General features: G+C 46.6%; 1 protein-coding gene across 5 annotated transcripts; it reads left to right on the top strand.

Annotated features, from left to right (window-relative positions):
• The first annotated feature begins 6,217 nt into the window (after positions 1-6,217).
• TP63 (tumor protein p63) lies at positions 6,218-115,031 on the top strand. 5 transcript variants are annotated; one of them, XM_054040701.1, is made up of 13 exons: positions 6,218-6,306; positions 8,001-8,133; positions 51,711-51,965; positions 91,443-91,629; positions 93,596-93,711; positions 94,047-94,156; positions 94,904-95,040; positions 95,984-96,066; positions 97,122-97,258; positions 107,631-107,788; positions 109,248-109,392; positions 110,421-110,514; positions 112,236-115,031. In XM_054040701.1, exons 1-13 carry the CDS (start codon positions 6,233-6,235, stop codon positions 112,530-112,532), a joined length of 1,926 nt encoding a protein of 641 aa, XP_053896676.1. In that variant the 5' UTR covers positions 6,218-6,232; the 3' UTR covers positions 112,533-115,031. The 5 variants fall into 5 exon arrangements, with proteins under 5 accessions (XP_053896676.1, XP_053896677.1, XP_053896678.1 ...); XM_054040702.1 differs by having other exon boundaries at positions 94,904-95,028; XM_054040700.1 differs by lacking the exon at positions 110,421-110,514 and having other exon boundaries at positions 6,233-6,306; positions 112,236-112,307.
• Positions 115,032-121,896: the final 6,865 nt, after the last annotated feature.

Genomic DNA, 121,896 nt, shown 5'->3' on the forward strand with positions numbered 1-121,896 from the left:
TTTAGGGTGGGATCTGCTCTAGTTCGTCCATCCTTAGCATGAATTATAAGCCCCTCCCATGAGACTCCTCCAGACTTCTATGCCATGGAGTTAAGGCTTATAAGCCAAGGCAATTTTGTGTCAAGAGTTCATACACTATTAGTGTTATCGGGAGAAAATTCCTACCCCCTGCAAAAAGGCCTGATTTTCCAGAGATGCTGGAGTCAATGTGAATGCTACAGGTCAACACCTCTGAAAAACAAATCATTAAGGCTTACAGCTTTGGACTTCCCTAGGATTTCTTATTCACGTCTGTTCTCCCCATACACTATAAACCCTACAGCTAGCCTGATGGCAGTTCAGATCTTCTCACCTGTACTAAAGAGGGAAAAGCAAATAACCCCAGGCACATGCCTTGCTGGGGTGGTGTTTTTGGTTTTTCAATATCATCTCTCAAGAACAGGGGTTCTCAAACTGGGGGTCAGGACTCCTCAGGGGGTCACGAGGTTATTACATGGGGGGTCGTGAGCTGTCAGCCTCCACCCCAAACTCTGCTTTGCCTCCAGCATTTATAATGGTGTTAAATATATAAAAACGTGTTTTTAATGTATAAGGGGGGTCGCGCTCGGAGGCTTGCTATGTGAAAGGGGTCACCAGTACAAAAGTCTGAGAACTACTGCTCAAGAAGCAGATGGACTCAAGCATGGAGCTTTGTCTTTAGCTCCGCCCCAGACCCTCTCCTTATATAAATATGGCCCCAAGGCGGGGTGTGTCTGGTCTCAAACACAGGCCTTCTTTCTCTAGGTGTTGCGGGCATAGAAGGGTTCTCTCCTTTCAGAAGTGTAAGTAAAATAGGCTTTTGTGCTCCATTTCGTTAGTGATTTGTAAACAAGAACATATGCCCTGAGTAATGCTCCTATGGTAGGAATATCAACCCTGCCACAGTCACCACAGCAGTTTTCTCCTCTGTCATCATTTCCCTGATATCAGAAATGTCATTTGTGAGTAAGAGAACATTGTGCCCTCTTTCTCCTAGGATAGGAGAGGCAGAATCGTTGTGGGGGAATGAGTTGATGTTTGTAGGTTCTCTTGTCTCTTCCTGAAACTGCTAATGACTTGCGTGGTGGTAAACTAGTCACTTAAGGCTTGATTGTCACACATTCTGGGAATCCACAGGAACTGCAATTGTGTAAGTATCTGATTTTTCAGAAGTGCTAATCTGCTGTGCCTCACCTTACCATCTGTTTTTTTTTTTTTTTTTAATTCCTATCTGTTGGGAGGGTTAATATTTGCACAGCCCATTTAAGCTACTGAGAGCACAGGTGCTGTGTAAGTGCAAACTCGTCCGGTTTTAAAAAAAGAACAGGAGTACTTGTGGCACCTTAGAGACTAACAAATTTATTTGAGCATAAGCTTTCGTGGGCTAGAACCCACTTCATCGGATGCCACAAGTACTCCTGTTCTTTTTGCAGATACAGACTAACACGGCTGCTACTCTGAAACCAGGTTTTAAGTGACCTATCAGTCAGTTTCATGGCAAATTATGTTGTTTTCCCACCTACGGGATATCACACAATTCTGTCACACAATTCTTGTAAAATTATCAGAGAGAGAAAAGCATTGAATGCACATGAGGCTTTATATGTGAGGATCACTATGCATGTGTGAAAAGCCCGTGCAACTGTGATACAGAACCTCGTGCTGTGATTCCATCTGGTCTTGCAAGGTAAATAGGATTGGGTGGATCGGCGTTTTGGAGGGGTGGCACACAAGTAACACTAGCTGATGCTGGAAGCGATCCTGGTGATTCAGTAGGCTGAACTCCGAGTCAGTGTGTAAGCAATGCTTCGGCACAGTGCTAGGGAAAATTGTACTGATGGAGAGAGAGTGCCTCTTAGATGAGACATGGTTCTATTGATCACTGAAGATCCCCTGGAGCTTTTTATAAGGGTCGAGTTGTCAGCTCCAGTGTTCAAGCCAAATTACAACTTGGTGACTGTCTACATTCCCCGGTCTGTTGTAATTGGATCTGGTAATTCTCTGCTTACCGTCATATAATGTTTCATTTAAACAGTCGCTGTGTTTTACCCTAGAGGTGTCTGCACTGCAGTGGTCAATGAAGTGAACCCAGTTTATAGTTTGTGTATCAGTATATGGTCCAATTGTACAAACATTTGCTACCAGGCTTCAGTCCCATTAAAGTCAATAGTCTGGTAGTAATGCCCAGCAGTAAGTCCTGTACGTGGCAGTGTTTGCAATGTCACACACTAAATATGTAATGCACTTTGGGATGCCGAGTGCTGCGTGAAAGTAACGCAATCTAGTGACTGGAAGTAGCAACCCAACTCCCAGTCCTGAAAACGCTTACATGTGTGGTTAACTCTGTACACACAATCTCACTGAAGTCAGAGAGACTTGCGTGTCTTAAACCTAAACATGCACGCTGGGGGCCTAAATGTGTGGAGTGAGATCAGATGGCTGGAGTTAATGCCCTGCTCTTTGTTTTCCTGCAAAAAAAAAACCACAAATTCATGCATTCCTGTAAACTATTCAATAGACGGAGGCTGCTCGGACGCCTAGCAGGCTAAAAGGGGTGGTGACGAGAGGTTAGGCACCAAATTTAGGGTTTGTTGAGGTGGGGGGGAAAGGAAACACCCTAATATGTGCTATGACTTTTATTTTAAATGTAACCATTTCCTTGCAGCGCAGTAACCTCGGTATTGTAGTGCACTGGAAGCAGGATGCTTTGAAAAGGCCTCAGCAAATAAATAGGAAGCGACTTGCCAATTGCCATTGTCCCAGCTGAGCGAAGAGCAATACTGACTGTTTAAACACTTTGCAGATGTTAGCTAGTGAACTCGTCCAGCCCCCCTGTGAGGATGGGGGAGGGGTGGTTGTAATTGCACAAATAGGGAAATGGAGGCAGAGGCACTAGTGTACAGAGGGGGAGTACAGAGCTTTTGTTTAAAAAGCTTTATATTGGAATTGAAAAGAAAGAAAGAATGGTACGTTTCTGTTGGTCTAAGGAAATGTAAAAGCTCCTTTGATTTGCACCACTTGAAAAGTGTGGACCCATAATCCGACAGGGCCCCTTGGCAAATAAATACACCCGGGATCACCCTGTGTGGGTCGAAAGGACTGAAACGTGTCATGTCGAATGAATGTGGCTCATGGGAAGTCCTAGCACTAGAGGAGGGCCAGAGAGGCCTTAGGCTGCACAGAATGTGGACAGAATTGCATTCCCACAGCCAAGCTCATCTGATTGTATCCTCTGCCTGGGCATATATCAATGTAGGGGTCGGCAACCTTTCAGAAGTGCTGTGCCAAGTCTGCATTTATTCACTCTGATTTAAGGTTTCATGAGCCAGTCATACATTCGAATGTTTTTAGGTCTCTTTCTATAAGTCTATAATATATAACTGAACTATTGTTGTATGTCAAGTAAATAAGGTTTTTAAAATGTTTAAGAAGCTTCATTTAAAATGAAATTAAAATGCAGAGCCCCCCGGACCGGTGGCCAGGACCCGGGCAGTGTGAGTGCCACTGAAAATCAGCTCGCGTGCCGCCTTTGGCACGTGTACCATAGGTTGCCTATCCCTGATATATATCATGCCTTCCTAGGTGCTGGCCACTGGAGGTGGGATACAGAATCTGAAGGACCCAATTGCCTGATACTGGATGGAAATTCCCAGGTGTTTCTTCCCCTTCTCCTCCCCTCCCCCCAAACAACAACAATAACAACAAAACCACAGCCGGTGCAAATTCACTCCCCCAAGCAGCATAACTGAGGGTTTGTCACTGAAGGGCTGCTGAGAATGCCTGATTTTTGGGCAGAAACAAAAACCACCTCTACAAAGTGGATTGCATTGCTGCTGATTGGGATGGTCTGCGCCTTTGCCTGTGTGCCTGAAGCTGTGTTGGTTAGTTCCTAGCCATGTGGCCTAGGGCTGAGGTAGCTAGCACCCATGTGGAGCAAGTTGCAACTTGCAGGAGGACTCTGGGGCTGAGGCGTTCTTGATAGGAGGAAGACCTGCGGGGTGGGGCTTGGTGAGTAACTCTGAGCTGATGTGATTGGTCATAGTCACTTCCTAAGGGGTGAGCTCTTGGAAGTGAGTGTGTGTTAGCTGCTAGCCTGGGCGCGTGGTGAGTCAGTGGCAAACAGGTTTGTGCATGCAGGGAGCTTGGCAGAGCAGACAGTCTGGTGGGTTGATAATATGTATTGCCATTGATACAAGGTCAGGGATAGGTGCCCCAATTGTGAGCAGTGCCTAAGGGCAGGTGGGGCTTGTGGAATCCATAGGTCAAGGCTACGAAGGATCTGTTGCATGTAGCAAAGTGAGTGATTTCTTCTGCTTCCCCGTCCATCCTGAGCAGGGGCTCTGGGCATTGCTGAACACCTTGATCCATGGGATGAAGGGGTCAGGAAGTGTGGCAAGGGGAGCTCAGGGTTTAGTGCTTATCATCCCTGTTTTCTTTGGCATCTTCAGGAGCGTGGGGTGTGGGTGCAAGGGCTCGGGGAGAGGCTGGAGCGGTAGCTGCGGAGTGGGTAGGCGAAGCAGGCAAGTGGAGGACTGTCACTCCTGTTTCTGCTCAGTGGGGCCCTCACCTGCCTGAGGCCTCTGGATCTTACTGTAATAAAGTGTGATGGGCTAAGTTATAGCAAGGTTTGCACAAGTGCTCTTGTCTTCCTCCTCCCCCACCTGACCCACAGAGCATGTGAGTCTGCTCTAGTGCTCAGCCTCAGAGCCTGGTCCTTCCCATACAGCTGCAGAGACTTCTGCTCTGAGCTCTGGAGATCGCTGGTTCAATACTGGACAGTGGTTGTCCTGCTTTGTCCCTTTAGCATTTGTACAAATCTAAATAAAGGGACAGCTTTTTCAAAAGCTTGTGTGCTTCATCCAGTCTTCTCTCTTGGACCATGGGAGGCCAGGTTGTATCGAAACTATAAAGCAAAAGAGATTGCAGCCCATTTTATAAAGCCGTCTGTCCCCAAGTGCTCTCCTGAGGGGTTCTCGCTGTAACCCAGTCACAGTAATGGTTCTTAGTGGGCGTGATGGCTTTTACCGGAGCTCTCTTACCAGTTGTCCATAGGACCTTCACTTGAACGCCCCCTGCTACACGGAAAGCCCATTGCTAGCAATTCAAGGTACTCTTGTGGGAAAGCTTTGCTGTCCTCAGTAGAGTTGGGGCTGCTTAAGAGTGTGATGAGTTTGACTCTGAGAGAGAGAGTGTGTGTGTGTGTGTGTGTGTGTGTGTACTTTTGCATATGAAAGTGTTGTATTTTCTGCCTTTTGGGTGCTATGCATTAATGTAATCTTTAAACATTGAATTTACTTGGGATTCTTTTTTTTAACAAGAAAAATGAGATTAAAACAGCACTTTACATCTAATTTGAGCATGTGCGATCACAATGCTACAGTTGTATTGGGAGCATAAGCTTATGCTCCCAATACTTCTGTTAGTCTTAAAGGTGCCACAGGACCCTCTGTTGCTTTTTACAGATTCAGACTAACACAGCTACCCCTCTGATAAATTCTACAGTTGAAATTGTGAATAGTTTTAAAGCAGGAAAAGTACATATGCTTTTAAACCAAAAAATGGACGAAAGTTTTCTCAAAATCACTGCTTTTGGCCCAAGATCAAAGCTACAGTATAATCCATTTATTATTTACATAACAGTACTGCTTACGGGGCCCCGTTATACTAGGTCTTGTGCAGACACCTGTTAGAGGCAGTCCCTGTGCCAAAGAGCTTACACTGTAAATAGACAAGACAGACAGATGTAGGAGTGGAAACAGAGGCAAGCTAATTTGTCCAAGGTCACACTGCAGGTCAGTGACGGAGATGGGAACAGAACCCAGATCTCCTGGTTCCCAGCCTGGTACTCCGCCTCATTTAAGTGCAAAATATTGTGGTGATTTATGTGAGGATGACATAAAGTTTGGTTGTAAGATTCCATCCAATACAGAATTACAGGGGGGTGGGTGGGTGGGTGGGGGATGTCTACCATAACATGAGAGGCGATCTAAGTCTCTCCCTTCTAAACATGTCCCCAGTATCAGGAGATGCAGATTGTACAGCTAAGAATGTTCCAGACATTTAGTGTGTCTCCCTTTTTCTCACAATCATTTCAGTTTATGGGTTTCTGAGTAGTTTAATCGAGGATTCAACATCATCTATTTATTTATTTATTGTAAGGTTTGTGGAAACTCCAGGCCATTTCTCCTGGACAGAGAGTTACTACCGATCCACCATGTCCCAGAGCTCGCAGACAAGAGAATTCCTGAGTCCAGAGGTTTTCCAGCAAATCTGGGAATTCCTGGAACAGTAAGTACCAGCAGACAGAGACTGCTGCAGACAGGCATTTGTGGGGCAAGCTGTCAGGGTGGCTCAGAGAATTGGTATTGTAGATTCCAGAGTTCTTTGTGTCTAGGTGACTGCTAGGGATCTAGCCAACTCCATGGTGACTCATGGTTACTGGGTGGCTGCTGGGGGCACTGAAGCGGGTCTCAATTTGGTTCATGGTGGACAGATGTCCGTTTCACAAGTGGCTCGGTAGAGAGGCTGTGGACTGGCTGGACATGGGGACACGCTTTTCCCCCTAGGGGGAGGCTGAGAGAACAGACATGGGACAGATGTTAGTCACGTGGCCTAACGCACGACTGGGAGGTGCTCGGACGCTACGGTGCGGTATAAGAACCCGGAGAGAACAGAACTGGGCACTACGCACCCTCAGGAGGGCGGCCATGTCTCATCAGGTCAGGGTTGAGGCAGGTTGATGTGGGAAGTTTGGGGCAGTTGCTGGGCAGAGCTTGCTTCAGTTCTTGCAGGGCGACGAGTAATACTAGCAGGAGCGGCCTCAGCTGTTTTTGCGGATCCAGGGTGGGAAATGTTTTCAGTGCCCTCCCCCCCCAAATGGCCGAGGCCCCCCAGAAAGCTGAGCGGCGTGGTGATCTGGCTCCCCCTAGAAGTTGGGGCCTAGGGTAACTGCCCTGCAGGGCTGGTCTTAGGGAAAATGGTGCCCTGGGTGAACTTGTCCCCCCGCTGCATCCCCTGGGCTTCCATCCACCCCCCAGGCCCCGCTGTCTCCCTGGGTTCCCCCACTCATTCCTCCATCCCTCTTGGCCCCCACTGCCTACGCCCTCTCCCTTCTGCAGCCTCACACCCTAGGCCTGCCCTGCTCCTGGCCTCTTGACCACGGTGCCCTGGGCGGTTGCTAGGGTTGCCAACTCTGATTGAAGCTATTCCAGGAGACTTTTTTTCCCCCCAACATGACTAATGTCATTAATTGTACTGTACCTATTAAAATCTCCCAGATTGCTTTCAGTCATCACCGGGAGATTGATGCCGATTCCGGTAGATTTCCGGCCAATCCGGGAGGGTTGGCAACACTAGCGGTTGCCCACCCATAATGACGGCTCTGCCATCCTGCTCATCTGCCCTGCCTATTAGATTTCTTGAAGTAAGGCCCCCCCCCCCCATCGGTAACATCCACCTCTCCTCCCCTCTGACTCCTCCCCGCAATGTGTCTCCTAACGCCTAGGCGCTGCGCTGAGGGGAGGGAAAGTCTGGGAGATCAAGGGGTGAGATTTCAAGGAGTTCCTGGTCTCAGCCAAGTTGGGAATGATGAGAACGCCCCTTCCCCCCCAGTATCGATCCTTTGGTCCTACCCGGCTCCGAGACATGCGGAGGGGCGGGGAGGAAAAGTGAAGAGGTTTTAGTGAAACCTTCCATGGAGGTTTGGGTTGGGCTTGGGTTTCATTGGGATGGAGCTTCTGGGGAACGAGGGTGGACGGTGTCCCCTTCTTGACACCCACTGTTGGCTTTGAGGCATTCACCACCATGAGCTCCCTTATTCCCCCATACTCAGCGTAGGGGTTCTCAGTGCTACCAGCTGGCAAACGCTTGGCTGTTGGGTGAAATTCTGGCCCCACTGAAGTCAAATGGGAGTTTTGCTGTCGACTTCAGTGGAGTCGGGATTTCGGCCAATGTTTTTAATGACGCTCTTTTCTTCCTCTTAGGCCGATATGTTCAGTTCAGCCGATCAACTTGAACTTCATGGACGATACCTCAGACAATGGCCCTACAAACAAAATAGAGATTAGTATGGATTGTGTCCGGATGCAGGATGCGGATGGGAGCGACCCCATGTGGGTGAGTGTGCGTAAGCGTTTGCACTGGGCCCTGTCTATGCTGTGGCGATAGCCCTGGTTCTGAACGGCGATCTGACAGGCCTGTGGCTAACCCTTGCAGGTGCTCGCCCTGTGAAAGGCCTCGCTCCCCAGCACTGATCTCAGGAACCTGCTCTCTGCACCATGCCTGGTGGCCCTGCTGGTGGAGATGTTTGCATTTGTGTTCTGTGGTGCCTCTGCTTTGAAGCATTGCTGAGTGAGGGGGGCAGAGTCTGGGAGTGCAAACGGAAGGAAGGGCCGAGCAAAGCAGGTTTTGGAGGGATCGGAGAGGGAGCTCTCTGCAGCCGCTGGTTCTGGCCCTCCAGCCAAAGGCTTTCTTCCCTGCTTACAGCACACTTATGTGGGCTGAGGGTTTAAACACTGGTGGCTGCTGGTATCCTGACTACACTGACGCTCCCACTGGTGCCTTCACCAAGGGAGCAAGAGTAAAGGGGCGACAGCAGGAATTCTTTAACAGGACAAGCAGGCTAGTGTAGACACCGCCTGAAAACTTGGGTCCATAGCCTGGTTACTGCTCCTCCCCTTTCCCCATCTGTTCAGGCAAGAGTAAACGGCGAGTCTAATGAGATTTGGCCACCACTGTGTTTCACCCGCACGTTTGGTGGTGACATGCAGAGGAGGCCTTGGTGGTGGCTGGTTTATTTGCCTCTGGTGCTTTCTCTTGGCAAGTGTTCTGAGGGCTGATGGTTCCATGTATCGCTTTACGGGCTGGAGAGGAAGGTTGTAGAGTTTGCTGGATGTGCCCAGCTCCTGCTTCTGCGGTAGTGCCATCTCTTCTCCTTGACTAGTAGGCTCTGTGCCAAAACTTTCCCCACAAGCAGTTCCTTTTTCGTTACGTTACAGCTCGGGTCTTTTCCCCCCTGGACTTATGATTATTGCTAGTGTCAGCAGAACCAGGTTCCCCACCCCCTGTATTCCACCCACAGAATCCGTAACAGTTAAGTCACCAGATCATTAGTGTTCTTTTAGGCTAATCTTACAGGTTTCTAGTGCCGCAGCAGTCCACCATAGTGGCCAATTCGCATCCTGGCAATGACTGTCCTGCTTGTAATTCAGAGGCATGAGTCAATGACCACAGGGGTTTCCAGGCCTTGTCCCAATGCTGGAAGGTAGAGGGATTGTCCCATCAGAGAGGGTATGTGTCACTCACAAAGCCCATCTGGGATGGAGATCCTGCCTCCACCACCCACGAGGGGGCAAAGTTTGGCTGTTTCCTTGAAAGGCTGCCCAGCTCTGGTAAAATGGTGCCCTTAGAAAGTTCCTCCAGTCTGAAAGACTCACCCTGTTCTGTGGGGATTCCCCGTCTATAAAATGGGGAAAATTCGTTAGAACTAAGCTGAATCGCTTAAAAGCATCGGCTGTATCTTTGCCAGCTTCCCTCCCGCGTCCGACTGGTTGAGTTCCTTGTGGCTTTGTTACAAAAGCCCGCACAACTCTGCTTTCTATAAACGCTTGGTGCGGCGCTGCGTTAACGTGACACCGCCTTGAGTCCTTGTTCCAAGCTTCCCTCTCCTGAGTGATGGCTCTCTGCCGCCCTTTGGAAAATCCTGTCTCCTGCTGGCTAAAGAGCGTTGCAGTCCCTGTTCACAGTGCAGCAGAAAAAGTGGGGCCATGCAGCCTTCGCTAGGATCTGGTTTTCTTGTTTTTGGTGGCTTTGATCTCCACCCTTAAGGGCACATATTTTCCAAGCTTCACGCAGGGGCTGGGTTGTGTGATTTTTCATTAATGTTAATGAATGTCACGGGGATACATCACAGCATAGAGCTTTGTTGACAAGCTGCTTAATGTAATTCCGTGTAACTTGGTGCGTGGCTGTTGGTTCAAGCCCTTTAAGTGCTGCGTGCCCCTGTGTTAATTTATTAATGTATCAGAGCCTTCCAGTAAAGGAGAACAACTCCTTCGTTCAATCAAGTGCTATACAAAAGGCTTTACAAAGGAAAAAATGCATCTCAGACCTGTGCAAACAGCCTGGTTTTAAAATAGGGAACGTTCTTTCTCTCTCTCCCCCCTGTTAATTAGCAAACATCACTTGACGGGCGACAACGCCGCATTGCAGAGAACTTGGTGTTTGCTTTGCTGTTTCTGGGGCGCGCGGAGGCTGCAGCTTGTGCTGGCAGAGAATGTGTAGCCTCAGGGCAGGTGTTTGCCATTGTTGTGTTTAATCTGAAATACCTTCTAACCCTGTATCTCCTCTCTTCCTGCAGATAGCTGCAGGGCAGTAGTTCTCCTAGCACCTGTCTCTAGCGTAACCTCGGCCATGTCACTTGAAGACACGATGTGCTGTGTGCATCTGATCGGAGCGAAAGGGTTGAAGAGGGCAGATAAACACAAAGGAATGTAGTGGTGGTGGAGGTGCCATATGAGACTAAGCTTAAAACAGAGCGATCTTTAATATATTGTCTTATGGGAAGATAAAGGCCAGCTTTCTGGCTGCATCTAAGAGATTTAAACTGGGGCAAAGTAAATAGATAAGGGCTTATCCAAAGCCAACATCTTTCGTTGACTTTCCATGAGCTTCAGAGGAGTTCTTTCTTTCTTTCTTCCTTTCTTTCAGGTACCTGTAGCTTATTAATTTTGACTCCAATTAGAATTCTAAATTAGAAGCACCATCATAACACCAGGGCGCTTGGGTGTTGCAATAATTAAAACTTTCATTCCTTTACTCTAAGGCTTTCCGTCCAATTGATTAAATGTGGAGTTTTTAAACAGAGGATAGGAATCCCTGAGCTCAAAAAGGGCGGCGGGGAGGCGGGAGAATACAGTACAATAACTGCCCAGAGTTCTGCTGCTTTGAAAGTGTCTGTCTCTAGTGCACGGGACTATTACTCTTCGATATTGTTTTAAGGAGAATGTCACCTCTGGTCATGTTCGCTAAACAGACCCGCAGGCTGACTGTCTGCTCCAGGGCTTTCTGTGCTGTCGCTGTGTCCCAGCAGATGGGCAAAGACTATTCGTGTAGTTTAACAGAGCTGAGGGCTTTGCAGAGAGGTACAAGGCCCGGCCTAGGAGCGTTGCCCATGTAAAGTATGCACATGGCACGAGGTGTTCGGGTGCTAGAGAGGGCGGAGAGAGGGGGCATCGCAATCCGATCACATGGTTACTCGGGATAGGCATGTGCCACCTTTGCGGGGCAGTTACTCAAGTAATAAGTGACTCTTACAGTTTCACCAGAGAGGAAGGATGGTTCAGTGGTTAGGGCGCTGGCTGGAGTCCTGGGTTCATTTCCCGGCTGTGCCGTAGACTTCCTCTAGGACCCTGGGCAGGTTGCTTACTCTCTCTGGGCCTCAGCTCCGCAGTGTAAAATGGAGATTGCCGGACTTTCCTGGCACGCAGGGTGTTCGGGGGATAAATCCATTCAAGATTGCGAGGCACTCAGGTACTGTGGCAATGGGGCCGTAATAAGTACCTTTGATAGCCAGGGCATCCTGGAAATGCGGAGTTTTAAGGAGGGATTTAGTTGAGAAGGGGGCTGGCTCTGCTGGTCCTGCCGAGATGCCGCGCTTCGTACCTTTCTGAGCTTGAACGTGAGGTCTCCTCCCCGCTGTCCTGCTTCAAAACCAGCAGTAACTCCTCGGCTTAAGCAAGGTGTGCAGGAGTGCACGACCAAGCTCCCCCGAGACCGAGTCCTGCCTGGGGGGGGCACATCGGGGAATGTTCTGGGCAGAGGATGTGGATTCCTAGGTGCTAAAGCCGGAAGAGACTATTATGATCATCCGGTCTGACCTGCATTACACAAGCCAGAGAATTTCACCCAGTGATTCCTGCATCCAACCCAGCACCTTGCGGCTGAACCATACCCGATCTGTAGAGAACACAATTACAGAGGGGGCAAAAATTCGGACCTGGACTTTCCCACAGCTGGGACGTGTTTGTGTCCCGTCTGCAAATGGAAAACCAGGGAGCAAGCCCTGTGTTGGTTTATGTCAGTCGGTTGCATTTGTAATCTAAAAAGGAAACAGAAAATGGAGAGAGATAAGGGGGGCAAAAAATCCTCTGTTCTCGGTGGTAGCTGGCTGAAAAGGAAGCAACGTCTTCTCCCACGGAACCCAGACCTCCCATCCTCTTGCTGTGTTTTACAGTAGAAATGCCCTGTCCTTGGCATGCTGTTTTCAGAGAGGCTGGTGACCTGGGCTCTGCTCAGATGAAAGGGAGCTGGAGGTGGCAGAGTGAGGAGCAGAACAGGATTTATGGGGTTGTGTGAAATAACCCAGGCAGCATCCCTTCCCTTTTCCCCCTTCTGTCTTGTGACTGGGTCCCCTACACGCCCCAAAGGGAATGTCCTCCTTTCCACTGCGTTTCTGAGACCGGTAACACAGTGGAGCCAAAGCTTGACTTCCCAAGAGGGTAGGAGTGGGCGGGGATAGGGGGACAGGGGATTCACACGCTGCCAGGCGCGGACGGCTCCGCGGACGGGTACTTGGGATTGCCCACGTGTTTCACACGTAGAGCAGAACGCTGTAGCCACAAGCTCCTTCCATCTCCTGGGTCCTGTAGCTTGTGTTTCATCTGGACAAAGCCCGAAAGAACTGCTCTGGCGTCGTTACATAATACTGTGCGTAGCAGGCGTGCTGGTGGTATCTCCTGTCAGCGGCTGCCTCAGTCTATTGCTAATGGCTAAGAGGGTCGTTCCGCTAGCCCGCATGTTAGAGACCCATCTCGCTTGGTGCTGAAGGCCCAGCTGGGATCTCTGCTGCTCGCTGCGGTGGCTGGGCTCCTCATTACAATAGCCCCTCATCCTGGCTGTACCTGGCTGCACCTGGCAGGGACATGAGAGTGCTCATCACAGGATGATGGTGTCTCTTGGATGTAATGTTGCTCCTCCCATCAATTGGCCAGCGGCATGTTATCAATAGACACAGACACATGACCAAATGCTTCTGAACTACAGCATCACGCGTGCTCTAGACCAGTGCCTCTCAACCTTTCCAGACTACTGTCCCCCTTTCAGGAGTCTGATTTGTCTTGAGTACCCCCCAAGTTTCACCTCACTTAAAAACGACTTGCTTACAAAATCAGACATAAAAATGCAAAGGGGTCACAGCACACCGTCTCTGAAAAATGGCTGACTTGCTCAGTGTGACCACATAATTATAAAATAAATTAATTGGAATATACATATTGTCCGTACATTTCAGTGTATAGTATATAGAGCCATACAAACAAGTCCTTGTCTGTATGAAATTTTAGTTGTACTGACTTCGCTAGTGATTTTTATGGAGCCTGTTGTAAAACTAGGCAAATATCTAGGTGAGTTGATGTGCCCCCCAGAAGACCTCTGTGTACCCCCAGGTTGAGAACCACTGCCCTAGACTGCTGGGGAGCTCTCCAGCGGCTGGTACACCATCCGCGTAATACCGGTCTCTCTCTGGAGAACTCCTCTAGAGAACTGCCTAGCACCCTGTTTAAGTCCTCTTTCTTTGAAACAGTTCACTCTTAACCTGGAAAAACTACTGTTTCCACCCCCGCCCTTGAACTGGGAATTGGCCAGGGAGGGGGTCTCTCCTGAGGGCCCTGGTAAACTCTAGCCACTGGCAGCATGAGTGCTGTAGCTGGGGAAGGTGACTCCCTCTCCCTCCGTGCACATACCTTCCCTGCATGCCCCTAAGCTAGCCTTCCTCCTTGCTGAACCAGTTCAGCAGAATGCCTTTCTCCTGGCAGTCTCCTTGGCCAGAGCTTTCTGAGCGGGTTCAAAAAACAATCCCTGTCTTTAAATCCATCTTTCAGCCTCTGTGGAAACCAGGCTTTATTGCTGGCCGAATGTTCTCTGCTGGGCATTTGTGCACACGTTGTCAGCAGAGGAGGTTTTCGCAGTTGCAGTGACTTGCATGGCGTAGTCCTCGAAGGTGTGCTGGTGCTGTACATTCTACCATACCTGCCACAAAGGGTTCGTCTATGCAGCAAGTAACTGCGCGGCAAGTCAAGGTGGGACTCCACAGCGCATCCGCTTCCTGCGCAGGAACATCCCACCTGGACATTGCTACAGGACAGTGAACGTCGCAGGGCTTTCCGTGCACTGTAGCATGGTCCACCCAGTGAGCTGGCGTGCGGAAGCTGGGGCATTGTAGATTCACACTCGGGCTTGCTGCGCAGTTACTCGCTGTCTAGACAAGTCCAAAGAGAACTGCTGCAAAACTCTCCTGGGATTTACCCTATAATAACAGGCCATCAGATCCACAGTCTTCACACAGTGGCCCATGCATCTTCCCTTCCCCTAATCTTGCCACCTGTTCATATGGACTGTGTTCCTGGCTAATTACAATCCTGCATCACTGGTATAAGAGCAATCAGAAGACTGGTTAGCAAACTGATTGTAGGTGCAATGTGGGATTGTGGATGCTGCATGCAGGTTTGCAGCCATTAAAAAGGGGTGGGGGGATGTTTAAGTTATTGTTAGGTTTCAGGGTTAACACCTATTCATCTCAATGAGAGCAGTTAACCCTCCTTCCCCAGAGATTGTTTCCCTCTCTGCAGACTCTCTCAGGCAGCAATAGAATCCTAGATTTATAGATGATTAGGGTTAGAAGAGACCTCAGCAGGTTATCTAGTCCAGCCCCCTGCTCAAAGCAGGATCAACCCCTAAATCATCCCAGCCTGGGCTTTATCAAGCCAGCCCTTAAAAACATCTAAGGAAGGAGATTCCACCACCTCCCTAGGTAACCATTCCAGTGCTTCACCACCCTCCTAGTGAAATAGTGTTTCCTAATATCCAACCTAAACCTCCCCCACTGCAACTTGAGACCATTGCTCCTTGTTCTGCTTCCCCACCCTCCTAGTGAAATAGTGTTTCATCAGTTCTTCTTCAGAAGATTCCCTTAGGAACCCAAGAAGCTTGAAAGCTGAGAGTTTTGTGTTTAAGTTCTAACTCCTCTAGTAATGGGGTCTGCCACAGGAGTCCCGGTATGCCATACTGCCACTTACTGGTGCAGCCCAACCCGGGTTGATTTCTGAACTCAGCTGTTGATCAGTTTATGGCTTGCAGAAGCCCATATAATGATTATCAAGGCAAGGTAAAATGTACCTTTTCTATGCCAGTATAGGAACCACAGTCCAGGACCTGAATCCCCTTTTGTCACTTGCTGTACAGATAAGTAACAAAGAAGCCAGTCTCTGCCCTACATGTCAAGCAGGACTCAGGAGGCAACAGATACTTAACTTTAAAAACATGATCAATCCCAGTGATCTTAAAGTTAAAGTTCAGCACATGCTTTAAGTGCTTTCCCGCGTAAGAACCTTAGCAAGTGGAAGACTGAGGGCAGCTGGCAGAGGTGTGAGATTGAAGGGCAAAGGGGAGGTGGCTGCATGCAAAGGGGTGGCTGCTTTCTTGGGGTAGTTGGCTGCATTCTAGGGGTAGCTGGCTAATACAAGACATACACCAATTGGAGCTAAGAGGCATGGACTTACAAACATGCCTCCTGATTTTTTTTTTTATTTTTTTATTGCAATAGTTGACTCAGATGTGATGTGTGCTTCCAGAGGCAGCAATTGAAGCTGCTTCGTCACAAAAGGGCTGGGGATTGGAAGAGAAATGCATTATGTAGCAAAACCAGCATGCTGGGTAGATGAATCCAGATGGCTTGTGTGGTCCTCTTTTTCCATCCCTAAACATTCCGGGATTGACCGTGGAAGGATAGATGGGAAGTTTGCAGACCGTTCAGACATTTGATCAAACTTTTATTTGCACTGCTATCTGGGTTCATGCATGAAAGGGTTTCTGAGGCTTGCCAAGTTTTTATTCTTCTGCATGCAGATACATTTGTTTAGTGAAGGTTGAGATTCTGCAAAAGTATTCCCGTAATGAGCAATCTTTTCCACTTATTTTATTCATCTGTGGTGCCTGTGACCTCCCCTGCAACTCCTGTCTTGTTTTCAGTTGTATTTGTGAGCACTCCCCATTCAGCCTTCGCATTTTAATATTACTGAGTGTTTATCTTCTGCAACATATGTACCTCCAAACTCTGCTGCTCACCAGGTTTGAAATACCTATATTCCATGGGGCCGTAGGTTCAAATCCAGAAAGGATCAACTCAACCCCTTCTGAGGCAGATACATTGGATACTAAGAGTCTTTTCATGGACTCCAAAGCTTCCGTGGCGCTTTTGTTGTTGCTGTTAAAATGTGTTTGCAAAGTTTCCCTTCCTCTCATTGATGTGTTAGCTGTCTGGCTGCTGCCCAGAGTCAGTTGCATTTCTGTTTGTAAAGAGCTTTGGGGACGAAGGGTGCTCCTTATGTGTAACAATATTATCACTTTCCTGAATTCTTATTGGTACACCTCTACCCCAATATAACGTGACCCAATAGAACACGAATTCGGATATAACGTGGTAAAGAAGCGCTCGGGGGGGGGGGGAGGGGCTGCGCACTCCGGAGGATCAAAGTAAGTTTGATATAACGCAGTTTCACCTATAACCCAGTAAGATTTTTTTTTGGCTCCTGAGGACAGCGTTATATCGTGGTAGAGGTGTATTGGAAAAATTATCTTGAAAGTTTTATTCAGTATTGAATGGCTTTGGATTTGACGTGGACCTAAAATTATAATACTGGGTTCAGATCTAGGGAATTCCTGCCAGCCTTCCTTTGGATGACTTCATGGATGCATTCCTTGTATGGCATGTACAGTATAATATGCTGAACAATAAAAATGTTACATCTGACTGCAAGCTCCTTGGGACAGGGACTGTCTTGTCTCTGTGCGTACCGACTGCACCTTGCACACCGTGTGCGCTTCTGGAGTGCAAACGATCATAAATAAAACTAACTCCAGTTAGCCAAGAGCACCGTAGGTGTTCACAGTGCTTTATCCAGTTAGAGTAGCTGCCCTGAGGAGCTGAGAGTCTAATGCAATTTCATAAAATGCAGTAGGATTAAACATCAAAGAGAGAAGGGAAAGAAGATGGTGGGAACACAGCATTCAAAGCAATCTCAGGCCTCCTCTTTGAGTAGGATGGGTTCAGAACATCCCTGGTGGATGTGGTTGGACAAGGTAATTTAGCTTTGCCAGTCTGGGGTCAGTGTGGGAACGGTGAGTTGAGTGCCCTAGCTGTCTTCTCTGGAGACTTGGCTTCAGATCCCCAGTTTGTGGGGATTGGAGGAGTTGCTGTTCTAAGGAACCTGACATCCTGCTTCTATGCAAATAGCCTACCACAAAAGAAGCAACCACCCTCCAAAAAACCTAATCTTCCTTGAGCAAGCAGGATAATCTCCAAAATTTTCCATGCTGCTGCATGTGTTACAAAGCAATAACACTTTCCATCTTCAGAGGGCTACACGAACATTAATTTAAAGTTATCTTGATCTGAAAGCAACGTGCTCTGGGTGCTTTTGCTGCCAGTGTCTGGAAACTAGCAAAGAGGAAGCTTATACTGTTCATATAAAAAACTTTAATATGCTGCTGTCTGTCCTGATTGGTACGATCCATTCCCAGTTGTGAAGATTGTGCCTGTTATTTCTCTTAAACCTTTTAACTGGGTTAGAGCCCTTAAGCAGTAAATACCTTAGTTGGCCTTAGGCAATTGAAGCTCAGACAAACCACTAAGTGTAGTAGTACACAAATATAAGTGGACCGCAGCCATCCTGTTTCTCCTATAGTTTGTTTTCATTCGTTCGTACTTGCCTTGTAAATTCATGTGGGGCTGGGGTGACGAGCAGGATGCTTCCTCATCGCTAACCTGGAATTAGAATTCGCAACCCGCTTGCCCAAATCAGATTTCGTGTTCAAAAAGCGATATTGGCATGACCTGAGTATGGCCAGAGCATGAGATCAGGCTCCTAGCTTTGGGTCAGGGAATAGAAACAGGGCATCCAGCCTCTGTCCAGGATATGGGTTCATGGTGCAGTTGGTGTTTTATCCCTTTAGTCTATTCCATTGTTGTCCTGATCTCTAACCTACCCTGCACAATGCTGTCTGTTTCCTTTCTCCCAGGGATAGGCAGAGCTTTTTCCTTGCCACTTCGTAATGGAGACTCTGTTTTGAACCATTAGGATCTTTCTTGTGCCCCCTGAGGATGTTGAAGCAGGAGTGAGAAATGTATCCTACATGGCTAGAGCTCATGCTCCATGTCGTCTGTGCTCTGCCAGTTGTCACCTGCGCCTACTTTGGCTCCTGTACCACCTTCCACACGGTGCCCGGTGTGTGGCTTGACCTCCCTGAGCACTTCTGCAAGGCACCCTCCCTGCCTACGTTGAAGCTTTTCTTGGCAACCCACCCCAGCCATTCTGCCAGAAGTGAATCTAATTCACTTGTATTGTTCTTTTAATATCTGTTTGAGGTACCCTTCCATCTGCCCTGAGTGTGAGATCCTTGGGGTGCAGGGATGCCTTGTGTCTGGCAAGCATCTCTCGCATATCGGTGGGGCCCTACCAAATTTACGGTCCATTTTGGTTGATTTCACGGTCATAGGCTTTTAAAAATAGTAAATTTCATTATTTCTGCTATTTAAATGTGAAATTTCATGGTGTTGTAATTGTAGGGGTTCTGACCCAAAAAGGAGTTGTGTGTGTGTGTGTGTGTGTGGGGGGGGGAGAGAGGATCAGAAGGTTATTGTAGGGGGGGTTGTGGTACTGCTACCCGTACTTCTGCACTGCTGCTGGTGGTGGCGCTGCCTTCAGAGCTGGGCGGCTGGAGAGCAGCGGCTGCTGGCCGGGAGCCCAGCTCTGAAGACAGAGCTGCCGCCAGCAGCAGCGCAGAAGGAAGGATGGCATGGTATGGTATTGCCACCCTTCCTTCTGCTCTGCTGCCTTCAGAGCTGGGCCCTCGGTCAACAGCCGCCGTCCTCTGGGCCCAGCGCCTAAAAGGGTGGCAATACCGTGACCCCCCCGCAAAATACTCCCCCCCCCCCCCCCCCCCCGCAACCCTCTTTTGGGTCAGGACCCCCAGTTTGAGAAACTCTGGTCTCCCCCGTGAAATCTGTGTAGTATAGGGTAAAAGCACACACAGGACCAGATTTCATGGTCCATGATGTGTGAAATTTCATGGCCGTGAATTTGGTAGGGGCCTACCTATTGGGCTCTACGGTAAATAGGCCCCTGGGCCCAATGTCCATCTCCCTGTACTAATGCAGGTTTTTTCTCTATATGGAACCTTACATCCCCCCAAAAGTTCATCTAAACATCCGCTTGCTTGCATGGTCAGATCGTTCCATTCTGCCTGTTGAGTGCTGCATTCTTTTCTCCGCTATTTCAGAAGGAGACTGCTAGGCTCGTCCTGCCACTACCGCACAACGGTGAATTTGGTAACTTTTAAATTAACCAGGGAGCAAATTTAAGACGGCAACGGCAGCGATGGTAAATCAGTCAGTGTCAGGAGTAGATTAAGGAGCGATTGTGGCCTGTACTAATTCAACCAGCTCTGAGGGACTCCTTCGTTTCTGAGCACCTGCAGTGAAATCTAAACATCCAAACCTGCCTGTAGGAAAAGGCATTTTCCATTGATGGGCATATAATCGCATTCGCTTTAAAATATGGATTCGAACGCATTGCAGAAGATGAGTATGTGAACATCGCTGTCTGTTTTGCTATATGCTGTGTGACAAAGTTCCTCCTCTACCTTGGTGGGTCCTGCGCTTATTGGCGGATTTGCTCGCGTCACAGATTCACCCTGTGGGTCAGGAAACAGTCCAGAGACCTTCCCCTCTGGTAGAAGCTATAGTCCAGGTCAATTCCTCCTGTGTTTGATCAGGAGTTGGGAGGTATGGGGGGAACCGGGGCCCACCCTCTACTCCGGGTTCCAGCCCAGGGCCCTGTGGACTGTAGCTGTCTAGAGTGCCTCCTGGTACAGTTGCACGACACCTACAACTCCCTGGGCTACTTCCCCATGGCCTCCTCCCAACACCTTCTTTGTCCTCACCACCGGACCTTCCTCCTGATGTCTGATAACACTTGTACTTCTCCGTCCTCCAGCAGTATGCCTACTCACTCTCAGCTTCTTGCACACCTCTTGCTCCCCGTTCCTCACACACACTTCTGCTCCCCTGGCTTGACTGGAGTGAGCCCTTTTATAGCATCAGAGGGGCCTTAATTAGAGTCAGGTGCTTAACTGCCTCCCCTGACTCTTAGCAGGTTAATTGGAGTCAGGGGGTCTATTAGCCTGGAGCAGCCCCTGCTCTGGTCACTCAGGGAACAGAAAACTACTTATCCAGTGGCCAGTATATCTCCCTTCTGCTACTCTGCTGTTCCCAACTGGTCTGGGCCTATCACAGCTGGTACACTAACAAGAGCTTCATCTCGCAAGACTAAAAGAATAAAGTAAAATGAAAAAGGACATTGACATGAAGTGGAATTTGTTAAATTAACGTAATTATGGGGAGAAAATGCAAAAAAAAAAAAAAAATTCTCCTGGGTTTGACGTTTCTCCTGGGAAGGCCTCCTGGTAAACAGTTGAACATAGGGATTGAACTTTGAATGTTGGTTTATAATAGTACCTACAGTGTCCTAGAGGTTTTCCTAATGGAGCTGAAGGCAGGGTCTCTGCACCGAGGAGCATGTGATTCAAGGACAGACCGAGGTCAGTGTAATCCAGGAGACAGAGCGCAGGTCTGGGATTTGAGACCTGTTCCCACCTCTGCAGCTGACCTGCTTTGTGGACTGTTGGCAAGGCACTTCTCCTCTCTGGGCCCGTGTCCCTTCTCATTTCTGTTGTCTCCTCTATTTCAGTTGTTGTAAGTTCTCCAGTGCAGACGCTTGCTCTGACTAGATGAGGTTATACAGTGTCTGGCACGGTGGGGTCCTAGGCTAGGCACTGGGGTAACACAGCACATGAGAGGGGTCGAGGTGGTGTGTGGGCGAGTATTGGCAAAGTGAGGCTAAGTTAATATATTTATGCTCTTCCTGAAGCCATAGTGATAAAATACACTTCTTGGATGCCCTGTATTGCAACAGTCCCTAGAGAGGCTCTGGGCAGGGCCCCCTTGCTGTACTGAGACTTTACAATTTAAGGAGCGAACAGGAGACAATTGGTGGATACGATAATCAGATTGGGGGAACACCTGGTAACAGTGAGATGGTTCCAATTAGTGTAATAAGCACGAAAAACTCCATAGACTTCAGTGGAGCCAGGTTCAAGAGGAGAAAGGTACACTGCAGCTGGGAGCATGCGTCCCAGCATGGGTAGATGGATGCGCTAGCTCCGCTCGCGCTAGTTCACTAAAAATCGCCGTGTAGCCAGGGTGCCCAGGCGGGGCTCGGGTTAGCTGGCTGAGTACAAACCCACCCGCCTTCTCCCCAGCTGCAGCGTAGACATACCCTAAGAGAGCTAAAATCATTGCAGCCGATGACTCTTTCTTTCTTTTTTGTATCGGATTGACAAATGACTGGTAGGTGGAAAGTTGGCCAAACAGGAGGCACTGGTTTAAAAACGAATCCATTGCCAGAACTTTTAGATCAGCTGTGCATTTCCTGTAAGCAATTTGTAACTTATCCCACCCTCACTCTCCTAGCTTCCCCTTATCGTGTATAAGTGACACCCGTTCCCTGACTCGCTTATGTAAGAGAAAACCTGAACTTGTCAACAGTTGCTCTTTATTTTTAATAAACCAAACCAAACTAAAGAACTTTCTCTAATCCGTCACCACCCTCCGCTCTTCCTCCTTCTCCTTTGTTTAGATTATCCTTTCTTTATCCTCAGCAAGAACCTGCATCTCGTGGCACGACATATATCAGTGCCATTTGTTACGGCAGTCTTTTGTGTACATGAGGGGGGCTCTTGTGAGAGCGACTGGCGCAGCATAACTTCTCATGAGCAGTGTGGCTTGAATGGGAAAAATCTCAGCCTTGCAACTTTGCAATCATAGGGTTGTTTCCCTTTTCCCAAAGGGCCTGACATGTCATTCCATGTCTGCAGGGGGAGTGTGGTTTAATGGTTAGTGCAGGCTGGGGAGTCAGGTGACCTGGGTGCTCATCAGGCAAGTCCGTTAGCTTCTCCGTTTCCGTTCTCCACCATCTGCAAAATAATTGCCTAGCTTTCAGCAATGCTGGATACTTAATGCATTAAATGTTTGCGGAGCACTTTGAAATCTTCAGATGAAAGATGTGACCGGGCGCCAAGTATGATTACTACAGGGGCAAAACTGCTACTGATGTCATGGAGGCTTTGCCTGCAGAATCGCTAGAGTTGGGCCCCAAAAGCCTATTTCAGCAAAAAATAGGGCTTATTTCCATACGATAGCTCTCACTACCCTTTTAAAAGTTCCATAGTCTTGTGGTGTTTTCTGTGCAGCAAAAACCTGCCAAGATTTTCTGATCAGCTTGTTTGCAAAGATCTTTGCTCTCACCAAGGACTTGTTATCCTTTCAGTCATGATACACTAGTTAGAGCAGGGGTGGGCAAACTTTTTGGCCCGAGGGCCACATCGGGGAATAGAAATTGTATGGTGGGCCATGAATGCTCCCAAAATTGGGGTTGGGGTGTGGGAGGGGGTGCGGGCTCTGGGGTGAGGCTGGGGATGAGGAGTTTGGGGTGCAGGAGGGTGCTCTGGGCTGGGACAGAGGGGTTTGGCGGGCAGGAATAGGATCAGGGCTGGGGCAGGGGGTTGGGGCATGGGGAGAGGCTATGGGGTGCAGGTTCCGAGCCACATGGTCTGGCCCCTGACCCAGTGCCCTGGCCGGAGCGGGGCTGAGCCGCGCGGTGTGGCTTGTGGGCCGGATTCAGCTCCCGGACCGTGGTTTTCCCACCCCTGAGTTAGAGACTGCTTTAAAAGAATTTAGCATGGCAGTGCTTTGATTTATTTGCACAAAAATCCATAGGAATGTCAGAAATAGAATACAAGTAACACTTTCTGTTGATTAAATTCTGGGTACTATCCAATGACGCCAATTACAGTTCGTATGTTGCATGGTTGTAGGTACTGTAGGTAACATAAGCCTGTGTGTCACTCAGGTATGGTTACTATTTAGTACGTCTGCCGTGGGCCCTGTGGTGTTCCCAGTGGGAGTAGGCTCCACTTCCAAGCCTTGTCACTGCAGAAAAGGGGCTGGAGGTTTTTTGATTGTGCAGGGAAATGGAAAGGAATGAAGACCTTGCGTAATCTTGGCTGCGTAATTGAGCCGTTCTAGAGGAGTGTCTTGCTCCTTATTAAGAAGGGTTCAACAGCTGTAGGGCAGCCTCCTGTGGGGCTGTGCCTACCTTCCTAAACCAATATTGCAAATCTGTTGTGAAGGAACTGGTTTTGTTTCACAATTTTCCCCTCTGCAGTGTTATCTCCCAACACGATCCCATTAACACTCTAATTAGCCCTTGAGGCATTCTGTGGAGATACCAGGCTGTAACAGCTCAAATAGGCTGCGTGTGCAGATGTTTACCCAGGGTCAGAGGGCAGGCCTGTTGTGACAGCCAATTGGGGAAAGTGTACTTCTTTGGGGAGGGAAAGCTGAGAGATCCTGTGGGTGTCAACCAATTGCAGAGCTGCTTTGCTACCTTCAGTGAGTCTCAATTTTTCCTCTGCAATTTGCAAAAGTGATTGTGTGCGCGGCAGGTTGCCAGCAAAGTGCAGTTTGAGATTTTGTGAAGGGAGGAAGGAATGCGCTGCCTTTTTTGAATTTTAAAGACTCTGGGACATACGGCTTTAAAAGCAGTCTTGCCTATTACACCTACCCCTAACCTCTTAGTCCCCCTGCCAATTCTTGTGTCCGTCCAACTCCATTTTCCTGTCATCCAATTGTGTTCTCTACCCTGTTGCTGTGGGGGAGAGACACATGCTTGGTGTACTGACTGTACACCAAGTTCTGTCAAGTGCACCAATGAATAAAATGGAGAGTTTCAGAGTAACAGCCGTGTTAGTCTGTATCCGCAAAAAGAAGAACAGGAGTACTTGTGGCACCTTAGAAAGCTTATGCTCTAATAAATTTGTTAGTCTCTAAGGTGCCACAAGTACTCCTGTTCTTCTTTTTAAAATGGAGAGTGGCTTCATCTAATCTCTTTGAACTGTAGCCATTGCCGGTTCTGATCCTACAACTTCTTGTGTGGGCCCAGCAGCCTGTCCACATGTGTAGCCCTACTGAAAAGAGTCTACTCGTGCACCAAAAGTTGCAGGATCAGAAGATGTTACTAGTAACACTAGAGGGTAAAGTGCTTTCTCTCAAAAGTGTCATCTTTCTGTAGTTGATTAGGTCTTTTTTAAAAAAACAACACACAACTTAAAGAAAAAAATCTTTGGGTTACTCATATTGCCTTAGCTCAGTGGTTTTCAACCTGTGGTCCATGGACCCCTTGGAGTCCGCAGACTATGCTTAAGATTTACAAAGGGGGCCACACCTCTTTTGAAAATTTTTAGGGGTCCGCAACCCATGCCTTAGATGGAGATATTTCTCTTGTGCTTTATGCTGTTTCTTTACTTTTTGCTCTTCAACTTGGCTTGAACAAGGAAAATAAATTGGTTGGCTTTGCTTCTGTTTCTAGTAAGTTTCACTTCTCAGTTTGCATTTGTATAGTAGGGTAGGGATATCCTTTCAAGAAAATTTTCACTGGGGAAGTAAACTTGGGAAAATATTTCATAACTTTTTAATTCCTCCGTCCCCCAACTATTTAATAGTGTCTCATTTTAAGCATTCAGCAGTTATCCAAAGGAGGTAACAAACCAATGTCGTTTCTTTTTTCCTTCCTTTAGCTAAACCTACATTTGTAAATGCTGCTGAGCTGAGCTGGTTTTACCATTCTCCTGAACAGCTTATCCACATGTTGATTTGTGAAATTAAGTGGGGAGGTGTGAGGAGTTTTCACTTTGATCTGCAGGAAGTTCAGGCTGAACCACCTAATAGGCGCACACACACAAACGCAAACACACCCCTGCTACAAGAACTTGCATAATCATTTAATTGTATTGTCATCAGGCTTCTGAGACATGTCTGTGACACTTGGCATTGTGGCTGAAAGCAGTGTCACTTTAGACTTCGGGAAGGGATAATGCTACAGTGAAGTCTGATTCTTAAACAACAACAAATGTGTTTTATAATCCACTCCACGCTATCTGGACAGCGGGGAAACAGGAGAACTTGAATGAAGAGTGTGACTTGGCTGATGTCACATATACATTCACATGCAGTACCAGGACTCTGGCTTTAGTAATGAAGCCGTGCAGTGTGCTATAAAGCTAGAAGCAGTGTACTTTGGATGATGTGTTAAATCAAGGTCTCTTCTGAGTATGCGTATGATGTCCATCCAGGTAAAATGGCTTCAGATGCTTTCTAGAAAGACCAAGGAATGATGCGATCAGTATTCCAGCTCAACTTTCAGAAGTGACTAGTGCAGGTTTTTGCACCTAAATTTTGGGATGCCCAGACTGAGACCCCTTATAGGGTCCTGACTTTCAGAGGATGGATGATTGGCACTTTCTGAGAATTGTCTCACTTAAGGTGTCAAGTTGAACATCCAAAAACGGAAGTGCTAAAATCACATCACTTCTGAAAGCTTAGCTCAGCCTCTTGGGCACTTTGGGTTTCCCTACCCCCCCCCTCAAAAGAGCAGATTAAACTGGAGCAAAACCCCAAAGTATTGAACAAGAATATTCTGACCTTAACACACACAACATCTCCCCTTGAAAATCCCTCTAGAAAGTTGTGGTCTGTAGATAAGCACCTCGGTAGCATTCACTTTCCTTCAAAGGGGCTGCTAAGTATATTGCTGCATGGGAATCTAATCAGCGCTCATTTAGAGGCAAAATCTCCCCCTCCTCCCCCCCCCCCCCCCGTTAGTTCTGCACAGCCAATAGGGGATACCGGAGGCTAAGCTGTATTCCATTCCGTCTCCTGCATTGTCGTAAGAATGGTCCACTTGATTCAGATTCCAGAAGGTTTATTTCTAATAATAACATAAGAGGCAAAATAATCAAGCCTTGATCTTTCACTGCCTGGGGGCAGGGGGAAGGGGTACAAGCTGCCAGTTTAAGGGAGAGGGCGGGGGAGGGGGCAAACATCCTGTAACCTGAGCGTATTTGATCTGAAGCAGTGAAACCATAAACATGAAATCCCCACCATGCTGTGTGTGAAACACTTTCCTGACTGCAGCCGTTCTGTCCCAAGGGAGCTAAGCATTTATGTCCCGTAGTTACAGTTTGAGGCCCTGACTCACCGTCATACTTGTGCATTCCATGTGACGCATCAGATTGCCTCATGCCACAGCGGTGTGTGTCTGCCTTTGTCACCTGCTGACTCTTACCTTCCCCACAAGCAGAGCAGAGAGGGGTGTATCCTGCTGTTCCTTTGTGACAGCTGTCCAGAGGAGACTTCTCCCACAGTGCTGTCGGAGCCAGTGCATGTGTGGGGGACGCAGTGCTGACTAGCCAACGCCATATATTTGTGATAGGTTTCAGAGTAGCAGCCGTGTTAGTCTGTATCTGCAAAAAGAACAGGAGTACTTGTGGCAGGCACCTTAGAGACTAACACATTTATTTGAGCATAAGCTTTCGTGGGCTACAGCCCACTTCTTCGGATGCTGTAGCCCACGACAGCTTATGCTCTAATAAATGTGTTAGTCTCTAAGGTGCCTGCCACAAGTACTCCTGTTCTTTTTGCATATATTTGTGGTATATCTTATATGCCCAGAAGAACTGTAGATAGCTGTGGATACCTTACATTACCTCTAGGTAAATCTAGAGCTGACTATATCTAGGAGTTACTTCATTTACAACTGAAGTGCAGCTGTCTGTAGGGTGGAACATAGCTGCTGTTGAGCAGCTCACAGGAACACGGAATAAATGACTCAGAACATTAGGGAACAAGGAGCGAATGGTTTGGGATCAACAGGGCTAGAATGAGGATGGTCTAGAATGACAGTCTGTGCCTGCGGCACCCCTCTGTTACTCCTGGACTCTTTCTCTTCCAAGAAAGACTTTGTCCCTCTTCAGTTTTGCCAGGTTCTGAGAACACATCACATTTTGCTAATCTGCAAAGGGGTGTGTGTGTGGGCGGGGGGGAACCATTTGCAGCCTTATTCATATAAGTAATGAAGTACTTTTCAGTGTCTCTTACCTCCTTCTCTCCCCCCCACCCCCAAGATTGGAATTGGTGAGGCGTCTGAGGCTGGGTGATTCTCCCAAGGGGATGCACAGAATTAGTGGCAGAGCTGGGAATAGAAACAGTTTCCTACTCCAGCTCTCCTGTATCTGTTACTGAACTGTACTGGATACTTCAGACAAAGGATACAATCTCTCCATAACCCATGGAGCCAGTCTTGCAGCCCTGTTTGGAATCCCTTACTCTCCTCGCACACTCCTGCTGGTCGTTCTCTCAAGCCTTGAAGCATGAGGTTTGACTTCAGTTTGAGCAGTAGCGGCCTGGAGAGAAGTCATCAGTTGGCGGTAGGTCTATTAGTGACTCCTAGACATAAAAATCCAGGAGCACTGTAATTATATTTCAAAGGCAAGCAGTTCTGTCTCATCCGGACTCTTGTAAAAAAAAAAGTGTGTTTATTTTCTCCCATCTGACACACCTTATAACTGCTCTTTCAAAAGCAGGCCAGATGAGTTTCCTTTTGTGTATTCTCCACACACAGCCCGTTCACGCCGTGGCTAGATGTCATGGTGACAGACTCCCTGTGTTCAAAGAGTGGCATTTTCAATCCGGCTGATTGTGGTGCACAACTCTGCTCCCATTAGGGCACGCTAAGGCCGAGCACCTTTGGCAATCCCAGCTGAGATACCCAAATGGGAACTTTGGAACCACCAGTCTGTGCAAGTCTACTGGGCTGCTGTTCCCCTGTTACTTACAAAATCAGGGTAATTTATCATTTTTTCTGAGCCAGGTGGCAGCAGGGTAACTTTCTGTCCATCTCGCCTCCCTCCCGCACAGACAGGCCCGGGAGGGCTGAGTGAGGATAACATAAGCCAGGCCATAAATTGCTATTTGTATTTTTTAAATATTTAATAAATCCTGCTGTACAGAGCATCCAGGTGCTTTCTGGCTTTTGCGTGCCCTTTAAATTATTTGAATAATATGCTTCCGCTGCAGAGTAGCCAGATTTTAAGACTCTCCCATGGCCGTGCTCAGAACCAGGAGACATTTTGGACTAGCTGCTTTTAAACATTTTTTTTATATTTGAGTTTGGAGTATTTTTATGGACTATTACACGTATGAATGGGGGGGGGGGGGGAATATAGGGTACAAATGAGTTACCTAAAGCAATCGCAGATAAGGGGATGGTGTTTAGTTGGTGCACTACATCCACTCTGCCACTCTATTATCTGCAAATGCTTTTAGGTAATCTGTGTGTGTGTGTGTGTGTGTGTGTGTGACATAAACACACGCTGTGAGGTTTCCTAGTACTTCTGGGGGGAAGGATTTTAACACAGTGATCACAGGCCTGGCCATTTCTCTGCGTTACTCTTTGAGATCTGAAAATCTGGAGCCCCACCCGAGTGTTTTGGGAGCAGGAGTGAAGAAATCTGTTTGAGAAGAAATCCCTGAAAATCTCATCAGTAAAGAAAAGAGCTGCTCTGAGAAGTTTCTCTTGAACGCGCCCATGTTTTCTTTTCTTTTCTTTTTCTTTGAGCTTCCAATTTCATATAAAAGTGACAGGAGAAAGTTGGAGTTTCCTTTCTTCTCTCTTGTGTTTTCTCTTCCCACCCCCCTTCCCTTTTTAGAGATTGGTGATAAGGAATTCTAACTACTTAATGAGATGGGAGAGGCCTCTCTCCATTGGAGTGGAGGACTCCAGGTGGCACTTTGACAGATTGGACAGGTAAAGCAAAAGAGCCCCACCTCCTGCTCCTTGCTGATAGTTGGGTATATAAGGGAAACTTAAATTATGCAGAGAAGCACACTCCGAGTCCTGTTATCTTCCAAGTAGAATCACATTTTTAGGGTCTCATAGGGGGTGGGGGGTATTTGTCAAAATCCTGGAGCCAGAAGAGAGGACAGCGGCATTGCTGAATCTGACTGCTAACATGTTGTACCTGGAAAACAATGCCCAGTCCCAGTATAGCGAGGTAAGGATTTTAGGGGGTTTGTTGGCAAACTTGTATTATCGCTTGGCCGCTACGGTGATCTTGGGGCTGGCTACGGAGCATGCATTTGATTTTGACTCTTCTTTCTCTAGCGAATGGCAGGCTTGCAGCTTGCAAGGCTAGGCGTGGGAATGAAAATGAAGTTTGTCCAGGCTTAAATTTGGGACAATAAACCCAGTAGTTCAGTGGGGGATTTATTATAAGCAAAATAACTTTTTTCCTGGCAAAGTAAGACAAAGCAGTAATGACCTATTGTATTGAATACACACACACACTTGTGTTCATGTGGCTGTATGAACAGTGCCTGTGTTGACTTAGTTCTGACTTATTCACTCTTCTTTGATTGCCAAAATTGACACTCACTGTGAAAAGTGGATAATGTTTAGGGAACAAACCTAAGTGCACTCTAAATATCCGAAGTTACCATTTAAAATCATAAATAAACAGAGGCTATCTGATGGGAAAACTTGCCAGAATCCTCACTGGTAACTGTCTTAACTTTGTACTCTTAAAATTTTCTCTTCCAGTTTACACAAATGAAACATTTACATGATGAATCTATGTAAACAATGTATGTAGTGAGGATGCATTTAATTGTCACCTATTGAGATATTTCGATTTGCATAAGCAAAGGCATTAGTGACATTTGGGCAGTTGATATAAGCATAAAAATAAAATCAGTTTAAATATTTAACTGATCCAGAGGGTGGAGGGGGCGAGTAATGCCACATACTGTGAGGCTTTGAGGAAGTTACCTGGGTTTGCAGCAATATTAGCTTACATTCCATAGGGGGAGAGCAGCTACGTTGACACTCATCAGAATGGGAAGGGAGGAAAAACCTCCGCGGAGGGTGTTTCAGATGAAAATGTTTGGCGCTGAGTGTCTCGGATATTAGACCTGCCGGCAGACAGAAGCTCAGTCATTTGGAAAAACAAAACAAAATCCAGTCTCAGAGCAGGGGTGATAGGCCAGGTGAGAGTTAAGGAAGAATGACAGTGTGTGCACTCGGGGGTTCACGCACTTGGTGTGTGCAAATACATAAGGCAAGAAAAGGCGACTTGGGAAACACATTGGATTCAGTTTACAAAGTCTTCAATGATGCTCTTTCTAATAGAGGATAAACATACAGTGCCTAATACATTCTTATTCATTTCCTCCACACATTAGATGACTGTCTGACCCATTGGATTATAATTTTGTGTTTCTTTCTAGGTTAATTATAAACTCTCGTTGCCTGTGCAGAGAGAACCTTTCCAAGATCATGTTTGCTTGGCATTGTTTGGGTCTTAACACTATCTGATCAACTTTCGCTGAATAGCAATGGTAGAGTTGCAGACTCCATACAGTTGACTTGCTGGGCTCGTCTGTCAGAAGCTATGCACTCGCTGTTCTTGAACAGTTTAAATGCTGTTCATCATAGCTGTGGTCATCACAGGGTTTTAAAGGCTTCAGCTGTTTTTAGCTTTGAGCATAAAGCAATGAATTTTTGTCCACTGAAATGTTCCATGTCGTGGGGAGTAAAAACAGATGACCATGGATTTTAAACAGTGGGTTCGTTCTTTCTCCAATAGAAAATAATAAATCCGTGTGAGATAATTGGGGCTTCATTATTATTGCTTAATTTTTAAAATTCAGTTTCTGTAGTGTACAACCCCCACATCTCTACATGATTTTTATAAAACTTTGAACTAGGCGCAATTTCCATTTAAAATGTAGGGAATTCGGGATGCTGGGTGATTCCTGGGGCGGGAGGGGAAGGAATCTGTAGGGACTGTTGAGATTTTAAGGAGCCAGGGGAGACTAGGTGGAGGAAAGCAAGGGGAATGCATATGGAAAACTAAACTGCCAGTAGTATTTTTGGCTAAAACTGGCCAACATTGTTTGAGGTTTATTTAAAAAAAAAAAGTCTTTAATTCATTTAAGGGGGGAGGGATAGCTCAGTGGTTTGAGCATTGGCCTGCTAAACCCAGGGTTGTGAGTTCAATCCTTGAGGGGGCCACTTGGTCCTGCTAGTGAAGGCAGAGGGCTGGACTCGATGACCTTTCAGGGTCCCTTCCAGTTCTGTGAGATAGACTATATGGAGATATACCTAACTGAGATTTTTTTTGTTCCATTGCGTCTTTGACATTTCTGTGATTAGGGGTGAGTCTTCCCCCTCCTTTTATTCTTTTTAAGGACATGGGGTTTGTCTCCCTGTCCCAAAATGTCTCATTACAACCCTTCTTCCACTCACTGTTGCCACACTTATTGCATGCGTACTGCCCAGTAGCTAACTACTGAACTACTTCTGCCTTCTGCCGAGCACAAGGGAGTTGGCAGTGTCTGCTGTATACTCCACTTTGCAGCTGGAGAGCTAACTGTTGCATAAGACGTAACGAAGGGCAGTGTTGTACAAAGACCATTGTAATGGCTGTTAATTGAAAGCATCACTTAATAAGACATGGGGTGCCTTGGAGCAATCCTTCCTATAAATGTTGTAAAAAGACCATCTGACTTCCCCCAAACAAGTGAAGGCTTGTTAGGAAATGTTGCGGAGGGGACAGGGGAAGGGACGGGACGAGCTGTTAAATGAGTGCGACCGGTCAGTGAATCATAACCATTTAAGTTGGGAAATGAAAATGAAATGAAGATGGGTCACAGCATCCATCTATTCTGGCATCTCCAGATCCATTGTGTTTTCATTCCTTGGAGCATGAGGAGGAGAGGGGTAGAAGTGGTTGTAACAGAGAAGTGAAGCAATGTTCATAATGCTGAAAGAGGGAGAAGAGAATCGTTCTATATATAACTGGAGAACAAATTGCAGTTTTAAGAAGTGGCTGGGCAAATGACATCTCTGCGAGTATGTAAAGAACACTAGTTGTATGCACTTCACAGAGGGGTGCCTCTCGAATGTCAAACTCTCTGCCCTGAGAGCCCATTTGCAAACTGTGTATGTAGCACAAAACAGATTAGCCCAAGTTTCAGGGTCCTTCCTGCTAGCGTTGTGGCTGTGGTGGCAGCAGGAGGTGATGATCGAGGAAGAAGAGGCCAGTTGTGCGGACCAATTTCCATAGTGGTGCAAAGCTCACGGTGCAGGTACCCTGGAAGACACTGAGCTGTTCGGTCAGTCGTTACTTTACTTGGTCAAAGCAAATTGAAGCGTTGCCACAAAAAAAATGTAGAGAAGGTGAAAATATCTTTGCAAAACTTTATATCGCGCTTTCATGTATATTCCCGAAGATTTTTCTGCCCTTTGGGGTTGTTCAAGGAAATATTTCACTTTATAATACGTGAGATCGCTTTCCTATAAGATCTTAGCTTAGTGTTTGGGCAGGAATGGGGAGCCAGACTCCCGACAGAAGCATTTCAAATGATCAAAGACTCCTGGTTTATGGCCTTCGTTGTGGCTAAACTAGTAATTTCCTTAGGTTTGAGAAATCAAATATATAAATAAACAAAACAACTGTCTGGAGACCGAATGCTATTAAGTGCTGTGTGTGATTCAGGGGTAGGGCTGCCTTTTCAAGAGGTTTCTCCTGCCCCCCAACTCCATCCCTCTGTGACTCTATCTGCTCCTAAAAGGCTATCTTTCGGGGTCCTGTCTGTAGCTAATAGTGGCTGGATGGGTCTCCAGAGCTAATGAGCTTCTAGGCCAGCTGGAGACATTGCTTTCGGGGAGCACAGGATGAGACAGTGACACTCTACCAGATGGTGATATGGGCTCACCCTTTGATCTAGAATGTCCTTTTTTCTAAAGTCTGTTCGCAGTGGGGTTAATTTGTGGTCGAGATTCTGGTATGCAGTAAAACATAGTCACGGCTGATATCCCATTGCCCTGGCTCTTAAATGTTCAGCCAAGACTGTGAGGAGAACCTCAAAAGAACAAAGCCCCAGGAGTTGTCTTGAGCTCTCTTCCTTAGCTATTTTCTTCAGGCTAGGTTTAAGACATAGTGGTTGCAGATATCAGTGCAGACGACAAAGACCTTTTTCTCCTGGTTCCTTGGCCCTTAGCCAAGCACTGCATGAACGGGGAAGGAAACTATCTTCAAAGGAAGCCACCTGGTCACTAACGCAGAAGATCCTTTATACTGGTGAGGCGCGGGAGGGAGGTATTGGTAAGAAACAACTTCGTCTGCACGGAGCGCTTTGTCATCTTGCTCTTTTTAGTTTTTTAAGGCTAGGTGCAAGGACCTGGTGCGTATTGTGCTACGGTGGGGTGGGGTGAGTTTTACTGCACGATGCCAACTACAATACGAGCCGTCTCCCCTGGCCTCTCAGCCACCTCTTTATAAAGCTGTCCCGCGAGTGGTTAATTTCTGATTTTGCTGGGCCGTAGCCCAAGATCTGAATTCTCTGCTTCTAAAGCGGGAGGGGGAGGTTTTTTTTAATTTTTTTTCCCCCTAAAATGTCCTGGGTGGATGAAATTTACTGGGACGGTCAATCCCTTAAGTGGCACTTTCACTAAGGTAGTACTAGGCATTGCCCTAATATGCCCAGCTATCAGCAGATCACCAGCAAGGGCAGGTTGTGTGGGGTGGTGACACATTTGGTGTCTGGGGATGGTTGTGCCTCCATTTACCCCCTCAGCCTGGTGTAATTGCATTGCTGGGACTAAAGACCCCCTCCCGGGGTCAGGCTGATAGTCCATGGCTGCAAAGCAGCTCCCGATATGTACACAGGAAACCCCTTGTGACCATGTCTTCTCTGGCTTGATCTGTCCATCTGCTCCAAACCGTGTGTTAGGCCCCCACAACCCTTATGAAGGCTGGGCATCTCTTTCCTATCCTATTAGGGGTTCATAAGTCCGGACAGAGTTACAGAGGCTTGTCCCTTGGTGCAGAGGAACAGAGGTCTCTCTAGGCACGAGGGGTGGGTAAGCCCTGTTCCCCCTGTAGATCTCCCTGGAAGGAGATCAAGCACTCCCTGCTCTTTCCCTGTCCCTCCCTACATTGGTCTGGGGGAACAGGACCTGCCATTTATATCCCGCTTCCCAGCAGACCTTGGGGCTAGTCACATGATCTGGGAGGAAACCAAGCACAGGTGAGAGCTGGATCTGGTTCCATCTTAAAGGTCCAGCCACCCTTTTACAGGGTCTGCTAGTTTGTTTGTTTTGTTGCTGCCGTGCTCAAGGGACCTTGGTCCATGGCAGAGGTGCTGTGTGCCACCAGGGTACAGGTAAAAGTAGTGGCTCCTCATGCCCTACTCTACCCCATCTTCTAAATAAGGGATGAGGTTGTTGAATTAGCTCCAGTGCATGCCGAAGATGGGATTTTGGGCATAGATGGCCCAATGCTCTGTCACAAGTGGTGATGTCTGCAGTGTAAAATGCGGTCTTTCACAGCAATAAGCTAACTTACGTACGTGTCACAGAGATGCAGGTAGAAAGAAGGAACTTGAGCATTTTCACTTTAATGTATGAAAATGAAACACAACAGTGTTTTGGCCTTCTGGGCTTTTTTAATATTAACACTAACTTGTGAGTTTGCACAAACAAGTGAACATAAGAACGGCCACACTGGGTCAGGCCAATGGTCCATCTAGCCCAGTATCCTGTCTGCTGACAGTGGCCAATGCCAAGTGCCCCAGAGGGAATAAACAGAACAGGCGATCACCAAGTGATCCATCCCCTGTTGCCCATTCCCGCATAGTAACACCACATAGCTTTCAAAAAATCGTTTGTGTGCAGAGCTGCTGTCTCTGGAATGTTATACGGTGACACATGCCAACATGTAGAAGATCCGAATAAAATTTTTGCTTTTCTTTAAAATTCTGTTAGCGCCATTCTAGGAACAATGAGAAAATGGGAGCAGGGAGCCCAAAAGTGTGTCAGGGAACTGGAAGATCTTTTGAATTGTTGGCAAAGTGGCAGCTTGCTTCAACAAGCAATGAACATTGAAATGCCGTATTGCAAAAGGCTGTAAAAAGGCTCCTCCAAAAATGGGAAAAGGGGCTGTCCTCGCTGTAGAAACTTAGCATTTTATTGAATGGGATAAACTCCCAATTGACTTCAGTCTTTTGCTGGCAAGAAGGTGAGTGAGAAGTTATGCAAATTCACTCCAGCTTGGGGCGAGTTGAAATCATCCGAAGTTTAGAAATTTTGACCAAAAACTGGCGAGGATTCTTCATGGCAAAAACCATTGCCATTTCAGCTGCCTCTATTCTAGAGCCAGCGATTATTTTCATCCGGTCGGATTGGATGGTTTCCATCCTCCACATCCTTTTGCCATCCCCTGCAATCTCAGATTCCATGGAGACAAGCCCAGATACGTTGTCATGGAACTTCTTTAGGAGTGTTTCATTTTTTTTTATTTTACTTTTGTCTTCTGTTTTAAGTCTAATAAAGTAACGGTCTTAAGCCAAGCGAAATTGCTTCCCCCTCTTCCCCGCCCCAGTATAGAGAAACAACAAAAGCAAGTATTGTCTATTGCACGTCTCTGTTTTCACACATGCCTTTTTTGCGGCAGCTCTCAGATTATGTTTACTTGGGGTTTTGGCTCTGATTACTATTATATTGTATAGGGGAAAACCAGCAACGCTAGGGTATCTGGAGGAAATGGACCTGCAAGAAGAAAGTGGTGGATGTAGATTGAATAAATATCTTATGTAAGCCATGTACTCTGACTTGTCATGTCTGTATTACTTCAATTATACTAAAGATGCAATTATATTTCATTACTGTGATGGATTAAGTGGAGCGGTGTTGTGTTGCTCAAGGGCAAATCTTACCTTTTTATTTACAAAACATTCCCACTAAAATTCTGGAAATGCTTCAGAAGGAAGCTCTCCCGCTGATGGATTTGTCTGAAGTCGCAAATAGAGGCCGTTAAACCCACTATTCTTCTGGCACCCACCCCCAGCACCTTGGTTGGAATGTGCAGACCCTGCAATGAAATGCGCGACAGCTTGTCAACAGAGATTGTGTGAATCATCCAACAGGAGAGTAGCTGGTGATAATGCTCAAGTTCATCTTCGAGGGTCAAAGCAAAGAGAGAAGCTCTTTATTTACCCAGCTCACCCTGGAATTAGCAATTTGTCGCTTTTGTTAATCAGAATCTAAATGGGGAAAAAGCACTATTCGGTGTGAATGTGGCAGTTCAAGTATTTTCTGAACTATAAACTGTCCAAAAACAGATCGATGTGTTTTGCATACGCTGCCATTACTGTGTTCCCATCTTAGCTCTGTCTTCTGTGTATTTTCCTCTGGCTGTTGTTCACCGAGGTTGCTCTCTTCAGAGTGACACAAGCTCAGCCATGTTTAGACATGTGGGTGGGTCTCTCTGGCTGAATAAACCTGCTGCTTTTGAAAACATTTCCTGTTTTGTTTTGGTTTCTTTAGTTATATTATTAAAGGATTTCTGAGAAATCTTCAAGTCGTTGGTCTCCCAAGCATGGCTTCCCATCATCCTTTTTTTTTATTGAGCTGCAGTGAGATATTGCAGCTATGGGAGGGATTATGTAGCAGTTTTACAATAGGACAAACCGCATGGTGAGATTCTAATAAACAGGTAAAGTATGCGGAGTGCATTGTGGTGAACCTGACTTTGCCGTTTCCTCTTTGTCCCTTTCAGCTAAATCACAATGTGATCTCTAAAGGATATGCCAGTTTCTACATCGGGTCATAAAGAGGGAGTAAGTTTCTTTTATAAAAAAAAAAAAAAAAAATAGTCACACTTTCCAATTTTGCCTCCATATTTGCTTTTCACACAAGTTACTGCAAATACAGAGGTGATGTGATTTAAGTCAGCTTAAGGGCTATTGCTGCGAAGCAATGATGATCAAACAGGGAGCTGTTGTTTAGGCTAGGAATCGCAGGGAAAGTTCTCCGTTTCTTGCTGCTGGCAAGGTAAACTTTAGGCTTCTGTAACGAGATCTGGAGTCTAAGGCCATCTGCTTTTTTCCCTTCAGTTAATTTTATGTCCTAATCAACATGTGCTGGATTTTTGTTTTTTGTCTTTAAACGTGTGTGTGTGTGTGTGTGTGTTGCTCCCCAGAACTGCTGTTCCTGGAATCAACCCCTGCAAACACTCTTGGGCTTTCCCAACAGTGGCATAGATCTGAATCTCCCACCACTGCAACTTCGCCAGGGGAGCAGTGATGTAGGCAGGACAGAGGTGATGCTGATGCACCGGTGGGAGCGCTAGGATTGGCAGGCTGAAGTGTGATGCGTTTGGCACATTTCTGAGCTTCTGCTCAAACGTCACTTCTGTTTCACTTGGAAATGGGCCCGGGCGGCAAGGCTGGAGTGAGCTCAGTCCTAGGGTCTCGGAGGAGGCTATTACAGATGTAGGGGCCAGTTCTGGAGACCTGATGAAACTGGAGAGGGTTCTAGCTTCCTCAGGCCTTATATTGGCTCGGGGCAGGGAGAGATGGAGGTCAAGTGTCTTTCCAAGGGGGAAAGTTTAGGAGGGGAGGTGAAATAGTTCATGGTGGAGTGCTGTGTGCGGAGGAAAGGGATGGATTGTGTCTTGGTGGGTACAAGCCTCTCTTAGTTTTAATCCACATCTAGGAAGCATTGCAAAAAGTTCCGAGGGTCCCTCTGAGCAGAGTGGGTGGGGTAGGGAGCTGCAGACTGTACTTCTCAGAGCCCTGCCCAGTGTACGGGTATATGATGGCTGCAGGGGGGAATTGCTGTAAATTGATAACATCGGCATTGAATGCTTCAGGAGCATGTGTGTGCTGAATGTAATAGCTAGAGAGAGTTTTGCGTGCGGTGTATCACTATGTACACTGTAAATTCTAGTTTGTTCTGCTCCCATTAACATGTTCAAGTCAGTTTGTATTTAAAAAGTGAACTGATCTCTTTGCCATGTTGTCAGCTTAACAATGGCTGTCTTTGAAAACTGAGTAGTGATTTTTGGGTCTCCAACTTGAGAGGCTGTTTTAAGGGCCTGATTTTTCACAAAATACTGAGCAACTGCTGATTAACCATCAGACCCCTTGACCACCCTAAGGTGGGCACCCAAAATCAGTGATCACTGTAGAGAATCTCATCCCTCGTTTTTTCACCACCATACAACTAGCTTGCTGTACTGCACTTCATGCGGTGTATGAAAATAGTTTGGTCAGTTTCACTAGCCATCATACAAATAAAAGTAAGTAGACTGAGTGGTTTTCTTTGGTAGCAGATGAATGTGAAATAATTTTGTAAGGAGTCTCCTCTTGAGGAAATATACTGGTTAGGTGTGATCTCTAAAGCATTACTCACTTCCACTAGAGTGACAAGGTCTAATCCAGCCCCACAAACGCTAGTTCACATGAAGGAAGCCACTTAAAAAAACACACACATGCACGCAAAAAACTAACCCATTGAGATCGTCCTGATAGTTTGCTCTGTTCAAGATTCTGGTGAAAATGTGACCATTTAAAATAAAGGGACACAGGCGAACATGGTACAGGTTGAAATTTCCTGAATAATGCATATACAATTGCTCATGCAAAACTACACAAAAGTGGTTTGCGTGCACAGTTACTATAGATGCACGGAGTTATGGTAATTTCAGGTGCAAATGACCACTTGGTACCTTGGGCAAGTGTTTACTGCAATTGTATTCATACAATTATGAAAATTTGTGCTGTGTATTTGAATGCTAAATAGTCTTCTCTGTTTTACAAATAATACTAGAGATTATGCATGGGTTTTAATTTTGGGCGATAAAAGTGTGTGTGTGTGGCCAAAAACTTTTCATCTGGGTATCTACGTTTAGGCTTCTCCAGTTGCTTTAGGCAACAGCAATTCACATTTTTGCCTTTTTTAAAGTGGTCCTGAGTTCATGTACCTCATTGTACTCTTTGGGTTGCAAACATTAAACGGGAATATTTAGTTTAATGTCCATTGGAATTTTTAAAACAATAAATGAAAATCCTGGCAGATTTCTGCTGTTCAGTTTCTAAAAGGCTGGTTTTATCAAACTTTAAATTTAGGTCCAGATTTGGCCTGCTGACATCCATGTAACCTTGGAAGAGGCTTCAGTGCGCCTGACCAAGAAAAACAATGCTTGTAGGCCCCTAACTTCAACTGGCCACAGCAAATGTGTCCTCAGAACCCTGCTTGTTTCTCTCACCAGCAGAAGTTGGTCCCATGAAAGATATTCCTTCACCCATCTTGTTCTTCAAAACCCAACATTTTGGGAAGACTGAGTAGCACCCAACTACTGTGACAGTGGGGGAATCATTTTAAAATGTGGCCAATTACAACTCGTTTTTATCCCTATGAGATAAGTTGAGCAAGTGGGGTGAACTCTACTAGTATGGACTAGCGTTTTGCCTTTTAAGGCCTTGTTCTCTATGCTCAGGAAATAACCAGCCGTCAAGAGTGGATATGCCCTGCCTTCTTACTCAGTTTTGAAAATATCTTGGCGGATGATGGAGCCAGGGCCAAGCCATTTTAACATTCTGTCCAGATCTTTGGGGTCTCGCACACTTTCTGTAACAACCCTTGTTGGTCCGGAGGGCCAGCCTGAACAGTTGGCCAGTTACACTAGTAGGTGTGGTGTTCTCTTCGATTTAATCAATAGACGTTCACATTAGATTGTAATACTTTTTCCTTCCTTGCGGTGGGTAATTTTAAGTTGATCTGTTCTGTGTATCCTTCTGTAAATTGCCTTAGAAGCTAGTCTTCCTGAGTGTTGTCTGTGTTTGCATCATGGTTCAGTGTTTAAAACAAAACGTATTCTTTGTTCAAATGCAGCCCATCCAACTAAACTACCTGTTTCTGATTCAAATATTAGCGGACTGGAAATTCTAGAGCTTCACTGTGACCCATTTTGTATTTGTGTTTAAAGCGAATGGATTCTGGTTTAACCTAATATAATTGAGCCAAGATGCACTAGATTATAGATGAGTTTGTGAGCCAATTGTAATGCATGGTGCTATTACTGACCCTACTCCACTGTTGTCCTTGTGCCCCTTGGCCATGTTTTTTATGGCTACATCTACTACCTTTCTGTATGGATGAGACACAGACAGCCTGTCAGGCCTGACTAGTAATGTTCTCTCAACTTCATAAAATGACTGATTTTTTTTTTTTTTAAATTAATATGGAGCTATACCTATCTCATAGAACTGGAAGGGACCCTGAAAGGTCATCGAGTCCAGCCTCCTGCCTTCACTAGCAGGGCCAAGTACTGATTTTGCCCCAGATCCCTAAGTGGCCCCCTCAAGGATTGAACTCACAACCCTGGGTTGAGCAGGCCAATGCTCAAACCACTGAGCTATATGGTTACAGTCTATTTGAAAAAAAGAGTTCAAGAAATTAGGCAATTGTAATCAACTGTAGTAATTTTCCAGTCCATTCTGTCTCTCACTCAAATTTTGACAGAGTTCAATCAATTCCTCTTCTATTCAAATAACTTTTTCCATTGAAGAGAGGTTTTTTTTTCTCCTGTCCAAACTTTTTGTCACTAGAAATTTTAGGCCGAGTTTTTCTAATATCAAACCATGATTTATGTTGCAGTTCTCTTGGTTGGCATTCGGCTGGCAAACCAGCCCCCAAACCATGATCATTGAAACCCAGCAGCCTGTCTTTATTTTACCCCCGTTTTGAGATCTTAGTATTCAGTTATGGCTAGATCTGTTTGTGGGGTTTTTTGGTTTTTGTTTTTGTTTTTGCTTTTTAAAGTGAAAAACTGTCTCTACTTCTTGTCTCTTTGAATATCTATTTACTGACATTCTGTTGTCCAGCTGGTAATGTGAGAGCTTTAGAAGCGTCTGGCCTGCATTTCAGTTTCATTACCTTGTCTGAAGTCTGCTGGTGTTGAGGGATATTAGTTGGTCTGCTTTAAAACTGTGGAACCTGATGCTTTGGAAGATTTAGTATCCTGAGTACTTGTGTGAAGTATGTAGGAGTAGCAAAGTGACTTATAACTTAGGTTCACTTTGTTTTTCTACTATTTATTTTTAAAATGTAAATGGATTGTTGTTTTAATGTGTGTGTGGCTTAGCATGAAGGGGTGCAGCAGACAAGATGCAATGCTTTTAAAAATAAGTGGCCTGCATTTGGGTGTGTCTGTTTTGGGGGGGACAAGGGGTACCCTGATGAAACCACCTTTCTAGATGATTTTTCAGAAGCCAAATGCTTAGCTCTTTCTGCCCAAGGAAGCTCCTTTTCAAGGACCAAGAACCTACTTAAATAATCTATTTTGTGCAGCACTCTTTCATTATCAGAGTGTAATGTTTTATTCTTTTAAAGGCTTTCACTAGTGCCTTACTGTTTTTCTGTGGTGATTACTGAAAATATATGATCTGTATAACGATATAAATGATCTATCTAATTCTGGAGATAATGTAATCTATACCCTAACATGGGCCACACTGTCAGGTTTGATAATCCTGGTTTTAGACTAGCTCTGTTATGTGAACCTGAGGCAGGTGGTAGAAGACCAAAAATGAAAAGCATTTCTCCCTTGGGCTGTGCTGGGTTAGATGGCACCTCGCTGCTGTCTGGCTGGCTGAAAAATGTTTGCAGAGTTCAACTGGATAAGTGTTAACCGTGGTGCAAAACTTAACTTGAGCTAAAAAGGAAAATGAACTAAAGCCCCAAAGAACTATGATCTTCAGTGTCAGGTGTTGACTTGGATCCCCTTGGAAAATCGTACCATGGGGTGCTTTCTCTTAGACCCCAGTTATACAAACATGTACATATGTTTACTCACATGAGTAGCCCTGTCAAACTACTCATGTGCATAAAGTTAGAACCATGCATAAGTACTTGAAGGATCAGGACTTTCAATTTGTTTGGCTTGGATTAATCAAAAGGCTGTGCGGGAATTTTAAAACGCAAACCAAATGCTATCTCCTCCCCCCCCCCCCCCCACCCCACTCCCCTGCTTTCAAAGTGGAACAGATGGTTCTAGAGAGATGATCAAACTTGTATATTTTAAAAAAGCCTTTCATGAATACTATGGTAAGTTTACATAAAGAATATTCTCTTCTGTAAATATACCAGTGTAACAGGAGTGCTGTTTACTCATAAAAATTTTAAAATACAAACGAGTGCCTACTCACTCAATGAATCTGGTCCACTATCTCTAAAACCTCCGCAGCTACACCTCAAGTCTTTGGTGTTGAAGTGTGCCAGAATTCTGGTTGGGAATCTTTATCATACCTGAACAATGGTAGCAAAATATACTTTCGTTAGTTGATAAGCAGGCAGATAACAGTGTTTTTATGTATCTTAGTTTCAGATATTGGTGTCATTTCCCAATTGTATTTTGGCAGATTTTGTAACTGAACTAAAGGAAGAGCTCTTTATTTTAGTTAGGCAAAATTTTGTTTGCCAGGATAAACTCATGAGAAGTCTAGGTACCCCCTACCACATATATGTACTAATAAGTGAGCATGTGCAATCCAGATAATGTTGCACTATTTTGCAAAATGTTGTTCATATGACTGACACACTGTACCTCAAAATAGCATCCTGTAACCCCCATATTAATCGTTCATATATGGTTGTGATGTTTCATACAAAGCGTGCCACAAAAGGTCGTGATCTGCTGAAACCCGTTGTCCTGTCCAAATATGTACGCAATTAGTGTGCATGAGGTTATGAGATTTTGCTTTGTGGTTGTTATTGAAATATGTGATAAGTTTGAGATTCTCTACTGCTAGGTGATAAACCACTTTATAGGAGGGTGTTAAATGGCCATTAATCAATAGGGGAGTTTTAATCAAGGGGTTTACAACTCAATGATAATTGGGCAAGCACCACACAATGGGGACGGCTTAACTCTATGATTCTGTTGCACCAGAAGAAATTAGGTTTTTACCCACGAAAGCTTATGCCCAAATAAATCTGTTAGTCTTTAAGGTGCCACCAGACTCCTTGTTGTTTTTGTAGATACAGACTAACACGGCTACCCCCTGATACTTGTTGCACCAGATCACACCGGGGGGTTGCTCAACCCTGTGACTCAGTAAAGCCCACCAGGACATGTCTGGGCACGTGTTGTCCAGGCACATGGACTGAGGTTATAAAATAAGGGACAGTGGCATCATGCCTTGGCCTTTCTCTTCCCCCACCTACGCTGAAAGCAACAAGAACACCGAGAAGAAAAGACTTCAACTGAAGAGACTGGTCTGTGCTTAAGGGAGAAGCCTGTGTATTAAGAACTGTAACATCCAGTGGGGTGAGAAAATTGCTTGATCTCAATACTGCCTAGTGTAATAAGGTTTGAGATTTAGGCAGAGCGCTTACCTTTTCTTTGGTAGCTATTTCTGGACCTTTTGTGCCTACCACTTATAATCACTTAAAATCTCTCTCTCTGTGTAGTTAATAAACCGGTTTTATATTTTACCTAAAACTGTGTTTTGATTGAAGTGCTTGGGAAATCTGCTCAGGTTACAAAGGCTGGTGTGTGTCCCCTCTGCACATGGAGGGAGGGGCGGACTGGGTAATAAACTTACCCTGATCAGGCTTCTGACCAGGGCAAGACGGTACAGCTCTGGGGTGCAAGGCAGGGGAGCTGGGGAGAACTGGCTGGTGCCTTTCTCTGTGTGATTTGTGAGTGGCTCGGGGAGCATTCATGAAATCTAGCTGGGTGTGGGGCTCCACACGCTGTTGTGCTGAGTGATCACAGCACCTGGAGGGGTTTGCTGCTTGTCATTAGCAAAGCATTGTGAGAGACAGCCCAGGCTGGAGAATTAAGGGAGCACAATGGTACCCAGTTCCAGGTTGTACCCCGGGGATCCCATCACAATGGCATGGCCTCAGCTTAAGGCTAAAAGATTTTTTTTCCCCTTTATGAACTTTATTTTTAATATAACAATTGTTATTTGTATTACTGAGGTTGGAGCCCCATCATGCGAGGCGCTGTACATGCAGAGTAAGAGACCATTCCTACTCCCAAGAGATTATCATCTAAATAGAAAGAGAAGGATCACTGTGCCCATTTTACATGTGGGGAACTGAGGTACAGAGAGGCTAAGTGACTTGCCCAGTGTCACACAAGAAGTCTATGGTGGAGCACAAACTTGAATCCAGGTTTCTAGAGTCCTAACCACTGGGCTGTCGTCCTTCTAGCTAGAGGTGATGGAAGTGATGTATGTTACACTGAAGGAGCATAATCCACTTTCATGGTAGTTCTATACCATTTTCAAAGTCTTAGGGCTGGTCTATACTGGGGGGGGGGGGGCCGAAATAAGATACGCAACTTCAGCTATGCTATTCATGTAGCTGAAGTCGAAGTATCCTAGTTCGACTTACCTGGCCGTCCTCATGGCGGCAAGTCGACCGCCGTGGCTCCTCCGTCGACTCCGCTTACTCCTCCTGCTGAGGTGGAGTATGGGCGTCGATTCGGGGATCAATTTATTGCGTCTAGATGAGACGCGATAAATCGATCCCCGATAGATTGATTGGCAGGTAGTGTAGACGTGGCCTTAGTCTGATTCAAATTGAAATCCCTCCATCCAGCTAGATATTGGTGGAAACAGAGGCCAGTGACACAAGCCAAGTGGTGTAAGGTTATTCCTTCTTGTCATCTCCGTTACATACTCAATGTCCGTTTGAACCATGGTTCCAGTATAGGGCTGTGGGTGGGGTCTTCTGTGTCCTGATGCATTTTTTTAGTACTTGCACAAGTAATAAATGTGCTATTTGTAATATTGTATTAGTTTTGTCCTCTGACAAACTGATAAAGCTGCCTGTCTCTCATTCAGCAGGAGCTCTATTAATGTTCATAGTAGAGCATCTTCTGTAAACCAGAGTACTTTAAAGCCCGTTCTCTCCCTGGTCCCCAAAAAACTAATCCCAATCGTAGGACACTTCAGGAATGTGTGAATTTAAATCTTGCTTGAAGCTGTCACATCTGGAAGACCTGGCATCTGGATAGTTATAACGAGCCTTAGAAACTATTTAAATAGCAACTGAATAAAGGTCTGTTGTTGAAGAGGCATTTGAAATTCCACAATACATTCCTTCTTCAGAGTGAAAACACCAGTGCCAATTTGCTTGCCATTAGTCCTGGAATTACTGGCCCTGGTGCTTTATCTCCACTGTGGCTCAGGACTCTGTGTTGCCTGGAGTTTCTTGGCCAGTAATACTAGTTGTGGTGGTTTGAGTAAAATACTGATCTGAGTACTGATCTGTACTGAAACAAGCCTTCTAAGAAGCAAGGTTGTCTTATGGCCAATAGTGTGGATAGAGGTTAGTATTCTGCCTGGTCTCTGGAGTTTCCTGCCGTGTTCTCAGTCTGGCCCATTTCTGCAATTAGATTGGGCACCAAGGACGACACCTTTTTGAAGGTTTTCCCGGTGGCCGGGGAATGTTTGAACCACATATAATTTCTTGATCTATTGGTGAGAGGCAGGATGTCTCCGTGGCAAGGAGCTCTTTTTCAGGTCTGCATTTCCAGGGTGGGGCGGGGAGTAGCTCTGCTTAACATTCTAGTGGTAAAGCAATATAGGGGGAGAAATTATTTCCACCATACTGCCGCTCACCCTATCCCCTATCGTGTGCTGTTGCTGTCAGATGTAAAGAGATCCATTGTACTTCCCTAAAAACTGGCGGTGTTCTAAAGTTACAGAGTAGCTTTTTGGCAGAGGTGATACAGGCGCTGACAAAGACGAAGGTGAAAATGGTCCACTCTTCCATTCATTTATCAAAGCATTCGCAATTTCCACTGGGAAGAGAAGTAATAACTGGGCTACCGCTGGGGCTGGGCTGCAGACATTTTTTATCATGGACGTTCTCCTGAAAAGTTTTGTTCTCTTGTGCGATTTCACACAAGCCTCTATATCTGAGCTCTGTTCAAGTTGGCTGATCTTTGACTATTAGAAGTGTTTGCACATTGAATCTAAAAGCTGTCTTCATTCTAAAAATGTGCTGATTGTTACTTAAGGCACCTCAAAAACTGCCTCACTTTTTTTTTGTTTTTTGTTACACTGCTTATTTTGGAAGTTTTTAAGAGGTTTACAAGTCTTTGCCATGTAAATATCAGACACAATGCAATAATATTTCAACAGTGGGCTTTCATTTAGTGAAATGTTACCATATTAGAATGAGCATCTTTACCCTCCCCTGACATGTTGGAAAACTGCCTCATTTTTACTGGGGTGGTGGGAGGGAGGAAGCATTATTCTTGCACAGAAATTAAGTGACCCTAATCAGAAGTACTTGTGGCACCTTAGAGACTTACAAATTTATTTGAGCATAAGCTTTCGTGGGCTATAGCCCACTTCATCAGATGCATAGACTGGTACATACAGTATGAAGATATATATGCATACAGAGAACATGAAAAGGTGGGAGTTGCCATACCAACTCTAAGAGGTTAATTAATTAAGATGCGCTATCACCAGCAGGAGGAAAAAAAACTTTTGTAGTGATAATCAAGATGGCCCATTTCAGAGAGTTGACAAGAAGGTGTGAGGATACTTAACATGGGGAAATAGATTCAATTTGTGTAATGAAGTGGGCTGTAGCCCACGAAAGCTTATGCTCAAATAAATTTGTTAGTCTCTATGGTGCCACAAGTACTCCTCATTCTTTTTGCTGATACAGACTAACACGGCTGCTACTCTGAAACCTTACCCTAATCAGTGCACCTAGTGTTTTGAATGCCTCCTAGTGGTGGTACTTATTATAGTACTACTTAGTAAAGGAAATGCCTTTTGGACCATACTGCCCAGAATCTCTAACCGGAAGTTGGGTTTTTCTGTGTTTGAAGATGGGAAAGATTATATGTCATGATTTAATAATGATACATTTTTACAAATTGTTTTTTGAATTCAGTGATACCGTCATTTAAAACTTATGTAACAGTGTTGCTAGCCCAGACATAACAGCATTGTCTAAGTGCAGGAGAACCTTGAAATGAAACTGAATATAAACAGGAAATGAAAGTGACCAATCTAAATACACTGTGCCTAAGTGAAGTGCAAAAATCAGTAGATTAGGTGGTGAAATCTGAAGTGTTAATAGTAAGTCAGGAATTTAAAAAGAGGGGAAGGACCTACAAACAATTTGAACCTGAGCCTTTTTGAGAACACAGATGCTAAAAATGTGATGCCTCAAACTTGACAAGTTAGTCTTTGAACTTTTTGTCACTTTCTTTCCTCTTTCTACATGAACAACATTCTTACTCCTGTTAGCGAGAAATGGGCATGTGGATCAATGGCAAAACTGGGCCCTGATCCTTGAAAGCTTTGAGCATGTGCTTTGCTTTTCACACCTTGAGTCGTCTCATTGATTTCAACTTGTGCATGATTTCAACTTCTTCACTGGGTCCGGGCCTTAAAGATTGTATCTAAATTCTAATGCAAAAACTTAAAAAAAAAAAAAAAATCCTTGTCTTTTAAAAATATACTTTGCATCGTTTCTCTATTAAGGGCTGGCTTTCAAGCATGCACAAATTACCTCTTTTTCTTTGTTCTCTTGAGCGCACAATGTCTGTAACTCCTTCCTGGCGAAGGAGGCATTTTATTACTGGAATTCAACTGAGTGTTCGCTCAGCCAGTGTACTCCTTCTCCCAGCTGGTTGCCCCTCTGATTGTTCTGTTGTCAGAAGGCGTGTGCCTCTGAAAGACTTATCTGATTCTTATCAAAGGGCTCGTGAGTGTCTCAGATACTGACCCCTGAATGCAAACAACTTTTCAAGCCTTTCGCCTGGGGCATGGCCTCCAACTGGGATACCAGAGGTTTAGTGCAGTCGGGTGTATGCCAGTGTCTTTTCTTTCCATGTCACCTGGACTGTGCAGCACCTGTCCAGGGGTGAGCAGGAAGGGCTGGAGGATTTGTAGGAGTCGGAGGGAAAGAAGGGGAGTCCAACAGCTGCTCGTGTCAGCGCTAGGATAAGTGTAAGGAGATTAATAGTTATTTAAAGAGCAGATGGGGACGTGGCATTCAGCTATGGAATGTGAATATATAAATGTAATGGAATGGATAGTCCACTGTTAACATTTAGACAGATGGCCCCTGGATTGAATGGAATGACGAGGATCCATCGATTCCCTTAAGGAGTTCTTAAACTTTAATGGAATATTTATCTCTTTAATTGACATCCTGCCAGCATCTTCAGTATCTGCACTCCATCCAGTATAGTTGTCCCCTCTGTTTTGGGTGCTTCTCTTCCTCATTACCTGCTAGGCAGCCTGGAATTATGATGAATAGTTTGGCTAAAAGGCTAGTTTCTTCCCCCTCCCCCCCCCACTCGCCCCGCACCCCCTTTCCATTTGACGAGCTGCTCCAACAAACGCTTTTCATAAGAGCGTTCCTCTTTTGTCTCGTCTGCTCATTAGGAAATGCGTCAGATGCTAATCTCCAGGAGACGTGAAGGGAAGGAGTCTACTTTTTTGAGCTCTAGGGGCCTTTACGGTTTCTTTTGAAAAACACATATCAAAGTTAGATTAAATGGGGCTGGGTTTTCAAAAGAGTCTAGAGTAGGTAGGAGTCCAACTCCCATTGAAAATCAAGAACGGTTGGGTGCCTGGAAAAATTCTGGCCTGGATTGCTATCTACTTACTACCAATGTGGTACTTGACCCTTACGTAGTGCTGCGTGTGTTCAAACTTCAGCACAAACATGGACATAGACTGAATGTCACCATCACCCTGTAAGGTAGCAATGTAAACTTTCTTCACATTTTACAGATAGGAAAACTGAGGCAGCGAGGATACATGGCTAGCCCAAGGCTATACAGGAGGTCCTTGGTTCACCCAGGATTACTACTTAGAACATAATTATTGTTTGTAGTAGAGTAGTGCCTGGAGGTCCAACCACAAGGGAGGCCCTGTTATGCTAGGCAGCACTGTACATCTAGTGAAGGATGCTAGACCATGCTGGCTCCCAACCCTGTGTGTTCGGTTCTCCAGACCATGCTTTACCAACCCCTTCTCCTCCATATCTCAACCTACTGATCACCCTTGAGAGCCTGAAAGAACACGTCGGCCTTACATAAGGGCCCTCAAAGTAACCAAGGCTGTTACACTCCCAAGCTTGGGCTAACTAAAGCCTGCTGTAACGTATCAGTATAGTCAATCCGCCTTGCAGATGAATCTGCTGAGTGCCAGTTGGTGCCTTTTTGTTTTCATTCTGCTCTTGGGGGATGTCTGAGTGCCCAAGAGGTTAGGGATTCTGTCTAGCAGAATACACTTGAAACAGAACCAAAGCCTTGCAAATGTTGGATGCTTCCGCCTAGCAAATGAGTTGTGATATGTTTTTCTGTATGGTTGTAACGTCCAGGGACGCCACCCTGCGAACCCTGACAAAGAGCTTAGAACCAGTGGAGAATAGACTTTCCACAGTGAATCCATCCTAGATCTCCTTGCAGCTGTCCGCATACGGGGATGGGAGTGCTGTGTGGATACCCATCACCAATGAAGCTTTTAATTATGCACCTCACTATCTAAAATCAGTGCTTTGACTTAAGGGGCTTTGCCACTTGGTGCATAATTTATGGTTGTCCTGGAACTGCTGTTTGGTAAGGCTATAGGTACCTCTATGAAGAAGAGGGTGGGGCACAATTAGCCTAAATGCAAGGGGGGAGAGGTAGGTTTGGAAAGAGACTCTGCCTCTTGCTCCCTTTGCCCCGGGGGAGAGAGATGAGTGCATTGCGGGAAAACAAGGCATGTGAGCTCATGAGGGAAAAATTGATTCTGCCCCGTCTCCTCCACTGCCCCCTACTGACTGATTGTAGAACTGCCCGGACTTTCATTGTCTCCCTCCCCACCCCCACCCCCAATGTTGTGATCCCGGGGAGCTTTGGATAGGTAGGAAAAGTCCCTCTGATTGTGCCACATACAGACCCTCGAGGGGCTCCCCACCTTTTGTTAGTCACCAACGTAAAGCTAAGCGTCTTCTTGTCACCTCTCGCTGCTGTAGCGGTTCTCTTCCCATACCACTGATCTCCAGCCTCCCTGCTTGTCCTTCCTAGAATCATAGACTATCAGGGTTGGAAGGGACCTCAGGAGGTCATCTAGTCCAACCCCCTGCTCAAAGCAGGACCAGTCCCCAACTAAATCATCCCAGCCAGGGCTTTGTCAAGCCTGACCTTAAAAACCTCTAAGGAAGGAGATTCCACCACCTCCCTAGATAACCCATTCCAGTGCTTCACCACCCTCCTAGTGAAAACGTTTTTCCAATATCCAACCTAAACCTCCCCCATTGCAACTTGAGACCATTGCTCCTTGTCCTGTCATCTGGTACCACTGAGAACAGTCTAGATCCATCCTCTTTGGAACCCCCTTTCAGGTAGTTGAAAGCAGCTATCAAATCCCCCCTCACTCTTCTCTTCTGCAGACTAAACAATCCCAGTTCCCTCAGCCTCTCCTCATAAGTCATGTGCTCCAGCCCCCTAATCATTTTTGTTGCCCTCCGCTGGACTCTTTCCAATTTTTCCACATCTTTCTTGTAGTGCGGGGCCCAAAACTGGACACAGTATTCCAGATGAGGCCTCACCAATGTCGAATAGAGGGGAACGATCACGTCCCTCAATCTGCTGGCAATGCCCCTGCTTGTACAGCCCAAAATGCCATTAGCCTTCTTGGGAGCAAGGGCACACTGTCGACTCCTATCCAGCTTCTCGTCCACCGTAACCCCTAGGTCCTTTTCTGCAGAACTGCTGCCTAGCCAGTCGGTCCCTAGTCTGTAGCAGTGCATGGGATTCTTCCGTCCTAAGTGCAGGACTCTGCACTTGTCCTTGTCCTTCCTGGCCAGGCCATGTCTAATTTCCAACTGGAAGCTCTTCAGGGCAGGAACTTACCGGTGTTGTCTGCTTGTTTAAATATTAGGCACTATACAAATACAGCTGCTCGCCCCTTCCTGTGCACTGCTGTTCCTTGGAATGAAAGGAAACTTGTATCCAGTAGCCAAGGGCTAATGCTCAGCGAGACACCTGCAGTCATTCCTTTCTGCCCTTCCCTGTCTGGTCAGTGGGCGATGTCTGTGACTAGCCATGGTGGGAATGAGAGACACAATGCAAACGTCTCAAGGGCCACACACTGTAGCCCATTAACGTTGAGTAGCTCCTTAATTGGTGACGCTCCATTGATTTCAATGGGATTACTCACTGAGTGAATGAATAAGGGTGGCCACTAAATTAGGGAGTGGAATGGTCTAGGGTCAGAGTACAGGGTTATTGGGAGTTAGGAGATCCATAGATTTTTTTTATTATTATTATTATTATTATTATTTTTAAGGTCAGAAGGGACCATTAGATCATGTTGCCTGACCGCCTATATAACACAGACCCTTAAATTTCACCTCGTTGCCCCGTATTGAACCCAGTAACTTGGGTTGGACTAAAGCATCTCCTCCACAAAGCCATCCAGTCTCGATTGGAAGCCTCAAAAGAGGGAGAATCCACCACTTCCCGTGGTCGTTTGTTCCATTGGTTAATCCCCCTCATTGTTAAATCTATTCGATCTAGGTTCTCTTCCCAGGCTGGCTGTTGATATACCGTGTGACCAGGAGCAAGTCTCTTCTTGCTGCCTCAGTGTGCCCTTCTGTAAAATGGGCTAGCGCTTCGCAGGGTGGTGTGGGACATAACTAGCAAATGTTTGCAAAGCGCTCTCAGCTCCTTCGATGAACCGTGCTAAGGAAATGCTACATATATTAATGCAATTTCTAGCCTGCAAAGGCAGCCTGACCCGTGTCTCCCGTTTGTAAGTGTACGCTAACGCTGTCAATATTCTCTCTCTGCAGCCGCAGTACACAAACCTGGGGCTGCTAAATAGCATGGACCAGCAGATTCAAAATGGCTCCTCCTCCACCAGCCCCTACAACACGGAGCACGCTCAGAACAGCGTCACGGCACCCTCGCCCTACGCCCAGCCCAGCTCCACTTTCGACGCCCTCTCGCCCTCCCCTGCCATCCCCTCGAACACAGACTACCCGGGACCTCACAGCTTCGACGTGTCATTTCAACAGTCCAGCACCGCCAAGTCAGCAACATGGACGGTAAGGCTGCAGAAAGGGACTCCCTCCTTCACTTGGGCCTAGAAGCCACTGGATGGGCTAGTAAAAAGCTATGGGTCTGTGATAAGGAGATAGCAGTGACTCGTGTCCAGTGTATAATTTTCCGCTCCCTTCCTCCCAAGATCTTAATCTGGCCATGTCCGTTAGGGATAAAAATCTCAGAGATTCCATGAAAACCCAAGGGGTATGAAGTGCACCCCAGGTGCACAAAATGTGTTCCCTAAGTCTCCAGTTCAAAGAATAAGGGGCTTGGGCACTGAACCCTGGTTGACGTTCAGAACAGCAATCCAGTCCCGCAGATTGAAAATAAGGATTTTAGCCCAGGAAGAAGAAGGGGTTTAAATCTCCACTCGGCTTCCTCAATCAGTATGTTACAATCTGATTTAGTGTGCTAAGCATGGTGTTGAATGAACAGTGATGCCATGAGTGCTGGTTTGCAAACGATACTCTCCTTTCTGACACTGGGTGTGGCTCTTTCTTTCTTATCCTACACTCATCTTCCAGGCAGGGATTGATCGCCAGTGTTGCCAATTCTCATTATTTCTGATGCATGTGGTGGTGGGTTTTTTTAAAACCCCAGCTCTTGGAATCATGTGATTATGCAAGATTCCCCCCCCCCCCCCCAAAAGAGGTTAGAAAAGTACATATCTTTTAACCTAATCTCGTGAATATTGAGGGTCTAACTCATTATTTTTGAATTCTTGGGATTGGTAGTACTGGATCATTAGGGAAGTTCTGTGCCTGCAAAGAATCATATCTTTGTATTTAAATGTTTTTATGCAAGAGAGGCCATTGGACCATTTGGAGAGAAGACCTTTGTTTCTTTGTGTCCAGTTATATTTTTAATTTGTAATTTAAGCTTTGAATCCTATATAACTCTTCTGGAAGAAAATGAATCTCTTTCATATATTCACATATTTAGATGTATTCTTTCAGGCTAATGATTTTAAACCTAGGCATCCAAGTTTAAAAGATTCACTGTTTTTTCTCTTTCATCTTAAACCCTCTTTGTGGTTGGTTTTTAACCCTTGTCAAAATCACCTTATATGTACACTCCCCATCTTTAAAACTCAAGCTAACTGGGTAAATTTTAAGATTCATTTTTTTGGTCCTATAAAATAACCTTTAAATCTAAGACCATTAAAAATGTACGTTGGGTTTTTTTGAATTGTAACATGATACATTTTTAAAATCAATGTTCTCCCACAGTGCTTGCAACTAAAACATAGTGGCCAGCATTCTGCTGTTGCAGGGGAGTTTAAAAAATTACATTGACCAGTTTATTTTCATTGTCCAAATAAAAAGAAATTAAGGTGGTGTGGGGACGGGGAGAGGGTGGAAATCGACAAGAAATTATTGCATATCTTGAACGTTTTCTGTTTGCTAACATCACTTCAGAGAGTGTCCGGTCTTCTTAAGGAAATCGAATTGATTTTGAAAGACAAACGTAATAGTGTTCTTTCAAAAACCAAATCGTTGTTGTGTGCCTACAGTAAAAGGGAGGCTGTAAAGAAAACCAAAGATCTCCTCCTTACCTGTTAGTAATCATGCCTTAGACAGTTGTAATTCAAATTCACATGAAAATCTGGATTTCTCTCTTTATACTGTGTAATTTTATTTTTCCAACTTAAGGAAATTGTGTTGGTCAGTTTTACTTTCCATTTCTCCAGCATAATGCTCCTGTTGCATTTTGGGTTGTGTTCACCATTTGGGGTGGGAATGGATATATATAATTTTTTTTTTTTTTTTTAAAGACATTTTTCACTACATATGGTACAGGGTTTTGTAAGACAAAGGTTTCGGCACCAAAACATTTGACGCTCTCCCCTTAGTTGTCTCTGGAAAGTGCTTTCATGCGATGGATTTGCAGTGCATTTAGAGCCCCGAATGCAGCAAAGCACATGAGTTGTCCCGTGGATATCAAGGAGCTACTCGTGAGCTCAAAGTCAAGCACATGTTTTCAGTCCTTTGCTAGATCACATGCCCTGTATCTGTATCTGTATCTCTAAATATGGTAGTAGCTGATAAATGCTGGGTTCAGTTCTGGTGCAGGGGGGCATGCAGGGGAAATTTGAATTACATGCTGGTGAAAAGTGAACAGGCCCGTAGACCAAATTCCTTTCTCCACACAACAGCATGGGGAGATGTCGCGCTGGCTTGCCCCACCAGTACACTTCAGTGCTGCCCTGGAGAGGGCTGTGTGAGAGATGAAAAGGGAACTCAGATCTAAACATTAGATCACCCTAGCAACATCACTCAGGGCTGTGGAAAAACTGCACGCTGTGCAACGTAGCTAGGTCGACCTGAGCTCCAGCGTAGACACGACTAGGTTGATGTAAGAATCCTTCCATCGACCCAGCTACCGCCTCTAGGAGGGGTGCATTAATACAATCAATGGGAAAAACCTTCTGTCAGTGTAGGTAGCATCTGCACTCCAGCGACACAGCTGCAGCCCAGAGTGTAGACTCTTTGTACATACGGGTACCACAGCGGCAGCACTGTAGCTGTGCGGGCTGGTTGTCGTGTAGACATACCCAGTTTTCATGGCCCACTCGGGTTTGGCCTTTCTGCCAGGTAATGCCGATGAAATTAGTGCTAGTCGGTGGTGAGGTTTTTTTCTTTTTCTTTTTTTCTTTGCCATGTCCACTGGGGACTGGCCTAAAACCAATACAGCTATTAAGCACTTGAGCAGTTATTTCCATCTTTAGAGCTCTGCCCTGTTACTAATTAATCCACCAACTCGTTTCACATGGGCCTTGGAATGGGTGGTAATATGCATCTGGCTGCTTCATTGCTGGGGTGGGCGGGAGAGGATTGAAAGCTGTCTTAGTTGCTACTGCTTTAAGAAATAAGAATACACTCAAACATTGAGGAGAGAGGGTGGAGGATTGCCCCATCTCTTGACAAATGCAACGGGTATTAAGGTCTTGTTGGACTCTTTGTTGAGTAACTAATTTCTCCCCCCTCCCACCCCAATGTGACTTCATGTGCTTTGATTAATGTCTGTCCTCTCCTTCCTTTCTAATGACAGCTTAGGAATTTACCTGACTGGAAAAGTTTTTTTTTGCAGAACAATGACCTATTAAAAGCTTAATTATGAGAAGGTCCCACCCTTCTTAAGAACCCCAGAGTTTAAAGCACTGTTTCTGGCTTTCTCTTGCTGTTCCCAAGGGCAAAAACATGAAGAAAGGAAGCCAGGTTACTTACTGTATCACGCTCTTTCCCCTGCTTGGGAGTGGCTTAGCAGGGCTGACCCACCTTGCCCTATTGGGAACCAGTGTCTGTTGCCAGTGGATCTTCTTGTCCTGGCTGACAGAGCGCATCAAGGAACGGCCTCCTCTGAGGTTGTTCATGGCTGAGTCACGCTAGGTTTAGCTCATAGCTCTTGAAGGCTGCCAATTAGTTTCCCACATAGGAGTGGCTTTGTGAGGTATGGTCATTTTGCCCCTGGGCATTGGCCTGAGACCACCAATTTATTTTTCTTGGGCCAGTGAATACCTATCAGATGGTAACTAACATTTTGTCATTGTTGATCCAGCTGGAATGGAAGCAGTGACCTAGAAATGAAAGATGCAAAGGAGGGTGGATAAGGTAATGGGAGGGTTGACTTGCACTTCAGGTTCTGTGGTGGGTTTTTGATCCAAAGTTGATCAGAAATCCCAAAGAGAAGCAGCAGTCACTGTTGGGTGAAACTTTCTTTTATTTCATATGTATGACAGGCAATGAGTGTTTTGAATTTTCTCTCTGCATTCTCTAATGATCGTACGGTAGGTATTCCAGTAAAACACATTGTCTAATCAAGTTAGTTTTTCCATTTGTACACAGCGTTTAATTAATTAAATTAACTACAAATTAAGACTGGATTGTAGAGGACTCGAAGTCTGAGTTTTGAATTCCTTGAGAACACAAGAATAAGGTCAAGCAAATCTATTTTTAAAGGACAAAAATTAAAATCCGTTGAAGTTGTTGTTTTTTTTAAACAGTGATCTCGAACCCAGAGCTTAAGTTAAATAAAAATCAACTGAAAGTCAAGCTATAAAAAGGAACAATGTCTTATTTTTATTTGGTAATGAGAAGTCAAGGGTGTATCATTAAGCTTGAGAGAGAGCCCTTACAATTAAGGTGAAGTCTATGCCATATGACTTGTCACTCATTGTGGGATACTTGCTCTCAGTGAATTCCCATATACCAGGGCTCAGAATGTCTCCTCCCATTTTTTGAAGCAGAAGAAAACAAGACATTTCAAAAGTGTTACACCTGGGATTGTTTTCTGCACACGGAAGAGTCATATGCATCTGACCCCACCCACTCAGATAAAAAACACACAGACTTTTTCCGTGAAAGATGTGGCAATCAGCTGTCACTAGCAGAACCAGTTGCATGTAGAAAAGACTGATTGCAGTAGGAAAATAAAAATCTAAGCAAGAGATCAGGGTGAACTAAAGTTAACAGTATGGCCAAACTCAAACGATCAAAAATCACAAGTCAGGCCATTTTAAATTAGGGGATTGGTTTAATAAATCCTGAGATGTTTTGGGTTGTTTGTTTTATTTCCCCTTGGATTTCAAGTCTTGCAGGTAAACGTGCTTCACGTTTTCATGCTTTTTTCTGTAACCATGAGAGGTAGACAATTTCCTCTCGCCCTTCTTTTTAAAGAAAGCTGAGATTTTCATGAAGCCTCCTGATTCCCGAAGCTGGGGCTTCAAGAGAAACACCTACTATTGCAAGACTCATGGGAAAATCACAAGTGTGGCAACACAGAATTAATTATATTTCCCTCCAGTAGATTGGGTTTAGCAGAGATTTGTCCTTGCAACATTTCGTTACAGAATTCAGAACTCTGTGAACTTTGACTCTCAAGTTCGGGGCAGGATTGCAAGCTGCTTTTGTGTGCTCGTTAACTGTGTCTACAGATCTGCTCGCTGCACATGCAGGTGATCAGCTATGCATATAAAGAACTATTTGCTAGTGCCGTTACTCATCTTGTTTGTGCACAATCACAGTAATTGCATCCAGTTTTAAAAATCAGACTTTGAAGGATCTGTTTGAAGCACACAGTGCAATAGCTATTCCAATCCTCATGGAAAAAATGGGCCTGCAATATTAAGGTGGCTTTAACTGGACCAATGGTTTCTTTATTTTAAATAAATCACTGCCCATCCCTTGCTAATCAGGGTTCTGCACAGCACATTAAAAATAGTAAATCCAATTTCATGCCAACCCCCCCCCCCCCAAACCTATATGCCAACAGTATGGTAAAGTAGCTAGAGGCCAGAAACTCCAGTGTTAAAAATGCATGCAAGGCCTTAACTCTGCCCGCACTTTTGAGTGTGTATACATTGCAATAGCCTTTAATTACTTGATCACACAGTTATCTCAGAAACATTGTACCATTTTGTCTACGTTCGCCTCAGATACACATAATTACGTAACATCTTGGAGTCATCCTTTTTGAAGATAGGAGATATGTTGTATGATGCTAAATGTGTACCTAAGGTTGAAAAAACCCACCCCCATGTTTGCTACTATCACAGTATATAAAAGGTGAGCGTTAGGAGTTCACATGCAGTCTTAACTTTTGATGTTCCTCGATCTTTGAGGGCTCAAATGTGCTAACTTACCCTTTTAGTAACAGAGTTTTTCCTCAGTTTCTGGTTTTCCAGTGTTTCCTGGGAATCGCCTAGATTTTTAGAGAGAGGAAATAAAGGAAGGGGGTCATGTTCTGGGACTTTGCAAGGTGGAAAAATGTCAAACCACTCATTGGCACCTGTTTGGGTAGGTTCCATACTACAGAACTACTCACATAGAGTATAAAGAAGAACCGGAGTACTTGTGGCACCTTAGAGACTAACAAATTTATTAGAGCATAAGCTTTCGTGGACTACAGCCCACTTCTTCGGCTGTAGTCCACGAAAGCTTATGCTCTAATAAATTTGTTCGTCTCTAAGGTGCCACAAGTACTCCTGTTCTTCTTTTTGCGGATACAGACTAACACGGCTGTTACTCTGAAACTTCACATAGAGTATGTTAGTTAGAAGGTTCACATTGAAAAACTTTCTTTCTCTCTCCCCTCAGTCTGAAGGTTTGCACAGCTCCCAGACTGAATCGCAGCACGTCCTCCATCTGTTCGCCTTTAAGGGGGCACCCTAGCTAATTCTTCCCCGTTCTTGGATGGGGGCACCTCCTCAGCCCAGTATGCTAGCCAGCTAAATGGTCAACGTGCGCGTGGACAGCCTTCCTTTAGCTCTTGCTGTAACAGCTACAGTAGGGAGAGAACGCCTCTTCAACATTCAAACAGAGCAAAACAAACCAGGGGAGCCATACCCGATGATGCATGAGCTTTCAGGCCATGGGAGAACATTGAAACGGGCCTTCATTGGCAAGGTTTTCTAACATGAGCAAAAACAAAACAGGCCGCAATAGGGAATGGGTGTCAATGGCAGTGATTACTCCTGTAAATGGAGGTCCCACAAATCTGCTTTCTAGATGGGAGCACTTCAGGAGCCTTGTTTACATTTGTTTTCCTTGGGGGCATGTTCGAGCCTGGCAGTAAGGCTGTAGGCATCTTTTGAGGCACTCACAGTTTGTCCTGTCTCTTTTTGAAGGGCTGATTTTCGCCAAGAAAGACAGGAAACCCTCCATGTAATTTTCTGAAGGAGGTGCCTCCTCACAGCAAGGAAACATTTTTGTGCTAGCTAATCTGGAAAGAACTAGTTTCCCCCGTAAAAAACAGTTTAGGAGGGGCCTGAAGATCAATTTTTGCATTTTGCACCATAAAGAGATCTGAACACATCCAGATTCTTATTCAGAATAATAAAAAAATAGTAACCAGGGCCTCATTCCCAGGGACATTCTGGATTGATTAGTAGTATCTTTCCATGTGGCTGGCTGTGGTTTTCAGAAACTTGCCTAATTTGGCATTTTATTTATTTTCTCTTTCTCTCTATATATTTGTTTTGTCTTCCATCTTTTAAATACTCCAAGGATAGTGTGGTCACACAATTTGAACAATTATTTATAGTATAGTAATAAGTTTCTTTGCTGCTAATATTAATCTTTCATATTTGTATTATGGTAGCACCTCCCCTGAGAGCAGAGCCCCATTGCATTAAGCGGCTACCCGAGGAAAACTCCCTCCCACAAGGATCTTCCAGTCTGATAGGGGGGAGGGATAGCTCAGTGGTTTGAGCATTGGCTTGCTAAACCTAGGATTGTGAGTTCAATCCTTGAGGGGGCCACTTGGGGATCTGCAGCAAAATCAGTACTTGGTCCTGCTAGTGAAGGCAGGGGGCTGGACTCGATGACCTTTCAAGGTCCCTTCCAGTTCTAGGAGATGGGATATCTCCATAAATTATTATTATTATTTATTATTATAGTGACTTGGCTAAGGTCACATATGCTGGTTGGTGTTCGAGCTGGGTATAGAACTTGGGTCTGTTGAGTCACTGCCCACCAGATAACTAATAATGTGCTCGCACCAAGAACGCTTTGGTTGCTAAACAAAATACAGAGCTTAGGCAGGTCCTTCCCCAGAAGGTTCACAGTCTCAGGTTGTGCACTGCATGTGGGTGGGGCACCACTGACTTAACTATGGACCACCAGTGCTCTGTGCAGCCCTTCCCATTCCAACGTTGCTAAAAAGCAAGTTCCAGAGTGGGCTACGGTTGGCAGGAGGGGGTATCTCTTGCCTGGCGATCCGCAGAATGAAAAAGCTGAGCCACCATTGGGTGGAATTGAAATTCTTTGCTTTCTTTTGTCAGCAAAAGTCTCATTCTGTGCCAGCTTTAATAAAAAAAAAAATCTAAAGCTTTTTGGTTCTTAATGAGAATTCTCTGTGTCTAGGGCAGAAAGAAAAAGTGTCAATTAAACATAATTGTCACCAGTGCAACCCGAAAAGCCCCACCTTTCAAGAGAAAAGAATAAAAAGAATCATAAGCCTGGATTAGGATCTTGTACTATATTTATAATATACATATAGTTAAAAAAAATTACCGTGTGAAAAGAAACACATGATTCAGACCTCCAGCTCTATTGCCAGAGGAATTAACTTTACAAGGACCAGCCACAACCTGGAAAGGGGCCATCTTTCAAATCAAATCTGTGTGGGGCTTGTGGTTTCTGGGAGCTAGGTGAAGTAAGGGTTAAAAACATTGACAGAGAAGAATGTTGGCTGGATAATGGTTGGGTGGGCATCTGAAAAGTAGTGAGAGCAGGAAAAATTAGTAGCCCCCCCCCCTCCCTTTTTTTCCCCTTCTGTTGTTCACTCTTGGTTAAAACTTGGCATCTGAATAACAATACTTAGCACTTATGTAGTTCTTGCAATCTTCAAAGTGCTGTGCAAACATTACAGCACTAATCCTCGCAACACCCCTGCCTAGTGGGCAAATCAGGCTTATAATCCCTGTTTTAGAGAGGGTGCAAGTGAGAAGCAGAAGATGAGCCAAATTTTCCAAATGTAGCCACTGAATTTTGATGCCTTGATTTTTTTTTTCAGGGACTCAGCACGGGGCTGACTTTGGGCTGATTTTCAGTTGGCTGAGTGCCCTCAGCGCTCACTGACTGGAGCAGTGAGCGGTCAGAGCTTCTGAAAATGAGGCCCTCGCCGTCCCAAGTTGGACAGTCAAAAATGTTGGCCATACAGACTTGCACGAGGTCCCGTGGTAAATTGGTGGCGCAGCGCAGGGGCTATGTCCCAATCAGACTCATCTGTGTCGTGTGGATTGGGGAGCGTTTTTAAAAATATAAATGTTAGCAACATCTCTCTTTCCTGGTGGTGTTGGCTTGTTGTACAGTGCCACTTCCCTCCCTCCCCCCTTATTTCAAACATGTCCATTTTTAGTGTGTTTTTAAAATAAATAAATCAATAACATTAAACAGAACTAAAAAGGTTTGAGATACAAAGATATAGGTCACGTCATTCTTGTGTAATTTAATACCTTAATATTTTGGGGTGGGAGGACAGTGTTTAAAATAAACCCTTGTTGCACCTGCAAAGTAGAAAGGGGGATGCTTGGGCAGAATATTTCCCTCTTTTAGCTCAGATGGAACATGTTGGATTATGTATCTGCCTATTTGGGTTATTTATAAAGTGCCAATTTTCCTTCTAATAGGCTGTAGACTGGGCTGCAGGTCCAGAATGCACTTAAGCACCTGCCTAAGTGTGTGTGAAGTCAGTTGGACTACTTGTGCTTAAAGTTAAGCTCCTCGTGCTGAACTGGGGTATAGAGAGTGATTTAGTTGAGCAGGTTGTGATGAGGGTAAATATTCTGCATAAAAGACTGCCCCAGATAAGGTGACCAGACAGCAAATGTGAAACCCGGGTCAGAGGCTGGGGGGTAATAGGAGCCTATATAAGAAAAGGACCCCAAAATCGGGACTGTCCCTATAAAATCAAGACATCTGGTCACCCTAGTCCCAGATAGAGGGGGTTTGTAAATAGAGGGAGCATGAATTTCCATGTCACAATAACTGCTTTTCTTAAGGTTTTTACTATGTAAGGAAGATGTGCAACATCCGTATTTTCACATAGCATATTAGCTACCAAAAATAGCTTCCATTTCTATAACTAGACCTGTACAAAATGTGTTTTGATTTATTTTAAACTTCTTATTGATCTGAGGATGCATTTACTGTCCTATTACAAACAGGAAAATGTTTAAAAATAAAATTCAACACATATTTTATATACCAGATTAACGAAATTGACCTGGAAGGAGCAGTTCTGCTGTCTGATACCTACTGTGATACCAGGTTGTGGGTTTGTTTTTGTTTTCTAAGCTAGGAAGCTAGGTACATCTGATACACAGGACCAGTTTGTAACTTTCTAATGCAATACAAAATGTCACATTTAGGTGAATGTAAAGTTGCATCACAGATAAAATGAGGAAATGCAGTTTCATGGCTGACCTTTCTTTTGCAACAGTATGATATTTTTTTTATTTTTTTTTAAGTGTGGCTTCAGTTTGAACATCCTAGTTTTGTGTTAGTTTTTCTGCTACTGACTATGCATTTTTAAAAATTGAATGTGCTCTCTCTTTCTGAGGGAAATACTGAAGTTGTTGACCTAGTTCCTTTCAAATATTTAAAGCACATTTTGGTAATTTTTTTTTAAAGAGGAAGATCAAAAATATCTTTAAAGTGTGTGTGTGTGTGTGTGTGTGTCTGTGTGTATATATGTATATGTGTGTGTATATATATATATATATATATATATATATAAAAAATCATGAGTTTTGGTCTGGATTGATGAAGGCCAAAATGTCCTTGGTCTCCTGAGCCAAATGAAATGTGCGATTTCCAGGGGAGAATTGTCCGTCTCGCTAGCCATACCGACTGAACAGAGTCCTCAGATCCAGCATGGGAGCCGAACTACCTCTTCAGCTCTGTTCTCCGCTGCTCCGCAGGCTGGCTCTGCTTTGTGGCAGTGTTGTCTAGTGGACACAGCTCTGGGCTGGGCCCAGGAGACCTGGATTCTATTCTTGGCTCCGCTACTGGCCTGCTGGATGGCCTTGGGCAAGTCACTTTGCCTCACGGTGCCTCAGTTTCCCCATTTGTAAAATGGGACAATGATACTGACCTTTTTATAAAGGACTTTTGAGATCTACTGACAAAAAGTGCTATAGAAGAACTAGATTTTTTTATTATTATTTGTTTATTTGTGGTTGCATTTCATTTCTCAGGGCCCCTAACTCATCACATTTACGTAGCAATAAAAATTCATTTAAAATATTTTTCAAGTTTATAAACAAGCCAATTGAAACTTTTTGGTTTTGAAGTTTCCAACCTCAAAATCAAAGTGTGCTTGGGTTTTGGCCCTGGTTTAGCTGGTAATGTAATGCTTCCTCCGCTGTATGTCTCGAGTGTCAACACTGTAAGGCACACCAGAGGGAAATCCTTATGCAGAAAGGGTTTGAGCGTCGGCTTGAATGAAAGCTGCTCTTCCCGTTTGTGTGACTGGAGCGAGAGGGAGTGGGAGGGCCAGCAGAACAGTCTGATGTAGAGTTGGTAGCACTCTTGCTCTAGCATCCCCGCGCCTGGGTGGCCATCGGTACCATTTCATCAGTCTCGAATTGGTCATCGCCCAGTTCCTTCCCCTGAGCGTGATCTAGTCTACCATGGAACTAAGACTCCAACTCTCCAGAGTTGGAATCGGAAGAGCAGCCCAAGCCAAGGTGGGTTGAAGTGCAGAAGAGTGAACAGAAGATACACAAAAAGAACAGGAGTACTTGTGACACCTTAGAGACTAACAAATTTATTAGAGCATAAGCTTTCGTGGGCTCCTGCCCACTTCTTCGGATGCATATAGAATGGAACTTATACACACATACAGAGAGCATGAACAGGTGGGAGTTGTCTTACCAACTCTGAGAGGCCAATTAAGAGAGAAATTTTTTTGAAAAAGATACACAGTGGCAATGGCCGTAGGGTCTAGTCTGGAGGCCAGTCATTAAGGAGCAGGGAACCCTGGGGCGCTGGCTTCATGCCAATAGGAGAGAGAGGAGGAAAAGTTCCCAAGAGATGCTCACCGGACACTGAACATGAAGTGACATGTTCATTAATCAGTTATGTGATGATATGTTTTATGATGAGTTTGTTCCCCATTCTTCCTACTGCAGACTGCTCAGGTTATTAATTCTGAGTCATCCATTTGCTGTCCTATCCCCAGTGTTCTTGAAGCATATCCGTGCAGGGCATTGCTAGATTTCTTCTTAGGCAGATTTTCCCTTGTTTAAAGGCCTCTCACTAAAGATCATCATTGCAGACTCCTACATACAAAGGAGCTGTGGGTCCCTAGAATGGCTATATGGGGAAGGAGCGCTGGCCCAGATTTTTAAAGGCATTTAAACTTTTGAAATCAATGGGAGTTAGGCGCCTACTGATCTTTACAAATCTGGTCCATTGTAATTAGATGGCATATGTCACGTGTCATTTTCATGAATGTTAAACAGATACAGTAGAAGATCGTTACACCTTTCTTCAAGGAACCTGACGAAAATCAGTTGCTTTTAAAGCTGACATTCTCCTCTGGACAGTGACGGTGTAAAAATGGCAATTTCTTACCCCACCACAGCCCCTCAGTACAGTGAAAATATGCTGATTTCTGTGAGAGAAACAAGTTTTTATTGGTCTTCTGCTCCCGCTAGCCCGTCAGGGCCAAGAGGAGAAAGGCCTGGATTCTCCATCTTCTGGTGCAGCATCACCAAACTTGTTCACTAAATTCCAATCAGTTACATAAGCCAAATCCAGTGAAGGAAATGGCATTGCATTGGTGTCATTTGCAGGCAAAATCAGCCCTCCTTCCCCCCCGCCCCCCGAGCCTTTCCTGTTGGTGATGCCTGAGGAGTAAAGAACTCATCTTGATGTGTGGATTCCAGGTTGCATTTGCAGGCCTGCCCATTAGCAAAACACGTCTACGTAAGTGCCTTTGATGTGGAGTCATTGAGAGACCACAAACGTGGCACACCGTGATCCCATTGTTAGTGACTTAACTGTAGAACGGTACTCTCTTATGGAGGCATCTTCTACTAAAAGTGGAGCAGGATGGTGTTCTACATTTGGGGGCAGCTTATTAAAACAGGGCTAATAAAGAGTCTCTGTTGTGTAGGGTTTTCCTGTGCACTTTTAAACTTAGTGTGCATTGTGGTTTTCCATATTGGGTAGTGATGTGGTGTGCCTAACTAGAGATGTCTTTTTTTCAGAAAGTACCAAGTGTCGCCGTTCCCCCAAAAATCAGCATCCTTTGAGGTGTCTTAAGCTGGCAAGGCAAAATCACCTTTGAAAATCTAGGCCTATATTTTTGTCTCCTGCGTGACGCAATCTTAGTGTAATCTGCTCTCTGAGGAGCTAGCGCTTGTGGGCTTCCTAGAGAAGCACGGCTTCGCTTGTATATGAACTGTGACTGGCCTGGGCTGTCATTTGGCAATCTGCTTAGTGCTCACTTCCCTGCTCAGGTAAGACGCCTCTCCAATCTTCTGTGTAGGTGGCTGTATTCGGGGGATTGGCCATCCTGGGAAAACAAGGGTGTAACCGTTAGCTCAGTCAGTTTTATCCACTGGTCATTCCAACCCAGTTACACCTTCTAGGGATCGTCCATCCCTCAAGCCTCGTTAGGGAGAGGCTCTTGCCTGACTTGTCACTGACTCACTTACCACTGTATGAGCTAATGTCTCACTTGTCCCAGTGAAATGTGTCATTAGGCAGCCCTGAAATATAACAGTAGCATTTTTATGGACCCCTGGCATTGTTGGGGCTGCAATGGGGAAAACATTGACTGCTGACCCTCCGCTCGCTTACATTTATCTACGGTAGTAGCTCTGATCCTAGCACATCTTGAATAACCAGGTGTGTTTTTGCTTGCACGGCTGCAGGTACGTTAGAGTTAATAACAATAAAAAAAAAATTAAACAACCTTTGAGTTTTGGCTGCAGGCAAAGTAGGTGAAACGATGTGTTTTGGAGATGAATGTTCTTGCAGGAGGCAAGATGTAGCTTGCAGAAGAACATCTGCAACCAATCCATTCTGTATGAGATGGGGCCAAGACTTGTTTGTCTCTCAGTACCTGTTCAAACATGCAGCACAGCAAAAATTTCTAAACTCACTGTGGAGGGTTGGCCAGCGCAGAGAGAGAGAAATCAAGCTGAAAGTTGACTAAATAGCTTTGATTTCTTCTTAAAACTTTTAGACGTGTTGTTAATTCAATTAGCAACTTTCAGTGCATAATAGAAGAGAGCTTGATTTTTTTTTTTTTTTTTAAGTGCTCACATTGGTGGCCAGAAAGTATCTGGCCTGGCTAAGGTCAAACATAGTATTTCATCTTCTCGGCTCTCTATGAGCTGAGGGGTGAAAACATTATCTACTATCAGTTTAATGTCTACAAAGACCTATCTCAGAGGACTTTATTAGAGAGACAGTCTCTCCAGTGCCTAGATGAAAGGGACTGGGAGTCAGGATACTTGGGTTTTGTTACTGACTCTCTCCTGACGTGCTGAAACCCATCACAGTAGCATTTAACTTTAAAAAGGGGAACGACACAAAAACGAGAAAGCTAGTTAAACAGAATTAAAAGGAAGAGTCACAAGAGTGAAATGCCTGCAAGCTGCATCTAAACTAATTTAAAACACCATAATAGAAGCTCAAAATAAATGTATATCCTAATTTAAAAAAAAAAAAAGACCAAAAAAGTAAAGCCACTGTGGCTAAACAACAGAGTAAAAGAGGCCATTAGATGCAAAAAGACATACTTTAAAAATTGGAAGTCAAATCCTACTGAGAAAAATAGGAAGGAGCATAAACTCTGGCAAATCAAGTGTAAAAGTATAATTAGACCAAAAAAGAATTTGAAGAGCGACTAGCAAAAGACAAGACACAAAAACTAACAGCAGTTAGTGTTACTAAGTTTTCTTAAAGTACATCAGAAGCAGGATGTCTGCCAAACAGTCAGTGGGACAACTGGACAATAGAGGTGCTAAGGGAGCACTCAAGGAAGACAAGGCTGTTGCGGAGAAGCTAAATTAAAATTTTGCATCAGTCTTCACTGCAGAGGATGTGAGAGAGATTTCCACACCTTGAGCCATTCTTTTTAGGTGACAAATCTGAGGAAGTATCTCCGACTGAGGTGTCAGTAGAGGAGGTTTTGGAACAAATTGAGAAATTAAACATTAATAAGTCACTAAGACAAGATGGTATTCACCCAAGAGTTCTGAAGGCACTCAAAAATGAAATTGCAATATGAAACTCATTTGTAGTATGTAACCTATGGCTTAAATCAGCCTCTAAACCAGATGACTGGAAGATAGCTAATGTAAAGCCGACTTTTAAAAAGAACTTCCGAAGCGATCCTGGCAATTACAGGCCAGTAAACCTAACTTCAGTATCAGGCAAAATGGTTGACTCTATAGTCCAGAACAAAAATATTAGAGACACAGATTAACACAATATGTTGGGGAAGAGTCAACTTTGCTTTTGTAAACGGAAATCATGCCTCACCAATCTCTTAGAATTCTTTGAGCGTGTCAACAAGCAGTGATCTAGTCGCTGCATTGTACTTGGACTTTGAGAAAAGCCTTTGACAAGGTCCAACACCAAAGGCTTTTAAGCAAAATAAGCAGTCATGGGATAAGAGGAAACGTCTTCTCATTGTTCAGTAACTGGTTAAAAGATAAAAACAAAGGGTAGGAATAAATGAACTTTGCACAGTGGAGAGAGGTAAATAATGAGGTCCCACAAGCATCTGTACCTGGACTAGTGCTGTTCAGATGATCTGGAAAAGAGGTGGCAAAGTTTGCAGATGATACAAAATTATTCAAGATACTTAAGTCCGGAGCAGACTGCGAAGAGTTAAAGGGATCTCACAAACCTGGGAGACTGGGCAAGAAAATGGCAGATGAAATTCAGTGTTGATAAATGCAAAGTGATGCACATTGGAAAACATAACCCCAATGATGCATACAAAATGATGGGGTCTAAATTAGCTGTTAGCACTCAAGAAATGATCTTAAAGAAGCCAGGGATGGTTCTCTGAAAACAACTGCTCAGTGTGGCAGTCAAAAAAGCGAAGAATCTTAAGAACCATTAGGAACAGGATAGGTAGAATAGTAAATATTGTTGTCAGTTAGGTGCATGTGCTCTCTCTGGATGCTGTTCCAGCCCTGTGCAGATAGTTGGTTCAGCAGACCTTGATACTATTACCCAGAGGGAACCACCAGCACGGTTCAGTGACAAAGGCAGTCGACCAAGTTTATTGCCCTCATGACACAGTCCAAGCACCTTGGCTCCATGGTTACAGGGACACTAACATATGAGTGTCCAGTGGCAAGGAATGGCTCATCAGCAGCGGGACTCTCTGCTGTCCCCAAGGCCGCACAAAGGGTTAAGGTGAGGCACCCCAATATTTATAGACTTGGACAAATAACTCTCGTACCATCTTACGTGTTTCACGACAGCTACTTGTTACCACCCTTTGTATCGTGCTCCAGGTGTCTCGGGCACAACATCCCTATTCATTATTTCTAGCAGATCCTCTTAGGTGGTGGTAGGCCAGGATGTCCCTAGGCTAAAATTTTGGAGTGTGTTCTCACACATACCCAATATATGTTGCTTCCTAGGCGTGTCTGTGTTTTAGCCACACTAGCAACACTTTTGCCAAGGTCATATAGTGACCTTGTAAACATCTGCTTTAACACATGGCCTAACTTTAGTTCACAGCCTGTGGTTCAGGCCTCAGATCTTGCACCAGGCCCAGTGCTCCAGGCTACAAATATCATAATGCCATTAAATATCATAATGGTGCAGTCACATCTTGAATACTGTGTGCAGTTCTGGTCTCCCCATCTTAAAAAAAATATATCAGAATTGGAAAAAGTACAGAGAAGGACAACAATAATGATTAGGGGTATGGAACGGCTTCCATAAGAGGAGAGCTTAAGAAGACTGGGACAGTTCAGCTTGGAAAAGAGACGACTAGGGAAGACATGACCGAGGTCTATAAAATCATGACTGGTGTGGAGAAAGTGAGTAGGGAAGTATTTGCTCCTTCACATAACACTAGAACCAGGGACCACCCAATGAAACGAATAGGCAGCATGTTTAAATCAAACAAAACAAAGTACTTCTTCACAACGCACAGTCAACCTGTGGAACTCGTTGCCAGGGGATGTTGTGAAGGCCAAAACTATAACTGGGCTGAAAAAAGAACGAGGTAAGTTCATGGAGGATAGGTTCATCAAAGGCTATTAGCCTAGATGATGAGGGACGCAGCCCCATATTCTAGGTGTCTTTACACCGCTGACTGCCAGAGGCTGGGTGTGGATGACGGGATGGATTACTCGAGAATTGCTGTGTTTTGTTCACTCCCACTGAAGCATCTGGCCACTGTTGGAGGACAGGATTCTGGGCTAGATGGACCATTGGTCCAACCCAGTATGGCCATTCTTGTAAATAACATTGGGCAAGTCTCCAAAACTCTAGGACATGGACTCCTAGTGAAATATACTTTCTCACATGCTACTGACCATGTTCCAGTTTGGGCAGCAAGAACCAAATACAGAATGAATGCTCCGCAGCTGCAATTTAGAAAGCTTATTAATCCACCTAGAATTTTGTCCTTGAAACGTCTCTTGCCCGTGTAGCACGGAGCAGTCAGCTGAGACCGTAGCAAGACCTATAACAGATTCCCTCACATGCAATTTAAAATATTGACAAAACAGGCCCAGAAAATACACATGCAGTTGAACGCCTGACTCACACATGTAGTTACCATGATTGTGCATGTAAATCGGGGAGTTGTATATGCCATGGGTATTCGAATATGCCGTTATTTGACTTGAGGTACAGTTCAGAACTGAATCCAGATCTCCAGGATCTCCTGTCATTGGCAGACTGCGACAACTGATGCTCTGAACTCTGCCTTATCTTAAACAGTGCTATCGGCGCAAAGACCAGTGTGCCGTCTGCTGGCTCGTTGTTGGGATGGAAAATATGTTCCCTAAGGCCTCCTTCTTCCTCCTAATCACTGGGGCTGTATTTGTGTGTATGGAGCTGAGGGGAATAAACCAAGAGAGCTTCTGCGAATAAGGGGGAGAGCGTGGAAATGGGGCTTCTGAAATGCTACCGCTGGTCCTAGGAGAGGGCATACCTCTCAAGAGCCAGATACTGAGTTCTGCACCAGCCGAACAGATCCAACATACAATGCCCCTGTCAGTGTAAAGTTTCTCTCCTCCCCTCTCTCGCAGCCCCTCCTAGAGTGGGTGTGCTGGAATGGAGAATCTGACCCCCTGAGTTTGGGTTTCCTAGCACTGGATCCTGTAGCCTCCTGAAAAAGGCTTGTTCAGCCAAGCATGGGCGCTCTGCAAAGTCCATGACGTGCAGGTGAGTTAAAGAAATGCAGGTGTAAGAGCCGCTCCCCTCCTACGGCAGTGTGGCCAGGACTTGTCGGTAGTACACTTGCTGTGTTGGAATGAATGCACTCTTTTGTGCGCGCACATGTGTTCTCACGCCCACAGTCCCATGCATTTGTCGGCCTCTGCCATGCATCCTCTTGCAATGGGTCTTCCTCAGTCCCCAGGAAGCTTTATATTTTCTTGCAAGCCACCAAAAGGCTCAAGAGAGCCCCTTGCTATGGCTTGAGAAGAGCATCAGTTACTGGACTTTGGTCCCTGTAGAGATGCTCAGGCTATTCCCCAGTGCGCATCTCCTGTGCTCCCTTACAGTGCTTTTCCTCCCTTCATGCCCTGTGTCTTCACAGCCCTGTTGCTGGGCCTTGAGCACGGCCTATCTGTGGGGAAATCGTTTTCGCAAAAGGGGTTCCAAAAGTGTGGGCCTTCCTGTTCGTTTGCTTTTTGGAACCTCCCTTGCAAAAATGAGCACAGGGCGGCTTGAGCATGGAGCCTAGGGAGGCGTCTGCCACTCGCTAAAATTATGGGCTTTGTTCTCATTTTCCCCCCCCGGGTAAGCCCTGCCCATCGCAGGCCTCCTCCGCACACCTACAGTGCATGCCAAAGCCTCATCTTTTACCTGAGCTTCGGCCGCTAATTTCTTTTCCAAATGCCATCATTTGATTTCCCCCTCCAAATCCATGCTAGCGATTTGAAAAGACCCCTTTTTTCCTTGCAAGGGGATTCCATTCAGAGCTGCCTGCAAAGCCCCTAGTCGAGAGTGTGTCTGCGCATGTGGGAATCTTGGCTCCACGAGCAGCTGATGTTGCGCAGCTGCAAACTGTTCCTGCAGGAGTGGATGTTCCATGCAGAAAATTAGCTTAGGGAGTCAAGACCACATTTTTCTTTGCTAATTAGAGGATTAAAGATGCAGGGGTTTGGAGCCAGCTGTCAGCATGCCATGGAAGAGAGCCTTTGATGGTTGCATCTGACTAGAGATTAAATAAATTGTGTTTTAAATAAAACATACGGTAACTGTTTTAGACTAGCTGGGCCCCCCAAGAATAATTCATGCCCTCTAACGCCAGGCAGCTGGTATACTGTGGCCCCTAACCAGACTCTTCGTAATCATCTCGTTGTTTCCTTGTGCTTCTCCCATTAGTTTGTACCCCCCGGATGTCTCGTCTGTCCTTTAAATTGTAAGCCCTTCGGAGCAGGGACTGCTTTGAGTTCGAGTGAGATCCCAAACCCATTGATAGGCGTATTGCCATTCAATGATATTCGTAACATACAAGCTAAGAGACAGATAAAGGGATGCTCAGATCTCATGCATTCGGATATGACCGATTGCTTAGGGGGACAGGAGTCAGTTTTCCCTTATGTACAGCATTGCTTATAATTGTGCATTCTGTGTTTCATGGAGGCTTTGCACCTTCCTCTGAAGCACCGGGTGTGAGCCGTGCCAAAGGTAGGATATCGAAGGATATGAGCCAATTATTTGTGCTGGTATTGCAACTTCATGTCATCTTTGTTTATCTGTGTTCAGCGTGGGACCTCTTGGTGCCAGAAAGATGTTGATAAATTACTGGGAATACAGAGGAGAGCACAAAATGAAATTAAAATGCTGGAGGGATGTGATAACCATCCACAATTACAGCACACCTCCCTTAATTAGGATGTGGTTAATTGAGAAATCTGATTAAATGGGTCGTTTCCCAGGGAGCTGCCCCCCTCCCATCTTTGTTGTCCATTGGCAAGGGCTGCTGCTCATTTGGGAAAGTGATGCTGCTTTAAATGGGGCGATCCTGCCCCCCAACTGCCCAATTATGCACACCCTGGTCTGTCCCGAGCTTGCAATCTGCCCAGGGAGTGCCGCCGGGACTCAGAAGCCACGCAGCTGTTTCCATCATCCCTCTGGTGGTTTTTCTTGGAAAGCAAATTTCAGATTTGCAGCCCTGGAGATTTGCACCAGAAACCTGCTTCAAAGAGTTTAACCCTCGTCCAGTGGGGATAACTGAAAGACACCATGTGATCTATGGGACCAACTGAAACTACGTGAAGGGCTAAAAATCAACATTCTGATTCCAACCAATGCCCAGATCAATGGGTTTTCTCAGATCATTCAGTAAATGATTTCAAGGGGTGAATGAATTTGGGGCTCTCTCTCTCTCAGTGCTCAGAGGCAAAGGCCCTGGCTGAATTGCGGGGAAATCAACTCGGCACACATGTCAAACAGACCCATGCAGGCAGCCCCTTTCATCCCGATAGAATCCTATTGCATTCAGTAGGGTGATGCAGGAATCCGCCCATGGAGCTGGTACAAAATGGGGCCTTAAATCTCACTTGTCATCCTTCTGCGTGGCTTTCCATGTCCCAGTTGCAATGTTCTCCCCTGCTTCTCCTGGCTGTACAGTGTGGAGTAGGCCCGGGGCTGGGTAGGCTTCATGCCTTATCTCAGGGAGACAAGGAGATGGGGAACATGCCACAGACTGACTGGTCGGTCAGGGTATTTGAAGGAAGTTGGTTTTGAAGGAGTGGCTTGGTGGTCTGCCTAGCAGCTGCAGGGATGTGGCAGGTGGTGTGATTAAGGTTACGAGGTTCTTGAACATGGTTCTTTACAAACATGGTGTTTCCCACAGTGCCCAGGGAGCTGAGGCCGTAGTTCAGCAAGGTACTTAAGCAAGTGCGTAACTTTAAGCATGTGCATAATCCCTTTGAAGTCAGCGGGGCTGCTCCCGTGCTCGAAGCTCTGTAGTTGCTTGCGTACCGGGCTGAATGAGGTCTTGGCTGTGAAAGCAGTTTCCAGAGGAACCACATCGACGAAAGCTAACTCCGGGGCTGTACTTGGCTGGGTTCTTGTGGTAGGGGGAGCGTTTGGAGAAAATACTGTTGACAAGGCTATGCAGGTCTCAAAATACCATTGACAAGGCTATGTAATCATGGTTACACTCCACATCCTAGTCTTGTTTTCTCACCGCCCGCCCCCCCAGAGTTCTCTTCTGTAAATAATACTTTCCAGTGTTTAACCTGGCGGAGGGAAAGCTCAGTGCTTTGAGCATTGGCCTGCCAAACCCAGGGTTGTGAGTTCAGTCCTTGAGGGGGCCACTTAGGGAACTGGGGTTAAAAAAAAGTCTGTCTGGGGATTGGTCCTGCTTTGAGCAGGGGGTTGGACTAGATGAGCTCCTGAGGTCCCTTCCAACCCTGATATTCTATGGTCTCTGCAAGGTTAATAGCAATTAGAATCACAGCTGTTTTATTGACATCATTTGCATCCAAATCAATTGCGGCTCTCCTAGAACTCTTTGAGAGCTGTGGATCGCTCCCAATGAGATTTCTCTTCCCCCCTCCCCCCCCTTCAAAACAAACACCCAGTATTGGTCAGGCTTATGAGCCCAGGAATATAGGTGCCCTGGCAGAAAGGGGTATATTCAGTTTTGATGCTGTGAGCATGTATCCAATTGGACCCCTTCCAGAGTAGTAAAATTCTTGCTCCATTATAACGACCTCCCTCCATAGAGGACCCTTTCCAGGGGATCTCAAAGCAGGTTAGCACCATTAAGCCTCACAAATGCCATGTGAGAGACGGGGTGTACAGATAAGGAAACTGGGGCATGGTTGATTTGTTTAACTGATTTGCTAGTCCTGGTTGCCAGTCGTCTTCCTCCCCCCGTTTGATACATCCTAGCCAGGGTAGCGTTATTGGCTGTCCCGCTGAATGATTGATGAAGCACTCTGTAAGTAGCAGGAAGCCGAGAGGATTTGCATCGCCATAATCCTGGAAATCGTGCGTAATGTATCAGGAAACGGGACTGTCCCTGGCGGTTCATGTGGAGAAAACTTGTTGTGACCTGTACTTGGTTTCAAATGGAGAACAAGGTGCAACTCGGAAATTCAGTGAAAACCCAGCATCCCTCTGGCAGAGAAGTCGTGCTTACCTTTCCTGTCCGGAGCAAGAAGATGCTGAGGACGAACCCTTTCTACAAAGGAGGTCCATAAATCTGTGCTGAAATACTACCCTATGGAATGCTTCAGATTTACAGGAGGAAATCGCTGCTCTCAGAGCAGGTGGGTGTGCACACTCGGGGCTTGCTGTTTCTGCAGTCAAAGCAAAGGAACAAGGTGCTCATGTGTGCGCTGCCAGCGAAATAGAAGACGTGATGCTACTTGTAAGGTATGCACAAGACAAGACCAGAGGCGCCGTACAGCTTCACTACTGGCAAGAGCTCAGTTGGGACTTGCCTCTGCCCTGTGGCCTGCAGCATTTATGGAGAAATTGGGGACGCTGCTACTTGCTCCAAAGCTTTGCCTGATGGGAACTACCCTCCTCTTAGTTTTCGGGTTTGTGGGGGGGAGGAGAGGAGCGTTTGAAGTGAACAGGAAAATTACTCACCTTAATTATGCCTTTTCCTGGCCCTGCCACAGCCTTGAAAGCCTGACGGATTTAATTTTTTTTTTCTTTTTCTGTGTGTGATTAATACTCTAGTTTATTAGAGCACGGAACTGGAGAGGAGTCTGCACATTCCCCTCGGGTGGAATAAATGGGGAAAAAAGAGAATTGAATGGATCAAGAGTGGGACTCGGGGATGCAGGGGGGATCACAGAACCTTCCCTTCTGGAACTTTGATCCTTTGGTGCTAATGAAACAGGAAATCGTTTCGTTGGCTGGTGTGATATCTGTGTGGACATAACAGCTCCCTGATGGTTCATCAGCAAGTTTTGCACATGGGACCTTCAGCCCCTGACCCAGCACAGACCCCTGCCAATGAGCTAAAGGTGTAACTCCATTAGCTGGTCGTGTTAATAGTAGGCTGTAATTCTGTAGTGGACCACCCACTAGAGGGCAATGTGATACTCATGTTCAGTGTGTAACGTTGAGTTATGGGTATAATACCTGGTGCTCTGTCCTCGCTGCAGCCTATTCTGCTGAACGTTTTTTAGATTGCAAGTTTGTAGGCGCAGAGACTGTGGCTTCTTCTGTCTAGAAAGCCCCTAGTACGTTATGGGTGTGACTGTGTAAGTAATAGAACCACATTCTAGACAGTGTGGTGCAGGTTGGTGCATCTGTCTTTCAGTCTGGCTTGGGTTTGTGTATGCCAGAATCCCTTGGTTTATGACTCTGCAGAAACCCGTACCTCTGTGTGATGCCACCTGATCAACAAACTAGGGCAGAGACTATGTAGGCCTGAGCTACTCTGTTTTGTCAAACACACAAATTCAAGCTCAGATGAGTTCATGTCAGCTTTTGAGAGGGAATGTCCTACCTCACCAATCCCCACCAGCCTCTGATGCTAGCTGGGGACAGCAAGCAGCCTGAGAATCTCCCCTCTTTTGAATAAGATGAACCCCTGTTAGCAGTTTGCAGAAAGCGCTCCTGACGGCATCTTCCAGTGCCTGGCGCACTGTCACCACAGAGCTGGCGATGCTCCCTGTAGCATACGGCCAGGCTGAGGGTTTGCCACAGGCTTGCTTGAAAGCTGCTCCTCTGAACCAGTTACCGGAGAAGGGAAGAAACGAAACACGACAGAGGCGTTGATGTGCCCAGGATTCAAATGGTGGGCCGGGGGTGTGTAAATGACTCTGATTTGCCTGTTAAAGGGACCCAAAGATGGTGTTAATTACACCCACATTGACTCCCTCTAGACCCCACATGACCATCATGCGACTCAAACCAGCCTGTTCCTTCCCCAGCACCTCGGACTCAGGCCCACGAATCTAGGGAGAGCCTAAGTCCATCTAATTCCCCTCCCCGGGGCAGGGAGCAGAGGGAGAGGGCTGGGGCAGCAAGGAAAGCAGCTACCAGGGAGCGTTCGTGCAGGTAGCCCCCCAGCCTGCTTCTAACCGCCGCTGCCTTGCCCTCTTCTGCTGCGAGCTTCGTCGGACCAGGCTCCCTCATAGCCACCCCTTAGCTCTGTGGCTCCCAAACTTTTTAGGAAGGCGACCCACCAGCTGCAGTTTGTCTTTTCTTCATGACCCGCCTAGGCTCCAAAATCACAGACCAACGTTTTCCTCCCCCCCGCCAAGGGGGCAGCGACTACTCGCAGCAGCATCCTCTGCCCCGGCACGGCTACTCTAATCCCGGCCAGGAGGGGAGGCCCAGATGGGGATGCAGGTTGCAGAGTGAGCCCGCCCGTGCATCAGCAGCAGCTCCCATCCCATGGGGCAGGGCCTGGCTCCCTGCTCCGGGCGTTACGGCCTGGGGTCGCAGCACCGCTCGGGTTTGGCCTGATGCTGTTCTGTGTACCAGGGCACAACGCTGCTCACTCCACTTTGGCTGTGGGGGCAGGTGTTCCACATTTCTGCTGCCATTGTTGGATGTAGCCTGACTTCGCATTTAGCTCTTCTTATCCGTGGAACACGGACAGCCCGGATGTGGGACTAAAGCAAACCAGCCCTGCTACGGGCAGTAGAACGTGGGGAGCTTGGCTGTAACATTCAACTCATCTGAGTGCCCTGCCTTCCAGTGTATTGCTGGGAACTACGTTGGGGTACCCCTGCAGGGCTGGGGTACCCTTGGGATCCTTGTCAAAACAAGATGGCATTTAGTGCTCCCTGGGACAGTCTCACCGTTTTTAATAACCTGGCCTCCCCTCTGGCCTGGTCTCCCTCTATAATAGCAGTACTGTAATAGGAAACACGATAGCGATGCTTTACAAACAAGTCCCTTGAAGGTAGGTAAACGCATTCAACAGCTAGGGAAGCTGTAGTGAGTGTCAGAGCCCGGCTTAGAATGGTGGGCTTTCTAGTTTCTTGTTTTCTGCTCCGCCCACTAGATCATTGGCTTAGTGTCGAGGCCTCAGAGAGAACTTGTGATTCAACTCCAGCTACAAACCCATTGCTCAAGCCAGCTTTGCAGGGGTCTGCAAGACTCAGTCTGTACTGCTGTCTTCTCTGCCGGGTGTTTCAAATAGGCACGTGGATTGATGTGGTTGTACAGAGCCTAGCACAATGCAGTCCTGGTCCAGGATCAGAGGCACCACAGCAATGCCAATAAATAACAGTTAATCTTTCTATTGCACATGCGTTTAGTAGTCCTACAAGGGTGGATTTGTGGTTTGAGGATGGAACCTTTTTTTACCCGGTTTGGGACCAAACCAACAAACCACGGTGGAGCTGGCAAAGTTGTGCATTGCATTGTTGAGTTGGCTTTGATCCCACATTCAGATCTGAAAAGTCAACCACACAAACTAACCCCAGATCCTTGCAGAGCTCCGTGATCCCAACACCCAGTGGCCAATAGGACCACTCAACTTTGCCTTAGCTTCGCTATTCTGAACACTCTCCCGAATCAGCGTGCACAGAAATAGTCAGTTGGTGGAAAGACTGTATGTGCTGCTGTTTTCCTTCTGGTTATTTCTTGCTGCCTCTTTTACCCAGTGATTCTGAGTTGCTTTGCTGTTCACTTTCTCAATTTGTCAGCCTGATTTAACAACCACTTTTGTACCTTTAAGGAGGGGAAAAATACTTGCTCAGAAGCGTGATGTCAGGTTATTCAGACAGTGTTTCCTCAGGCTGGTTGGACTAGGGAGCTTGACTGGCATGATTCAGCACGCCTGGACGGCTCAACCTGAAACAACCAAGATCTGGAAAAAAATAGGAAGCAAACACTGTCCTCTTCAGCTGAGCTTTAGATGATCCTGGAACGATTACGCTTTCTCAGCTGCACTCAGTGAGAAGGGAATTTGAAATAGTTATCTTGTGCCTGGCTTACAGCAGAGCCTGACCAAAACAATCTTGGATTTCAGGATTTTGAGAAGCTGGCATTCTGTGCCTGTTCTGTGCAGCATAGCTGTGAAAGCAATAGCGTGTGTGTGTGTGTGTGTGTGTTAGTTATAGGGAGTAAATCCCATTCTCACTGAAGACCACTGAAAGACTCCTATTCCCCTGATGGGAGTCGAATCCAGACTTTTCTAAACCAAGGCCCCAATCCTGCAAATACTCTCATGCTTAACTGTAATCACATTGGTAGCTCCACTGACTTCAAAGGAACTATACATGTGCTTCAAGGTAAGCATGTGCTTAGTGTCTGCGGGATCAGGGCCTGAGTGACTTGTCTGTATCCTCGTTAGCAGATACATCTCTCAGTGCAACTAAAACAGTTTGTATTTTAATGTAAAGAAATACGTATAGTTTTACTTGCAGCAACCTGGCCTCTCTATTGGATGGATTTGAACTAGTGATTGATCGATTGGGGGAGATGAAAGTATAAAGGGGAGACGAATAAGATGAGATTTAGAAGAAACCTCTCCCATCCCGCTCCTCCAGTTCCCCTCCAAAAGGTGATACATGTTCTAAAGCTTGATGTACAGATTGTCAGATGAAACTGAACTATTCATTAACTTTCAATAATGAAAACGCTTTTCTGGTCCAGTTCTTAAATGTTTTAATTAAATTCTCACGGTGCCAGGCCCATTCTGCCAAAACATTAGAACACAGTTTTTATTTACCTATTTCACAGGGAATTCGTCTTTCTGATTTTGTTTTTGGAGGTAGTGGGGGGGGGGGGGCGGGAAATGAAATGATTAAAATAATTAAAATTAACCAGAGAGCATTGTGCTAAAATCGAACGATTGTAAAACCTCACTTTTGTCAGCGTAGCAGCCAAGGTTCGTTACATTGTCATTATTTATTATTTGTATAGATGTAGCACCCAAAAGCCCTCGTCCTGGATCAGGACCGCAACACCTGGAGTGCTGTACAAATCCAGCACAAACAGATGGTCCTTGCCCCGAAGAGCTGACAGTTTAAGTATATAATCTTTCAGTAGGGATACGCTGCACACTTAGGATGCTCAGTAAATCACTGCGTCTGTCACCTTAGTGTGAGAGTTGTTTTTAAACTAAAATGAAAATAAAGTAGCAAATGTATTAAAGTTACACCAAGAAGGATATTGATAAATTGGAGAGGGTTCAGAGAAGAACCATGAGAATAATTTAAACGGTTAGAACATGCCGTGTGCTGATAGACTACCGGAGCTCAATCTATTCATCTTAACAAAGAGAAGGTTAAGGGGTGACTTGATTATAATCTGTAGGGATCTACGTGGGGAACGAATATTTAATAATGGGCTCTTCACTCTAGCAGGGAAGGGTCTAACACGATCCAGTGGCTGGAAGTGGAAGCTGGACACATTCAGACTGGAAATAAGATGTACACTGGTAATAGTCCGAGTAATTAACCACTGGAACAAGTTACCAAGGGTCGTGGTGCATTCTCCGTCACCGGCAATTTTTAAATCAAGATTGGATGTTTTGGGGTTTTTTTTTAAATATGGCCTACAAACTATTTGGGGCATGTTCTGTGGAGGTCAGACCTGATGATCACAATGGTCCCTGCTGGCCTTGGAATCTATGAATATGTGAAAGAAGCTATCTCTCACATGCAAAGCAGTGTATCGCTGGCAGGTGCTCTGATACAGCGCTGGGAGCAGGGTAAAAACCCAGATAATCCTTCTGCTAAGGCACTAGTGCTCCGTGTGCTTTGCCGACCCTATTATGCGGAGTCAGGCTGGTGCATGTGACGGCCTGAAGGGAATTCAAAAGGCCCTTAATGATGTATTGCCATCCAGGGGTGCTCAACATAGTACCTGGCAGGATGAGTTAATGAAGCCTCGGCTGCCTGTAACTTAGAATGTATACGCTGCTACACATGTCAGTTGAACCCGAAGGATGGGTGTTGCGAGGGAATTAACGGTAGGTCGCTAGTTCCTATTTCAGTAGGATTTGGGGCCTAACTCCTATAGGCTCCTTTGAAAATTATAGGCTCACTGGGCTGTTTTGAATAGAGATTTGCCCGTCTTTAATTCTCGTGGATTAGGAATGATAAATGAAATATCATGGCATGTTCAATATTCATTTCACTTTTCCAGTTACGCAGGAGCGGCACCGATTGGGAGTGGCCGGTGTGTGTAAAACACATTTCTAAATAAGGGAGGTGGGAAGGGAATGGTTATTAGTATTGGCTGCAGGAGGCTCAGTGCAGAGCAGCCTGGCAGCTAAGGGGGTGCTGTCAAATTGGGTTTTACTTTCCACTCTTGGTGCAATGTGCTCACTGCTTAGCTGCAGCATCTTGCTTTTGTGGTGCACGCTGAGAGGACAGCAGTTTCACTTAGGGCTGCAGTCCGTTTCCCTTCCGGGTTCACATTGGCACGCTGCTCCTGAGATTCCTGGGGGCTTGGAAAGTTCTCAGTCTTTGTGAAGACTTGTTCTTACAGACCCTGACTTGTGGCTCCCTGTTGACCTGACCTTGTCTGTAAGATAACGTGAAAAATCAGCTCAGGGCTGTAACCCTGCGCTCAGATCCATGCACGCTGACCCTTGCTGACCAGTGCAGAGCTATACTGAAGTCGGTGAGACTTAACTCTCTATCCTGTTTGGGCAGACCCTTGTTCAGATTCAAGGTCTTCGGATGTTTTCAGTTGAGAGGTAGAATGATCTAATATATACCCTGTAAAAAACAAACAAACAAAACCCCTGTATATCCATATGATCTAATCTGACGTCCTGAATAATACAGGCCACAAAATTTTACTCTGTGATTCCTGCATCCAGCCCATAACTTGTGGTTGAGCTAGCGTGTAATCTTCAGAAAGCCGTGTATGTTGGAGGTCAATCCAGTGGTTGAGTCCTCTTGATACCACTACCCTGGGTGGGCCAGGTGTTAGTGTTTTAGTTCATACTGTGTATGCAACTATAGATGCAAGAATATGTTGGAGGTACTTCTTACTTTTGGGGTAAATAAAAAAAAATCTCACTCTAGAAATCACTTAGTTCAATGAGATTCCTGTACTGTATTTAGTAACACCGGGTCAGATACTGCAGTCAATGGGCATTTTGTCTGTATAGGGAGGACTGCAGGACTGGCCCATTGTCTTCAGCTTTAAGTCACTGAGGACCCCCTCTTCTGCACAATTTTTCCCATGTGCAATGATGTATCCCATATATGTTGTTCTTTAGACAGTGGTTGTGCCCAAAATGTACTAAATTCTTTCCAGACTCAGAGGAGAATGCAGTACTTACCCCAAAGAGCCTGCAATTAAAAAGACCGAGCCAGCTAACATAGGGAAAATGGATGCAACATCCAAGCAAAATGACGGGAGTGAGGATAGATAGATTGTTTGTGGTAAGTTGAGTGGTTGCATGAAGTTTTTTTTAATTCAAATTTTAAAACTTTTAAAAATTAATTCCAAAAGAGGAGAGAAACACATTCATGAAAAGGTAAAGAATTCAAATATGTAAACCAAAAAAAGGAAAAGTTATGGCTTTCTCCAGCAATCATAACTTTGCATTAGTATGTTTGGGCAGTGTGACCTGTATTGAAGACTGTAGGGCTGTACAGAGTTGTGAAAATGTTCTCACAGTTATTCGTAACATATGTTTCAGGATTTTTCCACTGAAGTTTGTGAAAGGTCACATGTTCATGCATTTCCCTGTGAGAATAGATCTTTACCAACATGATATTTTGCAATAAAAATGTTCAAAAGTTGGGCTTTTTTGCTTGAAAATAGAACCCTTTGAGTGTTCATCTGTCTTTCATTCAAAAATAAACCCTGTTCTCAAGCCAGCTCCCTCCAGGCTTTTGATGAATTCAGGCCTTGTTCACAAAATTGAAATGAAATGTAAAAATCTCAAATGTCAGTCTTTTTTTAATTTGATTGCAAATATTTATTAAACGGTAAAATGGCATAATTCAGTTTCTATCACCATCACTTTTTTGACACAACTAAGCACACAAGTACTGCTAAAGCCAATATATTGTATCCAAAATGTTCAAAAACTTTAAAGAGCTTAAAGTTAGGAGTCTAAATCCGTATATAGCCACCTAAAGAAGTGACCTGATCTTTTCCCCAAATGGGGAGCTCCCAGCAGCTCCCATCAACTTCAGTTTGCTTGGAAACATTTCTGCTTTTCTACTGGTGTATGGGTCAGTGTCCCCAGGTCAGTCTTTGTGTTCTCTCTGCTTCCAGCACCACCCCATGTTGGTTTAGGATTGTGTTGGGGAAGCAGGTATTATGTACATGGGAAGACTAGGGATGGACGTGTATTCAGTGCGGGGAGGAGAGGCAGATAAGGGTGTACAATGGGGTCGGTTCTCTATGCCCAGGAGGGGAGGGAGTGCCTTGCACAGGGCTGGAAGTTAATCTCCTTGCCCTTCGCCCTATTTGAAACAGTGGATGTGCAGAATAGAATCAGAGCTTTCTTCTAGCCGCTCCAGTATTCCATCTCCACTGACTCCAAGCACAAGTCCTGCTTGAATGAATTTATTCGAGCAAGAGCCAAGGACCGTAGCATACAGTTTAGGAGGTTCGGGGGGTTGAGTATTGCCAAGTCTTCCACTCTTTGACGTATAGTGGCAGATTGATCTTCCAGTGTTTTCACTCTTGGAGTTGAAGAAAGCAGAGAATCCTGCTGAGAGTATTTAATAATAATAGTAATTTAGTTGTGTGGATTCAGAGACTGAATTTCAGAGGGGCCGGCTGTTTGCTGTCTCCCGGTTGAGACCATCTGTGGACTGGAAACATACATAACCAGGGCAGTTCAGGATCCCCATCCAGTGATCAGAGTGGCCCACTCCCATGGCAGCTAGCCTGCTGGTACGCTTTCCAGCGATCCTGGGTACCACTGCAACGCGCAGTCTTCCAGTATCGAGAGACTCTGATCCCATTGTTTATTCTGGATGCATCCTGCCTTTTTTTTTTTTTTTTTTCCCCTGGTTGCCTCCTGCAAGTGACTGCAAGGTGAAATATAATTAGTAAGAAATCCCAGCAGCTCCAAAGTGTCAGGCAGAGAAATGGGTGAAGGGTTAGCTGATCCCTCAGAGGGGGTGGGGGGAACCCAACACACCCAACTCAGTTCTGAATTCTTGCCTGGAGGCTACAGTTCTCCATTCTCCTCCTCCTCCTCCCAGCCACCTCTCCCCATCCCGGTTTACCTAGGCAGGCCGGCTTTTTTTTTTTTAATTTTATTAAAGCTTCCAAGGTGGAGCAGCTGCCATTGGAGTCCAGTCCAGCGTTAAGAGCATTTAGTGCTGTCGTGCCCCGAGGGAACAAAGAATTACTGTGACACATTCCTCCCTTCTTCTTCTTGTGGTTTGCAGTGTAAACGCTCCCCATCTCTCTCCTGTGGAGCTGCGTTCTTCCCCCGCCCCCACGCCAAGCCCCCCTTCACGGTTGCAGACAGCACAGATATGAGGCCCACCTGTCTGATGTCAACATCTTAGTGGGCGCGGCCGGGGGAAGAATGCGCCGCTCCCAGCCCCGTTCAGGTAATTAATCCCCGCAACTGACAGGTGGCAACAGGCGGCCTTTGGCTCCGGCTCTTGGGGAAAAGCGCTTGGAGGAAGGATTTTAATAGCTCATCAGTGCAATGCGTACATGTCTGGCAACCAGCAGTCTGCAGGGGGAGAGAGAGGAGTGGGGGGCGGGGGGAAGAGTGCTGGGTAAAGGGAGTTACAATCGAGCTGAACTGCAGAGGAGCCCTTTAGTTCAGAGACACCCCTCACATCCTGTGTGTCAATGCAAGGATGTGGGGTTTTCACACAGACTCCGCAGCTGCCTGTGCGGTGAATACAACTGTGTATAGGCACCGCACAATGTCTTATCCCTGCACATTTTGAGGGGCAAAGGGTGATCTTCTGGCTGGAGATTGCACAAGAGAGTCTTTTCTCTGTGCCTCAGTTTCCCCATATGCAAAACCGAGGGTGATGTGTTCCTCCTTTGCAAGTATGTTGTTAGGTTTCTTTCAGCGTGGTCTGCAAAGGGCATGGAAAGTGCAAGAGATGGGCAGTGTTGGCTCTCCCTTGATGTGAGGAGCCAAACCTCCAAAAGCACGGTCTTATTTTTCCTCACAAAGGGTCTGCTCGTGAGCACCCTCAGCTCCCATTAGCTTTCCTGGTTTCTGTGTCCGCTCAGCCCAAGCCTGGGATGCTCTCAAGGGTGTAGTGTGCGGGACAGATGGCCGCTGAGCAGCAACTTCGGCTTCAGTGTTTTGAATGCAACCGGCGTCTTCGTCAGTAGGAAGGGCAGGTTTAGTATAAAGTCACGGTCTCCCTTCTCTCTCCGGAGAATGGAACTGGCTTTATACAGCCCTTTCTGTACCCAAAGCAGCAACAACATTGGCAGTCAAGTCAAGGATCTCCTGAGTTTATAGGATTGATCTTGCATGCTGAGTGTGAATTCTTCTGGGAAACCCAATGTGATTTCCCCCTCCCCCCCCATTGGATCAGGCTCTGAATTCAGACTAGCTCACAAGCATCTTGTTCATACATCATCGGTGAATGGCAGATGTTATAAGTACTTTCCATCAACACAGACGTGGCTTTGGTCTCAGATAATCTGTAGATTTTATTTTGAGTCAAGAGGAATTCCCCCTCCACGCCATTCTGATGTCAGAATTACTTAAATTGGCTTTTCTTAAGCCATTTGCTTTTATTCCCTAGGAATCTGTTTGTGTAACCTTTGGCGTTGCTCCTTGGAACGCTTCTGCACATAGGAAATTAAGCTTCTAGCAGAGTGTGTTGCTAATGAACAAACAATAAAAAAAAACAAAAACAATTTCATCTCAAACAAACTGAAACCCAGTAACGAATATAAAAATGTACGTGTCCGAATTCTCTACGCACTGTGTTTTGGCAGCTAGCAGAACAGAGAGACTCAGTTTCCCCTCTGATGACAGAGGACTTTCTATTTCTCGGACAGTATCTCAGCTGCAGTGTAGCGGTGGAAAACTTGCAGCCAAGTGAGGTCGTGAAATTGCAGTTTTAAAATGAATCCCAAACTAAATGAGCTTTACTAAAAAGTGAGTTGCTGGGGGAAGGTTGTAAGTTGTTTTTAACCATTATTGTTCTGAGTGAAAGGGACTTGAAGATAGAGGATCTTATATTCCTTAGATGGCATCCTAGATTCTGTTCATAGTCATAAGTATTCGGCATTAACAGTGGGCACTCCTGGTGTTGGGTGAGCCACTTTCTTATTTAGAAGCCCGCTGGGCCACAGGGACTTGACTAGCTTGGAAATTGAGATGGACATTAAAGAGGTACTTAAGATCACAAGTTTCATTGACAAAGGGAATAGTGTTTGATGTAATATACTTAGACTTCTGTAGGACATTTGACTGGCACACTGTTTTGATTAAAAATCTAGACCAATGTAAAATGAACATGGCACACATTAACTGGATGAAAAACTGGCTAACTGATAAAGTCTTCAAAATGTAAACATAAATGTAGAATCATCACGGACTGGGAGGGTTTCTAATGGGGTCCTGCAGGTATGGGTTCTTGCCCCTACATTACTCAGCATTTTTATCAATGAGCTGGAAGAAAACCTAAAACCGTCAATGATCGTTTGCGGACGACTGAAAAATTGTGGGAATGGTAAATAATGAAGGGGACAGGTCACTGACACACAGCGATCTGGTTCGCTTGGTAAGCTAGGCACAAGCAAACAACATGTTTTAATTCAGCTAAATGTAAATATGCACATGTAGGACAAAAAGTGGGCCATGCTTACAGAATGGGGGACTCGCTCCTGGGACGCAGTGACTGGAAAGGATTTGGGGGGGTGGATAATCAGCTAAACTTGAGCTCCCCACGCGACTGTGGTCAAAAGGGCTAATGGGAGCCATGGATGCATAAATGAGTAGGAGTAGAGAGATTATTTCACCTCTGTATTTGGCACTGGTGCGATCTCTGCTGGAATCCTGTGTCCAGTTCTGGTGCCCACAGCTCAGGAAGGATGTTGATAAATTGCAGAGGGTTCAGAGAAGAGCCATGAGAATGATTAAAGGATTAGAAAGCCTGCCTTATTGAGATCCTGGAGTCTATCTCCTTAGTTTAACAAAGAGAAGGTTAAGGGGTGACTTGATCGCAGTCTGTAAGTACCTACATGGGAGCCAAATGTTTCCTAATGAGTTCTTCAATGTATCAGAGAAAGGTATAGCACAATCCAATGGCTGGAAAGTTGAAGCTAGACAAATTCAGACTGGAAATAAGGTGTAAATGCTTAATAATGAGGATAATTAATCACTGGAACAACTTATCAAGAGTCCTGGTGGAGTCTCCATCTCTGGCCATTTTGAAATCAAGGTAGGATGCTTTCTCAAAGATCTGGATGAGGAATGTTTTGGTGAGGTTCTCTGGCCTGTGCTCTGCAGCAGGTCAGACTAGATGATCTCAGTAGTCCCTTCTGGCCTTGGAATCTATGAATTAAAGCAGCGTGTCAGGGATTTTGCTGCATCAGAGTTCTGCCTGGGAGTTCATTACTCCATGGAAAGCCCACGCGACTTGCGTTGCACAAACAGAGCAGATCCTTCCAAGAGACCCTTCGTTTACCTAGCTGAAAATGCTTCATTTGGGAGCTGAAAGGTTTTTCTTTAAACCTTTTGTTTACCCACCTTAAGGAGAAGGGGGCTTGTTGAGAAATCAGACAGGTGTCGGCTGATGTGAGCTGGCATGTGTACGCATTGTGATACTGAATTACCAGTGGGGATGCCAAGAGTGTGTAATATAGTATGTCTGCTCAGGCAGGTGGTGAGGGCAGGGCTGGAGTCATTGGAATGTTTTTTCTTTTCCTTTAAAACGTATTATTAGTCAAAGAGCAGAATTTACTGTTGTTTTTAGCAATCTGAGTCTGCTTATTTGGACATGACACACAGTGCTTGAACCCCAAAGAAAAGGCTAAGCAAAGCTTATCTTTCTCTCTCAGCTGGGAACGTGTAGCTGGGCTGTATTCCTAATGCATTTGTTTTAAGGAACTGTCTGCTCCATACGTCTAATAGAAATTCTCTCTGGCGTGTTCAGGATTAGCTCCCTGGACTGTGGTGTTGGTTCAGCTCTTGTTCCCATTAATGGATAATAACAGTTGTCGTGTTTCAAAATGACAGGCTGATGTATTGAGCAAGGCTAACTTACGGTATTCTCCTCCCAGTCAATTTCATTTTTATACTCTCACTGCATATCATGCCATTTTGATTACATAATCCGGGGGAGCCAGGATATTGACCTTGTAAAGTATCTGACCCAATTGGTCCAAACTTGCCAGTTTCCCCTTATTTCTACCACGATATTAATTTCTTCCAAAAAAACAACAGTGCCATTTAGGATGAAGGGCTGACTCTGGCTTAACTTTCTGGCTTCTGCCAGTTCTAGAAGAAAAGATTACAGTATGAAAAGTCTTATCGGGTTTTCTAGTCCATCTCTCAGCCCATGCTGAATTGTTCATAACTGGGCACGCACTGGTGCACTACCATTGGGATATTTATTCCCCTAGCAAATACAGCTATTGGAGCAAAGTCCAGATATTTCCTTTCTTGATTTCAGAGCCCATTACTCAGTTCCATCTCTTTGTATCCCTTAAAAATAACTTCTCTCTCGCATGTTTACGCTCTTTTGTAGACTTCTGTCCCCTTCATTGTCACTTAGGCAAGAATGGCATGCTTAGTTCTTTGCTCATAACCTAGTCCCAGGACCCATCTGGTAACTTTTGAGGACCACCTGTGACCTCTCCCCGAATTGCGTCTGACGAAGTGGGTATTCACCCACGAAAGCTTATGCTCCAATACGTCTGTTAGTCTTTAAGGTGCCACTCTGTTGCTCTCCCCAAATTGTCCATCTCTGTCTGGAGTTGAGTACACTGTTGATGTTGCAGCCTCAGTCATACTTCACCTCTGTATTGCAGCACGCAGTGGTGCGCTTGCATGGGTATATAGGTGCTTCAGAACAGCTTGGCCACGGCTTCAGTCCGTTCCGGCCATGCCTTATGCCTCGTGTACCAGGGATGTTACTGGGCAGTCGAGCAGTTCGACTGGAGTTCATGCACATTCTGCCGGAGAGGTCTTCCGTTTCATCCCAAATATACACATCTTTTGTGTGTGCACAGAGAGCTTCTGTCTCCAAGGTTTCACCGACACAAACCTCCTTTGAAAATATATTTCATATCTCTCTATTACATAGACACAGATAATATCACTGACCTGATTAGAAGTCACCGTGAACGAGCTGTTCCCGTCTCTTGTGCCAATAGAGAGTTAGGACTCAAATTACAAATGACCACGAAGGGTTTGGCAGGAACCAAAGCCCCAAGGGGCTTTATTTAATAGCTGACAGCAGGTACTTTATGGACAGATTTACACTGAGCTTACATGACTGTGGCCTCTCGGTGACTGTAGGCTGAAGGGCCACTTTGCCCGAGATGGCTTTGAATGCTGTGGTTTGGCTGGGATTCCCGGAGTCCTATCACTTGTGCTGCCCTGATGAGACTTGAACCACTGGCCAGCAAGGGAGCAGTAAGGCTGTTTCACCTTCCTGTCCTCTCCCCTTCGGTGCCCGCTTGCCTTTCTGCTGCGGATATTGCTCCTAGCCCCTCTTTGCGGTGCACTGATGATGCCTTGAACAAAGAACAGATTAGTCGACTATACGCTGGGAGCTGCATGTGGCGTATGAAGTGTCACGCCTGGCCCATTCCTGTGATGCGCTGAACTCCAGCCTGTGTCTGTCAGAGAGGAGTACACGGGTCCTTGTGAGACCAGGCCCCAGAATCTTCAGTATCTCTGCTTAAACAGGGGACCTCTCCTCTCCTGGGAGGAATGAATTTTTTTCCAAGTTTCCCTCACTCGTTCCATTAAATGAGATCTAACACTCCAGTCCACATCCTGGAAGATAATGTGCATTGTCACACAGGTTAAGGTGTTATCTCCAGCGACCTGGCCAAGTTTCATTAGGGGAAGGTAAATTCTGTCTGCTTAATAATTTCCCCTGCGGTTTTATATGGATGCAATATTCTTTGTTTTTGTCCTAAATCATTGTGTTAAAAACCTACTGCATTTCTCCCCAGCGTTGGCTGCATTTCTTCGGCCAAAGTGATCCCTATGTGCATATACACACTGGGATTCTCCTGGGTGAAAATTGCTAAGATTTTGCTTTTGAAAAGTACAGCAGTCACTCAAAGAACCTGACTTGAAGGATCCTGCTCGTAATGTAATGTTACCCATTACACCTAGTTTGTACCTACCACGGATCAGCTGAAGTTCTTCTTCCTCCTTGTTGTTTCCCTCTCCAAACACTTCTAGACATCTAGCTGTTGTCCCCTACAGCACATGCTTTGTCCCTGTTATCGAACCATGCTGGGCTGTGCATGGTTTCAAAGCTGCCTAAGGTATTTGGACACTTAGTTTCCAATAGTGTTAGTTGGATCGTTAATTGGCTTTGCAAACCTTAGCGACTTAATTTGATTCCATAAGTTCTGAGCTGCAGCGCACCGGTTCCACAGTAATGCATTGAATAACGTTCTGTTGCGTAACTTCCCAACATTTTAAAATGAGGCTGGCTCTTTTTTTAAAATTTTCCTTTCTTGGGGATATGGTAGCATTCAGACTAAAATAACAGTGAATTAACTGTGCAAGGAATTACTTTTTAATAAAAAAGAATAAATACGAAATTACAGGTTAAAAAGAAGCCTTTGATAAGCCCACTGTCTAGATTCGTGTTTCGCAACCTGTCTTTTTTTTTTTTTTTTTTAATTGTTTGGCACGTTCTCCATTTCCGCAGGCTGGGTAAATCCTTTGTGTGTTTAATCTCTACCCTGCAGGCACATAAAACAGATTGCAAAACTCCGTCTTCACATTTTAGAAAATCTGAAAACTTAAAACATTTGTAGCACCTCGACTGCAGTGGTGTCAAACTCCCAGGCAGTGGGATGGCCTTGAGTCACTTCCCCTAACTCCCCAGTTCTTCTGACTCTGGTTTTCTTGCATGTTGCCATGAGTAACCTTTGAAACACACCTAATCCCCCGAATAGCAATTGCTAATCCCTTTGCTGCCACATGACCAGCCACCTACCCATATGTGTGCCAGGCTCTCCTGTACCGGCAGGATGTGATGGCCAGCTGGCGTCGGTAACCTGTACATACCTGTTGCCTCCTTGTTTGAACAATTGGGAGCAGGTAGATGAGCTGTTGCCGTTAAAGACATTTTAAAGAAAACAACCACTTTGGGGCTTTTGCTCGCATTCCACTATAAGAAATTAATAGAAGTCAGTGGGAGAATGCCAGCAATTTCTGTGGTTCAAGTGGTTAGGGAGGCAGTTCTGTGCTTCATAAATTCCAAGGCCGGAAGGAACCATTGTGATCACGTAGTCTGACCTGCAAAACACGGGCTGGAGAACTGCTCTGAAATAACTCGTGTCGGAACTAGAGCATTTCTTTACATAAATAATAATAATAAAACAAGCTCTAAACATCCCTGTGCATCATGAGGAGAAAAGGCCTCCAGAGCTAAGTGTGTGAGCCGCTGTTTTTCTTTACACATGGATTCAAATTGCCTTTGGGGGGGAGGGGGCGAGGAGGAGGGGATTGGGGGTGTCTGTGGAAGTATTTCAGGTAGCAGAGAAGACTGGACACTACCTTCAGGGAGAGAATCCAGCGAAAAAGAGTTTAGGCTCTGATCTAACGAAGCATTTAAGAACTTGCTTAAATCCATTGCTAATACATGGGTGCACACGTACTTTGCTGAAGCCCCGCTGTAGCCAAAGGGACCTACGTGCTGCGGTGCAGAGCTGCACTGGGGTCTTACTGCGGCAGGTACACCGACGGAAGGGGGACTGTAATGGTTTTATTTGTAGCTAACGCAGCTGGAGTCTGATGTATTCTTCATACACGTGCATCTTACTTTCAGGAGAGGGAGTTGTACTCTACTGATGAGGGCCCATGTCTTGGACTCTCTGCCCGAGTTCTGTTCTGGGTTCTGTTCCGGGCTGTGCTGGTGACTGTCTCTGTCTCTCTCTCTCTCTCTCTCTCTCTCTGGGCTAGTCGCTTCAATTCTCTATGCCTGACCTCCCAATGTGTAAAAAGACACCATACGTCTCTGCGGCGAGGGGTAGTTAGCACTTTGAGGTCATAGAGGGGCTACGTAGGGTCACCGTTAGCACGCCCCTGAGAGAAATGCATATTGTATAAGTAACATAAAATAAATACTTTGGGATGGGCCCCACTTGCACAGTTCAGACTGGGATCTCCTTTTCAAATATCCACCGAGTTGTAGGTGTGTTTAGGTCCATGATTTCATGTCGGACCACTGGGGAGATAGGAAGCCCACTTGCAAAATGTGATGACGGTTCAGATCCGCATGCAGGTCTGGTTTTCAAATGCTCCCGTGGATCAGGGCTGCTCTGATGCAGGGTAGTTAGAATTCCATCTCCATTTCTTTTGGCAGGTGCGGTGGCTGGGGGGGTTAAGATGCCTGATTACAGGCCAGGTCCAGTTCACATAGCAGTATAGTGGGTACCTGACCCATTGGGTGAGGGCAGTCAGAGGCGATCGGACAGGATGCTGGCCACATGTACCGTTGGCTGTGAAACTGATGTACCTTAACCACGTCCGCCCGATGAGCCACAGGGAGCTTTGACTTGACACATCTTTTGTGTAAAATGCGTGGAGAGTAAATGAATAGAGTGGATCCAGAGCCGATGCACCGTAGCAAACTGAGTAGCCCCCTGTGCACGGGCTTTACAGCTCATGTAATTCTGCATCGTTGGCTCTCTGCCCTCTTCCCCCAACTGCAAATACGGACTGATGTTTCTCTTGTCCCCCTTCCCGTCTAGTACTCGACCGAGCTGAAGAAGCTGTACTGCCAGATCGCCAAGACATGTCCCATCCAGGTCAAAGTCATGACCCCGCCGCCACAGGGCGCCATTATCCGTGCCATGCCCGTCTACAAGAAGGCCGAGCACGTCACTGAGGTGGTCAAACGCTGCCCGAACCACGAGCTGAGCCGGGAGTTCAACGAGGGTAAGGCGAGCGTCATGCGCCGGGCCAGCGCCTGCCCTCAGCCACACCCCCCCGTGCACGGGCATCGCTGGGGTCGCGTGGATACGGCGTGGCCTGGTGGGATTCTAGGCCCAATGTTAGAGGGAAGGTTTGCTGAGTAACAAACCTGGGAGGGCCTGACGACCCTCCCTCCTTTCTGTGTAGTTCAGGGGTGGCCAACCTGTGGCTCCGGAGCCGCATGCAGCTCCTCAGAGGTTAATCTGCGGCTCCTTGCACAGGCGCCGACTCCGGGGCTGGAGCTACAGATGCCAACTTTCCAGTGTGCTGGGGGGTGCTCACTGCTCAATCCCTGGCTCTGCCACAGGCCCTGCCCCCACTCCCCCCCTTCCTGCCCCCTCCCCTGAGCCTGCCATGCCCTCGCTCCTCCCCCTTCCCCACAGAGCCTCCTGCGCATGCGAAACAGCTGATTGCAGCAGGCAGGAGATGCTGACCGGCGGGGCTGCCGGTGGGTGGGAGGCACTGGAGGGCAGGAGCTGATGGGGAGCTGCTGACGTATTACTGTGGCTCTTTGGCAATGTCCATTGGTAAATTCTGGCTCCTTCTCAGGCTCAGGTTGGCCACCCCTGTGTAGTTGGAGGCCTCCCACTAATGTAGCGGTACAGCCCTCGGAAGGCAGGGCTAAAATAAACTACAAGGCTGCCCATGCTGGGTCAGCATCTGACCTTGCACCACACTGGCGCAGACAACCTCCCCAGACTCGCTCCCTTTCCAAGAGGCAGCTGTTCTATGCAGGAATGATCTCTGTGCTACTGGGAAAGGGATCCGGTAACAGGATGCAATATCATCTTGAGTCTTTAATCCACGTCTCAGAGATGCAGGGGTGTTTGTCTCTAGGAGGGTAACACCAAGTGCTGTAGACCGTCCTCCTATTCGTTGAGCATTATCTGATCAGGATTAATTCGTTAACAATCCGTTGTTTCTTAATTTATTACTTATTCCTGCAATTACTAGTTTGCTAGCAGGCGTTATAAAGATGTCCCAGGTTTTTAACTTTTCCAAACTTAACATCTGTGTTGTCTCTTACCCAAGTTCACGTGGGTTCGAAAAGCATCTGGTTTGGGGCCCAGATGTGTTGTTTATCTAGCACCCTAGCTGTGCATGGCAGCAGACAGATCCTGCCTGGGGGAGGTTACAATCTCCTAAACTACTAGACAAGGCAGTGCAGTGAGCCAGGGCTCTAGTTGTTTGGCCAGGGGGCTAGGGACAGGAAGAAGGGAGAAAAGAGGACCGCCCAATGGGAGAGCATGCCATTCAAAGACTGCTACGGATAGAATTTGTATCCCTTTCTTTTCTTTTCGCTTGTACCGTGTCTCGCCGTCAGGGCAGGAGTGGCAGGAGGCAGCCGTGTTATGTAGGGTATTGATTGGAAAGCAAGTAAAAGGAGTGGGGATTTGAAGGATTCCAGCTGCTTTGTGCACGGGCTTTTCAAGGCCAGGCATGGGATGAAAACCTTCATGGAGTGGCTTTCTGGAACAAGGCCCCAAATGTGGAGCTCTCAAAGGCAGGGCAATGCTTCCTTTCGAGCTAGGGTGACCAGATGTCCCGATTTTATAGGGACAGTCCCGATTTTTGGGTCTTTTTCTTATATAGGCTCCTATTACCCACCCCCCACCCCATCCCGATTTTTCACGTTTGCTGTCTGGTCACCCGATCTCGAGCGCCAGAGAAGGATGGTCCAGTGGTTAGTATGCGAGCCTGGGGCTCAAGATACGCAGGTTCAAGTCCCTGCTCTGCTACATACTCCATGGGCACGTCTGTCTTCCCTGCTTCCGTGAGGTGCGGTGAGAATAATAATCACATCCGTGGCCATGGGAGCCGGCTGAGTAAGGAAGATAGCGTGTCCTAGGCCTGTGGAAGATCACGCTCCCCTGGGCTTGAGCTTCCTTCACAGGAAATCTTTCCTTCTGCCTCCTCCCTCCGTCTGCAGGGCAGATCGCCCCTCCCAGCCACTTGATCCGGGTGGAAGGAAACAGCCATGCTCAGTATGTGGAAGACCCCATCACCGGAAGGCAGAGTGTACTCGTACCCTATGAACCGCCGCAGGTAAGCGTGAGATCGGTGTTCTCCCCTGCCCTCTCTAACAAAGCCTGCCCCGCGCGGAAGGGAGGGGACTTCCGAAAAGCTCTTTGCTTTAGTTAAAGGAGAATTTAACTCTTTCTTCAGCCTGCTGATCTCCTCCTCCTCCTCACAGAGGGGTTTGAAGTAGGACCCCGCCAGGGTCCCCACGCTCTGAGAAAGCCGAAATCCAGACCCAACCCTTGTGGTTTGCGGCCCGTCTTTGATATGATGTGATAAAAGTGTAGCTAGCGGGGGGAAAGAGGAATACACAGCTCCTTCCATCTGCCGTCACCCCTTTATCACGGCTTTTCTGTGTCCAGGTCGGCACAGAGTTCACAACGGTGTTGTACAACTTCATGTGCAACAGCAGCTGTGTTGGTGGGATGAACCGCCGCCCGATCCTCATCATCGTAACGCTGGAAACAAGAGAGTGAGTAGCACGCAGCAGATCGGTAGCACTGGAGGGTGGAATGGGAGAGCATTGCCCTATGTTTGCCAGGCGACATTACTTCCCTGCTCCCATCCTGGTCAGGAGGGTTTTGTAGACTTCCTAAAAATGGGGGGGGGGGCAGAATTATTTTCACCCCTATTTTACAGGGTGATCCAGAGATCAGGGCATCAGGCTGAGCTCAGGAGAGCTGGTGTTTATTTCCAGCACGGACTTTGCATTACTCGCAGCGAGACCTTGGTGTGTCACATCGCCTCTGTGGGCCCGTTTCCCCATCTCTTAAATGGGTCTGGTGACACTTGCCCACCTTTGCGAGCTGCTTTGAGATCTACAGGGGAAAAGCCCCGTCTGTGCCATGCAGCTTGGTGGAGGCAGTTAAAATGATTCCGCGTGTGTCTAGTTCTGAGACGCTCAAAGGTGGAAATTCCCGGCGGCTGCGTCGCGAACGCAAGCAGCCGTTCGGCGAGTGCGGTACTATTGCAGGGATTCGCAGAACAAGCTGAGATGCAGTGATCAGTGAGGGGATCCATTTACGTGGTTAGTAAGGTGTATGGGTGCACAAAGCAGGTAGCTGTTAGCCGGTCTCTAGTTCAGATGTGGGGCGTTCTGGTTGTGATCCAGGTAGGAGGAGGGAAAGATTGCCCACTTGTGTTGAGTTTCAAGGTGCGAATGCATTGCTGGTCACCGCTGGGCCTGAATTAACGCCTCCCCTCTTTCTCCTCTCTCTAGTGGACAAGTCCTAGGCCGCCGGTGTTTTGAAGCCCGCATTTGCGCTTGTCCGGGGAGGGACCGCAAAGCGGACGAGGACAGCATTAGAAAGCAGCAAGTCTCTGACAGCACAAAGAATGGCGACGGTACGAAGCGCCGTAAGTAGCTGGCACAGTGGGGTGGCTCGCAGCCTAAGCTGTCAGGGCATGGGGAGCACGCCAGCTTCGGTACCAGAGCAGCTAAGATTGGAGAAGACTGAACTGGAGGATGTGGGGTGGAAGAGCAATCACCGCTCTCTTAGAAAAAGCTCTTTGGAGGGTTTCTGCTTGAGCAGTGAATTAAAAACACTCAACATTAATTGCTCTCAAACAGATTGCCTTGTTGGTACAGCGAGCGGGCCTGCGTTCCCACCAGCATTTCTGTCACTGGTAGCATGCAGATTCCCTCGCAGCACTGAAATCCTGTCTGTGGCGAATAGTGTTACAGATATCATCCTAAATATGGAACATGGTCTGAGGGTTGGTCAGCTACCCTTCCACCGAAGGGGGACTGGACTCAAGTCTCCTGTTAAGCCCAGACATTAACCCAATCAGACAGCCCTGGTTTCCTGCGTGCGCAGTGTTTCCACTTAGCCAGGCCCCAGAATTTAGCTTGGAACAACAAGCTGTAGGGATTTACCTCATCAATAGATTCTACTTCTTTGCCAGTCAACCCATTCTCTTAAAGAGTTATGGGCAATATGGTAATGATTCACTGGGAGCTAGGCAGCCTGGAGATGCTTAGATTCATTGTATTGCGTGGAAAGACCCGCTTCTTGTCCTGCGTGCAGTTAGTTGTGAATTTTCTATTTGCCCAACACTCTCTTGTTGACTCATTTCCCATTTGTCAAGGCCATTCATACAGTATCAAAGATATGAGAGTCAGCTCCGTACTTTCATAGCCACAAACAGATGCCTCAAGTCGCATTTACGCCCCGGCAGGTGCTTTTTAGCCAGCAACCTTTTTCAAACGTATGGGTCCTGAGCGCAGAGATCTCATTGAAAACCCAGTGGCAGTAGACATGCCGAATTCTAATCAGGCACTGTGGGGTTTTCCTTGCAGCGTTTCGGCAGAGCACGCATGGGATACAGATGACCTCTATCAAAAAACGGCGCTCTCCAGATGACGAGCTCCTGTACTTACCGGTAAGCTTTGTACTGGTTTTGTTTTTGGCCCATGTTCCTCTAATTCCTTGGGCATCATCTAAATGAATTGAGGTAAATGAGCTGCTTATTTGGTTCTGAGTAAAATAACTACATCCATGATGCACAATTATCAACCGATTATTGGCTTTAGGGGCGAGCAATAGCTTTTTCAAATCTGCACCTTAAATTCACCCTTCAAGCGAGCAATGCGCAAGACCCATTGCTTGAATTGTTTAAGAATGGCTTGGACAAAGCACCCAAGAATGTACAAAGGGAACAGCCTGCAGGGGCGGGTGGGTGGACTGGATGGCCTAATAGATCTTTCTCCCCTCTCATTTCTGAGTTTATGAAATTCAAGTTTCCTCCAGCGATAATAGACTGGACCCTTTTCTTTCTCTCCAAGATGGATGGGTTTTTGGCTTTTATGAGCATTATCAGCACTGCCGAGAAAGTGATCAAAATGAAATATGCCGTAATAAACACACGGCAGGAATAGAAGAGCAAAAAATGTCTTGTAATTGCCAATTGACTGGTTTTCTCAGTGAGTAATGTTGCCCCTGGCACTCAAAGCACAGTTCACTTAAAGGAAGAGATGGGCCCAAACCAATCTCTCAGATCCAAGCACCCCTATTCTTGGGGCATGTGATATTTAAATCCAGGCCGATCGAAATCTCATCTCAAGAGAATGTAACTTAGGATTTTCTCTAGCACCTACTGCTGCGTTATCTCAGAGTGCTAAACAGCTGGGTCTGAATTTTCCCGGTATATTCATATGGAGCCAAATGAAAGGCTTTGATCTAAACAACCCCCAGATGTTGAGTGTTCGTAATCCAGACCTGGATTGTGACGCTTCAGTCACAGCAGTTATACCCACTGTATATAACATGGAACGGCAGTTTTATACCCGGCATGTGTAGCCAGTGTATTTGCATCCTGCTCTGCTGTGGTTTGTTTGGCTTTAGCAGAAGCACGTGGAGGTGGCTGGAAGTCCTACCCTGTGGCTTTGTAACTTTAGATCCAAGCGCTTTAGGTGTTCCCTTATCCCCACTGTTCAGGTACGGGGCCGGGAGACGTATGAAATGCTGCTAAAGATCAAAGAATCCTTGGAGCTCATGCAGTACCTCCCGCAGCACACGATTGAGACGTACAGACAACAGCAGCAGCAGCAGCACCAGCACTTGCTCCAGAAGCAGTGAGTATGGTCCCCAGCAGTGTGTTGGAGGGAGAGGAGGAGAGAGGGTTTCCCGGTTGTCCCCACACACTCAGCCACTGATGTGGCGGTGAAGAAATGCCGAATAACCTCTGTTTACCACCCTCTGGCAAAATCCTGCCCAATAGCAAGGCCTAGAGCAGCGTGACTCGTTGGTCAGACGTGGCAGGAGTAATCAGTCATCACTAGGGATGGACTCAAAACAAATCCCTGAGTCCAAACGTTTAGAGGAGCTGAGAGCTAGATCCCAACTCCGCAGCTTTCTCCTAGCTCAGTAATAGGGCAACGGAACCCTCCCTCCCACTCGGTCCAGTCCCTTGTTATCCCAGACGGTTTGCCTTTGACCTTACGAGACGCATGGCGAAGAACGGAATGCTTGCTTCTTAACCGGAATGCCCAGGCTGTCGATCGAGAGTCTTGAAATACTTTTTGTCCAGCCACTTCCATTAACCTGCCTGCAGACAGAAACGTACTGAGCGCTGGCGACTGGGCTCAGCGATACGGGGTGTGGGCCGTACTCTGTGGCGAAGGGAAAATACTCCACAGCAACAACTCACCCACCCTTGGAATCCATCTGTGAGCCGGGATTGTAAAGAACGTTTAGACCCGGCCGTTGTGCCCTTAATAAATTAGGTTTCAGAGTAGCAGCCGTGTTAGTCTGTATCTGCAAAACGAACAGGAGTCCTTGTGGCACCTTAGAGACTGACACGTTTATTTGCTATCCTTGATGGACAGATGCTGTTCCTTAGTGGGAAATTAAAAGGGTGGGTTAAAAATTGCAGAAGTAAAAAAGGGAAGGGCAGAAGTGCTGTGTCCGGGGGGTGTTTAAGGCAATATTTAGCACACGCATCAGGCCCCTCGTTTAAGGATATCAAAGGATTCACGAGCATTAATTTGGCGACTACTTCTCTAACTTCAGAGAGAGAAGCTGTCATTCTCCCCAGTTTGCAGCTGGGGGAAACTGAGCCACCGCGAAGGCTCCGGCTTGCCCAGAGTCGTACTGAGTCGGTGACACAGCTGAGGATAGACCCCGGGTCTCGTGACTTGCACTGCTTGCTTGAGAACTAAAGCAGTCAGCAGAAAGGAGCAGTGTGTATTGTATGCACCCACCCATGCAGTAGTCTTCATTCCTGCTAGTGTAGGTTCACCGGAGGCTGTGGGTGTTGCGTGACTAGAGGCAACACGAGACCGAAGTACCTCGTAAGTCCCACTTGAGCCCATAGGGTACCTAGGCCTTGTCTTGGGGCTTATGTGGTGCCTAGGCCTTGTGCATGCTCTCTGCACAGTGGCACATTTCACCCCATGTGTACAGAGGATGCACTCTGAGTGCCAGCCATAGTGTTATAGGGACGTTAGCCAGGTCTTGGGCTGAAATGGATGGAGCCCATAGGTCACTTGTGGGGCTTTCCTATCTACTTGGTGAGATTCCCATTACGTTTCAGCAGTCTGCATTGTGTGTTTGTCTGCGTCATAAAGGCTAGCTGTAGACACAGTCTGCTTGCACCCAGAGATACCTTTGTGGCTATAAAGATACCCCGGATACAGCTATTTCTATATAAAAATGGTTCTGTAAGCAGAAGAGGATTGACATAAATGACACCCTTCCTCTCAGTGCTGACAGTGTTGGTTTGCCATAATTACTGTTTTTGTTCTTTCCGTATCAATGGGATGGGTTCCTGGCAGGCAAAGTTGGTATTTTTACCTTTAGAAACTGTCTGTGTGTGTGAGTCCATCCACTTAATTTAATGAAACGTCTTTCAGCACGTCTCCTGGCGCTGCTCCAGTCGTGTGTTCATTTCTCCGCTGCCAAGTGTGCCCAGATACTGTGGAGAAAGATTAAGAGCTTTTAAGAATGGAGGAGGAAAGTTACCCTTCAGCATTTGCACAATACTAACACAGTAATAGCTGAGCTCTCTTGCAAGGTGGCCTATAGTCTGTACTGAAAAGTGCATTAAAAATATCAACTTCTTAGGCTTGGTTGGCTTTCTGGTGGGAGTACTTCAGCAAACCAGCAGTACATCAGGTTAGCTGGATTCATTCCAGCACAAACAAGCAAGAACCAGAGACCTTTAGGGATAAAGAACCAACCTATGGGTTGGTGTCTGTTACCACCCACCTACGGCTTGGGGGTAAAGGAGTTTCCAAGGTCTCAGCAAAGGGGTAATGAAGAGAGGAAATTCCGGAGACGTTGACTCAATGACATGGTCTCGTCTATGAAATAAGGTCAAAATGAGCGAATGCTGCTAATCTGGTAGGAGAGGTTTAGTCACTGCTTGTTTATCAGGGCAAGATAAACGGTGACTCATTTGTTGGGCTGTTTTTAAAGAAAAGGAAAATACTTCTGTGTGTAGAGCTACACTTTCAAAAATGTGTCCCGAAGTTGCATGCCCAGGTCGGAGATTAGAAGCGACAAATTACATCTGCAGTTACCCAGGTGTATTGTGTGTCTGCCTCTGGTCCCATTGGTGCTTTGTGCAGCCACTGGGGCTTGCCTGCGTCTGATTGCGGGATCAGGGCCTTGGTGTGCTGCCTGTAGCTGTGTGCGCATGGCTGTGCTCTGTAATCGAGTTTTAAGCAAAGAGAAACTGATTTCTTTCAAATGACCCTTTAGAACCATAGTTAAGAGCTGAACCCCTCCACCCTCCCGTCACATTAAAAGTTTCATCTTAATCTTTAAAGGGGTGTTGTTGAGGATTGGAAAAAACAAAGGGGAAAACCACAACCGCAATATAGTAATTGTTTAAAAATCAATCAAATGGATCTGCTTGGAAAAATACTGTACGAACCTGCAGTTTTCATGCAAAAATGTCGGACTGCACTTGGCAGGTAGAAAATATAATTGTCTTAATGTTTTGGGAGAGAGAGAAGACCAGCCTAATGGTGATCAAAAAGTATTGCATTTGACAAGGTAATCAGAAAATGTTTCACTATAATCACATTTTGACAGATACCCTTCCCTCCCTTCCTCCCTCTCTCTCTCTGTCTCATATTGCATTCTGTCTACTCATTCTTTGATGCATGGTTTTCCCTAGTTTACTGGCATGCCAGATACCTTCATGATCATAGGTGGGGGTTTAGCAACGGTTTTCATCCTGCATATGCCACAGACAAAGCCTTGAGTGCATTTTTATAAGACCAATACATATTTTACTTTGGAAGATCAGTCTACCAGCCACACCAGTTTAAAACACAGACTTGCTGCATTACCAGGGAATCCTAGAACTTAGAGATGAGAAAGACCCTTCCACCAGTTTCCGTATAGTGCCTTCCAATATTCTAGCTGTAAATGCAATGAGATTTCCTGTTCCCCCCATGAGATTATTCCTCAGTCTGTAATAGACGTGACCAGAACACTTTCTCCAATTCAGCCAACATTTTTCGGTATTCAGTTTCGCTCCAGTACTTACTGTTCAGGTAGTGCAAACTGCCCTTAATTTGGATTGGCCATAAATTGGTTAAAGCCATTTTACAAAGAGTTCCTGAAATTAGGAGCCATCTTATCACTGTTTCCCAGCAAAGTACCTCTGTAGTATCAACATGGCCGTAGCTTGCAGACCATCGACTGGCTTTCAGTCTACGTGAGCGAGCTCCTTGTTACCTGTGCTCCAGGGAATTCATTTTTCAAGTCAGCGTCAGTGAGGCAGAGCCATCCAAATGCTTGTGGTGATCAAACTGAGGCACGAATTTGCGAAACTGTGCAGTAGTCAGTGGAAAAATAACAATATCAGTGAAGTTTCCGTTCACACCTTGGTCTAGTTGCTCACCGTTAACTGTATGAATGCTAATGGTCTGCCTTGCATGCTTTATATTGCTTTCGTGCATTGTAAGCTCCAGGCATTTGGATGGTGCTCTGACTGGAGGAATATCACAGGGAAAGGGAGCAAAAAAGTAGGGCTAAGTGGGAGGGCGTAGTAGTATATTTTATTGTGCAGATGATATAGAGTCCTCCCCTCCCCCCCCCACACATACACCACATTTAAATAGTGTGGATCTCAGTGCTACCCTATGCATTATATTCCACTCCTGTGGCATAGAATAACCAGCCTTGGAAGGGTGGTGTTGGTGTGGTTGGTAGATTAAGCTAATGTAACCATCTTGCAATAAATTGGATTATTCTCCTGTCTGGTACCAGCCACTCTTTTAAAGTAAACAAAGTGTGGGGTGGTCTGCAGTTAGACCTGGGTTTTTCCCTGTTATGAGAGCTTTTCCCCACGCATGGCTCATGCTTGATCAGTGTGTTGCTGATCGGTAGCTGGAATCAACACCGAAGACGTATTTGTGCCCCATGATTTGGAAATTGAATTTCCGTGTCCATTAGTCGTGGCGCTTTTTTTTCTGATACTATCCTTTGTTCTTGGGCACTCCTACAAGGGCTGTCTGGCATGCTGAACCTTCCTATCCAAGACCCTTGCATGCAGCCCCTAGCCATGTGGGGTTTCTCTTCCTTCTAGTCCAGACTGTGATCATGAAGGTAGAAGGAAGGTGTTTCTCTTCTGGGTTGTTTATAAAGGTCCTAAGCCTTCATCTTCTCTTTTCTCTGGTTCGTCCTCTACAGTCTCCTTTCGGCCTGCTTCAGGAGTGAACTCTCGGACTCCAGGAGAGAGCTTCCCAAACAGAGCGATGCCATCTTAAAACATTCCATCCCCCCAAACCCATCAGTCTATCCATGAACCAAGCTGGGGTTTGTTGTCCAGCTCATGGGACTAGGAACTCTGTGGCGAATAACAACAAAAAAACCCCAGCTTGTTAGAAACAGAGAAAATAGTGAAAACAATCTCTTGAAGGGACTCAAACTTTGCAAGAATAAACAGTTCTGCAGATCTCTTGGCTATAGCGTTAGCATTGGGAGGTCTGAAACCACAATGGCGCCTTCCTCAATGTATTTTTTTTTTGTAATATGTTTGTTAAAACTCTCTACTGTTACTGTTATTTGTGAAACTCGTGAGAGTTTCTCTGAGCAGGTCTCAATCGTAAAATGCCTCTTGTCTTGTTAAATTAAAGATGTTTTCACTCGGGGTGGTGGGACGGGGTTATGTTTAAGAATAAACAGCTGGGGATTGTGACCGTTGGTCAGGTAGTCCTTGTTTTAATGCTGGTCATGCAGTAGTAATGCAAGTAGTTAAAATATTTTGTACTGCTGGACAGATGGAGGTGAAAAGCACATTAATTAGCATAGGGAAGAATTTTTTTTCTTAGAAATATGACCTCCAACCTGGATCATTAATTGCCTCGCCGTGATCATAAAGGGTCTGTTCCACAGCCTGCTGAAGTCAATTGAAAGACTCATTGATTTTGTATCAACCCTACTGGGACCAGTCCAACTCCCACCGAACTCAAAAGGGTTTCTGAAGTTAACAGACTTCACTGGAGGTTGGACTGAGCCTATGGTGGCTTGTGAAGCCCTAATTCTTCTTAGAGGTGCTCGAATCAGTGTGGATCCCAGTCTAGGTACGCAAGGGTCTCATATGCTCAAGAGAGGAATCTTCTGAGTAGCAGTATCCACTGGGCTGCATCTGCACAGTGATCTCCTGTTCCCACCAGCCAGGAGCATAAAGTGTGTCCACAACCTCCACCCCCGCACTGCCCATGGTAGTGAGACAGAGCTAATGCGTTCGCTTGCTACCCCCTGATGTTTCTTAGATTTAACTTATTTGATAGATTTCAGTCCTAATTATTCTTCTGCACTTTGTTTTCCAGTCTGGGTATTTAACAAAAAAACAAAAACAAAAAGCTGACACATTTTGGGGCTTAGCACCTTTCTCCGCTAATGGCCGACTCAAAGCCTTCAGGCTTCAAGCCATGTCCATCTTGTGATGGCTTAATACTTCTTGCTAATAACCACCGCTGTTCCTTATTCTGTCTTGGCAAGAGCCATGTGCAACTCCTTCTCGGCGAGGACTCTGAAATCCAGGGGTGTCCATCTCAAACTCTGCCTCTCAGAGCAATCTGTAAGGGTAACTTCTGGCCCAGAGGAGTGAAGTGCCACCTCAAAGAAGGATCTGACCCCTGTTATATCCTCCTGCCCCCTCCAGCCAGAATGTGACACAGAGGACCAGTGTCAACAAGAAATCCATCAGTGTCAGGCAAACTCTGGCACCGGAAGATGGTACAAGACAAGGCAGGACAGACCTGGCTCCTAGCACTGGTCCTTGGTTTCCCATGGGGACTTGCAGAAACATCAGCCCTCTTGGGAATGACCCACTAAACCTGCTTCCCAGGCAGAGACGAGTGCTGCTGGCTTGGCCGCCAGCCTGGCACCGAACAAATGCCTGGCATTGGCACCAGTGGCATCAGCACCATTCTCAAGATGAACTCTTTAGTTGCCATCACATAGGACAGGAGGGTCAGCGATCTCCAAGCTCTCGTGGTTGATCCTCCTTCCCCAGCATTCATCCGAGACACAGCAGTGCTGAGACCTCATTCTAAATTTATTTCAAAGGTTGTCTCAGGCTTTCGTTTTAAACCAATCCATCCACATGCTGGTTTTCTTTCTGAAAATCCATTCTGCTCTGAGAGCAAAGAAACTTCACCCCTTTGGATGTTTCCAGAGCTTTATTCTATTACCGTGACAGAATAAAAACCCTTCTGGCTATTGTCTTATCTCTTCATTGCCATCTCTGGTGCAGCCAAAGGTCAAGCAGTCTCCTCCCAGAGACCATCCAAGTGGATCATGCTGTACCTATCAATCTGCTCCCAAACGTCTGACGTACCTCTCCCTCCCAATATTACGGCTCATTCCACTAGAGCTTAACCTGCAGCCTCTGCCTGCTTCGGGTATGTTCCCAGATCTGAAATCGGTGAGGTTCCCAGATCCCACCACTTGGCATCCTACCTCTTCAGGAATCCGAATTAGTGAGGAAACAGAGGGTTGTGGCCTCTCTGCTCCTTGGACCCTTAGCCTGGTGGATGGGCGTCATGAGGACGCCATGGTGCAGGCATGTCTCAGCAGACACAGCTATTCAAAAAAATCCCTATCTCGCACACTCACCTCAAGTGGGATCCACACTAATAACTACATGTCCAAGAACCACAGTTACTATAAGGTAAGTAACCATTCTTTCATGTTGGTGAATGCTTCTTATTGACTTCAGTTGGACTGTGCATGTGAGTAAATGTTCACTAGTGTGAAGAAGGGTTTTGTGATCCATCAAGTCCAATATCCTGCCTTTGATAGGGGGTAATACTTCCCTGCCTGAAAGTAGCCCTGCCAACCATGCCATGCTTTGTAAGTGGAAACATTTCTTTCCTGACCCTTCCAGATGATTACTTAATGCCCTGAAATATGAGAGTTGATTACCTTGACAGTAGCTTGCAGAACTACAAATGTTTTTGGCCATATGCTTAGCTAGTCTCTTTTCAAAAAAGAAAAGAAAAATCAGTTGCAGTATTTGACTGTGTGCCTTGTGCATCAGACTGTTCCAAGAAGTGTAATAGTCTGTTGATTGAAGTCCTTATGCCTTGATATTAAAATGCATTTCGTTAGCATTGGTATCAAATGGATTTTAATGCTCCTACTTACAATCTTCCTTGGGACTCATTAAACATCATTTTAAAATAAGAGCTTCATCCACAAGGCTTTTTAATACGTGTAAAGAAAAGAAAGGAATTTGGGGAAAGAAAGCAATTGGTTATAAACAAATCTCCAAACGCCAGGTAGTCTACTGTGTGTTTCATACCAAGAACAGCTTTCTTGTGTTACCGAGGCTGTTGCTACATGGATGTGTGATGTTAATTTTCAATAAACTTTTGCATCTTGGTTTATCTTGGGATTTTTCTTTTTCTGTCTGCCTCTTAATTTTCTGGGTATCTTCTTACATGATAAAATAGTTGAGCTGAAGTGCTTATGGGGATAAACATATGGAGCCTGCTTGTCCTCTCACGCCTGGTTTGTACCAGCGACTCCACTGGCTTCAGGGAGTCAGGCCAGGGTAAATCAGGAGGAAGCGAGAGGAGGGTCGGCTCTGGGTGAGACGCTTCTGGGCGGTGTTTTCAAAAGCGTTCAGCATTAGCCCAACTCTGCTCTCACTGAAGTGTGAGTAGGAGAAGCCTTAGATCCAGTGCTGAGTGCTTTTGAGACACCTGCCCAATAGATCCAGGCACTGTATTTTTTAAAAGTAAAACCACTCTCAAACTTTACCAAATTCTCTTCTGATGACACTCCATTGACCTGAGAAGAGTTAGGCTGGTGAGAGCTTGTTACGTGGTGGTTTGCATGTCTCTGGCTGCATAAACATCACAAGCAAGAGAACTGCTGCACCAGGCATCCACTCGGCCCTGTGTTGCTCATGTTATCCCGAGTCTGGCTAGCGTAAGCACCCAAACGTGTACCTTCGCTAAACCCCCAAATCCAAACCCCTTCTGAACCTTAACAAGGCATCAAGCCAGACCTGAACTTGGTGGCTGGCCTGGACTTCTATAATGGTCGAACTGAAACCTCTGATATAAATCGCCAGCCCTGCCCTGAAAAGTTGGCTCTGAATTACAAGGCTTGGAATCATTTCCCCTTGGGAGCTGATGTTAATGTTGTTTATTAACTAATGTTAGTTGTACGCATTTTGCACTGTCTCTTTTCCTTGGGTCTGTAAAGTTTATTTTGGATCTTGTCCTACGTTTGTGCCCCCAAAATACAAGGAGGTCCCTTCACGCCCTTCTGTAACTCCTATCACTGTGTAATTAGTCTGCACTTCCTCAGGCTCCAGATACCGCATCCTGTTAACAGATGTCTTCTCCACCCAGCGTAGCAAGTCTAAAAAGAGTAGGACAGGTGGAGACTGCCTGTCTGTATGGAGGTAGGGCTTGGATGCTAAAGGTTTCAGTAGGTCATCCAGAAATTAAGGTCTTTTAGTTTAAAAGAAAAAAAAAATCTTTATAGGCAGGAAATTTATGGTGACGTCCGCAATTCCAGGTGATCCATGAGATCATATATGCATTCACGACATCATTCACATAGAAGAAATGTCAGTTCCCAGGAATCCAGTGTAATCAGGTAGAGAACAGATGAGTGGGTTTCCTGATGGGAAATAACAGGGAGAAAGTTTCCCCCTCCCCACAGGTACTTCCTGATTGGAATGCAGCAAAGCAATCACTCAAGTCCTGTAGATCTGCCAGGCAAGTAGCTGTGTTAGAAATCATCTTGTCTGGGAAGCTTGCCCGGTTCCCGAGCACCTTTGCCCCCAGCATGGTAGATCTCTGCCCAGCATACAGGGGGGAGAGCCTGGTCTCTTATGACAGCGTGACGTGCTGCCACTGCCAGTTGCACTATTAGACTGGCTTTAATGATCATTTTCTGCATATTCCAAATAATACCCAACTCCTGATGGAATGCCATGGCTGTAACTCAAGCCGGGGACTGGGCTCTGGCACTCTCTGAATCGTCCCCGATGAAATCCTGCCCCGCAAGCAGTCCAGGGTGGGGAGGGGAGAGATCTCACAAGCAACTCCCCCTGGGCAGGCCTATTACAGAAGCATCTGTTAATACTGGCTGGAGTGAGGCTGTTTGCACTGGAGGATTTGGAGAGGGTTTGGTTGGTTACCTTCTAGGTTTGGTGCACGAGGAGGCTGCTGGTTTGAGTCTGGTTTGGAGACTTGTTATTTGAGGCTGATACTTTTTCAGAACAGCCTAAGGGATTTGGACATCCGACTCCCATTAAAAGTAACAGCAGCTGCATAGCCAAATCCCCTAAGCTGCTTTTAAAATCTCAGCGTCCATAGAGATCAGAAGCACCTACTGTCTCAGCGGGGAACTTCTGGTTGTAATTCACACCTGGAAATAGAGGGTCAGCCTGATTCTGTGAATCCTCAGCAAACCGTTTTTAAAAAGGCCAAGGTAATAATTGTTCCCTCACTCGAAAACTGTCCCAGTGCCTGCAGCCAGCCGTCAGTAATGACTAGTGCTGGTCGAAATCACGTCATCACTTTTTTTTTCTTTTAGTGAAAATGGATTTTTTTAAAATGTTGGCTCAGTAGAATATTTTTATCTAAAACAAATAAAACAAATAAACAAAACAAAAAAACTCGGAACATTTTTGGTAGACATTTTCTGGGTTTATTGAAAACCAAAAACTGAATTTGTAACAAAACAAACTCCTCCTCAAAACATTTCAGTTTGTTCTTCCAACAACCCCCCCCCCCCCAAAAAAAACCGCCACCTTTTTTCCTTTTAATTATTTTTCAATATTTCCTACTGAAAAATAGATATTTTTCAACAAGCTGTCCTAGCGTCACCCCTGTGATACCTGTAATTTATATAAAAATAGAGCAGATAACCCTCCTCCCACGATACACACAAGACTTGGCTCAAGCTCCTATCTGCTCCGTAAGCTTCAACACCCTTAACCTCTCCGTTACTTTGCAGGACTTCCATGCAGTCGCAGTCGTCTTACGGCTCCAACTCCCCACCACTCAGCAAGATGAACAGCATGAACAAGCTGCCTTCCGTCAGCCAGCTGATCAACCCCCAGCAGCGCAATGCTCTAACCCCGACCGCCATCCCCGACGGCATGGGAACCAACAGTAAGGGGCTGGCTCTTTCTCTTGCTCGTCTGTTCTTGCTCCCCATTGACCTCCTGGTGTATTTGACGAGGGGGCTAGGAGTGGGATGAAATGGCCAGGTGATCTCTCTCCATGTCCCGGCACCCATCTCCGTTAGCCCCTGTCTGGCAATCACAGCGGAGTGGCTCAAGATTTCAGGTCCAGGTGGAACCACCTTCTCACTCAGAAGGGCAGTCCTCCAGTCGGGGGGTACATCTATACTGTCGTTGGGAGGCATAATTCCCAGCTTGGTCAGACAGACGCGTTAGCTCTGCACGTCACAGTGTGGTACAAATGGCAACACAGGCAACGGCTCGGGCTCTTCGACAGAGTCCAATCCTGCCCCACCACCTGGCTTGCTGCAACCACGCTAGCCGGAGCATTGCTAATGCATGTCTGTCTACGCGAGCTGGGAATCTCACCTCCTAGCTGCTGCGTGCCGCGGACGTACCCTGTGGCATGTTTGTGGGGGTGGGGCAGAGGAGGCATGCACGGCTGCTTGCCCATACTGTCCCTGCTCTGCAGAGAGCAAGTTTCAGGCTTCAGGGCCGTTGATCCAGCTACGTAGACCCAATGCAAGTCGTGGAGCAAAGCCTGCTGCCCTCGAGGCAGGACAGGGGCACAGGGCTGGGCTTCCGGAGATATGGGTTCCTCTCTCAGCTTTGTCGCTGACTGCCTGTCTCTCACTGACCTCTCCATTTCCCCATCTGTGACGTACGTGTCCCGCTTCTGGAGTCACTTTGAAATCCCAGGGTAAAAAGTGCTGGGTGTTGCAGGCCTGCCTTGCTGCTGCAATAACCTCTTCTGCTTTTACCATTCAGTTGCCTCCCCGTTCCTTTTTTAAAGAGAAGGTGCAAACTTGTCTCCTTGGCATAGCTTTCCCTGGGTCCATGAAAACGCTTCCTAAGTTCAAAGAAGATCTGTGCTGTGGGCACCTCCAATTGCAGTCTATGGGGCAAAATCCCAACCACGGAGCGGTGCTGGGCAGCTCTGCTGATCTAGATGCAACTTAGGGCTGGGGTTTCAGAGGTTCAAGACTCCTTGTGACTTTCTTAGGGGGTTTCGTGTCTCTGAAAACCAGGTGGTTCGGTGTTTGTATTGGGTTGCCCCGCTGGCTTTGTCCTGTCCACTGTTCCGCTGCAAAGAAAACTGAGAAGCCTGCGGTTTGCTTAGGTTTCCATCCAGCATATTTGTGCCTGGAGTTGTTCCCTCTGCTCCCTTGTCTGGATTATCATCTACAGTTACACTAGTTAGGAGAGAAGAGTTGAGAGCTCTCCTGACCCAAGATAACCCCCCTGATACAGCACACTGGGGTGCTTTATGGTGGCTTTAAGACTCCCTCTGAAATACGTGGCATTTCTGAGTCAGGGAGCTGCCGTTGAAGGCTCACTGGGCTGGAATTCCGATGTAACAATTCTCTCCCTTTGCTTGTTTCATCTAGTTCCCATGATGGGCACCCACATGGCAATGACCGGTGACATGAACGGTCTCAGCCCTACGCAGGTGCTGCCTCCTTCGCTCTCGATGCCGTCAACGTCTCACTGCACCCCGCCACCCCCGTACCCCACAGACTGCAGCATCGTCAGGTGAGCGGGAGCAGGCCGGCGAGACCCAAACCCAAGGGGCATAACAAGGCCTCGTGCATCGGGGGTGAAGTGTATGGGCCACACGGTCACCTGGGCTCTCTCTTCTCCCCGTCTTTGGGGCTATCGGATTGATCCTCCCTGGGGAGGATGAGAGAGGAGCAGTTTCCATAGAACACATCCAAGGGGTAGGTGGTCCTTGGCGCACTGACCGGTAGCACCGTCCACGCCAGCGTTTCTTTGCTTCTCAAAGAGTAATCGAATAACACTGACACCCCTCCCACTCGGAGGTAGGCTCAGCAAGTAGCATCATCCCCGTCACACGGGAAGGGAAATGGGGGTTACAACCTGGGACCTACAAGGCTGATGAGAGGCCTCCATCCCCCTTGGAGTCGTCAGTAGTTGAGATGCTTGGTGGGATCAGTCGGACTGAGGGGATTTTTCTCAGGGTCCCAAAGTAAGTCTCTGTCAAGGCTGGGGCTAGAACCCAGGGGCTTCTGACAGAGTCCTGCTTCCTTCTTGGAGCCCAAACACGTTGGCTAATGCTTCCTTTAGCCGAACGCTGACAGTTAGGCGCGGATATGTTGTTTAGAGGCACAGCTGTGTGTGTGTAATGCATTTTAGCCCTGGATCTACTGAGCGAAGCCCTCTAGCCACACACTGCGTGTCTGCCGGGCAAGCTCTCCCCTTAGGGAAGTACCTCTGCTCGAACCCGGAAGGACTCCCCCTACGGGGGTTTGCTCTCCACCGCTTGTGCTGCTCCCTTACCTCTCTGCTCAGGTCACCGCCTACCACCGTGGCATCCTGGGAGGTCTGCTAGGCACTGGACTGAGAGCCGTCCCATGGCAGTGCTGTCTGGTGTCTACTGACCTCAGCCATGCTGGAGGAGGGGACCCCCCTGGGGGAGCGGCTCAGCCTCCCAGTGTCTAGCTGCTGCAAGGTGGTCGAGTCTTTGGTTATGCTATGGCTGGGCTATTGCAGCCAGGGTGATCCTTTTTCTCTCTCTCCTTCCCTTCCCTCCTCCCCTGCAGCTTCTTAGCGAGGTTGGGCTGCTCATCCTGCGTGGATTATTTCACGACCCAGGGGCTGACCACCATCTATCAGATTGAGCATTACTCCATGGATGTAAGTAACAGTCACCCTTTTGTTTGTTCGCTCTCTCCACCCCATTGCTTGGGGCCGGGCGGGTCAGAAATCCAGACTCCATATTTATTAGAGAGAAAGAGAGGTTTTTAAGGGCAGCTAGTTTTAATCCAGTCTATTGTGAACCAGAGAAGGCTTTTGAGGAGGCTGAGAGACCGAACCCAACCCCAGTGCAGTAGGATATTCGCTTTGCCTGGTGCAGAGTATTTTGGCCTCATGGTTGGCTCCAAACCCCACACCCATTAATTCTCCAGGTCTTGGTTTCCGTTTATAAGGGCTGGAAATACCTTGACTTACCTGCAAACGGATGATCTCGAAAACAAAACAAAAAAATAAGTGGCTGCCCATACATTGTCTGCATTTTTCCTCTCCCTGCCTCTGTTTCCCAGACTGACTCTAATGATCTTGCCAGGTCGCTTACTGCTAAACTCTGGTCTGGTGCCACCTGATCTCCTTTTATCCCTCCAGTGTGGCTTCTTCTGCCAGGTTGCTTCCTCTTGTCCACTGCTGTTGCTCTCTGCTGGCAGGCTGCCCTCCCCTCTGTCGCTCCCCAGGGCTCAGCGAGGCTGGGGTGCTGTTGCTTTTCCAGGATGGGCCGCTCTTTCCCCTCCACGGCTGCAGCTAGAAGAGCTGATCCCAACTCCTTGGCTTACCCAAACAACCGTGACCTCATTGAGCAGCTGGTGCCAGGCTTACAAAGGGAGGCTGAGTCCACCCCCGCTGTGGGCGAGCAAGAGAAGTGTCGGGATGTGTAGAGATGACCGCGGACACCAGGCCCTCTAATTCACATACCCATACCGAACTTTGTGGTGGTTTGGACCCAGAGCAAATTGAACAGCTGAATGGAACTGATCTTAGCCCAGAGGCCAGGCGGAGCCCAAACTGAACTCTTCCAGTGAGTCAGTGCCACAGAGCTCAGATCAGAGCATTCCCGGAGTTGGGTTTGGAGGATGGTGATGGGATAAGTGGCTCTGTCTGTTCCTGGGTGAGGATCAGTGTTTCTGTACAGCCCTGAAGCCTTAAAATCCCCCCATTCTATTTAGGGCTGTGTATCCTGGTGATGGCCAGGACGCTGCCCTGCATGGTGACAGCCATTGAATAGCGCTTCGTTCCTGTTTGAAAACCAGTTCAAAACCAGCTCCTTCTCTCTGGGGGGTGGATTTCTCAGTCTCCAGGACGGTGTGACAAGCTGCTTTGATCTCCTTTAACAGAGGCAGTTTTCAAGGCCAAGAGTTTCAAATATTGGAACGCAAAGTGAAGGTCCTAAATCCACTCTTCGGCTTACAGAGAAATGGTCAGATTCTCAGACATGCTGAGACCTCCCTGCCTCTCCCATGGCACGAGCAGCAGAGCTCCTGGAGGCTGTTCTGGGAGACCAGACTGAAGAGGGTTTAGCCACTTTATGCCTTGGTGGCTAGGGCCCGAGCACTCATTTGGTCTTGTCTCCTAGCGTTGTTTGTGTGGCCTCCACAAACATCCGTTCAGGAAGAGCGATCCAGAGAACTGCCCACTCTCTGCCTCTGGTAGTATTCTAACCCCTCGCGTCCTGGGCCATAGCACAGTGATTTCAGCAGGAGTGGTGGCTGGGCAGCCAGGAGGCCATTTCCCTGTATGTCCTGGGGAGGCAGGGTCTGTGTGTTGCACCTCAAGGATGGCTGGGTCCAATGAGCCGTTGCTAAAGGAGATACCTCTTTGCCTTCCAGGATTTGGTGAGCCTCAAGATCCCGGAGCAGTTCCGCCATGCCATCTGGAAAGGCATCCTGGACCACCGGCAGCTCCATGACTTCTCCTCCCCTCCTCACCTCCTGCGCACCCCCAGCGGCGCCTCCACCGTCAGCGTGGGCTCCAGCGAGACCCGGGGGGAGCGGGTCATCGACGCGGTCCGCTTCACGCTCCGCCAGACCATCTCCTTCCCACCCCGCGACGAGTGGAACGATTTCAATTTTGACATGGACGCTCGGCGCAACAAGCAGCAGCGCATCAAGGAGGAAGGGGAGTGAAGCTGCCATGGCTCTGCCACCCCCCCACCCCACCCACGAACTACTCCACCCTTCCCGTGTCTTCCTCCACTCGGACTGTACGTGAGGAGAAGGGCAGAGGAACCTTACTCTAGCTAGCTTGCCCCTAATCCTGTCTCAGCCGCGTTCCTGGGCTCGCGGCCTCCATCGCGTAGCCAGGGAGAGAGAGGAGCGAGGTGGGAGGACGGGTGGGATGCGGTTAGTGTTTTTCTCCGTTGCTGTTGGCTTTCCTTTGGGGAGAGGGGAGCGGGGTTTGTCTTTTGGCTTTTGAAACCTACGTGCACGGGCGCCCTGACCCACACCTCGTACTTCTCATCCGCTCATTCTAATTAGTCTTTTTGTAATGCGAGAAATGTGCATTGATACAACAGAAAAATCAAGGGGGAGCCCCAGAATGCTGCACTTAAATGGCACTTTTCTGCGGAGCGGTGCGCGTCCTCCGTCCTCCAGAGAGGCAGCACGTGCACCCTGCTGAGCAGGCCCCGTGCTCAGGTGAGCATCCCACCTGCCAGCTACTTCCCCGTGCCTGTCCTTCCCCGGCGACTGATCAGGAGAAAATGCCCGCTGCGTCTCTGCCTCCGTTTCCCGGGTTCTGAATGTATGTGAGCTCTGTGCTCCCCAGAGCGCGCCTTTCACTCTCCCAGACAGCCTGCCCTCCTGTTGGGGTCTTTCCTGTAGCGGTTTTGCATTTGATTGTTAAGAGGCTTATGAACAAGGCTTAGGCGGGTTTGTAGCTTGGCAGGTTGGGGTGAGGAGGACACAATGTTAAATCTCCAATTAAATTGCAAAGGTGTAAGTTAGAGGCTACAGGCCAATTTGTGTGGCCTAGCTGCTGTAGGCCCAGACAATGCCTCGTTAAAGCTTCTTTAGGGTAGAAGGGTTTCCTTCCCAGGGAAGCACAGCCATCCTAGAGATGCCCAGCATAGATTGAACTCGGCTTCACTGCCCATAATTGCCTTGGAACACGTATTTCCAAGGCTTTGTGTGATGCCATGAGTGTTAACTGCTGCACAAAGTTGTGTTTACATTTACAGCGTTAAAACCCAGCTGTTGACCTGTTGGTCCAGCAGCAGTTGTGTTGTTTGAGGCGAGGATACGAGTTACAAATAACAGAAGCTGAACCCAATGGCTGTTTCCACGTGCGGATTGGCCAGTTGAATAGAGTCCATTTCTAACACGGAGGAACACGTTTGAAATGAACAGCGCAGCTCCGTTAAAGCAGGCTTTCTTTTAGGGCAAGCCTCCATTTTGACAGGTCAGAATACCACAAAGGCAATTTCTGAATGAGTCGCTTGTTTTCCTGCCATACCACAACTCAGCGCAGTGCATTCGGTGCTGCGGTACTGCGTCCAAGCAGAGCTCAGATCTTCTTAACTTGCATGTCTGCTCGGGTCTTTCAGTGACTGCCCCTCAGTAACTCCCAAACACTGCCACGCTCTCCACATGTATTCTGAATAGCTCTGAAACCATAATGCGAGACGGTTACCCAGTAAGGTCTGTGTGTAGATATATTTTTTTTGTATGTGTAATTTTTGTTCCCTGATTTTTACTTCCTCTTGGGTTACCGGGTCTTCCAGAACCACAATAAGGTGTGTGTTTGTTTTTGGTTTTTATATAGTGTAAGCATTTCCCAGTAAAATACTGATGTACCTTTATAACATGATGGCTATGGAACAGAGATACTGTTTGTATTTTCATACCGAGATTCCTGTTACCTTGATGCAGTTGAAAGATGGGGGAACCTCAACCCTGTGATCGTTTTATTTTGTAACACTTCAAAGAGGAGAGTCCTAGATTTCAAAGTACTTAAAGCGCACAGCGTGCAAACTTGCTACAAAAACGGGGAATGGTTCCGCTCCTGATTCAGTGCGAGAACCGATTTGGTGGTGCACGGTTAACGGGAGGAAAGCATTGGCACAATTAGTTTGCAAAATCATGGGGGTAAAGTAGGTTTGTCCCTCTTCACCTCGGTGGTTTTGTGATTTACGTGGCAATATTCTTCTGAGCTGATGCAGGATTTTACAATAAAAGCCACTGATTGTAAAGCTACTGACCGAAAAGTGAATGTAGTAGACACTGAATTAGATTTCTCAGCCTCTGTGCAAAGAGGGGCCTTTAGCCCTGGTCTTTCAATTCAGCAGTGAGATTGAGCTTTTCACCTGCGGCATCGTTAAAGATGTAAATATATGCTGTGAAAAAAATCTTCTGTGCATCTCTCCTGGGTACCACTATGGAGCCCACTTTGGTATAATCCTGCATCTTCAAGAGAGTTTGAACTGCTGTCGCTTTTACCCTCCCCCGAATAGCTGTGATTTTTTTTGTTTTGTTTGTTTTGCTAGATCAAGCCTATGGGTTAATTGAGCTGATGATCTGCCAGTGCTTGTAGCAATGCTGGTGTTGCCTACACCAAAGGGATGTGTGTGTTGGAACACCCTGTTGAAGCCTACGGGAAATAAAAGCTGAATTGAAAATGAGACTGAATTTCCAGACCGTTTTCGTCTTTCTCTTGCGCCTTCCCAGAGATGCTGGGTGGCGATGCATCCCCTTCACTGCCACGCCAGGCGATCACTTCCTTGAGTTTTCGAAACCACTGCTGCCCGGCCGAGTCCTGGGGACCCTTTCTATATTCATGGAATCATAGAGTTTAACGCCCAAAGGGACCAACCAGTTTGACCTCCTGTGTGTCACAGCCCCTTCAAATTTCACCCAGTAACCCCTGTATTGACCCAAATCATTTGTGGGATTCAATCCTAACTCGCCATGGCTGGATGGAGAATCCCCCACTTCCTTTGACAGTTCGTACCCTCGCTGGTAACTGTGGGCCTTATTTCCCGTTTGGATTTGTCTGGCTGCAGCCTCCAGCCAGTGGTTTACTTGCGGAGAAAGCTCCTCCAGGAGCTCTTTACACTCACTCCACTTTGGGATAAGCTAAGCGCCCAGAGCTCTTTAAGTCTCCCATTGTCGGGCATTTTCTGCGGCCCTGAGATCGTTGTTGTGGCTCTTTGCTGCGCCCTCTCCGATCTTTTAATGCCCTTTTTCAAGAGTGGGCACCAGATCTGTGCTGCACACCAAACGTCTCCGCACTGGCAAAACAAGCAGGAACAGGAATGACGGCCTATATCTTTACTAGGAGGATTACACAGTTGGCTGCTTCTGTTGGCTGAGTGCATTGCATACCTAGGAGCTCCATCCTGCTCCCCCCCCAGCTCCCTGTGTGTCACCCCCCCCCATTCCCCTCTATTTCCAGGGACACTCACCCCCTCCCTCATGCCAGGGGCCCTGTGTGTCCTCCATTCCCCCCTTCTCTCCCATGCCAGGGTCCCCCTCCTCCCATCCAGTGTGGTGGCAACGGGAGCTGAGTAATTGAACAGCGACTGCCGATGGGTATGCAAGCAGATTGCTACGGCCACTCTCCCAACCTCCCACCTCGCTCATCGGTTTGTCTCCCGGCAGGAAGCTTTGGTGTTTGCAATCCAGCCACAATATTGAACGGAAGATTGGTATGTTTTGGCCAAGAATTCACTGAATGACTAGGCAGACACAAAATCCGACGGTTTTGTGGGACAAATGAGGTCTTTCAATGCACAGTTCAAATCACACTTTTTTTTTTTTTCAATCTGCACTTTTTTTTTTTTTTTTTTTTTTTTTTTAAGTCCAGCTCGTATCTGCTTGAAAGAAGTGCCCTGTTCCTGCACAGTCTAACCCAGCAGGCTTTCTGTAATGATCACATCACTGTGCATACATTTCAAAGGAATGAGAGCTGTATTTTGTGTGCCTTGTATATATTTTCTTTCTGCACACGAGATGAACTCTTGTCTAGTTTTTTTTTGTGTGGGCGGTGGGTTTTTTTTGATTACACTATGAACACTGATCTCCTGGGATCATGTTATTTCTGCTGTTTGTCTTTAAAAAAACAAAACTTGCCACTCACCACAACATGCAATAAAATCTCCATGCAGAGAGAAATGTCTTTGTCTTGCTCTTCCATAGCTCTACTGGGACTTGCATGGAATGACTTGAGGCCACGGTACCAGAAGTCCTGTTAATCACTAATCCAGCACGGCCACTATAAGCGGTGGTGGTTCTCTCATGCTACCATCCCAGTGGTTCATTGACCTGGGACAGGGGAATCTGATGATGGACTGAGGGTAGCGCAGTCTTGTGCAAAGTTTGCCTTTCTGCTGAGGCTGACGCCCAAGGCGCTAGATGAATCACTCTAGGAATGGACCGAGACCCAGCAGGGTTAGCTGTCTTGGGCGATTACCAGCCTCTGCCGGACTTTGAGCAAGTGACTGGAATAGGACAGATGCAGGGCATCATCCCCTGAGCCATCCAGTCCCCAGAACTACCAGTGCGTCTGTGGGCTCCAGAAGTGGAAAGAGGCCGGCCGGTCCACTCGTATCCTCTCTGGACGTAGGCTTAGTCTGTGCTGGGGTTTGGCCTCTGTGTCAGCCACTGGTGCAAGCCCCTAATGTGGACGGGGTCAACTGCTATCGGCTGCATTTTACAGTGGCGCAGCTTTAGCCCTGTTTCAGTCGGGAATCCGCTTCGGCACTGCAAATAGTGGCTCTGCTTGTCTGCCAAGGGGGTCTCCGGGGGTTTCCTGAGCACATCAGCATTCATTAGAGCTGGGGTGTTGGCAGAGCCTGGATTTTAAATGTCTGGGTGTGTCTGACATGAAACATTGTGAGATTGGTAAGTAAGGAAACTAATCCTTAGTCTGTCCATGGGCCAGCATAATGCAAGTACTGGCTCTGCAACTTTCCCCCGTGGTGCTTTGCCAGGGAGGGCGAGCCAAGCTTCTCCTTTTGAGTCTAGAGGCCTTTTGCATGGTGCTCAGGAAGGGGTGAATGGCTCACGCCTGACTGGGTGAGAACGCTACAGAGAGGGTTGCTGCTGCTCCACAGGCTAATTATGCAGTGTTGTTTGTATTCTTGCAGCGCCTAGGAGCCCCGATCATGGAGCAGGGCCCCATTGTGCTAGGTGCTGTACAAATATAGAGCAAAGAGACTGTCCTGCCCCAAGGATCTTACAATCCTAGTATCAGCCAAGAGACAACAGGTGGCTATAGACGGGGGGGGGGGGTGCAAGGAAACGGATTGCCCTGTCCAGCTGGCATCTCCCCGATGCCCTGCCGCTTGTTCACCTGAGTGCTTTGCCCGTCTTTGTCGTTACGACGATGCCTCGCTTGCCTGGCCCATCCAGGTGAAGATCCGGCATGCCCGTCTCCCATGAGCATTCCTGCCCTCGCTCCCCCAAGGGGAGAGCAGCTCGTTCTGTCCTTTGGCCAAACGCCTTGATTTCCTTGTACACTCTGCTGTGGGATTATGTATGTTTAGCACTTGAGAAATGTCAGTCTTCAGCTGTCGTGTAGGCATGACAACATGTTGCTTAGAATCCTAGAATCTCAGGGTTGGAAGGGACCTCAGGAGATCATCTAGTCGAACCCCCTGCTCAAAGCAGGACCAATCCCCAGCTTCATGAGTTCCTTTCCCATGGCTCTCAAGGTCCCATGGCTCTCAAGGTTTCAGCCCCTCACACACAACTCTGCGTTGTTCCACTTCTCCAGGTGAAACCAGGAGCACTGGACCTGTGCTGCTGGGATTTGAACCCACAGCTCTAGGTCACCTAGGTGTGCCTACCCAGAGACGGTAAGACTAAGCCATCCCCTTCAGCGTATGGGAGTTGCTGGGCTCTATGTGCCGTAGCAGTTGTGATGCATTGGCTTCTATTGCAGAGCCTAGGCCTGGCTCTGCAGTAGATGGAGCCCTTGGCTTTCTTCCATCCCAAAATGTTTGGGTCACAATCTCTAGCTTAGGGTGAGACCCCCCTCGGTTCATAAAGCAAAGTCCTCCTCGGGGAGCGGCTGGGTTGGGTGCAAAGCATTATACCGGGCACATGGCCCATTTCCCATGGTTTCTATTGCCCATACTGCCGCAGATGTTCTCATTGCATGTAGCAGTACGGCGGGCGAGGTTCTGCAGTCTAGTGTCTTGGAAGCTGTTGCAGAGTCCAAAGTGCCAGTGCCCCTAGGGAGGAGGGAGCAGAGACGGCTGCTCACCCTGCTAGTGACCTGCAATCCACCTCCAATTTGGGGTTAGCAGCAAATGTGTAAACAAAATCTCTTCCTGAAATGGAGACAGCCAGAGAATGGAATCCACCCACACCAGGCACCTCCTGGTACATTATCCCCTACCTGCTTTTATTCAGTTGAGACCAAAGAAAGACAGAGGTGAGTCTGTGTGCGAACACCGGATGAGACACCCAGAGGTACATGTCTGGTAAACAAACCCCCTTCTGCTGGCTATGCAGATAGTGCCCCCTAGTGGAGCGACAGCAGCCTTGAGACGGCTAGTGCGGATACTTTGCTCCTGCAAATGCCGCGTGCGAAGGTCTTAGCAAACTGCTTCGCAGGGGGTGGCGAAATGGAGCAAAGACACTTGTTGGCTGTGCTAGTCAAAGCGGGATCTTAAAGTAACCGGTACCATAACAGAGGTGTTGCCAGAGCAGGGAACTGCACCAACATCCGAGTGGAATTCGTACTGGTGCAGAAGACGGACATGAGCCATTGCACCCTGTAAGCCTGTGGCATGATCCCCTAAAGCAAGGCAATGCTAACATGCGTCTGATCTCCCCAGGCGCGTACGAATGTTTGTCCCAAGCTGCAACGCTATACAGAGCTAGCGCTAGCCACCTCTGAAATGTAAGGGTGGGTGGCCAATGTTTGGCTATGAATTTGGCAGCTCAAATCTACAGCGAATAAAAATTCCAACCCGAAGAACGGCCCCAGGGGCCCAAGCGTTCAAGCTGGAGCAGTGAGATGAACCAGCTTCTTATTCTAGCTTAAGACCATCTTCTCCTGGGGTTACCGGTTATGAGAGCTGCTGCTTTTGCAGCATGCCTACTTGTTACACTTTGGGTTGGGAGCGGATTTAGTGATCTTGTCGATAGAGAACAGCAGCACGTATTCCTTATCAAGGCATTTGACAGACATGAACGGTGGGTCAAACAGCCCCGTGAAGAGGGAGGGCAGTGGTAGCATTTAATATCCCCATTTTACAAATGAGGCACAGAGGGGCCATGACTTGTCCAGCACCACAAAGGGAACCCATGTCAGATCCAGGGCTAGAAGGTGTCTTTGTTCACACCACTAGATTTTTCTAATAGCAGTGTCCTGAGCAGGTGCTCTACAAATCTCCGCTGCACCTGAACCCTGTGCCTGCAACATCCCCAGCTTTTCTGCTGCTTTTGAGTCTTTACTGAAGAAAGGCCATGAGCTGTGTGGCCGTTTTGTGATGTGGGACACTCGGCCTGAGGATGGGACCCTAGATGGGGCCAGCACAATCTCTCACTTGAGACCCAGGGCGGGATTTGAGCACTTAATTCTAAGGCAGGAAAGTTCAATGGCTCCAGTAATAACAACATGTGGCCAGCCCCGGCCAGTTCATTGGCAGCCTCTCCTGTGCCTCCAGCAGAGCATTCCCCATCCCGGATCCACAGGGCGACGTTACACACCTCAGACTGAGCAGTGAAGTGCAGAGTGGACCCTGTGACCCTACAGGAGGTGCACAACCTGGCTTTGTACCTGGGCCGTGGTGAAAGGCAGCCGCACGTCTCCTTAGACCACCCTGCGTTTGCAAGTGCCACAGGGAACAAGCAACAGCGGTTCAGGGGCCTTCTGGCTTTTGCAGCTGCAATAACACAATAAACGAAACCTACTAACCTAAACCGGCGTTCGGCTCCCTTCTGGAGGAGATGCCCACAGATGAGCATCAAAGGAAGACTAAAGCTGGGGGGTTTTCCTTTTTTTGTTAACTGTGTCACAACGTGCTAAAAAGCCTGGACAGGTGCCCTTTTCCTTGGGAATTTATCCTCGTGTTTTCCCTTTGAAATAGCAGGAATGTCAAATTGTTTCTGCCCTGCGTTTTTGCTGGCGAATGCTTTTGCTGACCAAGAGCTGGGTACTGGAGGGCTTCCCCAGCCCGTAAATTATAACAACAAACCTCCCCTTCTGCCAATACCTATATTCCTCCCCCAGGGACTCCACCTCGCAGCAGTGGGATGGCTCGTGGGTTCCTAAGCACGCTGGCGGCAGTTCTAACCCCTGCTAGGGGCACCCGAGCCAGACAGATCGGAGGGTAGGACCTAGACGAAAAGCTGCCACTGGCCCTCCAGGCTGGAATTGAGCAGGAGGCCACCAGCCTGTCCTCGGAAGAGTTCTAGAAATACAACAAGGGAGCCATTCCAGCTAGACGGGACGGCAGCGCCTTGGCCAGACCCTATGCAACATTTGCCAGTACAGGAAGGATTCTGAATATTTATGTTAAAGGAGCACCAGGCTAGAGGCCAACTACATCAAGGCCTCATTACACTGGACACTACATACTACACCGAAAATGACCGAAAGAGGGCGCAGTCTAGGAATCTTTAGCAAAAAGGGCTTTTCTTCCAACTGTTTGTTAGGCATTAGAGCTAAATGGGTGCTAAGTAAACCAAAGCGTCTAATCGCTTCCCCACTCTGCTTTCACTTCATTGGCCTCTGTGATGTCATCAAGTTCGGAGTTCCCCAGTCCTCTGGAGAGTCGTTCAGGAAAAATGGGATGTGAGACCTGATTTTTTTTTTTTTTTAATGTTAAAAAACCAGCGATTTACTATGTTTTTTTTTTTCTCAATTAAAACGTTCAAGTTTTTAACTCCAGTAAGGAAGCCAAAAATCAAAATCAAAGCAGACCTCATTTTAAACCCCACCTTTGAACTCCAAACCTGTCTTGATTTTCAAAGACTAAACCATCCACCACAACTGTGCCAGTCTGCAACAGTTTAAATCCCCCCCCCCGCCCCAATAATGCCTATCACCTCAAAAGAGCGTTAATCCCACCTCAGATGCTTTAAATGAACCAACAAATCCCATGCCAAGAAGCCAGGGCTGGCTGAATGGATCCTCTAAAGCCTCTTCCATTTTTCTTCCTCAGTAAATCTGCAAAATATTTAGGGTTCAGAAGAGTAAATAAAATGTCATTAAATGAGCATTAGGAGGCAAATAGAGACATTTTGTCAATAACCCACAAACATTTGAGCAATGATCCCTATAAAGGAGCATCTCACGGAAGCTTGCTTCTGGTTGAGAAGGAGGTGGTGACCCAAGCACTTACCTTGGTGCATCAGGGTTCCAATGCAGGGAGACTGGTGGTCATGGGCCATGCCACCACGTTTGCAGTTCACAAGACACGTTGCATTGCAAACAACTGAAGGTGGGGGTGGGGGGCTGGAATAGCAGCCAGGAGCACTGAGCAGGTCTGAGGTGCATTGGCAGAGCTGCATGTGGGGTGATGCCCAGGGGTCCTGC

This window comes from Malaclemys terrapin, chromosome 9, assembly GCF_027887155.1.
Source record: "Malaclemys terrapin pileata isolate rMalTer1 chromosome 9, rMalTer1.hap1, whole genome shotgun sequence".
NCBI classification, from domain to species: domain Eukaryota; kingdom Metazoa; phylum Chordata; order Testudines; family Emydidae; genus Malaclemys; species Malaclemys terrapin.

Bases quoted from the DNA above. Each gene is read 5' to 3' on its own strand.
- TP63 (XM_054040701.1), top strand. From the start codon at position 6,233: ATGTCCCAGAGCTCGCAGACAAGAGAATTCCTGAGTCCAGAGGTTTTC. The intron at 6,307-8,000 runs GTAAGTACCAGC...TCTTCCTCTTAG, and splicing joins ATCTGGGAATTCCTGGAACA to GCCGATATGTTCAGTTCAGC. The intron at 107,789-109,247 runs GTAAGGGGCTGG...TGTTTCATCTAG, and splicing joins CGACGGCATGGGAACCAACA to TTCCCATGATGGGCACCCAC.